This window comes from Ruditapes philippinarum, unplaced genomic scaffold (assembly GCF_026571515.1).
Source record: "Ruditapes philippinarum isolate M1 unplaced genomic scaffold, ASM2657151v2 ctg4979_1_1_1_1, whole genome shotgun sequence".
Taxonomy (NCBI): Eukaryota; Metazoa; Mollusca; class Bivalvia; order Venerida; family Veneridae; genus Ruditapes; species Ruditapes philippinarum.
Window position 1 is genome coordinate 1 of NW_026863576.1, and position 107,192 is coordinate 107,192.

Consider the following 107,192-nt stretch of genomic DNA (forward strand, 5'->3'; position numbering starts at 1 on the left):
CTCAAAAAGTTAAACGCGTACCAATACCCTGCGGTCTCCACTTTTTACAAGAAGGTATTTTAAGTTTTTACTATATGTACATAGTGAAAAATCAATGACCCCCAGGGCGGGGCCAATTTTGACCCCAGGGCTATAATTTGTACAATCTTGTTAGAGGTCTACCAGACAATGCCTTATGCAAAATAATCTAAGCTCTAGGCCTTTTGGGGTCTTTACAAGAAGATCTTTTAAATTTATTCTTATAATTCATTTTGGTTGCCACTGGCAACCAATTTCTGCATGGAATGAAATTCTTTGAAAACATAAACTTTGGAAGCCTTTACCCAAGGAACAATCCTGTACAAGTTTGGTTGAAATTGGACCAGTGGTTTTTCACAAGAAGATTTTTTAAGTTCACTATATAATCTATATAACACACACACAAACACACACACACACACATAGGTGAATCGCTATATGCCACCGTATGGCAGATGCTGCGGTGGCATAAAAACGGCAAAAACCAACATGTTGAATTATTCTTTTTAATTTACTTTGCCGGTCAAGGTCAAATTTTTGAAACTTGCTTAGTCATAACTTTTTGTTTTTTCTGCACAGATTTGATTTATACTTGGACAAAAGAACAAATGTGGCAAAACCAACATGTTGAATTATTCACTTATGACCTTGACTTTTAAATGAACTTGATGAACATGAAGTCAAATTATAAGATTTAGCAAAAACTGCCATAACTTTTTTTATTGATGGATACAATTTATATTGAAACAAATGAAATATTATGAAAGAATTGACAATTTAATACAAAACAAGAACTGTTGGAGGACAATAATGCTTGACTATTCGAAAAGTTGTTCACAAGGGTGTTTCATTGAGAATAATAATGCTTACCTATATGAATACATAAAATTGTCCGAAAAGGTACAAAGGCTTGCTATTACGATGTTTTATCAAGTTAATCTCTGCTTTATTATTATTATGATTGCATAAAATTGTGCCAAAAAAGGCACAAACCCTTCAGTAGTTATGGAGATATCAGCTTACAATCAAAAACTTTACCTAGAATTTCTAAGTCGAAAAAGAGGCATCATTATGGAAAAAAACAAACCAGAGTTATGGGACTTGTGCCAATCATGTTAGATAATCAAGAACAGAGCAACAAATGTGTGAACTTTCAATCGAATCCCTTCAGTAGTTATGGAGATACCAGCTTACACGCAAAAACTTAACCAAGAATTTTTAAGTCGAAAAAGGGGCATAATTATGCAAAAAAGCAAATTAGAGTTATTGGACTTGTGCCAATCATCTCAGATAATCACAGAAAACAAGTGTGTGAAGTTTCAATCCATTTCCTTCAGTAGTTATGGAGATACCAGCTTACACGCAAAAACTAGACCATATGGAGGCGACGCCGACAAATGGGTGACTGCATTAGCTCGATTATTCTGCGAATAGTCGAAGCATTAAAAATGACCATGACTAAAATAACATGGACTGTTTAGTCATTCATGTCTTCCATAAATGGCAAAATTGTTAGGCCATGGCTTTCCAAATGTTGCAGACATATAATAATTACCTTTATGTTAACATACATAGAGCAAAAATTTCCCTTTAAGTCAAAGCAAATGAAACAAAACATGTTTGTACATTATATTTGTTTAATTATTAACAAAATACACAGTACATGAATTTATCAAATATACAAATAAATATTTGCATACATTATATAGAATATACAAGTACATATATACATGTATATGTTCATTATGGCCTTTTTAACATTTTCATATATATCATAGTACATACTCATTGCACGATCACATGGTGAAAACAATATTAAAAATTTATCGGTTACCTTTTGCAAGTTGTGAAAATAAAAGGCAACAACATAATGGTTATGCTTCATTGCAAAACAAAACAACATCTAATGATACATCCCTATCTTTTTCCCTCACCACACTATACAATGAGGTCTACAAAATGCTGAACCTATTTCCCCCAATGCTTCAGTATAACACTATTAAAAATTATACTCTGAATAGAAGGAAAAACAACATCAAAGCACAAAAGCAGCTCTGGTTACCAAACATGAAGTATTACATACACTTGTATATGAAGTTTATACAGTGTAAAGGTTGGTCACATTTCAGGTTTTTTGAATACTTTCAAAAAAAACAACAAATAGTATTCAATTCAGAAATATTTTACAACAAACTGCTCAAAAGGGTTAAAGCTAAACTTATGGAGCCAAAACCTGATAGTATTGAGACAATATGGTAAAATCATGAGCCAAAGCAACTTATCCCCAACAAGCAAAAGCTAATCATTCTCACAGAGTTTGTATTTGATTGATTCACAAGATAATTACTGCCATAGAATGAATATTTACATTAGCAATTTTCAACTAGAACTTGCCACTATCATTGGCGTGAATACCCCCGCATACCACTTTGTCAGAATCAACAGTGGGCCATTTAGAACTCAAGGGACAACCTCCCTGCCAAATCTGAGGTTACTAAGCCAGTGCATTGCTAAGTTATGTATTCTACATGCTTTCAAATGTGAAAATGTCAAAATCAATACACTCTGGACAGGCATTCTGAAGCAATTGAGGGGGAAAAGCTTTTATTTATGACAAGGTCCCTGTGACCTTGACCTTTGACAAACTGACCTCAAAATCAATACGGATCATTTTACTAATCATGACTAACCTCCATGCCAAATATGAAGACTGATGGGTCATAGGAACCTTAAGTTATTGGGCGGACAAGCTTTTTTGAAGTCAAGGCCCCTGTCACCTTGACCTTTGACCTTGTGACCTCAAAAATCAATAGGGGTCATCTACTAATCATGACTAACCTCCATGCCAAATATGAAGACTGTGGGTCAAAGGAATCTTAAGTTATTGGGCGGACAAGCTTTTTGATGTCAAGGCCCCTGTGACCTTGACCTTTAACCTGGTGACCTCAAAATCGATAGGGGTCGTCAACTTATCATGACTAACCTCCATGCCAAAAATGAAGACTGTGGGTCATAGGAATCTTAAGTTATTGGGCGGACAAGCTTTTTGAAGTCAAGGCCCCTGTGACCTTGACCTTTGACCTGAAAATCGATAGGGGTCATCTACTAATCACGACTAACCTCCATGCCAAATATGAAGACTGTGGGTGATAGGAATCTTAAGTTATTGGGCGGACAAGCTTTTTAAAGTCAAGGCCCCTGTGACCTTGACCTTTGAACCGGTGACCTCAAAATCGATAGGGGTCATCTACTAATCACGACTAACCTCCATGCCAAATATGAAGACTGTGGGTGATAGGAATCTTAAGTTATTGGGCGGACAAGCTTTTTGAGGTCAAGGCCCCTGTGACCTTGACCTTTAACCTGGTGACCTCAAAATCGATAGGGGTCATCTACTTATCATGACTAACCTCCATGCCAAATATGAAGACTGTGGGTCATAGGAATCTTAAGTTATTGGGCGGAAAAGCTTTTTGATGTCAAGGCCCCTGTGACCTTGACCTTTAACCTGGTGACCTCAAAATCGATAGGGGTCGTCTACTTATCATGACTAACCTCCATGCCAAAAATGAAGACTGTGGGTCATAGGAATCTTAAGTTATTGGGCGGACAAGCTTTTTGAAGTCAAGGCCCCTGTGACCTTGACCTTTGACCTGGTGACCTCAAAATCGATAGGGGTCATCTACTAATCATGACTAACCTCCATGCCAAAATATGAAAGACTGTGGGTCAAAGGAATCTTAAGTTATTGGGCGGATAAGCTTTTTGAAGTCAAGGCCCCTGTGACCTCGACCTTTGACCTGGTGACCTCAAAATCAATAGGGGTCATCTACTAATCACGACTAACCTTCATGCCAAATATGAAGACTGTGGGTCAAAGGAATCTTAAGTTATTGGGCGGACAAGCTTTTTTGAAGTCAAGGGCCCCTGTGACCCTCGACCTTTGACCTGGTTGACCTCAAAATCAATAGGGGTCATCTACTAATCACGACTAAACTCCATGCCAAATATGAAGACTGTGGGTCAAAGGAATCTTAAGTTATTGGGCGGACAAGCTTTTTGAAGTCAAGGCCCCTGTGACCTTGACCTTTGACCTGGTGACCTCAAAATCAATAGGGGTCATCTACTAATCATGACTAACCTCCATGCCAAATATGAAGACTGTGGGTCAAAGGAATCTTTAGTTATTCGGCGGACAAGAAAAAACCGACAGACGCCGGACGGCCAGACGGACAATCTGATTCCAGTATACCCCCCTTACAACTTTGTTGTGCGGGGGGTATAATAAAAAAGGAGATTTGTCCTCCTAGATAGTCATGCTGAATCATTTCATCAATTTGCAGGAGTCAGAATAATCTTAGAATAAGGGTTTTACCCAGAGCACAAGTGGTGATTTTATTGTTGAATTCTTAAAAAACAGGAGGAAACTAGAAATATGTGTGAAAGACACAGACACTCCCGCTATATATGTTAGGACATCAAATAATATGAATAAAGATGTAACAACAGGACAGATACTAAACACTTTTTCTGACTTCAAAATCTCTTCATGTGCGACACTTTCTCATCATGCCAAACATTTGTACTAAGTTATTTCAAAATCTCTTGATAGATGATGACAAAGTTATAGGCTGGACAATAATATTCAAAGATATGTTTTGCAAATTCAGAACTTCAAATCACAATCTCCCTATAGAAATAGGCCATCATCTCAGTTATGAAAATACTTTACAATCTATACTCACTGTAATATAAACCTATCAACAAAAATCAGTTAGCATTATCTAATTGATTGACATGCATGACTGGAAATCAAAATGTTTAATAACTGTAGTTGTGCATCTTGTAAGTTTTGTTTTAGTTTTAAGCCTAACTGATCACTAAACTCCACCTAACTACCTGGACTCACTTGGAACTCTCATTCAATACCGGGTCTTTTTACTGTTTTTTTCCTTTGCCTTTTTTGAAAACATTGTAACAACATGTTTTATTTGGTATGTTTTAACGTTTTTATCATGATGCTCTGTTACTGGTGTTTCATCATTAGTGTTTTATCATGATGTTTATCACTGCTTTTTATCACTGCTTTTTATCACTGGTTTTTATCACTGGTGTTTTATCACTAGTGTTTTATTACTGGTGTTTTATCTTGGTGTGTCTGATTTTTCTCTTCTCTCCCAAGTACACATTACTCGTGTACTTGTCTTGCAACTTTCAACTATTGCTGCTTGAACTTTTTTCTTTTCATCTGCAATAAGATCATAAATTTATACATTTTTTCCTTATTCTCATTTAGCATATCCTAATTTAGCATATTTGTTTCCCTTTTAATATTTTTAACAAGAATAATTTTTCATATGTCTTTTTCTTCCAAACATTAAAATTTATATTATGAAACTTTCATGTCTTTTAACATTAAAACAAAGTTCACCTTTGACCACTATGTGCTTAAATATGTTTCAAATTAGCACAAGAAATGATGAATATTTAGTGTAACCATGCTAAAATTATGAAATCAACAGACCCTGATTTAAATGCAGACTTGTCTTGTTTTGTGATCTATTGGTTTTTTTTCTATTTTCTTAGAGTTATTTCTGTATTTTTACCCTACACTCTCTAACCAATTTGGGTTATAAAGCACGAGTTCATGTATTTTACCCAAAATTTCTGACCTTCATTGTACACTGTTGTAGGTTTTGTATGGTAATAAAAATGCTACTTAGTACTATGCTTTATGGTTTATTGGCCTAGGAGATTTCCAAGCTGCCTGATATAATTTAAAGGTTAAAACAGTTTGAATTTGAAACAGTATGATCTGCCAGATGTACGGCGTTCAGTATAATTTACGTCATTACGCACCAGTTCAAATGTAGTTTGCATAAATAAGAATTTATTTACTTTTCCTTACCCTTAGTTATTATTTCTATTGCGTTTTTTGACATTTTAATTGGGTAATTGGGTAATAACGCAAATACGCATGTTATCTGCTGCCCTGTAAGGGTTTCATGATTAAAATGTCTAAACTGAGCAACTATCAGTATATATTCTACACTAGTGGCACTGGTATGTCAGTAATGTCTCAAGTATTAAGTAAATCAAATACCTTCAGTTTTACATTCCATCAAAAGTTGAGGTAGACGAGATCTATGATACCTGATCAAAAACTTCAGACACGATCTTATTGTTCCTGAAATATATCAAATATTGAATATATCAAATTATGAAATGTAACCAGAGATGGTTAAGAATAAGGTTCAAGATATAAAGATATAATTTAGACTAAATTAATGAGATGCGCCTTGACAAAACCAACATAGTGCGTTTGCGACCAGCATGGATCTATACCAGCCTGCTCATCCGCAGTCTGATCAGGATCCATGCTGTTCGCTTACAAACCCTGTAACAAGTAGAGAAACTGATAGCTAACAGCACTGATTCTGATCAGACTGCACAGATGCGCAGGCTAGTCTGGATCCATGCTGGTCGCAAACGCATTATGTTGGTTTGAGCATGGCACGACTATTATATTTTATAAGTATACAATGTATCCCAATCAACCAAACAAAGGCACCATGTACATGATTACTGAGGTGAAAAATTGGAAGTTCAGACATTCTGGATATATAATTAGAAAACATTAGTATAAACATTATTTTTTGAGATAAAAACATTATAAAGCCTTTTAATGTAACAAATTCACTTGCTTTGCCAGAAATTGATAGACAAAAAAATAATGTTCCGACATAGTAAACTCATCAATTAAGGAGGAAAAATTTACATTACTCAGACAAGATCTTTTTAAAATGGGTTTTACGATGCGTTAACACAGTATAGGTCATATTGCGAGTTTTCAGCTTTACTGGTCATGCAAAGGTGCACCATTTTACATTATTAAAGGCACAAATGGGACTTCAGAAGAAACGCCAACATTCTGTAAGCTAGCTGGATAGCATACATGTAGAATCTGACAACGCTTGAACAGCTCCAACCTACAGTGGTGAGAGGCAAGTGGTTTAAAGTCAAGGACCTTAACCACTTGGCCACAGACGCCCCCCACAGACATGATAAAGCATGTTCAAAATGCAAATATAACATGTATAAAAAAAACTGCACCCAATGTATACACATACATATATATACATGTATAATTGTTATGAAAAGCAACAAAAAATGAAAAGTTATATAGACGATATTTGTTTAGTTCAGTGTAAGATCGGAATATATTTCACCGAGTGAGCACCAAAAGGTATATTTCACGAGTGGCGCTGCCACGAGTGAAATATGAACTTTTGGTGTTCACAAGGTGAAATATATTTCAATCTTACACTAAACTAAACAAATTTTCTTTTTATTATATGCAAAGAAACGTTTTAAAAAGACATTTAACCTAATACTGAATGAAAAGCGCGCCAAATAATAATATAATGTGACGTCATTTACGACGTCACGTCATTAAGTTGGTTCCCAGTACTGTGCACGCTGGTATTTCACTGAAATAACGTAAGGGGCTTAAATTCAAAACAGTCAAATTATCAAAGTGGTAATTTCACTGTTTCAAACAGTGAGATTACCATTTTTATATCACTGATATATTTCTATAAACCACCGAAAAGCATGTAATAAATACTCTTTTTTTCAAAAGAGTACTGATAACATCATGTCATTTTTACCTCCAACATGTATGGTCTGTAGGAAAGCATCTTCTGTATTTATCTTCTTAACATATGTGATAGCAGACTGTACAATCTTTAACAAATCTCTCTGGCATCTGATCAGTACCACACCAGTGTTCCCATCAATGTATCGCACTGAAATTTTGTAGGCAAAAGTTTTGAAAACAAGTTTGGTCTTCTTACTTAATTAAAGCTGCATGACTTCAGATGAGCCAAAATACTTCATGAAAATCAAACTTGAGAAAAATGCACTAAGACTTTTAAAAAAAAGACAAAAAAAAAGACAAGAGGGCCATGATGGCCCTGAGTCGCTCACCAGAAACAACTGCTTTTCAGTGTTGGAATGTCAATATATTCTAATATTAAATTTGAGCATAGAATATGTTTAAACAATAATTTGAAGAAATGCCATGACCTGGGATATTTAAGCTTTAGCTTTAACAGGGATAATCAAAATAATATGAGCAAACTTGATAAAACACTACCTAAGAATGCTACAAAGTTTGGTGATCATCTTTCAATTATTTCAGTAGGAAATGATGTTCGAAGGTTTTTTTCTATTTTAAGCTTTAGTGGCCCCTAAAAGAGGCTAATCAAATAAATATAAGCAAACTTGATAAAAGAGTACCCAAGAATGCTACAGACAAAGTTTGGTGATCATCCATCCATTAGTTCTGTAGAACAAGATGTTTAAAGGTTTTTATATTTTTAGCTTTAGCGGCCCCTAAAAGGGGTCAATCAAATTAATATGAGCAAACTTGATTAAAGACTACCCAACAATGCTTCAGACAAAGTTAAATGATCATCCATCCATTAGGTTTGTAGAAACAGACATTTAAAGGTATTTCTATTTTTAGCTTAAGCGGCCCCTAAAAGGGCCAATCAAAATAATAAGAGCAAACTTCATAAAAGACTACCCAACAATGCTTCAGACAAAGTTTGGTGATCATCCATCCATTAGTTCTCCAGAAATAGACATTTAAAGGTATTTCTTTTTTTAGCTTAAGCAGTCCCTAAAAAGGGCTTATCAAATTCATATGAGCAAACTTGATAAAAGACTACCCAAGAATACTGCAGACAAAGTTTGGTGATCATCCATCAATTAGTTCTCTAGAAATAGACATTTACTGGTATTTCTATTCTTAGCTAAAGAGACCCCTAAAAGGGGCTAAGCAAATTAATATGAGCAAACTTGATAAAAGACTACCCAAGAATGCTACAGACAAAGTTTGGTGATCGTCCACCAATTAGATCTTTAGAAATAGACATTTAAAGGTATTTCTATTTCTAGCTTTTGCGGCCCCTAAAAGGGGCCAATCAAATTAATATGAGCAAACTTGATAAAACACTACCAGAGCATGCTACCGACTAAGTTTGGTAATCATCCATCAATTACATGTAGTTCTGTAGAAGAAGATGTTTAAAGGTTTTTCTATTTTTAGCCCTAGAGACCCCTAAAAGGGGCCAATCAAAATAATATTAGCAAACTTGATAAAAGACTACCCAACAATGCTACAGACAAAGTTTGGTGATCATCCATCAATTAGTTCTGTAGAAATAGACATTTAACAGTATTTCTATTTTTAGCTTAAGCGGCCCCCTAAAAGGGGCCAATCATATTAATATGAGCAAACTTGATAAAACACTACCTGAGCATGCTACCGACTAAGTTTGGTGATCATCCATCAATTAGTTCTGTAGAAGAAGATGTTTAAAGATTTTTCTATTTTTAGTCCTAGAGACCCCTAAAAGGGGCCAATCAAAATAATATTAGCAAACTTGATAAAAAACTACCTAAGTATGCTACAGACAAAGTTTGGTGATCGTCCATGAATCAGTTCTCTAGAAATAGACTTAAAGGTATTTTTATTTTTAGCTTTTGCGGCCCCTAAAAGGGGCCAATCAAATTAATATGAGCAAACTTGATAAAACACTATCCAAGAATGCTACAGACAAAGTTTGGTGATCATCCATCGATTAGTTCTGTAGAAGAAGATGTTTAAAGGTTTTTCTATTTTTAGCCCTAGAGACCCCTAAAAGGGGCCAATCAAATTAATATGAGCAAACTTGATAAAAGACTACCTAAGAATGCTACAGACAAAGTTTGGTGATCATCCATCCATTAGTTCTGTAGAAGAAGATGTTTAAAGGTTTTTCTATTTTTAGCCCTAGAGACCCCTAAAAGGGGCCAATCAAATTAATATGAGCAAACTTGATAAAACACTACCCAAGAATGCTACAGACAAAGTTTGGTGATCATCCATCCATTAGTTCTGTAGAAGAAGATGTTTAAAGGTTTTTCTATTTTTAGCCCTAGAGACCCCTAAAAGGGGCCAATCAAATTAATATGAGCAAACTTGATAAAAGACTACCCAAGAATGCTACAGACAAAGTTTGGTGATCATCAATCAATTAGTTCTCTAGAAATAGACATTTAAAGGTATTTCTATTTTTAGCTTTTGCAGGCCCCTAAAAGGGGCCAATCAAATTAATATGTCAGAGCAAACTTGATAAAACACTACCCAAGAATGCTACACACAAAGTTTGGTGATCATCCATCCATTAGTTCTGTAGAAGAAGATGTTTAAAGGTTTTTCTATTTTTATCCCTAGAGACCCCTAAAAGGGGCCAATCAAAATAATATGAGCAAACTTGATAAAAGACTACCCAAGAATGCTACAGACAAAGTTTGGTGATCATCCATCCATTAGTTCTGTAGAAGAAGATGTTTAAAGGTTTTTCTATTTTTAGCTCTGCTGACCCCTAAAAGGGGCCAATTGGAATGACATGAGCAAATTCAAGTGTGACTGTCACAAGGATGCTACAGGCTAAATTTGACGCAAATCTGCCAAGCAGTTCCAGAGAAGAAGACGATTGCTGATGCATGACGCCGGACGCCGGAGCATCCCCCTTTGATACTAATAGCTCACTTGAGCCTTCAGCTCTGGTGAGCTAAAAAAAGATTAAAGTTTCCAGTAATATTTAAAAAACATTTCAAAGAAATTAGTATAACTCTGGAGGCATGCTGTTTTCACAACAAAATTGACCTTGAATAAATGTATTGAAACTGTCAAAGTGCATTTTGAATGATGTGAAAGTTCACTGACTCAGACTGCTTTGCTAACACTTAATGTATGTACCCTGCAAGGATTTCCAAAGACTTGGGCAAAATGCATTGCAATTTATTTTTCTAGCAAGAAACGCATGTTTTCAACACTCAACTTTTACAGAAAATTCGACATCAAGTTCCCTGGTGCATATTGTCTATGCTAACATTTTTGGGCTATTATGGCTATTTGATATTTTTTGACACTGATGTCAGACAAAGCTTTTGTGGAAGTTAAGTCTCAGAAATGTAGTAGGAGTTGCAGGAGAACAAAAGTGTATTTCTCTGGGTTTTTTTAATCACAAAACACTGACAACATGCACATTTGATGTAAAAGTTAAGTCTTAATCACTTGTAAAATTTACTAGAAGTTAATTGAGAACAGAAACTTGTGTATTTCACTGTTTTTCAAGAGAAACAAAGGGCCAAAATTTTGCAAAAATGTTTGAATCATAAAACACTGAAAATATGCACCAGTGCACTTGACGACAAAGCTTCTGTGGAAGTTTAGTCAAAATTGCTTGAGAAATATAATAAGTTGAAAATAGAGAAGTGTATTTGATATAGAAACAGGTCCAGAAATATGGTGAAATTACTGAAAAGACATGTGCCCGATGAACAAGATCAGTTGATTAATTAAACGCAATGAACCTCTTGTTCAGTTAATATTAATCAAATAGTATTAGTAAATATTAAATATAGTACAGCTGCCATGCAACAGACATACCTCCAAAACTTGGTACATTCCTCAATGCAGCTAAAGCATAGTCACCATGTAATGCACCGATTTCATTTTTAACTTTAGTATAAATATCGTTTTCATTGATTTTACATGTCTTTCTATTGCCAGTAAAAATCACCTTGCAGAGAATGTATCTGAAATATTGAAGCAAAAATATAGTTGGTTAGCCTCATGTTCATGAAAATAAAATAATATGATAACTATGTGAAAATTGATTTGATCTTATGCTATTTAACAGATTCCTATAAATTTTACATATTTTACGGACATATGCATTTTAACTGATCATCATATAATACTTTAAAACAGGGTATGTTTGCAAACATTAAATTAATGTAGTACAAATTGACTTTTTTCTAAACAACAAGAACAAGATTGCTTTATCAATTCTGTTCACTTATTTAAACAAAGAAAATATTTATAAAGTTATTCTACAAAAGTTCTATATACCCCCTTTATTAAATTTAAGGCATCATTATAATAATGAATATTGTAACAGCTACATGTGCTTTACACTTTAAACAATTACTGTTAACCCTTTACCTCATATATACGCGAAACAACCCACTTTCGACCCCCCCCCCCCCCTTTCTTTAGGCCTGAAATAGTGAAAAAATGTCCTATTTGGGCCGGAAACACATGTTTTCGTTTGAGAGATGTTGCTAAAAAAAGTGAGCACTTTTTCGGCGCCGCCCCCCATCCAAAAGATACATCAGGGGTTGGCAGAAGGGGGTTTGAAGGGGGGCGGAGTCCCCCTCATTGCCAAGAAAATTTTGGACTTGTGAGAGGCTTAAAATGACCCCAAGGCGATCATAAGGTAACGTGTAACCAACGCTGAAAAGCCTTTGACTCTATCACAATCCCTTGTGAAGTTGCAGCACTTTGAAATAAATTTTGATGGAAAAAATCGAGGCAAAATAGTGATTTTTGGCAATTTTGAGATGTCCCCTAGTTGCCATGGTAACAGGAAATTTAAGACTGAGCATGTCGTTACAAAGGCAATGGTCCAGTCAACATTTGTGCCAAGTTTGATTAGTATTGAAGCATTTTTCATAGTTTCATAGCAGTTTGAACTTGTAAGAGGAGGCTTTTCAGTGAAAATGGCCATTTTTCACAATACGTTCATGGGGGACTGGTTAAATGGTAGTACACAATAATTATATTGAACAAGATATGTTTGTAAAACATGTATGCCCCCTATCAGCAGCCAATTAGTCATGTGATAAGGTTATTATGCATGACTTCTGACCCAGTGATCAAACAATTAATAAGGGTTATCAAGTATCTACTGGTCATGACCTTAACCTTTGACCCCTTGACCCAAAACTCAATAGGGGTCATCTGCTGGTCACAACCAATCATCATACAAAGTTTGAAGTTCCTAGGCCTAAGCGTTTTTAGTTAATTGATCGGAAACCGTTTTTACCTACAAGGTCAATGTGACCTTGACCTTTGACCCCTTGACCCCGAAATCAATAGGTCATCTGCTGGTCATGACCAATCACCATACCAAATTTGAAGTTCCTAGGCCTAAGGGTTCTTAAGTTATTGATTGGAAAGCATTTTTACCTACAAGGTCAATGTGACCTTGCCCTTTGACCCCTTAACCCAATATCAATAGGGGTCATCTGCTGGTCATGACCAATCACCATACCAAGTTTGAAGTTCCTAGGCCTAAGGGTTCTTTAGTTATTGATCGGAAACTGTTTTTACCTAAGAGGTCAATGTGACCTAGACCTTTGACCCCAAAATCAATAGGGGTCATCTACTGATCATGACCAATCACCATGCCAAGTTTGAAGTCCCTAGGCCTAAGGGTTCTTTCGTTATTGATCGGAAACCGTTTTTACCTACAAGGTCAATGTGACCTTGACCTTTGACCCCTTAACCCCAAAATCAATAGGGGTCATCTGCTGGTCATAACCAATCACCATACCAAGTTTGAAGTTCCTAGGCCTAAGGGTTCTTTTGTTATTGATCAGAAACCGTTTTTACCCAAGAGGTCAATGTGACCTTGACCTTTGACCCCAAAATCAATAGGGGTCATCTACTGATCATGACCAATCACCATACCAAGTTTGAAGTTCCTAGGCCTTAAAGTTCTTTAGTTATTGATCAGAAACCGTTTTTGCTTACAAGGTCAATGTGACCTTGACCTTTGACCCCTTGACCCCAAAATCAATAGGGGTCATCTACTGATCATGACCAATCACCATACCAAGTTTGAAGTTTCTAGGCCTTAAGGTTCTTTAGTTATTGATCGGAAACCGTTTTTGCTTACCTTTGACCCCTTGACCCCAAAATCAATAGGGGTCATCTACTGGTCATGACCAATCACAATACCAAGTTTGAAGTTCCTAGGCCTAAGGGTTCTTTAGTTATCACTCGGAAACCATTTGGTCTACGGACCGACAAGTGCAAAGCAATATACCCCCTTTTCTTCGAAATGGGGGCATAATAATTAATACTATTATACCACTTAAAGGATAAACATCAGGCATGATAATTTAATTATAATTTATCAAGAGACATGAGTTTCTACATTTATTTAATAGCAAACAGAACAGGTATATTGTTTTTAGAAATATCTCTTTCATATAGTTTTATAATTTGTGCGGCAACTTGCCATGCATTTATAATAGACAAAATTAAGAAACTTTTCAGTTGATATATAAAGCATATTGTCGAATTTCAAGTTTAGGAATTTTCTAGTAATCAGGCTTTCAAGTGGCCAATAACAAAAAAGTAGGGATAAAAGTAGGATTTTTTTTGTAAACAAGAACCGGTTGAACCGGGTGATGCTCCCCGAGAAGGTTCTGGACACAGGAAAGTATAAAAAAAATGAACAAAGGGCAAAAACTCCAAAATTAGGCAAAGCGGAGTTATGTTTTTTTGCACTGCACTTCTATTCAATGAGATCTATCTATCTATAAAGTTTCCTGATGATATCAGAGTTATGTCCCGGGTAAAAGTCAAAGTGTAAAAATGAACAAAGGGCAATAACTCCAAAATTAGACCAGGCTTTGTTTAGGTTCTTTAAGCATTGCAGTTCTATCCAATTATATCTAGCTACCTACAAAGTTTCATGTTGATATCTCTAATAGTTTTAAAGTAATGTCCAGGACAAAAGTCAAAAAGTAAAAATAAACAAAGGGCAATTTCTTCAAAATAAGGCAAGGCAGAGTAATGATTCTTAAGCACTGCACTTCCACCCAATGAGACCTATCTACCTACAAAGTTTCATGTTGATACCTCTTATACTTTTAGAGTTATGTCCCGGACAAATTTCAAAGTGTAAAATAAACAAAGGGGGATAATTCAAAAATTAGGCAAGGCAGAGTTACGGTTCTTGTGCACTGCACACCTACTCAATGAGATCTATCTACCTACAAAGTTTCATGTTGATACCTCTTATACTTTTAGAGTTATGTCCCGGACAAATTTCAAAGTGTAAAATAAACAAAGGGGGATAATTCAAAAATTAGGCAAGGCAGAGTTACGGTTCTTGTGCACTGCACACCTACTCAATGAGGTCTATCTACCTACAAAGTTTCATGTTGATACCTCTTGTTGTTTCAAAGTTATGTCCCGGACAAGAAAAGGGGACGGACGGACGGATGTTCTCACAGGACAGTAATTATGTGGCTACTCTATTGTTCTCTCTATTGTTCTTTTTAGCTACACAAAAGAAAATAGCCACATAAAAGCATTACGGAATGAATGACATCAAAGAGAAAGAACAGTTACCTATTGTTCCTCTAGCCACATAATTACTGTCCTGTGAGTGCGGACGGACGGACGGAAAGACGGACGGACAAGGCGGCAACTATATGCTCCCCCGAAATTTTTTCGGGGAGCATAAAAAAAGTAGGGAAAAGTAGGGATTTTCAGAGCCTAAAAGTAGGGAAAGTAGGACTCTCTACTCACCTTTTTTCCAAAGTTGATTGCAAAAACAAATACAGACCCTTATCAACTAATATCCATGGCATTTTCTTCATTTAGGAAACCAGTCACCAGTGTCTCAATAGGGATTCCACAACAGGATGAATCTGGACATGAACCTGGAATTGGTATTATTTTTATTAGATCCAATTCCAAATAATAACAGAAAACTATAAACAATGAATATGTCAGAACACAGACTATTACTATTTAGAAACATTAAACATTAAGTAAGCATGTTTTTGTACACAGACTAGAAACAGGAAATGTGTTAAAACCTAGTTTAAGATAGCATGGTTGTTACAAAACACAAAAAAGAAAAATGTTATGTGCAAAAACACGGTTTTAGCTAGCATAATATGTGAAACACAGACTGGTGTTAAAACATGATTTTTTTAACTAGCATTATAACACACTGAATGAAAAGGAGTAAATGTAAAAAAAGCAAAGGTTTACTAGCATCCTAGTTATGCATGGAGTTTACATGGGCATGCAAAATAGATACTTGTAACAATCAAAAGTAAATTTTAAGATATATACACAAGCAGTTAGTATGCAAAGTTAGTACATGCAAAACTGACAAATCAAAGCAAGGGTTCACACTTAATAATTTATTAATTGCAGAACTATAGATATTAGTATAGTAAAGCCTGCTACCCAAAGAAATATATGCACACAACTACAGAGCAAAGCATATACATTAACATGCATTGTTAAATTTTGTGAGTTCATGAGGCATTGTGAAGTTAATTTTATAAATTAATGGACCTGAAATAATAAATTGTTAGTAAAATGGAATTTAAAAAGAAACTTAATGACACTTGCGAGAAATGTAAGTAGGTCTCAGATAATTCCAAGGTAGAGATAAACACACAGTTAGTTATTCTTAAATTATCTGTTATAAGATCAAGATTCCTAATCTCCCACCATATTAAAGCTATCAAATTCTATCTAATTAAAGCATACATATTTTTCAGAAACACTCACTACATTTTTCCAGTATCTTTCATTCAATGAAAATTCAGGACAAAATGATCACAGTGAGCAAGTTCAATACTTGCCAATATGCCAAACATTGCCTAAAATCTACAAGCATGTTGGCAAGTATTGTCCTCTGACAGTATAAGCATCATTGGGAAACAATTGGGAAGCTAGTCTGTGTACAAAACATGTACAAAAACATATTATAATTTTGAAATGAAACAATTGAGAAGCTAGTCTGTGTACAAAAACATATTATAGTTTTTAAATGAAACAATTGAGAAGCTAGTCTGTGTACAAAAACATATTATAATTTTGAAATGAAACAATTGAGAAGCTAGTCTGTGTACAAAAACATATTATAGTTTTTAAATGAAACAATTGAGAAGCTAGTCTGTGTACAAAAACATATTATAATTTTGAAATGAAACAATTGAGAAGCTAGTCTGTGTACAAAAACACATTATAATTTTGAAATGAAACATAAAAAATAATTGAACACTAAGTAATATTTCTATAGAAGCAAACTCACCTAAAGTCGCTGATTCTGCCATGTCAGCTCCAACCATCCTCATCATGGAACCCCTCTTGCACCACTGATGACCTACTTCCATCAACTTTTTCCTACAATTAAACTAGCATCTGATTCTTATTTAATTTGAGATAAAGATTATCTCAAAATCAATCTACTACTTATACTGGATTTTTTATCAATTATCCTCGAGCTTTTTTCTTAAAAAAGTAGGGATAGTAGGGCATTTCAAGAAAAAAGTAGGGAAAAGTAGGGGTCAAACAAAAAAGTAGGGAAAAGTAGGAAAAATAGGAAAAGTAGGGCCTGCTTGAAAGCCTGAATTAATATTAACCCACCACCTTAGTACCCACTGCAGTTGCCATACTCTCTACCCTACAGCCGGTTCAGTGCAGCTAGCATAGAACACTCTAGGTGTCCAGCCCCCCATTTTTATAATTTTTCAATATTCTAATCTTCTTTTATCCTCTTTTAAATAACACTTTTTAACTTTCTAGCGATTTAAACTCGCAAATACATGTAAGTCTACGTCCCCGCAAGATTTTATTAAGAGATGGTCATGAGAAAACCTCAGACCAATGAAAATACTCCATACCAAAATAAAGGGGAAACAATCTGGGGCACCAGTTACTTTCATTATTTGACATATTGGAAAAAGCTTTGTTATAGTAAACTTTCATATTTGATGATTTGATTGAACAATTATTACAAAAATAATTATTTAATTCTATCATATTTAAATGCACAAAGTCAATAAAAATATTTAAAAACTATTCATTCAGTCTGGTCATTTTAAAAAACCCTGTGGTCACATCTCTCTTGATGTACACTTTGCGTTTGACTTTAAAGATTACATATCTACTTATTACTTGTAATTATTTTGATAGCAGCTGTACTTTCTTTAAGAGTATTCAATTCCTGACCATTTGGTACCAAAGATTTAGAAATTTGGTGAAAAAATGGTTGAATTAAGAATGAGTACAATGTAAAGAGTGCTGAAAAATGAGCAGCGAGTTGCATATATACCTTTTCTAAAATATATAGTACAGTATTCAGTTGGTTTTTTTTTTAAGCTGGAAATGAAGGAAATTGAACTAAAAGCATATTTCAAATATCTAAACAAATTCCAAATTAAAAATACTGCAGTTAACATTGTATGGGACAGATAGGAGGGTGGTAGAGTGGGTAAGGGGAGGGGAGTGACCAATTATCACAGCACCGAACAGTTACACCTGTGATATTATTAAACACTCAGCTAAAGAGACTTCAGTGAACAGGTTTTATAGTACTGCTAGACCTGTTCGCTGAAGCCAATCCTGTATCGAAAGTCAACCAGAACCGTGACATATTTATGTCATGCTGTAATTCAATAAATTTGCTTGATCTGGACAAAAGCTATTTTAACACAGGTAGTTAGATATATTTGGGACACTTCAGTCTATATTTTTGATCTGGACAAAAGCTATTTTAACACAGGTAGTTAGATATATTTGGGACACTTCAGTCTATATTTTTGAACACAGAACATTAAAATGATGAAATAATGCTTCAAAGTTTATCAAGTGGGTTCACATTTCATAAAATTCGCCGCCATTGCTGCGACTAGCGAGAATTTAGGTTCGGATACCCTTTGCATGACATTTGGTGACACGTGACCAAAATGCTATTTTTAATTGAAAACATGGCTTTTGCAATTATGAATACGGTGTTTGTATTTATTCAATAACAGACATTGTACGAAAAACATGTTTGGATTTATATTGTTTTGAGTGATGATTCATAAATTATGTGTTTTGTTTTTATTTAAAATCGTACACTTACTAAAAATAGTGTATGCTCCGTTACTAAAAATAGATGCTAGAATTCCCAAAACTTGAAAGTCCCGCGAGATTTCATTTGAAAGCAGGCTCCATATTGGTAAACATTCTCTACATATTTCCCTGTTACACGATGTCATTGAAGTTTCATTTAAAAACAAAAACATGAATTGATTCAAAATTGATTTGTTTATCAAAAGGTATTTTTATTTGACCCAAATTTGATTAATAAAGGTGATTTTAAATAGGTTTTTTAAGGATTGCTCACGAACTGCCAAAATTCTGGTAGCCTTTGCAAATAGGGTTGACCCATAACTTTACTGTCGCACAACGGTCAAAATAAAAGCGACATATAAAGTTATGGAAGCCAAAACTATTAAACACTTTGAATGACATACCTTACATAATCATGATCTAACAACAGAATTGAGATAGAAACCATTTACGTGAAGAAATAAATGATGCTGTACTTCAGTAAATGTCAGTTTGTTTATCTGTTTCATCAGAAAAAGTGGGGCGAATCGTGATTGGGGCGAATGTTGTAACACTATCACCAGTTTTAAAACTGCAATGCTTCGGTGAAAAAAAAACAACAACAATTAACCAAGATTTTTTAAACAACATATCACAGTTAATCATTTATATAAAAATTTTGTTGTTACCTGCACTTATACCGCACCATTTCTAACTTATTTGATGCACGTTTTCAAGAAAACATCCAAACTGAAAGTAGGGCCACTTACATCAAAGGAGGTACAACTCAACTTAACTTTTTACTTGAACGAAGATAAAGATCAAATATCATTGACAACTTAAAATGTATGTTACAATGATGATTTCCATCACAAATATAAACTTGTATTTTATTTTTAAAGAAAATTACTGAACTGCTGTTACACATATTTTCTTTGATATAAACAATATTATAAAGTTCAAGGTCACTAACCACTACCAAAGCAAAATAGTGGAAATGGCACTGGCCCAACAGGTATAAAAGATCATGAAACATTTTTATCCATATTTACCCCCTTTTATCCCTTGTAAACCTATGTCATGCATTTTCCCTAAAAAATACCCCTAAACTTTAGAACCCCTTCCCAAGGTTTAGACGGTTCACCCCCTGACATTTCACCCCAAAGTCATTTTTTGGAGGCACTTCACACCAAGCTTTTATGAAATCTGACTGACCCAAATTACAGTCCAGTTCGGCCTGATGTCAAGATCACATTTTCTTTCTTTATTTCATATTTTTAAATGTTGCATCTTCTATTGCCTTTAGCTGCAAGTGACTCGATGGGCATTAGGGATGTACATTATAATACATAATGTACATTAGGGATTAGGGATGTACATTATAATACATAATGTACATTAGGGATTAGGGCTGTCATTGATAGAAATTTTTGTATCGATATAAAGAAGGGTAAATATCGATGATACATCGATATATGGGAACAAATTTGGATATGCAAACACTGGATTAAATTATTCAAAATGTCTATTTTTTTTTGTTACACATTGTATGCATGGTTTTAAAAAAAATATACAGTAAAACCAGATGAAACCCTCTTGTTATTTATAATCCTGAAAAAATTTTACAACTAAGAATTATTTATAACACAAGGGAACTGAACTCACCACAGACACAGACCCATATTTTCTGACGTTTCTGTCAATATGTGACCTTATATTTGTGGTATTGCCTCTGTATGGCATAATTAGATGGCAAACTTTACAAAGTAATTTCAACTCCAAATTTTTCCCATAAATCGCTCTTTTTTTAACCTTTTCAAACAAACTCGGCAATTTCTGACGTACATTAGTGATGATGTAGCTGCCATGTTGCTGTGAAAAGTTCAAAGCCTGCTGATTATTAATTATCATTGTCGTCTACAGATTTAGGACACTAAATTTATCGCACCATACATGCCATTTATTGCCAGAATTTTCAATTTCTAAATTTGGTAATTTTTGACCGGATGTCATTAGATTTGACGCATTAGCTAACAATGTAAACATTAATGGCTGCTGTTTTGCTTTAGGTTGGAGATTAAAATTTCAATTGCAAATGACAAACTTGGAATTTAATTTGAAATGTTCTTATATTTTATTCATTGCTATTTGACACTTAATTCTGTTGGAATGATTAAATCGATTTTCAAAATTTTGCATCGATATCGACCCTTGAGAATCGGTGATACATCAATATCGCGATTTCTGATGACGGCCCTAGTAGGGATCACTTCTACATTGTCTGTCACAAAACTTATCTGGAATACTCCTCAAAAACTACTGGTGCAATTCATCCAAACTACCAGAATATTCAGTACAATGTCAGGTTATGCATATCATCAGCATTTTTTGGTTCAATGATTTTTGTCATAGTTATGGGCATTTTTAAAGTTTGTCCGGACTAGTCCTCTTATACCACTAATGCAATTTCTATAAAACTTTACAGGATTGATTCATCATTGGTAGCTTACCGGTAAATACTTACGCACATTCCACAGGTTTTCCACTTGAATGATTTTTGGCTGAGTTATGGTCCTTGAATAAACAGTTTTTGTTTTTTGTGTTGCCAGCCATACAGAAGCTTGTCAGGACTTTAGTACTCCTAAGAAACTGCTGGTGCAATTTCATCCATACTTTACAGGAATGATCAGTACTATGTCTAGTTGTTCATATTATTGGTATTTTAAGGTTCAATGGTTTTGTCAGAGCTATGGCCCTTGAATGAATTTAAAAAAAAAAATTTAGGACCTCTGCTCTTATAATACAAATGAAATTTTACAGAATTGATAGGTGCCCAAGTACCTGCATAAGTTATATTAAATGGGGTTTTAAGGTTGAATAATTTGAGTTATAGCCCTTGAATAAAAAATGTGTTTTTGCCATGTTAATGAATTTTTGTGTTTCCTGCTACACAGTAGCTGAAAAAATGTGAATGGCTATCATGAGGCAACACATGAGCTCTTGTTCTTATGGCAGATGTCTTTTGTATCTGGTAGGAACATAAATTGAGAAATCCTCTGCCTTTGGGAAGGATTTAGGGATCAGTTTTAGTCAAGGTCACCAGTATTAAAACTAGATTTATACACTTTTGCCCAATAAGCCTTTATTTATTAATAGATATGATATCTTTCACATTTGGTAAAAAGATAACTTCATGGTCTCCTTCCTTTTGGATTGAATTAGGTGTCAGTTTGAGGTCAAGGTCAGGGGTGCCAAAATAGATTTGTAAAAACATTTACTTAATCTTTTTGCTTCATCTAACAACCTTTATCTATTGATGATACTTTTAATATTCAGAAGGAGCATACCTTGGAAGAATCCAGTGTTGGGAGTCACAAATTTCAAGGTCACATGTGCTAACAATAGGTTTTTTTACACATTTTCTAATACAGTCTTTGAATTTTTTTTACCAATTTCTCATATTTAAAAGAAATTATACCATAGCTGGTCCTTAAAGTTTGAGTGGGAATTTGGTTGTCTCTGGGTTCAAGGTCAAGGTCATGCATTTATATATATTTGATATATTTTTATTTGTACAGGTTGATATTTTTTCAACTTCATCAATTACCCGGTAGTACTGTATAGCAAAACATCATGACTGTACAATTTTTTGTCGCATAACCAGTAAGCCTTTTTTTGAAAATTGTTAACAAGTTATCTGCACCAGGGGCATTTTTTGTTTACCAAACATGTTTTTTGTTTTTTGTTTCTTGGTTTTTTTTTGTTCTTGTTTTTTTTTTTTTTGTCAACTTAATTTAGTTCTGCTAAAACATTATATATACTGTGCTCCTCTTAGTTCACGTACTTAACACTTTAAAACAGTAAAGAACACAAAACAATAAACTTACACTACAAAAACTGTCATAAACTGTATCATTTAGTCATTTTTCTGCTATATGACACAAGGAACAACAATATATTCAATCAAAATTAGTTTTTAATCAGATGTAAACAGTGTGTCGGCCATTTTGAAAACAGTATGTCATCATTTACCTCGCGGTAATGGTGTTTTATTTCAGTTTTTCATGTTTCAGTTAAAATTTCTTTAAGTTTATTTTGCATAATTTAATATTAAAAGTATTTTTACATTGCAACTCAAAATTTATTTTTTCAACAAACAAGAACATTTAAAAAATGATGATTGTTTCAGACGTATGCACAATTTTAATGGACTATTGTTGTTTTTTGCAGAAGTTTGTAAAATGTTGTTCAGTTTTACGTAAAATTCTATAGATTTAAATTATTTTGCACAAAACCTTTGTTGTTAAGGTGTTTGAATAAAATATGTCAATTCTGACCAATAATAACACTGGTCACATGAAAATATGCCATTACCGTGAGATAAATGATGACGCGGAATTAGTGATGTTGAGTATACTTGTATGATTTAGACATTAGCCATGTCTTACTAAATGTGAAAGATAAGTATTGTGACCTGTTTGCAAAAGCACATTTGCTTCAGTTTTTAATTTACAAAATGTGAAGAAGGGTTGCATCTATCCAAGTGTCTGTGATTTAGTGTACTACATGTACATGTATTTATCAATGAAGCCAATTGAGAATTAGTGCAACAGTTAATGAACCAATCACAGCTTTATACAATAGTGCTGTGGTTTATACATACATGCATGTAGAATTCAAAACTGCTAGATTCTTGATGATTCACAGCTTTATGCAATTGTGCTGTGTTTTAAGGAATATAGCCAGATCTTTGATGATTCACAGCTTTATGCAATTGTCCTGTGTTTTAAGGAATATAGCCAGATCTTTGATGATTCACGGCTTTATGCAATTGTCCTGTGTTTTAAGGAATATAGCCAGATCTTTGATGATTCACAGCTTTATGCAATTGTCCTGTGTTTTAAGGAATATAGCCAGATCTTTGATGATTCACAGCTTTATGCAATTGTCCTGTGTTTTAAAGAATATAGCCCAGATCTTTGATGATTCACGGCTTTATGGCAATTGTCCTGTGTTTTAATGAAATATAGCCAGATTTTGATGATTCACGGATTTAGGATATGATTTTATGATTATTGTTCCTGTGTTTTAAGGAATATAGCCAGATCTTTGATGATTCACGGCTTTATGCAAATTGTCCTGTGTTTTTTAAGGAATATAGGTCACAGCTTTATGCAATTGTCCTGTGTTTAAGGAGCAATATAGCCAGATCTTTGATGATTCACGGCTTTATGCAATGTTCCTGTGTTAAGGGAATATAGCCAGATCTTTGATGATGTCACGGCTTTATGCAATTGTAACTGTGTTTTAAGGATATAGCCAGATCTTTGATGATTCACGGCTTTTATGCAATTGTCCTGTGTTTTAAGGAATATAGCCAGATCTTTGATGATTCAAGCTTTATGCAATTGTCCTGTGTTTTAAGGATATACCAGATCTTTGATGATGATTCCACGCTTTATGGCAATTGTCCTGTGTTTTTAGGAATATAGCCAGATCTTTGATGATTCACAGCTTTATGCAATTGTCCTGTGTTTTAAGGAATATAGCCAGATCTTTGATGATTCACGGCTTATGCAAATTGTCCTGTGTTTTAAGAATATACCAGATCTTTGATGAATTCACAGCTTTATGCAATTGTCCCTGTGTTTAAGGAATATTAGCCAGATCTTTGATGTTGCATGGCTTTTATGCAATTGTCCTGTGTTTTAAGGAATATGCCAGATCTTTGATGATTCACGGCTTTATGCAATTTCTGTGTTTTAAGGAATATGGCAGATCTTTGATGATTCAACGCTTTATGCAATTGTCCTGTGTTTTAAGGAATATAGCCCAGATCTTTGGATGATTCCACGGCTTTTTGCAAATTGTCCATGTGTTTTAAGGAATATAGCCAGATCTTTGATGATTCACGGCTTTATGCAATTGTCCTGTGTTTTAAAGGAATATAGCCAGATCTTTGATGATTCACGGCTTTATGCAATTGTCCTGTGTTTTAAGGAATATAGGCCAGATCTTTGGATGATTCACAGCTTTATGGCAATTGTCAACCTGTGTTTTAAGGAATATAGCCAGATCTTTGATGATTCACAGCTTTTATGCAATTGTCCTGTGTTTTAAGGAATATAGCCAGATCTTTGATGATTCACAGCTTTATGCAATTGTCCTGTGTTTTAAGGAATATAGCCAGATCTTTGAATGATTCAAGGCTTTATGCAATTGTCCTGTGTTTAGGGAATATAGCCAGATCTTTGATGATTCACAGCTTTTATGCAATTGTCCTGTGTTTTTTTAAGGAAATATAGTCAACAGTTTATGGGATTGTCCTGTGTTTTAAAGGGAATATAACCAGATCTTTGATGATTCACAGCTTTATGCAATTGTCCTGTGGTTTTAAGGAATATAGCCAGATCTTTGAATGATTCACAGCTTTATGCAATTGTCCTGTGTTTTAAGGAATAATAGCCAGATCTTTGATGTCAACGGCTTTAAATGGCAATTGTCCTGTGTTTTTTAAGGAATATAGCCAGATCTTTTGATGATTCACGGCTTTTATGCAATTGTCCTGTGTTTTAAGGGAATATTAGCCAGATCTTTGATGATTCACGGCTTATGCAATTTGTCCTGTGTTTTTTAAGGAATAGCCATTAGCCAGATCATTTGATGATTCACGCTTTATGCAATTGTCCTGGTGTTTTAAAAGGAATATAGCCAGACTTTGATGAATTCACGGCTTTTATGCAAAATTTGTCCTGTGTTTTAAGGAAATATAGCCAGATCTTTTGATGATTCACGGCTTTATGCAATTGGTCCTGTGTTTTTAAGGAAAATATAGCCAGATCTTTGAATGATTCACAGCTTTAATGCCAATTGTCCTGTGTTTTAAGGAATATAGCCGATCTTGATGATTCACGGCTTTTATGCAATTGTCCCTGTTTTTAAGGAATATACCCCGATCTTTGATGATTCACAGTTTTTTTCTGGCAAATTGTCCTGGTGTTTTTTAAGGAAAATATAGCCAGATTCTTGATGAAATTCACGGGCTTTATGCAATTGTCCTGTGTTTTAAGGAATATTAAGCCAGATTCTTGATGATTCACGGCTTTATGGCAATTGGGTCTGTGTTTTAAGTGGGAAATAAGCCAGATTCTTTGATGATTTCAGGCTTTATGCAATTGTCCTGTGTTTTTTAAGGAAATAATAGCCAGATCTTTGATGATTCACAGCTTTATGCAATTGTCCTGTGTTTTTAAGGAATATAGTAACAGCTTATGCAATTGTCCTGTGTTTTAAAGAATTATAAGACCAGATCTTTGATGAATTCATAGTTTATGCATTGTCCTGTGTTTTAGAATATAGCCAGATCTTTGAATGATTCACAGCTTTATGCAATTGTCCTGTGTTTTAAGGAATATAGCCAGATCTTTGATGATTCACCGGCCTTTTATGCAATTGTCCTTGTTTTAAGGAATATGGCAGATCTTTGATGATTCACGGTTTTATGCAATTGTCCCTGTGTTTTAAGGAATATAGCCAGATCTTGATGATTCACAGCTTTATGTCAATTGTCTGTGTTTAAGAATATAGCCAGATCTTTGATGATTCACGCTTTTGCAATTGTCCTGTGTTTTAAAGGAATATAGCCCAGTCTTTTGATGATCCACGGGCTTTATGCAATTGTCCTGTGTTTTAAGGAATATAGGCCAGATCTTTGATGATTCACAGGCTTATGCAATTGTCCCTGTTTTTATGGAATATAGTCACAGCTTTATGCAATTGTCCTGTGTTTTTAAAGAATATAGCCAGATCTTGATGATTCCACGGCTTTATATAAACTGGGAAATATGGATGACTTAAATACATCCTACAGTATTAACATGTATTATAGTATTTTTAGTTCTCTCTTTTTGGGGTGAAATTAAGATTCCTTATACATGTCAATACTGTGTAGGTATTTCACGATGTATTCAGGTCAGAGTTACTTTTTGTGTTCCACACAAATCAATACAGTTGCACAAAAACGTGTATTTTTTCCTACAAGAAGAAAGTTATTTTGGACTGAAAATCACTCCCAAATGGCTCTTTCATGATTACAAGTTTACCATTAGTTGTTTTCTTTTATGCTTTTCTTGTTTTTGATTTAATTAAAACTTTTTTCTTCTAAATATTTTTGCTGAAGTATTTTACCTAATTGTTTCATTTATTAACGTCCCTGGGGCTGTTAAGGTTTTTTTTAAGACTGTTCTTCTATCATTTGAAAAAAATATCCACTAACATATGGAATTTTGAGGTTTTACTAGGGGATGAAAAAATCAGTAATGAGGAAACTTATTCTTCCCCTGTCAGTAAGCTTGAAATTCCCATAGATTTTCATTTTATAAGAAGTGACTTAAAAACATATAGCAAAAAAACATCCAAACCAAAAACAAATTTTCACTTTTATGCCAGGAAAGGACTATCAAAATGATATGTTTTACTAAGAAATTACAATGAGTAGCCTGAGGTAAATCATATTAGCATAAAAATCTGACATTGTTATGTATAATTTCAGAACTAAAGGCCTATGTCAAAAAGAATCAGCTTGTTGATATTAAAGAAGAACAGAAGTAAGTTTTTAGCTCGACTATATGACTTAAAGGGAGCACTGTTGTGCTCACCCCGGCCTTGGTGTCAAACTTTCGTTAAGTTTTTTTGCATGCAAGTTGGTATCAACAAAACTATTGAAGCAAAAACGTTTATCCAGCGAGTCCTGTTTTACTATCAAGCACTGAGAGTTGTTGAGCATGCTGTCATACTGACAGCTCTTGTTAAGGCATCTTTGACCAGAATCATTTAGGTTGAATTGGATTTTGAAACAGAAGAATGGCAGGTGCCGACAAGAATGTTACAAAAAAACATAATATAGATATTCATTTACCATACAAGTTATTTCATTAAGGCACTATTTACTGACGTAGGGTATTTCAGAACATTTAAGTTTACATTAAATTTTGCTGTCATGTTTTTTCCCAAACACATAAATACATGTAGATAGAGTAAAACCTGAATCTGTTAAAAAAAAGGGTGATATCTTAATAAAATGCCCCGCATATATAAAACTAATAAAAATTAATGTACATGTATTTAAGGGTGTCCTTTCCATGAAAAAAGGACTTCAAACCACTTCCCTTTCCCCATTTAAATTTTTTAGCCTTTGGGATTTTCTTTAAGAAAGTTATCAAGTTTACTTATTAAACGCTTTTACACAGATCCCCTTTTTTCCTTTAATAATGACGGGGGCACTGGGGCGTTCTCCCCGTAAAGCTGGACAGCGGCTGTATGAGGACTTAAACTGTGTTGGTGCGATGTTAAACCCAACAACTAAACAATGTATTATCATGGGTGTCTATTTACAAGCATAGGATGTCAGGCAAACAAATAAAGCGTTTATTTTCTTCATGTCTCTTATATATGTTATTCAATCACTCAATGCATAAGCTGTACAATTAAACCCATGAGGTCACAAATTTCATAAAATGATATTTACAACTTTTATAAACAATAAGCAAAGTTAAAAACAGTCAAAATTTTATAGTTTTAGAATATTCAGTGACTACCTCTTCTTCTTTCAGCTTTTATATTGCTATCTATTGCATAACATAGCAGGTAAATTATGTCATATGCATTTATGATAACCATTTATATAAGGCATATGTGTACAATCTTTTTGGTGAGTACAAGAGGTGAAATAAAGATTTTCATCCATTCTACATATAGATACAGTAAAGATATTTTTATGCTCATCAAAGGGTGAGCATATAGTCGCCACTTTGTCCGTCTGTCTGTCTGTCCGTCCATCCACTATTCTTGTCCGGGACATAACTTTGAAACAACAAGAGTTATCAACTTGAAACTTGGTAGGTTGTTAGATTGATCTCATTTAATAGAAGTGCAGTGCAAAAGAATCGTAACTCTGTCTTACTTAATTTTGGAGTTATTGCCCTTTGTTCATTTTTGCACTTTGAACTTTGTCCAGGACATTACTCTAAACCCATAAGAGATATCAACATGAATATTTGTAGGTAAATAGATTTTATTGAGTAGAAGTGCAGTGCAAAAGTACCTCTGTCTTGCCTAATTTTGTAGTTATTGCCCTTTGTTCATTTTTCGCTTTGAACATTGTCCAGGACATGGTTTTTAAAGTATAATAGATATGAACATGACTTTGAAGGTAGATAGATCTCATTGGGTAGATGTGCACTGCAAAAGAACCATAACTCTGCCTTGCTTTATTTTGTAATTACTGCCCTTTGTTCATTTAAACACTTTGAAATGTGTCTGTGACATAACTCTGACACTACAAGAGGTTTACTTTTCTGTGTTCAAAATCTATTCAGGGAGCATCACCTGGGTTCAACCGGCTCTTGTTATATATATGATATAGATACTACTTATTTTTCATTTTTAATAAAATATGCTTCCTCCTGCATGTACATTGTTTTCAGTACTGCAAGTGCTTCTTTATGTTATCATTTGATGTATGTTTTCATAACAATTGATGTATGTTTTGTTTATGTTTAATGTATGTTTTAGATAAAGAAAACAAAGTTTATTTCAAGCACATCAATCCCAGTTAACCAGTTGCAAATGCATTACTTAGTTGACTGTTTAATTTTAGCTGAAAATCTTAAACTGGCACTCCAAAGTTTGACAAAGACCAGAGTGCCTTCTATAATCCGCTCAGAGGGAGAAGTACTATATGAGGAATGACACATAAAAGTTAAGTTGTATATTTTTCATGCAGATATGATGAAGTCAAAGTGGCACAGGCAGGAAAAGACCTAGCAGCTGCACATATGTTCCTAAAACTTGGTGGAAAGGTGAAATTTGTAGATGATGATGTATGGTATCAGAAGTTTGAGCATCAACCATCACCATTACCTACAACATATGAAGAAGGCTACAAAGTGGAGGCTGTTGATGTATCTAATATAGTTTTCCTGCATGAAGGTCTACAATATTTTTGTAAGTGTCTAGTTATAGAACAATAGCATTTTAAGCTTTGTTTGCTCATCTGAAGTCTCATCACCTTAACAATACAATTGTTGTTTTATTTTATGCTAGATGTACCTGAAAGCATTAAATAAACAATGTTTTTTGTAGCACCTTGGCTTGTTGATATTTTGTATGTAGGTACTTCTGCAAGGACCTCTAGCATTTGAGGTTTGTGGGAATAACAGTTAAATATTCTGAAAATAGATTTTTGTAGTTGTTATTGTTTCGTTTTTTTCAGATGAACTGGAACATGTAAAATTTATTCGGTTATCAAAGAGTAAATATGTGGATGATTGGTACATAGAAACGATTATACAGACCTGTCCTAATTTAGAGGCTTTAGATATCAGTGATTGTCCTCAAATAACAGATAATGGCCTTGAGATTCTCTATAGATTAAAGTAAGTGAACCTTTTGTTTCAGTTTACAAATGCACATTGTTTGAATGAACTGTGCATGTGCTTAGGGTGACTTTATTTTTCCCTTTATGAGTGAAGTTGTAAATTCATGCAATTATATAAGAAAATAGTTACCTATGAAATTTCATTAGTTTAATGAAAAGTTAATTTATTAAATTAAACCATTTAAGATATGATAAAATGTGCAAGAAAAAATATCATGTGACATGTGCTTTGATATCGGCCAGACCATTAACATCTTTCACTTTTATTTGATGGCATGTTAATCAACTATGGGTATCCGACGATGGTGTTAGTACACTAATAGACGTGCTGGTCCTAAACACAACATATGACGATATTTTCAGTCTTTTGTCTTATATCTGATACACTGTATTACACAACATTCTTATATACAAAAGAGAAAATTTGCATAAATTCTTGATACTAGGTACATTTACATTGTATATTGAACTAATATTGCAAAGTGATGTAAGCCTAACAGGCTAACACTAACCTTGAACATTTTATGAATTTCAGAAATCTGAAAGTTGTCAACATTACAAACTGTCATAAGATTAAATGCAGTGAGGCAATATGTGCTCAACTGTATGATCTGCTACCAGATCTGAATGTTATCGGACTTGATTCTTTAACTAATGTGACAGGAAGTGACGATTTACTTGAATATGAAATGAACACAAGTAGATACATGTCCTGGGGATCCTTCTTAAACCAGAAACTTGATCTCAGCAATGAAATAAACATTGATGAATTCATGGTGTCACAGATGAAAAAGTTAGGAATAGAAATAGACAGTGATAAAGACAATGCAAGTGCAGGAAAACAGGATGTTACTGAAGCACATAAAGATAGCCATGTTGATTCAGATCTTAAACATTCTACAGTAGGTTCTGTAAATACTTAGAATCAGGATGTCATGTCTGATATTGGTAGTTATCAATAAAATAAATAAGATTGTAGCAGTTATTTGTGCTTCTACATGACTGTGAAATTATGACCCGGTGGTTCTATATGGGAAATTACAAATATAAGAAATAGTGTAAGATTAACAGCATGAATAGGCTTTGTTTATGATGAAATTATGCATTTATATTTCGATCAGCTTTTTGAAGGAAAAAATCTGGCATGCACAATTTGATTTCAGTTCTGAAGACATTCTGTTATGATGAAATCTCACAGTGCAGTACATTAATTATTGGGATATATTTTAACTGTAGCCAAACTTTAGATGAGTTGTATTTGTAATTAATAATTGAAAATTACAACAGAAACATGTTAACTGCAAGCACAGAAACATCAACTCATGTATACATGTTAACAGGTGAAAAATATCTGCTATTTTGTGATGTCGTACTTTGTTAAGAACATCAGAAATCATTAAATGGTTTTAATTGTTGATACCTTTAAATTTAAAAAGATTTGTAAATAGTAATAAAATTTGTTTTAGTTATGCGTAAAGTCAAATAATTTTTCATTCCTGCCCAGCAGTTATTACATTTTTACTTGTTTCTATGACACCTGTGAAAGTAGTACGTCTGATCTAATTTTGATTTTACACTCAAAAAAATCTCTTCAATGCACTTTGGTAATATTATTAATGTAACAAGTTTTTTTCTGCATATCTGCATTACTTTTTTATAGTTACTCAGATGGCCTAGTATATTTTATGTATTTCTTAATAACATTTAGACATAGAAAACATATAATGGGTCATCTGAACATTCTAGCTTAGTGTTAAAGAATAAGATATATATTTATTAAATTCAGATTTTGACACTATAGAAATTGCATTCAAGACCATCCAATAAATAATCCTGTGATTGTGATATGAGAAATAAAGAGTTTGAACTGTTATTTGAACTTATTGTCTTTCTTTGTTACAACATAAAAATATCCAAGAGCAGTTTCAAAACAGTTATACCATTACTGTTGAATTTGGCCACTATTTATATTGATGGGAATATACATGTAAACCAGTAGTCATTTTCAATTGTATATTTTTATTTAGAAATCTAATCATTAGATTAGTTATTTTAATTTCATGTTAAAATCTTATAAACAATACAAATAGGCACATTCTTAACAAATACTGGAGTGTCAGTATAAAATATACAGTCAATATACAAGGAATGGGATGACACCAGTTTATGCCTATATCGATATATGATACCAGTTTATATGTCTCTACCAATGAATATAATGAATGATACCAGTTTATGTCTATACCAATGAATGATATCAGTTTATATCTATACCAATGCATGACACAAATTTATGTCTATAAATGAATGACACTACCCTGCAATTCAAAACTGGAACTAATACAGTATGAATCCCCTGTGTTACATATTACACCGTTCAATGATTTGGTTTGTTTCGTATTATGCTCCATGTAAACAACACTGTTTAACATCCACAATACACTTTTATTTCATGCTTTCCAGTGTTTTATTGTAATATATCAGATGATTATATAGAGGATATTTGTTTAGTTCAGTGTAAGATCGGAATATATTTCACCGAGTGAGCACCAAAAGGTATATTTCACGAGTGGCGCAGCCACGAGTGAAATATGAACTTTTTGTGTTCACAAGGTGAAATATATTTCGATCTTAAACTAAACTAAACAAATTTTCTTTTTATTATATGCAAAGAAACGTTTTAAAAAGACATTAAACCTAATACTGAATGAAAAGCGCGCCAAATAATAATACAACGTGACGTCATTTACGACGTCACATCATTAAGTTGGTACCCAGTAGTGTGCACGCTGGTATTTCACTGAAACAAGGTAATGGGCTTAAATTCAAAACTTTCAAACAGTGAAATTACCAGTTTTATATCACTGATATATTTCTATAAACCACCGAAAAGCATGTAATAAATAGAGGATATTTGTTTGTTTTGCATGTAAGATTGAAATATAATTTCACTGAGTGAACACCAGATGCAATATTTTCACGAGTGGCGTAGCCACGAGTGAAAATATAATAGCTGGTGTTCACGAATGAAATATATTTCAATCTTATATGTAAAACAAATAAATTTTCTTTTTATTTCATGCTTTTTAAGTGATTTTAAGTATTTTTTACTGATTTTGCCGCGTAACGTCGCGCATTCTCCTTCGTGACGTCATCACATCATGACGTCACATCATCAATTTTGAAATATAGTTCTGTTAAATTTCTCTAATTTTGCTTCATTTCTAACATGATGTATGGTGACATCGACTTTCTTTTCCTAAAGAAGCAAAATTTACGTTTGACGGCACTTATTTCAGTCTGTTATTCCATTTAGTTTAATTTTCTTTTCATCCACATTCAGATATAGTCCGGCTACAGTGAAAATTATATTTTATAAATTTCACTAGTGGTTTATCAGAATATAATCATCTGATATATTACAATAAACACTGGAAAGCATGAAATAAATTCTGATAAACCACAAGTGAAATTTATAAAATATAATTTTCACTGTAGCCGGACTTTATCTGAATGCGGATGAAAAGAAAGTCATAAATAAATGGAATAACAGGTAGAATTAAATGCCGTCATACGTAAATTTTGCTTCTTTAGGAAAAGAAAGTCGATGTCACCATACATCATGTTAAAAATGTAACAAAATAAGAGAAATTAAACAGAACTATATTTCAAAATTGATGATGTGACGTCATGATGTGATGACGTCACAAAGGAGAATGCGCGACGTTACGCTGCAAAATCAGTAAAAAATACTTAAAATCACTTAAAAGGCATGAAATAAAAAGAAAATTTATTTGTTTTACATATAAGATTGAAATATATGTTATTCGTGAACACCAGCTATTATATTTTCACTCGTGGCTACGCCACTCGTATCGTAAAAATATTGCATCTGATGTTCACTCAGTGAAATTATATTTCAATCTTACATGCAAAACAAACAAATATCCTCTATGACTTATGTACTTAGATAGTTAAATTTATCATTTTTATCTGTTTGACTTATGTACTAAGAACATTAAATAATTAACTAGTACTACTGATGAAACATTTACATTATTTAAGTTTAACTATATATCCGGTGTAAGAGTTCCGGCACTTCCTCTATCATCAGCTAGAGGTTTCTGGACCTTATTCTCTGGTTCAGGTTTACCAGTTACAGCTTCTACTTCATCATCAAGTTTCTTTTCATCAAAGTCAATACCTTCTTCATCACCCTTTTCTTCCCCTTTTTCCAACTTTGTTTCACCACTATCATCAGTTCTTTTCTCATTTTCATCTCCCTTATTGTTTCCTTCCATTTCATCATTGTCAGTTTCAGTGTTTTTATCCATTTCCTCAACAACGTAAGTTTTACCTTTTTCACTTTTGTCTATTTCACTAAATCCTGGCGTTGTTCCGCTGTATTCTGTGAGGTCTTGGTCGGGATTTTCAGGTACAGGCATCATGTCCCTGTCCAGGTAAACATTCTGTATTCTACCATGTATAACTTTAACATCTTTCACATCTTGTAGTTCTTTAAGGACCATTAGAAAACACTGATCTACACACATTGTCTGTGGAAGGAAAAAAGTGGTCATTAGCTTGTTGATAACAACCAAAAGATGATAAATATTTTGTTAGATTGTGTGCGAAATTCTACATTTATGTTCATTTATTAACGAATCCCAAAATGTGACTATAGTACATTCTACTGGATAATGACGTGTGTTAGAGCAGAACCACAGGATATTGCAAATCCCCTTCACTTTAAAGTATTATGTGATTAAAAATGAGTTGACTTTGGAAAGTACAGACAAGTATAGAGTTTTAATGAAGGGGTTTGGCAAGAAATAGTCTCTTTATTATTTAAAATCGTTTGCCATTACTTACAATTACCTACGATAAGTAAAGTGAGAAATCAAAGTTTGAAACTGTAACTTATAACCTAATAATGCTACATACCCCGAAGTCCAATACTTGAATAGATGACGTTTCTAAGGCAAGTACAACCCTCAATATTTCCATTGCAGGAAGAGCGTTAAAAAGGTTTTCTCCTATCTGAAATTAACACTGACAGGTATTAATGCATGTATACAGATGATACGTCAATAATTTTAATGTGACAAAATGGTTAATTATGTTTACTACGGACCAAATGGGTTCGATCCCACCTATTTAATGCGAAGAAGCTATCTAGCGAGTTTAGGGTTGATCTAATGTCCAACATTTAATGAGTCGTCCGAAACCTGGATTTGTCCTATGCTAGTACAGCTTGGAAATCGCCATATGACTTTTACATTTACAGTGTGGTATAAATAATAACTTGATACACAAAAGTGAGCTGCTCCCAAAGTAATTATAATACATTGTACTGAGAAATGCTTAAATAACAATGTTATTAAGATATAAAAATATGTTTTGTAATACCCGCAGAATTTGCAGAGTGTCGTTTTGTGCCATTTGTTTGGTGAATAATTTTAAATCAAGTTCGGTGATCCGGTTCTTGGACATGTCAAGTTCAAGTAAGGTCCGGTTTGTTGCAAGAGCCACACCCATAAAAGCTGTACCCTCTGTGCCAAAACCGTTAAAACTAACATTCAACTTCTTTAATCCTACGTTTTCCTTAAACAAAACAGTAAAACAAATATAGTTAGTTTAAACACATGGTCATTAAAAAAATAAAACACACGAATAAATAAAAAAGAGATGTTGTATTTTTCATGAGCATTTGCAATTAGTGTAATGACCATATTCAATTTCATGTATTTTGTTTCTTTTGTGTTGAGAAATACCTCTTTTTAAGAATTTCAATTCTGCTGTTTGATGCTGTACCAACGTACAACGAACATTGAGACAAACCATTGCTTGAATGTTTAAATAAGGGCGTATAGTATATGGGAAGAACGCTAGAATTAAGGTTGTATTTAGGACGTATAGTTTCGGTCCAATTAACTTATTTGGTTCGATCAGTATGCTTAAAACAAATGTGAAGTACTACATATAAGTTGTTTTTGTTCTAACCTTTACACCTTGAGCAAAATCTGCAGCACCTTTCTTACGTATATGATTCCAACTAACATCTAGTCTTTCAAGAATGTCATTTGAAGCTGAAATTACGGCTAAGAATTTAGACTTTATTATCACAATCAAACAACAAAATAACAACAACTGAACACATTCGTAATAATAACAGAGCTAAATGTAAACTTATCTAGCCATTCTTGTATGTGTATTTGAGCTTTAAGTTATGTCACAGGGTGAGAAAATGTGCAGCCTGACCGGGACTCGAACCCGGGACCCGCGGAATACCGTTCCGTGGCTCTACCGACTGAGCTATCCTGCCGCTCACACATTTCCTCCCGTAATAAGTGAACAGTTCTGAACCGTGACAGTTAACTTTTACTTCCTGAGGAAGGGCAAACAATGTTCGCTACTTGTTACCTGATGAAAGTAACGCTAAATGCGATATAACTTGTCATGTATGACATACACAAGAATTCCTGATTTGCAATGCAATATTATAATATTTTTTTTATTAATAAAAAAAAACAAAAACAAAAAACAAACGAAATACATGTACATTTTTATGGGAATTAAGTAAACTTGTTATGTTAAGTATATATTCGGCACGTTTGCGTTATTTCATTGTCTTTATTAAAGGGACTTTTTGACATGACGGGAATGGAAATATTTTTTTGAGATTATTACTTCATTTGATGTAGAACTATACTAATAAGGTATGTGCAAAATTTCAGATCATTAGCTCCCTTCGTTTTTCCAGAATAGTGAAAAATGACACAAAATTGAAAAGCGTTTAAACGCTTTTAACTCAAATCGGACTGAGAATAGCACAAACATATGATTTTCAATGTATTTCTTGTATATTTCTTGGTTATATTTTATTTATATTTCTGTTATAAGTGCTCATGTTTATCTATGTGAAAAATTAAAATTTTATGTTTTTAGTCTTATAAACCTCAGTGGAGTTCCTTTAAAGACATATTCGATAATCTTATTTTTATTTCATGATCAATTGTAACGGTAATTTACCCAAAGCTGTCCCAAATTCGGTTCCAGCTCGATCTTCAAATTCGTTACCGGCAAGAATTAATTCTTTCAAAGTTCTGTTTTCCTGAAATGTACACAACAGTCAAAGAAAGTGTGCACACTATTTATATAATATAATATAATACAGTTACTGTCTATTTTAATAGTAACAGATGGTTGCGATGTAAAACTATTTAACTGTAACACAACGAAAATTAAAGACACAATGAAGTCTTATAGTTAAAAATTCAGATTTTGGGACCACAGTAACTTGAGAAGTTATAAGGAATGCAGCTTCCCATAGTTTTTGCATTCTTTCATCCGAATTAGTCATATTTAGTAAGAATTTTCTAGATTTCAATAGATTTCTGCAATAGAAGTTGCAATTTTTTTACTGGGAGAAGTAACAATGGAACAGAAATTGTGTCACTTACACTGATAATTTTAGCAAATATATGAGCATCTGAATCTCGAAATCCATTTTCTGAAGAAAAATAAATATATTGAAAACAATTGAAACATTTTGTGACTTAATTTATAACTACATAATTATGTAGAATATTCGTGTAACAACTTTATGTATTAATCTATGACCATTTACAGCTATATAAAAATACGTTCATTATCGAATCGTATTTTGAGTTTAAAGGCTATCTAAGAGACATGAAAATTGACTGATTATAACCAATCCTTCTTCACCGAGTTTATTAGCACTCGCACGAAATTTGCTTCCCTATGACAAAGTGTTTAGTTGTTTAATTTTAGGGATTAAAGTGAACAATCTGATTTTATACGATCATGCGTTATTGAGCATATAAATATATTCACTTTATATAAGGCGCGAGACTACTTACTGGAAACATCAAATATTTCGAGCACGTGATTATGTGCCATCATTGATCCTATAAGTTCAGCACCTTGACTTCCCAATTTGTTGTCAGCTATATTCTTAGATATGTAAAACAACATATATAGATAATAACGTAAGGCAAAATTAGCATTACAAAAGGAGAGACAGTGTGAAAGCTGTTTAAATATTTTTTTTCTATTTTAGAAATATACTTTCTTAAACGAGAAATTGGGTGCATCTTTTTGTTTCTTAGTATCATTTTAGACAAATAATACGCATGCAAGATCCATTGTAAATTGCGCGACAGAACTTTTGAAACATTTGCACTAGTAATTCATTGTAAAATTGAATAAGATATCTTCCATATTAAATCTTGCATTAGAGATTTTTTGTAAATATGCATATCCATTTTGAACTTTGCGTGACAGATCCAAAGTAAAATTCTTCTCGAGAGATCCATGGAAATGCAGGTTTTTTTTGAGAATTATCTATTGTAAAATATTCTTGCGAAATCTTTTAAAAAATATTAGATGTTGAAACTTACCAGGTATGAGATATGCATATTTTCTGATAGAGCTTCTTTAATACTGGACAGTCCGAGTGAAGTGATCGAGTTACCTTCTATGTCGAGATACGAGATAGCCGTGTCTAGCTGAAATATTCCGGTCAAGAGTAAGTTTTATAACGTTCCTAAATATTCATACGTAATTAATAGATATGTGAATATAAATACATTAATGTGGTGAGTATTTGTTAGACTGAATGATTCTTAGAAATAGATTTTATAAATGTTTGACTAGAAAAAAAAAATAACAAAAGCAATGCAATATTTTAGCAAGTATCTCTTGTATAAACAACATATAGAGCTACTATCGGTTTAACATACTCTGTTGTTCACTTACCAACAGTGCAGCGGCGAGAGCTTTAGCTCCATTCGGTCCCATGTTATAATGTTTTATTTTGAGAGAATTCTTCGTTCCTTGTTTTAGGTACGCACTTACTGGTATCACCTGAAAATGAAAACTTTACGTCATCAAAATAAAATACGAATCTCAACACGTCATGTATTTTTATCTTTTTCATGTCATGATAGGGATCAAACATGAGTAAGCCATCAAAGTAAAACATGAAGATCAAAACATGTTTAGGTAACCATGCACACATGAATCAATATACAATTAAAACTTATATGTGAACTAATGAAAAAAAATTGGAAAAGAAATATGGTTCTTTAATACTTTGCTTAAATTTGGTAATTTGTTTCATGAACTTGTTCTGTTCTGAATTTGAAACTGCCCACTGGAAGTTTGATAAGTTTTTAAACCGAGCAACAAAAAATAATATGAGCCGCGTCATGACAAAACCAACATAATGGGTTTGTGACCAGCATGGATCCAGACCAGCCTGCGCATCCGCGCAGTCTGATCTGGATCCATGTTGTTCGCTATCAGTTTCTCTACTTGTTAAGGGTTTGTAAGCGAACATCATGGATCCTGATCAGACTGAGCGGATGCAACTCCTTATGCATATATTATATGTTGCTGACGCTTTGCACACTTAGTTTAACAATGCTTAAACTATTTTAGGTCGATTGTTGCAACATATATTATTTAACATTTAACATTTTTTAGTCTGCTGCCTGGACCTAACCAGTACTAGTGTCATTAGGTCGTGCTTCAAATAGTTATCGAACCCACGACTCCTTGGTTCAGAAGCAGACACATTAAATCTTCCATATTGTCAAACGAGATTTCAATCTAACTTAATTGTAAACTCGAACATAGTAGCATTTTATACGAGTAAGCCCTGAACCTTTTTTTTATATCTTACACGTTAGAGGGGTACCCAACTGAATGAAAACGTTCTAAAATCCAACAACTAACGTAACAAAATGTCGAAAATTCTGGTTCGATATCAATGCACGCGGACATATTCAGAATATATGGATAAGGCCTATTGAATTTTTGTTTCAATTGATAAAAGCTGTTTTGTGTAACTTGTAAACACGATCAAATAAAAATATAAAAACTCAAAACATGTATACACGATGTGCATGCCATAAACAAGAAATACAATATGTTACCTTGTATCACATTGTTATGATTGTTATCGCAGTTATTATTTTATTACAGTCGTCATTGTTATAATAACAAACCTTTAATCTCTCACATTCTCGTAAATATAATCTGATTTTTATGTCCTGAGGTTCCCAGTATTTTCTCGGCGGATCTGAAAAAAGAAATGTATCAAAAAGTTAATTATTCTTAAGGCACATAGTAAGGCCCAAGCATTTGATATAGGCTCCTGTAACCATATTCTATTGGCCTAATACGATTCTAATTAGGTAGGAAATAAGTTTCGCCATAGCTTACATGTATATAAAGAATAATAATGAGTGAAACTGACCAGTATAGAACGCATACGTAATCAAAGTATTGTAGAGGTTTGTATTACTTAAAAATGTATACAATTCTGAAAAAAGTACTCCAATTTACAGTCGAATGAAATCAGGAAATGGTCAACTTATTCGAGAGAAAAAAAAACCGACAAAAATAACTCCATTTAAATTTCACATATTGACATAACATCGTAACATCGTAACAACAACTGTTTTCTGTCTTAATTAGCAGCCTGTAACATCTAAAATGAAGTTGTATATTCCTTTATACCTTCAAGTAATGTCTCCTCTCGGATCAACTTTGGTCTAAAACTGAAAGTCTCCGCCTTGGACATCGTCATATCTTTATATTATTTTAAATATCCCTCTCGAATAGTAACATGTTTTCTAAATTCTATATTTTATTTTCGATGTTATATAACCAACATTTTTAAATATATACTATTTTAATGTACGGATATTTAAACGTATAAAATAAATTGCACTTATGATACTTATTCAAAGCTCTCATTTACACAACATCAAAGATTCCTATCCTCTTAGCGTTCTTATGTATATAATTAAACTTCAAGCCCTAATTATTCCATTTTTTCTCATTCAAATACATATGTATTAGAACAAATACTGAAGAGAATCGATGGCGTTCTTCTCTCAAGATGACATTGAACCAGGACTGTCAGATCTTTTTATTGTTGCAGTTTGTAAAGGGGGTAATTTGATACTACAATCTAATATTGTTTCAATCATTTAGATTTTGTCAAATATTGAACTAGGATTTGTTTTATATCCTAAGACGTACAGAAAATAAATTGTTTGGTTTCAGATTATATATCTAACCGCTTATATCTAATAATTATGTTCTTATTGTATCTCACGTTGACATATATAATTATTGATATGTATATACAAGATGATGTACTATGTACAAATCTGAATAAACTATTTGTTCTGTTTTGTTGTTCTGTTGTTGCTATCTTCAAATGAGAGAGAAATGCTTATGAAATATTAAGAAGAGAAAAAAACCAAACAATTTTACATTTTATATTAGTTACTTTATTGTATAATTTATTTTATATTTGATTCGTAATGCTTTTTGGAATTTAACTCCTGCATAATCATCCCATGTACAGCAATATAACCTCTATAAATTTTCCCCAGTCTGACCTCAACAATAGATTTCAACAAAACTCTTTGCAAACAACCAAACTCTTTGGGTGTCACGCAACAGCTAGAGGCTGGATTGTATGAGGTGTTTTTTTTATCAATGAGGAATTTCTCCTCTACTGGACGCATTTTATTTAACGCATGTAATTTATTTCCAGAAAAAAATTGAAGAATCAAAAGAATGTGTATGATATAAATTTAAATTTAAAATTTTAATGTATTTCTGTACTAACAGTCACATGCTTATGTGTAAGTTACCTAAATAATCATTACAGATATTTCTGCGCAAATAGGTGTTAATAAACAGGCAACAATCACCAAAACACTGAAAAACAGAGTTTCTTTCCTTTTTAAACATCATGGCGGACTGAAACACGATACTGACAACCAAACGTTTGTGTTTGCTTGGCCTTAAAAAGATTATAATGATCAATATAAGATAGTCATTGATTAAAGTGTCCTAATACAGTATACTGTTACCAAAGTACGATCCGTACTTCTATATTGATCCTTTGTCTTCCAAAATTTGTCACAAATATGACACGCATGGTGATAAAATCATCCCCGTACTTTCACATTTCTATCATGCAGTGAAAACTTGTCATTTGTCACATTTTGACAGAATTAAGCACTGGTAGGGGAACGCAAAGAAGGAACGCAAAAGCTTTCGGATATTACTATTTTTTTGTTGTTGTAAATATCTTATCTATACTTTTTTTTACTGAAATGATATTTAGATTAGGAAGTATTTAAAAATACAATCTGGACGGGCTTAGTGGCAAATGATCATAATGTGTTATTTATATTTTTTAAATTTCTGTACTAAACGGCATTTTGTTCGATTGCAGTAATTTAAAAAAAAAAAGAAAGTCTCTTATTAAAATTGGGAAATATAGAACCAATGAGGGTGTCGAACTGTATACTTCAGGGGAATCTTCATGATCTTGTACCTTCTGTAATATCACACGGAACTCGTCGGAATCTTTAGAAAACGTTGTTGAAAAAAGGTGAAAGTGCACGCGTTTATGCACCCTTAGTTTGGGTAGTTTCATTCACGTCTACCGAATAATTGAACATAGGTAAATATAACATTCGTTTGAAATAGAAGAAGTAGATAAAGATGACAATATAAAAGTTTTGAAGGGCTGTTAAAGTCTCTTAAATTTCTATGACATATTTTATTCATTGACGCAGATTGATTATACCTAAGTATATCATTAATTAATTAATTGGACCGGATTCTCCCGAAGTAATTCTTTCACATCTATTCGAATTTAATTTAAATTGTTAAGCTCATTTTATGAATGTAGTTAAATCGTTAAGTTGGATAAATTCTTAACAGGAAATTCAAGTGAAGGATCCATTGCGGTATTTTTACAGTCGCCTGAAAACAAGGATTCGCAAAGAAAAAAACTAAACTGCAAGCTGAAAAGGCCTAAAAAAAAGAATTTATAGTATTTTTTTTTAATTTTACAGGATTGTTGAGTATTCCCTTACAAACGTTACCAATGAAGTCAATTTTTAAGCTATAAGAAATACAATCTTTTTTCAGTATAATATCTAGAAGTATTTGAAATGTTTTATAATTTACCAATATTTATATCTTCTTCGTCGGAAGGATCATCACCCTTGGTAACAGGTGCATTTTGTTGTTTTAGCGCGTTGAGGAATTCTTCTTCCGCCTCTTGAAAAGCTTGGGTCATGGTAGACTCACGTGACATGTCAGTGAGATAGAGGCTGGTTTTTTGTCGTCTGCTGCAGCTAGCAGCTCGTGCGCCTATCTCTGTCATCTCGGTGTTTAGGGTATTACTGTCCCCTTTTTACTGGTAATCACATATAGATCTATGTAGATGTTTTCAAAATTACGGACATCATACAAAAAAAACCCTGTCATTTTAAAATATATTATCGTTATTTTAAATAAAGAAATAATGAAGAAAAAAAAACAACCGGTTATCAAATTCTAGCAATGGCATAATGTGGAAGATACCGTTACAAAATATAAATGGATAATTTATATCTTCAGACATGTAATAGAGCTATGCCTTTTATTTCCTCTATCTCGTATTTTATATACATTCAAAATTTTGATAAAAGAAAGGTTTTATGAAGAAAATCTTCTTAAAGGAATAGGAATGGATGGATTGATGTCTGTCTAATATAAATATTCATCATTTAAAAAGAGGAATCATGACAATTTTCCTATTGACATCAACCCTATAAGAGAGAAATTCGTGTTTTAAGACACTATTTTTTACTTGAGAAATAAGTTCATGGGCGCCGCCATTTTGGCGTTATGTCATTCTCGCGAGACAGACGAGACCGAGATTGTGATGTGTTATACCCACTTCCGGTATAGGTGTACACGCTGGTACAACTGAAATATATCTTGATGAAGAACTTATTAATTTTATTGCGTACATTATATATTATTTATGAAAACATCATAATTATGGAACTGAATTGCTTTAATTAATTAATTTGATTATTTTATTGAAGACGCCGCGACATAAATTATCATTTGTCCGATATTCAAGCTTGCTGATGATCCCACCACATGATTTAAGCAATGACTGCTTAATTTTCAAAGATAAACCATAAATTTAATTTGGGTACTATGAGAAACTTCTTCAAATTGACGATATATCCTTTTATTTTGTACTTAATTTTCGCTAGACAAGCTGTCCAAATATAGGTTATTTAGGCACCCAGTCAAAACTGGTACCAACAGCAACAGGTTGCCCATTCCCCTATAATTACGCATATTCTCGGGTTTATCCAGCTCCCTAAAGCTTTTTTCCACGTTATCTACTTACCAAATTACTTTCCCGACAGATACGCATTACTACTACCGTAAATTTAATCCAATAAAACAAAAAATCATAAATCTACTTAATATTTCAAATGATTATTGGTAACTGAAAAAATGTGTTGCTATTTTATGACGTGCTGTAATTTACTACAGTATAATTTGACAGGTGTGGAACCTAATTCCCCCTAAGGTCATTCAGTTCACTGATGAAGCGTAAAAAATAGATGTCTATTTCGTCATAAGAATATTTGACAAGGGTGATTAACCAATCAGGGCAACATTGTGCATGATCAAAAGGTCTGTCGGCACAGAGGCATACAAGGAGCAATAAAAATGGTCAGTACACAGTGTGACAGGAGCATTTTGTGCAAATTAGGAACAATTAAAATGGACAATGCGCAGTATTAGACATAAGTAGTAAGAACCAGCAATTGTATGAATAAATTATGCAAATTAGATTTTTGAGCAGCCAATAAAAATGATTTGCCTGCAGTTAATATTAGGCTATGATTACGATGCGCAGCATCATACGTTGACAGACATGTTAACAATTTACTTTTCAAAAGAGTTGCTTATATTTTTGAAATGTGTACATCAATTATAACATATGTCCACACCTTTAAATTTGAAAGTCAGAATCAATCTGCAAAACTTTAATTATATGTACTATTAAGAACACGTTTTAGTAGGGTTTTTATAATGGAAATGGCTAGCGTACGGGCCCGTACAGCTAGCCAAAAGTTTTAGCCGTACTCGAGTCACGTACGATTAGCAAGGACACGCTGTATTGGCTAGCCGTACGGCACTTTTCAAAATTTTATGGAAGTCGAAAATGCATATGTTATTTATGACTTTAAGCGAGGATTTTAACCAAGAAACAGCATTAATTGTCTTTGGATGTTAACTTTTTAGAGATTAATCGCCTTGATCGCTATATATATTGATCTTTGTCATCGCAAGATGTCGAGAAAAAATAGCCTTTGCTTGCATTTACACCAATTGAAATAGTTTACAAAATTTTGATAATAATCCTTTTTTGTTTCATTAAGTTTAATTTTCGACACCTTTTTTATGAAAAAAAAAAAACAAAAAAAAAAACAGCAAACACTGAAAATGATTGTTGTTAGGCTCTTGATAATTGCAACATTTACCGACGGTACTGTATAGAAGTTTGCCCATCAAGGAAAGTTTGCATGTTCCGTGAAAGGCATACTAAAATTCTATTGTCAGTCCCTGGATAGGTTTTAATTAAGGCTAAATAATTGATTGACTGTGCTTTTATGTTCGATATTTATCTACTGTTTTGAAAATGATATAATTATTTTTGCATTTCACCGTTTTTTTTCATTCAATGATCTTTTTATTTATTTATTCCATTCCGATCATTTTTTATTCGACCCATGTGCTTAAAATTAACAAAAATGATTTAATAATTCATACAAATAAAACAACAAATGATAAGCATGAAAATCAACAATTTTATAACGTTCGACTTCCATATAATTTTGAAAAGTGCCGTACGGCTAGACAATACGTACAGTGCGTCCTGGCTAGTCGTTCGTGACTCACGTACGGCTAGAACTTTTGGCTAGCCGTACGTTTCTTTATTTATTATTATTATTTTTTTTTTTGATATTGTTACGTATTTTGAACCATAAAAAATCTCCTCTACACCTCCTGTGAAAATTAAATTGTCTGGTCAATACTTTATTATATTAATATTTCCTTACGATTCAACTAGATTTATCATGAATCTAAAGATGTGGGGAAATGACATCACGCGCACCTGTTTTTATACGGCCAATACACAAACATGGCCGCGCTTACTGATTTGTAAAAATCGGTGATTTAGCGATTTAAATTTTGTTAAATTTTGTTATCATTCGTTTAATATTATTATTTGGCGGCAGAAAATTTGCAGACTTATTATTTATAGTATTCTTTTTCTGAAATCAAGTTTTTATTCCAACCTTGTCTTTCCCTTTAACAGATTAAAATTTCAATACCTACTGCTATTTCCTTACACATCAATCATAGCTTCGAAAAGAAAGAGAAAAAAGGATTTTGATAAATCAGCCGCTCCTCCATGAAACTTTGTCATCTCCCATCTTTAATACCTCCAACGTGCACAAAATGTTTAAATATCCTTCAACAAACACAAAAATCAGCTGGATTACAATATTTCGATATTATTCTTCAATGATATTGGTTTTGATCGTTAAAACTTATTTATTTTAGCCAAAACTGTTTACTTTAATAATTCAAAATCCTCCTCACTATCATTATCATTAAATGAACAAATTATGTTTCACACCTTTTTACAAAGATTAGACAAATAGATTTACAGAATTCAGATATTATTGTCAAGTGTTTGAATCGATTTTACTGTTTAAGAACGATTTTCTTCAACCTTCTATTCAAGTTAATTGCATTTATGATCAACTTTTTTACGATCAGGATAAATTATCTCTCACACTGATCAAAATACGACCTGACCTTATCTGATATCGAATGTATTTAAAAAGGCGTTTTATTGTATTTATATATTACACTTTTCCTTGAACATATCAATCATATATAATATTTAGTGTTGAAGGACCTTGCCAAAGAAAGTCATTTTCATTTTTGAAGTTGTAACGAAAATGTCATTCCGTCTCGACCTTGTGAAACGCGAACTTCCTTGAAAAAAAACCCTTTTTTTATTACTTAATATGGCTTATTAAATGTAACTTTTACAAATATTATATTTAATGAGCAGTGACCGAGAATAACGAGACAGAGATAATTTTATTATGTGCCGAATTTAAGTTTTTGCTTGTACATTTAAAGTACATTTGTACTAGAAAGAAGATATCTTATACTAAGGCCTCAATTAAGTAATAGACACCAGGTAGATAGATACATGTATTTCTATATATTAATTTTTGAATGAATAACATGAAGATTGGGGTACGAAGTTTAATGTATAAAAATATGATATAATTAATACTAATAGTACCCCTGGCTGAAATATTTAATTTTTGGTTGCTACATAATAATGTATGCAGAACCTCCTTCCTTAAGTGAGGATACTGAGTTTACGTGGGGCGTGGGTTCAAGCCCTACTGGGGACTTTTATTTCTTCTCTTATTCTTTTTTTACCTTTTTATTCTTTTTGTCATGTCAGATTATAGTTTTCTTCTTTCTTTTGTTTTATAAAATATTGAGTTAAGAAATGTTTGCAAATAAAATGTACTTTTGTCTAAAAAATTGAGTGAAAAAAGGGTAAATGTTTATATTTCCAAATCTGGATGATGGTAAACCTCCCTGATCTTTTGCATAAATGTTTAGAATTTAATATATATAATTATTATATGAAGGTATATGGATGGCCAATTGACAGATGAAAAATATGACTCTTTATAATATTACCCTCATTCTGTTTTATTAAATCTGACAGAAACCTTTTTAAATCAACTTCATTTTAGGTATGCTTTCCTTTGGTTTTGTTAGTTTTCATTTCAAAACAATGATTGTTTCTTACCACTTAAATAAAGATTAATATGAAATAAGTAAAGAAAGATGTTGATGTTGTTTCATTTAACTGATTAAATCGTATGATGGTAAACCTTTGTTACTTTTTGTGTATTTGTGTCAAGAATATGATAAAGTTTAATGATGTTAAGTTTTAGATGACTTTTGAAACAATGTCAATTATACATAATTGAGCCGCGTCATGACAAAACCAACATCATGGGTTTGCGGCCAGCATGGATCCAGACCAGCCTGCGCATCCGCGCAGTCTGATCAGGATCCATGCTGTTCGCTATCAGTTTCTCTACTTGTGATAGAGTATTGAAGCGAACAGCATGGATCCTGATCAGACTGCGGGGATGCACAGGCTGGTCTGGATCCATGCTGGTCGCAAACCCATTATGTTGGTTTTGTCATGACGCGGCTCATATACTGAAGGAGACTCAAGCGATGTCAAATAGCCTAAAAACATAAATTTTTCAACTTTTACATAGTCAAAGTAAAGCTCTTAAAAAATTTGCAAAGATTACTAAAGAAATTTTAATTGAATCGGTTTCTTTTTTCCGATTCTTAGTCCTATTTCGGTGAAATGACGTGCAATGCTTTTCATTTTTGAGATTTTGTACATTAACAGCGACTACTCAGGGGAAAAAAGGACAAAGGAATGAACTGAAAATTTGCACACAAGTTATTGGCCCAGACCTACATTAAATGGTAAAGAAATCTTGAAAATATATTTCCATTCTGTCATGTCATAAACACCTCAGTTGAGTCCCTTTAAACTTGTTACTTCTTTACGAATCTTGGTAAATGGTAAGATCAGTAAACGGATGCAAATGATTATCAATAGGAAAATTTATACTATTATTCGTGGTCTCTTGTGACAGGCTTTTCTCTTAGTAGTCTTTAATGAGAGGTGGTCTTTAAGTTAATTCTATGACCAATCCAAATGTATCAAAATGATTTCAGTGTATTGCTTACAGCTTTAAAAGGCAGAGTACTTGGTTACACAAACATTGTCAATGTCATGATGACTTTTCAACTTTACTGTGTAAACTTCAATGGTGCCCTTCAGAACACGATTTCAAGCATAAGCAAGCAAATTAAAGTAGAAAACCACCAACCTTCTGTATGACAGGTAGACAGCTTCCTCACATGGACAAGAGCGCCATGATGGCCCTTATATCGCTCACCCGATAATGCAGAAAATTATGCAAAAATGTAACCACTAGCGTTAACCAACTAAATGTGGACTGACGACAGGTGAGCTAAAACACAAAAGTCCCTTGTGGTATTTGAACCTACAACAGTGAGGGGCAAGACATTCAAAGTCCTTGGTGTTAACCATAATGTTATGAAAGCTAATGGAAGCTCCAAAGTATAATACTCAGTATATATATATGAATAACAGAACAGTTGTATGAATAACATTTTATTAAGTCAGTCATCATGTTTTTTTACAATAAATTTCCTACTGACAATCTCAAAATATCATTTAACATATGAGATAGAATAAAAACTGATCATTATGTAAAAAAATTACAGTAGCAGAAGAACACAAGAATGTCGCATATATACACAATTATCAAAATTATGTTTAAATAAATACTTAACAAATGACTGTTGAAGTCATTATAATAACGCCCATCACAAAAAACTCACATTTACATGCATGCATCACCATTAACAGTAACAATTACAAAAATCAATTTTCACAAAAAAACATGAAAAGCTACTTTTCATAAGCAGGTGTATCATTTTATTGCTATGTTTTGGGGTTTTTTTTGTTACATACAAGAGAGCTGAGTTGGGTATCTATGCTCACCTGAGACAAACGGTAATTTTTTTCCTCAACAACTCATGTCTACAACAATAGTTTGTAGGCCTTTAAAAACAGTTTATCAAACCATCAAAATGGTTTCTGTAATTGACAACAATACTTATTTAAGTAATAGACCAGTATTATTGATTACAGTGCACATGTCCTTAAAAGTCAAATTGTGACAGTTACTTTTTCATGGTTTTCACAGTCAAACTGCAGCCTTTTTTCAATCAAAGTACATGTATATTGTTTTCACAATCAAATACATGTACACTGTTTTCATAATCAAAGTATATATTCACCTTAAACTAACAAATTACATATGAATGAATCCAATGTCGATTTTGTAAAACTTTTCCTCACCTTGTTTTAACTGAATATTGAGTAAACAACCATCTGTTGTATATTTTTAGTAAAGACTGACTTAAAAAATTAAACACATACTTTTAAAATAAATTTAAATTTTGTGTTAAACAAATACCACATTACCCTAAATGTTGGTGGTTCAAAGAGTATCAACTTACAGCATACACATATTTTTCAATGTTTTCAATTGTGTCATCTATATACGAGTATAAATCAAAATGAGCCAAACTCCAAAGCTGTACTCCAACTTTACTAAACAAGCTTGTTGACAGATGAACAGATAGACAGACAGACAAACATATGTACAGGCAGGCTGATCACAATAACAATTTCTGAAGTGAGTCAATAGCTCAAGTAAAATAACAAATCACAATGTCTAATTCATGTGAGTCGGCAGGTGAGCTAACCAATTACAATGTGTAAAGTGAGTTTACAGCTCAGGTGAGCTAACCAATCACAATGTGTAAAGTGAGTTAACAGCTCAGGTGAGCTAACAAAGTGAGTTAAGGATGTTTTGGGGGTTTTCATATGGATATATTGACAAAATTAAAACTGTTAAATAAAATTTCTTTAAACTTATCATGTTGTTAGAATATGATGACAGAAATACTATAAGAGAAAGACAGTTTGGTGTCACCAATCTCACTTTTGAGTTATCTGCCCTTGAATCAGAATGATTTACTTGAGGTCATTTCAAAGGCAGATAACTTATACATATGTATGTCTATAAAAAATCTTGTTTTTACATCTGGAGAATGTTTTTTCTTTTTATTGTTGTTCTTAATACAAAGTAACATCTTTCCCTGTGCACATGGTTCAAACTTCATAGCTGCACATTAAAGGACAAGAAAGTACATGTAGTTTATCTTCATTGCATTACCTGCCTTTGTATCAAGCAAAAGTCTGATTCAGATACTCAAAAAACGAGAATAATGACCCCCAAATTTTTTTAGCTTAAATTTTTTCTGGTATAATATTCTAACAGCAAGTTTAAAGAAATTTTATAGAACAGTATTTATCTTGGCTATATGAAAACTGAAAAGTGATTTGACAGCTCAGGTTACCTAACCAATCACAATATTTAAAGGGAGTTAACCAATCAGGTGAGCTTACCAAAAACATACTTTAACAAGAGGTTTCAATAATGAAATAAAATCCACAATGTACAGTGTGAAGGGTTGCCAGTGAAAAAAAGCAATATAGTAGAAAAGAAACTGGTCAGTCTTTCAGTAGAAAGTTTACCTAATAGCTACATTCTCAACTGACATCTTTTTAGAATTAACTATCTTAAATGTATACAAGTCAGAAATCATTCTACTGAGCGGAAAATTTATTGGATGTTGCTCTAAATGAGTAAATATACAAGTTTTTTTTCACATGAAATAGTAAAACTTTCAATCAAAATAGTTCCTAAAAAATCTGTTAAAACTGTAAAATGCACTTTTCTTACATTAGTAACTAAAAGAAAAATAATAACTAAAGGAAAAATAATTATGAGGTACAAGTAGTTTATGGTACTGAAGTTTGGGACTTTGTTAGTCAATCTACACACAAACTAGGGCACATAACAATTAGTATCACCTTAGGGATAACTGACAAATATGTTAGCTCAATATTAAGAAATATCAAAGTAACAGTAGAATAATTTACAATAACACTTACATTTAACATTTTATGAGTTAATTATATTATACAATATTACATACTTTAAAATCAACTGCTTCTTGGTCAATTTCATTCATTTTTTTTTTAAATACAAATTAACAAATAACCATTGCACCTAGAAATTATATAAAATCCTTAGTTGAGAAACTAGTGTGAAACACGCCTGCATAAAATTATTTTATGTACTACCAGTCACTTAATTCAGTATTATTCAAAAATAGTTCTAATGCAAATATATAAACAATTTTGTATGTTTTATTTTTCTCTCCTCCCCTTTTCAACCAATGAGCGTAACTTCGTGTCTTTGTTTCAACATTCTTGTGCCACAGTTCTAAATCATAGGAACTTGGGAACGGGACCACAGATTGCAACGCATATTTTTGATCGTGTAATGGTTTTTAAAAATGTTCTTCCAACATCTAAATATCTTTTAGTATTATCTGAGTGTATGGCCTCAAAGAATATATCATCAATTGAACACAATCTGTTACTTTTAAAATTGGTCAAATTTTACGGTATTATAAAAAAAGACAATCTCCCTCCCATTGAAATGTGTGTATGTGCGTGTCTGCATGTGCACGTGTATACTATAACAGAGGCAATCTTCGTTGTAATAAATTAAGCCTGGAATACAACATGCTTTATTCCAGCATAGGCCATCTGTTGACTGGACATGTTAAATGAAAGCATTCAGCAGTTCATACATTAGTACAACAACAACAATTAACATAGTCACAAATTTAATTCTTTTAATAAAAACCTAGTGAATAAACATGAGTTTGTACTAATAAATTAGAAATATATGAATCTATGATGATTATGTAACAAATTATCAAAGCAAATCATGATTCCCTAAATATTACAGTTAAAGTACAAGAACAGGCCTATATTTGTGACACAAAAAGTTTTCTTTCCTTTCCAAAAGTATTTTTTGGAAAATCACAACACTTTTTTATATGTAAGTCAAGTCTGTTTTTTTTCTGTAAGATAATTTTTGTTAAATCTGATGAAAAAAACAGTGTATGATCACATTATTTGCTCTTTAAATTTTAAGGTAACTCTTGCAGTACTTACTGGTACTATAAAGCACATTTTGACAATGTGTGGTACATTTGAGTATTCTATAATGTTAACATGGAGCCTACAAGTAAACGAGTCACGGCAATAATTCCACTAGCCATAAGTGAAGCATACTGACTAAGGAATTGTTTTGTTTTGCTTTTGTTTTTTTTTTTAATTTTGTTCTTTATATTGTCATAGAATATTGTTTTTATAAAGGCAAAGCATTCTTGATGCCCATCCTAAATTACTAGAGTTGCCATAATTGTAACAAAAAAAATTGAGTTCATGCATAAGTAGTGGCCATGATTTCTGGCTTAAGATAGCTCCTTTTATTTCCTTAAGTTCCAAATAGGTAAAACAGTGCACTTCATACATAAACTGCTATTTCATGTCACTTATTAACCATCATAATAATGCATGTATATGCATGCTTTTTTCTTATTTTAAAGTACTACAGGATACAGGGTCAATGTCATTCTTTTAGTAAATTAAATGATTAAAATAGGTTCAAAATAACTCTCTTCCTATGCTCTATAACCCACACCCTGAATTTTTTTTATAACAGACTTGTCCCTGCTTGAGTTCGGAAAAGTCTATTACTTGTTTAGGGATATCTATATGAAAAATTAACCCTCATCCTACTGGAACCAAAAGTGATCAGCCTTTGCCACCAGCATAGAACCTGGCTAGCCTGCACATCCATGCAGTCTGACCAGGCTCTATGCTGTTGACTAAATAACTTATTATTTTCATCTTGATTTCCCCATTTGTATTATTGACAATTCCAAAAATGGAAGCTGGATAAGTTCATTAAAGAAAATCTTTCAAATTACGGGTTTCACACCCAACACAGGGTAGAGTTTAGTTAGACTGCATGGATGTGCAGGTTGGCCTGGCACTATCCCGGTGACATACACAAGCTGTTAAAGCTGCAAACATTATCAAAGGTTAAAGTTCAACACACTTAAGAAAATATTGTATTGAACTTTTTAAAGATGCCATTTGATATTCAGAAAAATATATTAAAGTTACTGATGACTACCTATAAAATTTAATCATCCATTCTAATTAATTTTATTAAATTCCATACAGCACCAATACCTTTATAAAAACAGAAAAAATGAATCAATAATATCCAGGTATCAATGCAATGCTGTTATTATGTGACTTGATTATCATTATCTAAACCCTTACTAAATGGACTTGTCCTGTTTAGAATTTGGAACTGTTCATTTTATATCTTAACGGGTATTAAAATAAAGAAACTAAAATCATGAAAATAGAAGAACAGATTGGTGAGACTGTAGATTAGACATATGTTCTCATGCAGAATGACCTGCAACTATAGTAGTGTTGGCATTAGCAAGTCACTGTCATTTAAAGATGCTGTAAGATGAAAAATTTGATCCCTCAGTATTTACAGACAATTATCCTTTTTGGCCATTTGTATTCCTGCCATGAAATCCATGTTTAGGAAATTTATCAGAAAATAGTAATATACATGTCCTAACAGCATTGCATTGAACTAAAATTGCTGTTCTAACATTATCTGTGCATTACTACATGGATATCTATTTTCATATAAAAATCCAAACTTGTCATGGTCATTATTTCATATATAGTTACATGATTAAAATTACGGAGTGAATGTCATTACAGTCTCAAGGAAATGTCAAGGTAAATTGTGTAGAAAATGTCATGGCTGCATTTGGAACATTGTCAATAACATAAATTGCAATGACAAAAGGTTTAGTTATTATAATTACTTGTTCAACTTGTGTCCGTCCATAAATGGTTACAAGTAATTCAGAAATTTACAAATGATGATGAACACATAAAAAATATTTTTTTCACTACTTTAGTATACTAGCAATCAATTTATAATAGCTATCAATTTTATAGTCACAAACATGTAAAATTAATATGACAGACCAAAAACTTGTATACCACCTTAAAACACAAAGAAAATACAAGTTTTGTTACCAATATACATATTGAGTATTACTTCATTTATCCAATCCATTAACAAAGAGGAAAAAAAACAACAATTTATATTGCAAATTTGTAATGATAATAGCACCATTACATAAATACTACTGCAATATGAATATTCTAACATTTTGTGACTTTTTGTTACCTTAGTAACGATTCACAGTACTTTATCAATAGCCACTTTTTTGTTCAGAAACAGTCTTAAATCTTCTTTCCTTAATCCTGACACTGCAAAAATCATGACTGCAAACACATTCCATACATGAGCTAGATTTATAGTCCCAAATAAAAGGAAATAAATAAAAAATAAAAATTTGTTGCAAAATAATTTTTGTCTGATTTAATAAGCTATGAAAACAAACTCAATAAAACTAAAACATAAATCTGTAAACAAAACTGTTGTTTAACTCTATAAATATATATATTTATAATTTTTGTGTTACTATTTCAACTAGCTTAAAATATTCAAATATCTAGCCATGCTCGCATATGGCCCATGCACGTGACCCTAATTATGACTACTGTCTGCCTGGAAAGTGTTGTCATGCACGAAATCACGAGCTGATGATGTCATAATGCTGTCATTTTTCTAATCTCCAGCGGTACCAGGCGTTTCTTACTCTGCAACGAAATTTACATCATGGTTTAAATCTTCAAGTCGTCAAAAATATTTTATCCCCATTACAATAATAAAACATCATAGTGACAAGTGGGTATCATCCGTGGGTATGGTATAGTCAATGTTGACATATTTGCAGAGAAAATTTCAACCGGTGGTTTCATATATTTGAATGCAAAAAAACTGAAAACTGACATGAACAAATTAAGTCCTTCATGTCAAAATTGTGATATTTCTAACAAAGAATTACTGTTAATGAAACGTAAACTCTCAACTAAGTAGATATCCCAAAGTCTTACAGTACGCAAAAAACATTTCTTAAGATCAATTACAGATTATTATTGGAAATATTAGCTTGGTAACATATGAATTCACAGGAATATTTAGAAACAATGTTTAATTGTTTTGTACTTTTATGTTAACGAGGGTGCTTTATCTTAAAAAAAAAAAGAATTTAAATTAAACAATCATTAAGTGCCAAATCAATCCAATGTTCCCTGAAATATTTCAACAAAGGACATTTTGCAAAAAAAAATAATTAAAAAAAAAAAAAAAAAGAAATATTTAAGGACAGCATACCATAGCATAAAATCTAAGAAAGATAAATTCAAACTGAAATTTTACAGAAATAGCTGGATATATGTTTATAAATATTTAAAAAAAAGAAGATAATTTTCAACATCTGAATATATATTAACAAGCTTAAGTAAAATCAACCATACACAATCATGTCAAAAGTTAAAATACATTTGTATTCAAACCATGCAACTGTTCACCTCTGTGAAATATATCCTGATGAATTAAAAAAAATCATTAATTCCAGTGCTGAGTTAGCATTTTTAATATTCTGATTACAAAATGTCACTTATAGAATTTGCGTATTATAATAGTTGGTCAACCAATTTAAATTCTCAGTTGTTTGTAAATATGCTAATTATCTGGTCAAAATGTAGGACTACAAAAACATAATTTTTTTACAGGATTTTTCAGATGATGAAAAAATAACCTTATTAAAGAATGAAATCATAATAAGATGTCTTTTATTAAAAACTGAAATAATTCTTCAATATCAAATGGTTATTATCTGTATCTCAAACGAAGATCTATTGGTGTGCTGAATGATAATTACTAAATACAGATATAAGTATATGTTGTGCACTTCTGTGTATTTTGAAGGTTGATCGCAAAACTGTTGTAAGTCTTTCTTTATTTCACATAAGTTACTGTAGTTTTGCGGTCAACCCTTGATTTGGTATGACATTGCTTCTTTTGAGCCTGTCATAACTGCATATTTCAAAAAAAAGAAGCAAACAAAACAGTCTTAAATCATAAGGCAAGGTTATGTATCCTTACCCACCTATCTTTATATACTTGTAATTTGGAACAACACATTTGTTAGTTAAGGGGTTTAAGCTTAATTTGAGCAGTTAATAAGATAGGAGAAGCCTGGTTAGATTACCCGTACTGCTGGCAAAGGCAAGTTATAATTGCCCGTACTAGGCAAGTTATACGATAGATTTTCAACAAGCTTAAACTGCCAGTTAGTGCGATTTTACAATGACATGCCAGATTTAATAGTGCTTGACATGGCGCATTAAAACAAGTGTGCTTCAAATACAAAGCTTCCAAGCCGGATACAAATTAATGATGTATATTATAATGTAGTTCTGGGGGTTAGCTACAGGTGGAATCTAAACAGAGGTGAAACTGAACATACTTTATATAGTAAAACATACAAACAAATTATCATTATTCTGATGAACAGCTGAATATAGAGAAATTGAGGTATGAAACAAGTGTACACTTTACCATGCATTACTGTAATTCTAGAAACTTTCGCGATACAACATTAGCATATGCTGATGTTTCACTTTGTTTTTCTACTTTAGTTTTATAAGTAAGGAAAGCAGCAAGTTGAAAATTTCACGTTGTATTTTGTTTGTTTGTTGCCATGGCAGCAAAATTGATAAAATTCCCAAAACACAGGGCTTCTGTAAGTGGTCTTCTGATTCATGCTTAAAACTGACCAACTAAAGCAGAGTTCTTTTTATAGCCTAATAAATATTGCCATTATGAGATCCTTACTAAATAGTACAAAAATAGTGCAACATTCCTCAAAATCTCTACTGAATAATAAATATCACATTTAATCAAAGGAGGTATTATAGAGCAAACAAATCATCAAGCAGGTAGCAAATTGAAATAAATAGAATTCTTTTGAGTTACATGATTCTTTGGTTTTATTGAAACACTTTTGTCTCAAAATACAAATCTTTACATAATTATTTCTGTTTCCTTTTGCTTAAATATAGCACAGTTTAATAAAATTAAAAACAAAACATGCATAACTTATTCTATAAATACTATATACTTGCAGCAAAATGCTAGAATACACCTTTGGTGTAGTTTTACACCTTTGGTGTAGTTTATACGAGGGTTGTTCAAAAAGTAATAGGACTGAGAGGCTTGCATATTCATATTTCATCCAATTTAAAATATTTTCATATGTATAGGGATCGTAAAATGTTTTTTACAATTTATGCATAAGTTTATTGATTTATTGTGATGAACGCGCGTTTCCTGTGATATTGAATAACCATGGTAACACGCACCCGGCGCAGCACATGAAAATAGTCATTGATGCTAAGTTGTACTTCTGATTTATTCATAATTTATACTCTTTTTGTCAATATATTCCACCAACACATTCATCTATATTTAAGTGACATTAAATCTAAATTTGACGTCATTCGGGCATGAAATGGCATAATTATTCAGTTTTGAATAGCCGTGGTCATTGCGTTAAATGTAGAAATACGGCACTCGGTAACAAACAGAAATTCGTGCAATCGTTAAATTTTGCCAACAAATTGGCAATATTTTTCCAGATACTTACAAAATGATAACATTAAGAAAGGAAAATTATCCTGCCATCAGGACACTCGTTTTTAGCTGGTACAATCAATTTAAAAACGGCGAATACAAAATCACTCACAGGAATGTGTGAGGATGAAAGCGGAAAATTGATGCGACGTGAGTGACGTCAATTGCAAAAGCACTGTAAATGCTTCGACGGTAAATGTCCGGCATTTTTTATGTCTGCTTCGGGTCTACTTATTCAGGTCTCACCAAAGGATTGTATATAAGACGTTTCTATCAAATACTATTTTATTTTATCTCATTAGATATACTTGGTTTTAATAAAGTAATATAATAATGATTAACAGTATTAATATATAGTAGTATTTTCCCCCAATTTTGTTTTAATAAATGATACTTTTCAATTGATAAATATTGTTATTTTACTGTATATAATCATATTGTTTTAAAAACATTTGATGACATACATGTGAACATAAATAATATAAATCGGTTTTGCTTAAGCTTTATAAGTTAATGCTTATTGAGTTCCAATTTTACTAAATTATTTGAGAAAAGTGGAGAATGACCGCCTATCGGGAATTTTTCCTGGAGGGTTAAACGAAATTGTGATCGCTTTCTTTCTCGCTTAATCTCCATATATGAGACCTGATCATGATCTCATGATTCAGACACATAGAGCACTAGGAAAAATACTTTCAGGATGGATGACACTCGTTTTATTTTATATTTAGTTTACGACGTCATAAACGTCAATTATTGTATTGTCAGCTTGCGCCGAGTTTCATATCCCTTGTCATTTGAAAATTTCACAGAATTGTTATTTGTAAACATTTTGTATTAATTTTTTCACTGTATACAGAAAATATGTTCCAATATTTGCTTCTTGTAAAATTATGTGCGTAAATTAAAAAATGTGAACAGTAGAGCTTCAGTCCTATTACTTTTTGAACAACCCTCGTATGAGTGTAATAGTATAATATTGAGGCACGATTCACAAGAGATAAACCTAATAATTATGAACCAGTAATTAACAAAATACCACTAAACCCGTGCATGAAGACCGTAAAATACTTTTTACAGAAATAATGTTCAGTCACATGAAAAAATATCAAATAGTTGTTAAGGTATAATCTTATATATCATTTCAGACAGTGAAAAAAATCATGCTCAGAATATATAACTTTTTAACAGTTTTAATTGATCAAAAAAAGAAGACATCACTTGTAATAAATATGAAAAGAATAGTTTCAGTTATTTGGCCATAAACAATCAATTTTTATCCCAATAATTTAAATCAATCTTTGATTATTTGATCAGACTATGCACATGAGTTTCCATCATTTGATCATAATAACTTTAATAAACTGCTAATTTAACAAAAACTAGAGACATTTGTTAACAATATGTACAGTCATATTCAACAATAAAACATAATTTTTACATCTTTTAAAGAATTTCTGAACAAATAAATTCACTGAAGTTTTTCTTTTTTTAAAAATGGATACCAGTACAATGTATATCAGTTTTAGTTGAAAGAAAAAAAACTTTTCTAACTTCATTGTGAAATGAAAGACAAATTCAGGAAAATTGTATGACTAAATGGAAAACAAACTTCAATATCTAAAATAGAATCTCCATATAAATCTATAATACTCATTTTTGGTGTTTAAACAACGCGATAATATCACTTAAAGAAAAGAACGAACCTCTTGATTTTCATACAATCATATCTTACAGGCCAGGAAAAAAATACACATCCTTTCTGAGTAAAATATCATAAATATACAGAAAGGTAAACAATGTACAATTATAAGCAAAAAACATGTAGTTATTAACAGACTATGATGGTAGATGCATGAACTTTACAAAATGTACACAAGTAAATAAATAAAAAATGACTGAAACTTTGAATTGCAGGAAGTGATATTCAAGATCTCTCAATTATAATGAACATTTTCTCCTATCATCTAGTGTAATGTTTTACCTTTGTTTAAATGTTGGATAATTCTGTTGCTAGTTTCAGGGATTTTAAGATCAAAACACTCAGCAGACGACAGTCAACAGGTCTTGTCACCTGTGAAGATTGGACTGGTTCTATATACAGGCGGCATATCTGCACAGTCAACATGCATACATGTGATATCCTGACGGGATTTTAAAAAATCCCGATATTGAGACCCTAATCCCGATATCAGCTTATGAAATCCCGATATTTGTCTCTCACAGACATGTTACATGTAGTTAATAGACTTCCGAAAGTAAGTTGGTTATAAATTGTTTTATGACTGCGTTAAAGTTTTTTCATAGCCAGAACTTCCTGTACGACCAAAGTAGGACAGGATAGTCCATTACTTCCAGTAAATTATGATAGGATAGTTTACTTCATAACCAGAATTTCCTGTATGACCATAGTAAAGTGTTGTAATTTTCTTAGCAAGAGCTGCTAGTACGACCAAAATAGTAAGGGATAGTTTATTTCTTAGCCAGAGCTGCCAGTATGACCAAAATAAGAAAGGATAGTTTATTTCTTACAACAAAAATAGTAAGAGATAGTTAATTTCTTAGCCAGACCTGCCATTACGACCAAAATAGTAAGGGATAGTTTATTTCTTAGCCAAAGCTGCCAGTACGACCAAACTAGTAAGGGATAGCTTATTTCTTGATTAGAGTTGCCAGTACGACCAAAATATGAAAGGAAAGTTAACTTCATAACTATAATTGTCAGTATGACCAAAATAGAAAGTTATAGTTTTTTTTTTTTTTAACCAAAAATGCCAGTTTGACCAAAAAAAGGAAAATAAAGGCAGTGAGAATTTATAACAGAGCATGTTTCGCACATGATATTCCTCAGTTTCTTGTGTTATTTACATTTTATTTACAACAACAAGGAGACAAAGAAGCTGTTTACAAACTAATTGCCTAAAACAATCAGTTTCCTCATTTCCTTTACTTCTGTTTATGATATTTTTCTCATTTTTTTTTCACAATGACTATCAAGCAAAGCACTACATATCAATATTGAATATTTTCAGTAAGATTGATTCTCTTATTTCTTGTGTTTATCAACAGCAAAATGAAAGACATTTGAAAATAATCATAAATAAAACAAATAAAATAATTTTTCAAGTTATATTTCTAGATTAAAGACAAACTTGTCATTGTAATTCAATCACAACGGCTTTTCTGAGAGCGGTTACATTATATATCCATGTGACCAGTGCAGAACAAGATGGGCCGGCAAATCTATGCCATCTGATCATAGCCTGTAGATATCAAGTTCCCTATCAAGTCAATACATATTTTGAAATTTTCCTTAAATCTGGTGAAAAGTCTTTAGGAAGGTAGGCAAGTTCATCTTAGATAATTAGCGTGGTAAGGGCTGATCAACAGTGAAAATTATATATTTAGCGTGGTAAGGGCTGATCAACAGTAAAAATTATATATTTAGCGTGGTAAGGGCTGATCAACAGTAAAAATTATATATTTAGCGTGGTAAGGGCTGACCAACAGTGAAAATTATATATTCAGCGTGGTAAGGGCTGATCAACAGTGAAAATTATATATTTAGCGTGGTAAGGGCTGATCAACAGTGAAAATTATATATTTAGCGTGGTAAGGGCTGACCAACAGTGAAAATTATATATTTAGCGTGGTAAGGGCTGACCAACAGTGAAAATTATATATTTAGCGTGGTAAGGGCTGATCAACAGTGAAAATTATATATTCAGCGTGGTAAGGGCTGACCAACAGTGAAAATTATAAATTTAGCGTGGTAAGGGCTGATCAACAGTGAAAATTATATTTAGCGTGGTAAGGGCTGATCAACAGTGAAAATTATATTTAGCGTGGTAAGGGCTGATCAACAGTGAAAATTATAAATTTAGCGTGGTAAGGGCTGATCAACAGTGAAAATTATATTTAGCGTGGTAAGGGCTGATCAACAGTGAAAATTATACTGAGCAATGTGCTAATATACATGTATAAAGGAAGAAACACTGGAACAGATTACTGTGCAAACTAACATACTTAATGACATTTATGATCAAAGTCTTCATTTGTTCAAAGTCACTTTCTTCTTAATCATAATATTTCCTACATTAAATTAGATCTATGGCTGCAAAAGTTAATATTTTTGTGCCTTACTACATAACTTTAAATACAATGTAGAATTTCTTTCGAAGAAAATAATCAAAGGTAAGTGTTTCATTTGAAATAATTAATATATAAATCAAGAATGTAATTATGTTCAGATTTTAATTCTTTTTCTTTATTCTACTCTTTAGGAATTTTATTTTAGTTGTGAAATAAAGCACTAAATTTGTATAATAATTTTTTGTTCAGCTATTGATGCACAATGAAAGCAACTGTTTAATTTTTGAAAATAATGTATACATGTCAAAAAAAAAAAAAAAAAAAAAGACGGTAAGAAAAAAAGTAAAGATCATGCATTAAGATGATTATAACAGAGACTTGATATATAAATTTAAAAACATTCAGACTAAAACCATAATAATGTCATTATTTTCAATTATAATAAAATGGTTACTATGGCAACCAAGTGCACGAAACTCATCAAGTTGTAGTGTAGCTCTGATGGGCTTATATACTACAATATTGCAAAAGCCCTATTGGAAGTGAAGCATCTAGGCTGCAATTGTTCTACATTTATTGAGTTGGTACATTTACTAATAACACAATGGCAGTTAATGTGCTCATGGTGTGAGGATAAAATACTACCCGGATAAAATGCCCCACTCTCACTTTTGCACAAACAGACACAATCTCTTTGAATATCTGTTTTGAGATCAAGTTTTGTAAAAACTTAATAAAGTCAAAAGTTAATGATTACATAATATAATAAAATTCCTTACATCAACTAAGTTTTTGTGTAAATTCAGCAAGAGATTGCTATGGTAGGTTGTTGTGCATGGGTACCATGAGAAGCATCAAGGGGAATTTTGTCCGTGGGTTTGATCTTACATTAAAGTGCTCATGTCAAGTCACATTTGCTGCAGCTGAAAAACTCAAAATGTACGATATGACACAGGTGTCAGTTGGTTTTTTTAGTTTTGAGTGTTGACAACTACAATAATACTATATGACAGTCAAAATAGTTTTGTCTAACAAGAATGGCACTATCAGTAAAAAATAGATGGCGGAAAGACGACAAAGAATGACATCCTAGCACGCTACATGAAGTCAGGTATGCTTGAAGGTGAAGTTGCTCGCAATGGATGGTAAGAGTAATCTTACTTTTTTCCTTGTGCCACTTAAATAGTCTTTATACATATCTGAACGTACATATCTCCCATAACTATCACTTTTCATTAGTTTGAATATGTGGTCCTGAAAACAAAATAGAAAAAGATACGAAAATCTGGCGGAACTGAAATAAAGCATGCCTCCTTAACATGAACTTTTTTCTTTTTTTATGAGTACAAGTACACTGATTTACAAATATATGTGCATGTGTAACCTTGGGCAACTTGCAGAAAAAAATAATGCTTCCATTGCAATTTTAATCTCTACAGAATTTTACCAGCAACTAAGAAAATTGTCAAGAAAAAACAATAGTTTCTATTCCCACTAAAAGTTATAAATGCATGCCTATTAACAATTTTCTTGCCTATACATTCTGCCAATTTTCTACTTAAAAAGAACTTTGAATGAAAAAATAATTCACAAATCAAGAATTAATGAATTTGGAGGCATGATTCATCAAAAATTGAATAAAATTTTATTATTTAAGAGTCATTGCCCATACCATATTTAAGTGATACTCAAAGGGAAATAATTTGTAGTAAATTTATTTGCCTAATGATTTTCAGAACAGTGTTATAACAGAAATAATAAAATAATGCAGAAGTCATTACTGACCTAACAAAGTTTTCTGACTCACAGTGGTAGCTCCTACATATATTTTATAAATATATATTATAACTGAGTGAACAGTGATGTGAGAGGGTTATTTAAGGGGTGACATTAAAATATACATGTGAAAATATCCTGAACCTAGAAGTGATATTTAGTGAATGTCAAAAGTACCTGAGCTTCAGCAAAACAATATCTGTTAGGGTTATCATCCACACGTTTCCTTACTAACTCTGATATTCTCGCGTCTATGTTGACGGGATTGTGGGCACCAGGGGCTAGAAATTCACTGAAAAATTTACCATTTACTATTTTATTTTTTCATCAGAATTGTTTCATGCCTATGAAAAAAAAGTAGTTTAAACACTTAAGACATTCAATATCCAATGTATAATTTTCTAGTTCTTTCCATAATCTTTTTGACTCAATATAATAATACACCTATGATATTGCCTGTATGCCCTCCGATTAATGCTAAAAATATATTTTAAACAAGAGTTGTCAGTCCTGGCGACAATGTAGTAAATAGGGAACAATGTTGTTAGTATTGAAAGTAAAGATCATAAATGAAAACTTCACTAAAACGGTTAATTGAAATGGTTATTTACCAATGACCATGAGTGGGTCATGCATTTTGAAGTCAAAATACAAAATACAAGTTTATAAATTTTTTTTTTAAAAAGCTTACGAATAAATTTCATGGACTTTATCATGTAATTCAGCAACTTTCACACATTTCAGTTCTTGACATGCTAGCCAAAATCTGCAAGAAAATACAGCATACAATTATCATTTAATATGTTTGTTATTTGCAGAATATATCATTTTAATATCAACCTGTGCAAATAACAATTATTTTAAGAGAACTAATTTCCTTGATTTTATAGTCATCTTAGACTTTTCATTGGAATAAAGTAAAGATCATCTTAAAACAAAATACAAAACCTATGGATTATCAGGAGGCTAATCCACATCAACTACAATATCTCCCTTTATACTTTATATAAGTTACAACAATCTGCAACAAATTCTAAATGCAATGTCGGTACGAGGTACAGGTCACTGACTTTGAACCACTTATACTTCAGCATTGTGAATTCTAATCCTTCCAATAAATTTTGATACTTTCATGTGAGTAAGCTTATCAGTTAGCTGAAGAAAGGTCAATGATTCTAAAGAGCTGGCTTGTGCCTGGAATAATGTATGGAGGGGCACCCCAGATTTTCATGTTCCAGTAAAGCTTAAAGTCTCAGTATGAGCAAGGTAGAATTATGGGTCTTTTCTTGACTAAAAACGTTACGAATACAAAACTAAACTAATTAATGCAATACCAGACGAGTAGTTTATTTAAGTAGAAGTGCAGCCGGGTTACATCATACATTTATACATGTAAAAGAGAAACATTAAGAAACATGTCTCGAGATCTAAAAGTAAAAGATCTATGAATACATTTCTTAATTACAATACAAATATAACTGATAAAATGTCATCTTTATACATGTACATGTAAATCTACTTGTTTAAATATTGCAAATGAAAATACCATATACCTGCGAATAACATTTCAACGTATTTACCTAAACTTCCGTACAATTTATTGAAACTTGTAACCAAAATTTAACATAAAGATTGAATGACGAACCGACTCGCCCAGGTAAAAAACAGAGGTAAAAACATTTTTTAAATGAAAATATCTCTGAAAACCCTGTGCCCATTTGTCAATGTCGGATCGTAAGAATGTCGGGCCTCATTCCTTGCAGGTATATGGTAAAGCATCATAAATGTAGCATTATATACATACAAATTATATTGTGCGTTACTCTTGCTTTAATATTTTTAACAAGGAAAACGTTTTTTATGAAGTAAAATACAACTTTCCATTTTCTTTTTTAACTAGTGCCTGATTAAAAGCCTGCTAAAATGTATGTATTGTAAGAAAAAGCTTACTGAAAGTATGTGAAAAAAAAAATAAAAATAAAAAAAAATAAAGTTGAAATTCAGGGAAAAATCCACTTTTAATATTACACCACGATTAAAATAATATAAAATTGAAATCGTCTGGGTAGAAGTGAATAAAAAATCTTTACACTCCGTATTTATAACCCTGATATAGATAGCCTACTCGAAAAAGCACGATAATCTTGTGCACAACTGACCATTACCTCCAATACCGTAAACTATGTACGTTTCGAGAAGACAAATATTTCACGCTATACTACGAAACGCGTGAAATTAATATTCTTGGATTTTACACTTCTTCCCATCAGGAAGCTAAATAAATATCCTAAATCTTAATATCATTGCATTTACAATGCTTGATCAAGTTTCTTTTATTACACATTTAATGGTTTGTCAGCAGAAAATATTTTGTTCAAACAAAAATTTGAAACTCAACAAATAACTCAGGCAATGGTAGTCTAGAAAAAAAAGGTGTTTTGTTTTCGGCCCAGTAATTACTGAAATAGTAATGAACGTGTTTTGACTTACTTGAGGTTTTCACCGGAGAACTCCTTATCGAGGAATTTACTAAACTGGTCCTTGCCTGCAAAATCACGTAATAATTCCTCTATAGAAAATGCCCATCTCTTAACACGTCGTAATGGTATATCTCTAGCATTCCTACAACATTTATAATACAAACAATAGTAAGTATGTCAAGTCTTTAAACATTTGGTTATCCAATCATCCATGTGGGCCTCAAAAACATAATTTATAAAATATACATAATTTACATCTTGGATATACAGTGAAATTTTCAAAATACATACATGAAAACACAAAATATTATATATTTATAATGTAATATTATACCTCATTTGCATATTATGCTCTTTTATATTTAATATGACGTCACCCGGTCCATAAACCGCATACAGACCGGGGGCGGTCCATAATTGTTATGAAGACCGTTTTAACGTAACTTTGACGACATGCGAATTTCACGATGACACAAACTGTCAAAATGGCCAGGCGATTCGCCTTTTTATCAGAGACATAAAATTACATGTTGATGTGATTTGTCATGATTTGTCTTTGATTTAATTATAAATTTTATTTATACAGTTTGTGAAATTCCTAAAGTCCCGGTTTTTTTTGCCTAGTAACATTAAATATTTAATTTGAAAATAATTAAACAAAATCCGACTAGGGTTTGAGATATTTCACACACTGAACAAGTAAAATTATTATTTGAAAGCAAATAATAGTAAAATGACAGCACAAAACAAATGGATGAAAGGATTTAGATTCGGTATAATATAACAAATAAAACATGGCCTTTCGGGCAAAATGCAAGTTTACGGACTGGTTGGTCAGACCTCGGAAGGAATATACCTTCCTCAGTCTGACCAACCAGTCCGTAAACTTGCATATTGCCCTCAAGCCCATGTTTTATTTGTTAAATAATTCATCCATTTTTTTTTATTATCAAAATATGAAAAAGTAACTGGTTTTACAACATGATGAAGATTGTGGCCATTATTTGTCCAATAAAATACAGTTGCTATTTATGACATGTTCAATGTTGATCAGCTTTTGAAACATTCAGTACTGTTTTACATTATAAACTTTTACAATATAAACTTAAAAAAACTTCAGTTTTCAGAAGCGCAACCCAAATTCACTGAATATCTAAGTTTGCAGGCTACAATTAATAATAATTTTGTGATTAAGTGACTTAACAGCTACTCCATCTTGTAACAGGAAACTAATGTCTTTTTTAATGTAATTTTCACACCTTGTATTTTCAGGATGAATTCATATGAACAAATGAAACATTCAGGTATCCATGGTAACTTACATAGTCTTATCTTGATCCCAGTACTCAGTACTGTCAGTTATCCATGGATTCGTTGGGTCAGCAGGGGTACAAAAAGCATCATATTCTGCATACTGATCATAATAGGAGGTGTAACTGTAAAAAATAACAAAAATCCATGTATATGTGTACAGTAACATAACAGTAGGATGTATAACAAATAGCAATGTATATGTTTACAGTAACATAACAGTAGGATGTAAAACAAATAGTTATGTATGTGTGCATTTACAGTAATATAACAGTAGGATGTATAACAAATAGCCATGTATATGTGTACAGTAACTTAACAGTAGGATGTATAACAAATAGCCATGTATATGTGTATAGTAAGATAACAGTAGGATGTAAAACAAATAGTTAAGTATGTGTGCATTTACAGTAATTTAACAGTAGGATGTATAACAAATAGTCATGTATATGTGTACAGTAACATAACAGTAGGATGTATAACAAAAAGCCATGTATATGTGTACAGTAACATAACAGTAGGATGTAAAACAAATAGCCATGTATATGTGTACAGTAACATAACAGTAGGATGTAAAACAAATAGTTATGTATGTGTGTACAGTAACATAACAGTAGGATGTATAACAAATAGCCATGTATATGTGTACAGTAACATAACAGTAGGATGTATAACAAATAGTCATGTATATGTGTACAGTAACATAACAGTAGGATGTATAACACATAGTCATGTATATGTGTACAGTAACATAACAGTAGGATGTATAACAAATAGCCATGTATATGTGTACAGTAACATAACAGTAGGATGTATAACAAATAGCCATGTATATGTGTACAGTAACATAACAGTAGGATGTATAACAAATAGCCATGTATATGTGTACAGTAACATAACAGTAGGATGTATAACAAATAGTCATGTATATGTGTACAGTAACATAACAGTAGGATGTAAAACAAATAGCCATGTACAGTCGAAACTGTCTTAAGCAGCCAGCCAAGGGATGCAGTCATTTTGGCTGCTTAAGACAGGTGGCTGCTGAATGGAGGATTCAGTTTTTATCCAAATAAGTTATTCATTTCTTTGTCAAATAAATCTGATTTAAGTATAAATAAACCAGTGTAAACTTAATGGGTGTGATTTAACAGTGACCTCATTATATTTATGCAATTTTATTTTCACACATGGAGCAAGTGTTTTTATGAATTTATTACTGAGGAATTTAGACAATCGGCGATGTAATTCATTTTCATTTCTTTGGTAAGTACCATGTACGCACAAAATTTATCTGAATCGGGATAAACTGAAATTTCTTTCTGCCATCGACAATGCATTTTTTTCTTCTTTCTTTTTTTCTTAAAATCGGTAAATTGAAAAATAAAAAACTAGCGTACAGTAACTCAAAAGAACGAATTGCAAGTGCGTTGAGACGTTCCAAACGTTTGTAATTACGACACGGATGAGCAATTATGCAAACTTCTTGAAATGTTGTGGTTTGTGTTAATATCTAGCACCTGACAAGTAGCTTTTGTTAATCCGTGACACGTGTCATCTTTAAAAATAAATGGCAGAAGATTGCCTGGCCGTTTCACCTGGCTGACCGCAGAAGATTGCCTGGCAGTTTCACCAGGATGACCGCTTAAGATGACTGACTTTAACAGTCGGGAAGCATTTTAGGTGACCGTTGACCGCGGACAGCAGGTGACCGTTGAACAGATGTATAAAATAGAGTGGTTTTCGTCGGGAGCGTCACAAAATGGCCGTTAAGGTCAGGTGACCGCCGATAAGAGGTGACCGTTAGTACAGTTTCGACTGTATATATGTACAGTAACATAACAGAAGGATGTATAACAAATAGCCATGTATATGTGTACAGTAACTTAACAGTAGGATGTATAACAAATAGCCATGTATATGTGTACAGTAACATAACAGTAGGATGTAAAACAAATAGCCATGTATATGTGTACAGTAAGATAACAGTAGGATGTATAACAAATAGCCATGTATATGTGTACAGTAAGATAACAGTAGGATGTAAAACAAATAGCCATGTATATGTGTACAGTAAGATAACAGTAGGATGTAAAACAAATAGCCATGTATATGTGTACAGTAACTTAACAGTAGGATGTATAACAAATAGCCATGTATATGTGTACAGTAACATAACAGTAGGATGTAAAACAAATAGCTATGTATATGTGTACAGTAACATAACAGTAGGATGTAAAACAAATAGCTATGTATATGTGTACAGTAACATAACAGTAGGATGTATAACAAATAGCCATGTATATGTGTACAGTAACTTAACAGTAGGATGTATAACAAATAGCCATGTATATGTGTACAGTAACATAACAGTAGGATGTAAAACAAATAGTTATGTATGTGTGCATTTACAGTAATATAACAGTAGGATGTATAACAAATAGTCATGTATATGTGTACAGTAACATAACAGTAGGATGTAAAACAAATAGTTATGTATGTGTGCATTTACAGTAATATAACAGTAGGATGTATAACAAATAGTCATGTATATGTGTACAGTAACTTAACAGTAGGATGTATAACAAATAGTCATGTATATAGTTATATATGTGTGCATTTACAGTAACATAACAGTAGGATGTGTATCTAAAAACAAGAACATGTTTGTTAAACACAAATGCCCCCAAGCCCAGATTATTGTCAGTAACAATGTTTCAAAAATGGTTTACCCATTCACTCAGATGTGCCAAATTATTTTAAAATCCTTCAATGCATGACAAAGTTACAATCTGGACACAAATGTTGTGTAAGTGGGGAGCACAGACAGACAAATGGATGGTGCGATTTTAATATGACGCCTTTCTGGGACATAATAAGATATAGTCATTTACGTGCATAACTGTACCATACCAAATTTTGTCAGATTTTCATAATAAAGGACTGATATTAAAGACATTTTCCCTTTTAGCATCTTACTTTTAATCCATGTAATAACAACTGACTTGCAAAATGGACTTGTTCACCTTCCAGTTTGTAAATTGTCATCTTGTTTTGAATTTCAAGATGAAAAATAAAGTTTTGAACAAATGGTATAGAGTCTGGTCAAAGACTGCATGAAATTTCAGGTTGGCCTGGCTCTATACTGGTGGCAAAGGCTAATCACTTTTCAGGATGGCCTGGCCATATACTAATGGCAAAGGCTTATCACTTTTTGGCTTGGCCTGGCCATATACTGGTGGCAAAGGCTAATTACTTTTCAGCTTGGCCTGGCCCTATACTGGTAATAAAGGCTAATTACTTTCAAGTTGGCCTGGCCATATACTGGTGGCAAAGGCTAATCACATTTCAGGTTGGCCTGGCCCTATACTGGTAATAAAGGCTAATTACTTTCAGGTTGGCCTGGCCCTATACTGGTAATAAAGGCTAATTACTTTCAGGTTGGCCTGGCCCTATACTGGTGGCAAAGACTAATCACATTTCAGGTTGGCCTGGCCCTATACTGGTGGCAAAGGCTAATTACATTTTCAGGTTGGCCTGGCCCTATACTGGTGGGCAAAGACTAATCACATTTCAGGTTGGCCTGGCCATATACTGGTGGCAAAGGCTAATCACATTTCAGGTTGGCCTGGCCCTATACTGGTGGCAAAGGCTAATCACATTTCAGGTTGGCCTGGCCCTATACTGGTGGCAAAGGCTAATTACATTTCAGGTTGGCCTGGCCCTATACTGGTGGCAAAGACTAATCACATTTCAGGTTGGCCTGGCCATATACTGGTGGCAAAGGCTAATTACTTTCAGGTTGGCCTGGCCATATACTTATGGCAAAGGCTTATCACTTTTGGCTCAAGCAGGGTAAGGGTTAATGAAGATATTCAATAAACTATGATCTTACCTTTCAGTTACTTTGGAAATTTTTACTCTTCTCTTTTCTAATTTCTTCTTTAACAGGTCAATCTGAAAACATTGATGCATTATACTGGAACATTTAAACAACATATCAATGTTTTTCCAACTATTACATTTCTTTCTGCATAATTATCAACTGCTTACAACTTTTAAATAGGGGATGAATGGTAGATGTAATCATATTTTGCAAGATAATGCTTAAAATATCATCAACAAAAAATGTCTGTTACACCACTTGTATTTTTAATGCATAGGTCAATATAAATATTTTAAATAACATTATAACAACATGATAGTTTGGCATCCACTAGACCATATATCATATAGTCCTGAGAATACTAGAACAATCAGTTCAATGAGTCTGTGCAACACTTTGCACTTAGAGTCAACAGACTGACGGATCAGCACTTAACTTATGAGGTCATTGATCTGTGGTCTGGAGTGCATATTTAAGTACTATTTAATGGTCATATTTTACCTCACTTCTCAAGTTTGAACACCTCATCAACAAATCAAGCAATGAAACAATGTCTAGACTAAGTGTTTGCAACAATTAATGTGAAAGCAGAGAAATAAACTGATCAGATCGGCGATTCCACAAACATTCAAATATATTGATTTCAGAGGAGAGTTTAAATCACAATATTTCATTTTTTTCTCACCATTCATTAAGTTTTTTTTCCTAATAAAAAAAATACATCATGAAATAATCTGAGAAATGATCTAGATTGACTTCTTTAAATCACTGTAAGAAATGATATCTCAACAAAATACTAAAACATAGTCACAAATCACAAACAGGAGTGCAAGGATGGTCCTCAATTGCTCACCTGAAGATACTGTTTATATGGAAAAGAGTTCATTATTATGTCATTCCTATGCATAGATCCCTAACCTGTTTAATTCTAGTTATCAGATAAGTGAATTACAATAAGAATTTCACCACAACATATTTGTTCACAAAAGAGCACATGTCAATATTTGTTGTTAAATATATTGTTGTTCAAATAAAAGGTCAGAGTAGGGATCTATCAATCAAGTTTCATCAAAATCTACCATAAGGTTCAAAAGCCTATTTCTATCTAAGTTAGGGCGGCCATCTTGCTCAGCAGATTAAAATGACTTGATCAAATTTATAAAAAGGACCACCTAATGACCTAATGTACAGTTCCATCAAATTCTACAAAACTGTTGAGATGATGTTGCTCTGGTAGCCAACTTGTTCAGCATAATAAATTAATTTTAGCAATTTTTGTAAAGAACCACCAAACAAACATATGTTTGTTTGTTTGGGGTTTTACGTCACATCAACACAGTATAGGTCATATCTCGATGTTCCAGTTTTACTGGTGGAGGAAGACCTCAGGTGCCCTTCCGTGCATTATTTCAGGCACGAACGGGCACCTGAGTAGAACCACCGATGTTCCTTAAGCTAGCTTGAAAGCTTCCTCACATGAAAGAATCCAAAGTCCCTGTCGGGATTCGAACCCACAGCGGTGAGGGGCAAGTGATTTGAAGTCAACGACCTTAACCACTCGGCCACGGACGCCCCACAAACATATGTAAAGTTTCATCAAAATCTACCAAAAGGTTGAGGAGGAAATATTGTTAAGCTCTGACAGTCATGTAATTCTGCAGACTGGTGCAATTTTAGTTAAGGACTATAATAATATTGATAATTTCTAGTACAGATTCATCAAAATCTACATAAATGTTAAGGAGAAGACATTTAAAGCTTTGTTCATTTTTTAGCTCTGGTGGCCATTTTCCTCAGATCAAAATAAGCAATTCTTATTAAGGACCACCTAATGATTATTCCTGTAGAGTTCATCATCCTTATCAACCCAATGGTTGAGGAGGGGATGTGGTTTAAAGGGTTTTCTTTTTTCATAGCTCTTGTGGCCATCTTGTTCAGCAGACAGGAACCATTTGAAGACCATCCATGAATCATATCAGTTTTTAAGTGGTCTGTTCCCAGTCAGTTAAAAAACTAGCATGACAGTGGTCTGTACCAAATCAGTGAGCAAGCTTACAGTATGTAAGAGGTTTGCACCAATTAAGAAATTGACAGTAAAAGGTTTATACCAAGTCAGCTTACAGATTTACAGTAAAAGATTTGTACCAAGTCAGTAAGCAAGCTTACAGTATGTAAGAGGTTTGTGGCATGTCAGTTAGCTAACTGACATAAGTTTACAAACTGACCTGAAAGTGGTCTTTATCAAGTCAGTTTACTAACTGACATGTATGTAACAATATTGTACCATGTCAGTTTACAAACTTACCAGTTTTAAGTGAACAAACTTGCAGTGATGTTAGTGGTTTATAGCATGTCAATTAACAAACTTAAAGCTTATAAACTTACAGCATGTAAGAGGTCTTTACGCAGACTATCAGCAGGATGATTTAGGTCGACCTCAGATACACTTGGGCTGAGTCGGCCACCAGGGACAGCATAATTTGGCTGCAACATAAAAACACAGTATGAATGACTTTTTATTCTCAATTGAAGCACAATGTAGCTAGATAAATTAATGCAGGTTTAAAACATAAAGCTTTTACAGACAAAGCATATCAAGACTTGCTTTATAAAAAGATACAAATTGTGTCACAATAAAAACAAATAATGAAATAAATCAATATAATTATCATCTATAGGACATATTTATGTCCAAAGTTACCTGACCCTTGACAGGCCTAATTTGAGTAGATCAATTTTAAATTTTTTACATTTTCAACTGCATCCTATGCATAGACCATGCCTGACATACATTTGTGGCCATTGCGAAACTGTTTGTAATGTTCAAATATCTAAATTCAATTCTTCAATGTGAAGCATTAAGTTAATCCTACTTTCAGAAAAGGCCAAGGTCATTCTTTGGTATAAATAAAGGAAATGTCAAGGTGCAGCTTTATAGGTTAAACATAAGTTAAACAAAATGAGCAATCTAACTAAAAGTTCTTTTATCCTTCTTTCAGTTTATCTTTTGTGTGCAGTTGCCCATATTGCTACACACACTAAAAAGTTAGTTGTTATTATGAAGTGTTGTGCATGATACAGTAGATGCCCCATTCCAGATGTGATGTTGGTTCAATTACATGCCTCGTGTAGTGAACAAATGCATGGGACCTTTAATTCTTGCCCAGAAAACAATTAGTATTGTTAGTTGATGGGCTGGGGATCTAAACCTGGATCATTAATTGTAGAATTGCTTATGAGTCGATTTTATCAGAATGAGAAAAAATAAGTTAAAGAATAATGTCAGGCTGAATCAAAAGAAGCTCGGCTCAGTAGAAATTTTCTTGTGATATAGCTTAATATACAGAATTTAGTTTAGTTTGAATGTGTAAGAAGCTATAACCATATAAAGACACTCTTAAATTAGTTAAATTTATTACTTCAACCAACCAGTACTAAGCTATGAGTATAAAGTTTCTTGCTCAAGAAAACAACAGCTTGCTGGCAACAGGGTTAAAACCCGCGTCACTAGCGATCCTTAAATTACTAGAGTTGACAGGAAAGAAGTGACAAAAAATTGTATTTATGACAACTAAGTTATAAAAGCCAAAACATTGTTTATATATATATTTCCCTGATATAACCCTGATTATGTAATCACTTTTACTGACAATCTCTGGCCTCTTAATTTCGAAATTAATGAAGCAAATAATATTTATGATACCATTACTAGTGATTCCTGAGATTTTTTTATCTGTATCTATTTGAATGTGATGAAATATTCAACAAGAGCGTCATTTAATGTAATGTTACAATTAATAAAAAGATTTAACACAGCAACTCCTTTTATATAAATGTGTAATGAAACTATAATAGAAGTTGCTAAGGGAGCATATATGAGATAAAAATCTAATGACTTTTGTCCCAGGAAAAAAAGAAAATTAACAACAAGATAGATCAGACACCTAAAATACTAACCATAGAATTCATTACCCCTATATTATACATAGTATTAACAAAGAGGTCGTATTAAGCAAGTTTCAAACAGGAATCTTCAATCTTTGACACATTTTTACTGTCAAGTATCCCATGTGACCTTTCCTGACTCAATTTGTGCTATTGACAATGACAGTTGAGCCTTCCTGTCAGTCATTAACAATTCAAAACACACATGGTTAATGTTTGAATTGAATACAAACTTAATGGCCTCACCAGGTTGAATGCTTGCACAAAAATAATAAAGCCTACATGTATATTGCAAATGAATATAATTATATATATCAAGCTTTTAAAATGCAACAGAGAAATAAAAAGTATGTTATCAAATCAGAATAATAATGAAATCATTAATAAAAATAATAGTAGAAAGGTTGGTTAAATAAGCCAGTAACATAAGTAAAACATTGTAATATGTTTCTGTTAGTATTGCAGAAAGGTAACAGAATAGTTAGAGTAAGGAAAACATGTCAACCTACCCATGTACCTACCCGTGACATCTTGGAATGTCTGTTCATTCTACAAGCCTTTTTTATATCTACCTCTGTAGTGTTTACACAGCCAGGCTAGAAATGTAAAATTTGTTAAAAAAATGGATTTGATATCTTCCTTTTTCATTTCCTTAAAAAATTTACCATTAAAACCAAGTTTGCGCCAAAGTTTGGCTGTTATTGCTGAATATGAATGACTTAACAAACAGGTAAAAGCAAACTTTTTAGAAAGTTACATTATAAAATATTACATCAATGTATCAAAATATTTAGATCATTTTCTGTATAACTTACAACAGGTCTATGTACATCCCAGAATGCCCTTTCCTGGCTGTCCAGCACCTTGCGTTCCAACTTGTCACGCTTTTTATCAACTCTAAAAATCCAAGAAAATATTTTTTTTTATCATGAAAAGATAACTGTAATTAAGACCATAACTGGGTCATCAACCAGAAAAGATAATGCCCAAATGTGAATAACTGATTTACAACCCTAGAAAGATATTGACCATTAACTAAATAACTAGTTTATAACCTTAAAAGGATATTATGCCCTACAGTAAATAACTTATCAACCCCGAAATGTAATGTTCTAAAGTAAATTTCTGGTTTATCACCCTGGAAATGTAATGTCCTAAACTAAATAACTGGTTTATCAACCTGAAAAGAAATTGTCTAAAGTAAATAACTGGTTTATTATCACCCTGGAAAGTAAATAACTGGTTTATCTTAAAATGCCCTGAAGTGAAAAAAAACTAGTTTATCAACCTATAAATGGCTATATAACCATAAAGTGAGTAACCGATTAATAACCAGGGAAATTTTTTGCCCTAAAATGAATGTGTGTTTCTGTCCAACACAATTTTAATTCAAAACACTTTTTTTTAAAAATTATTTCAAGTTTATTATTGATAATTTCTGTCAAGGTTTTAATTTTTCAAGACATTTAACTTAATGCACTAAAACTACAAACATTTCATATGGAATCACCTAAATGATATTATTACCAACTGTCCAAAATAGCCACACTATAACATTTTCTGTGTAATATAATAATAATAGTATAATAATGTTTTATTTTGAGATTTTAAATTTCCTGTTTCTATAGAAACTATATGTAGGTGTTAAGGAGATCATGACTAGAACAACATTAATGTGATAATAATTGTGATAATTATGATTTTCTTCGGCATAACAACCGCCATTAATTCATATTTACAACTCACTCTTGTGTCGTTTCTCCAGATTATATAACAGCACTATTTTTAATTCATACCTTTTAAAGAGGGTTTCATATTTTTATTTTGCTCAAACTGTAGCATCATGCCTTCTACTATTTTAGCTTCATACACAACTTCAAAATCCCTAGTTTAAATATGTGTCTTGGTATTTAAAATTGTGCGATTTTAGTAAAACAAACAAGACACTGAAATGGTATCAGATATTTTTGATCACCCTGTATATATAAACTATTCATATATGGCATCAAAATGCATTAAATCAGTGTATCTACATGTTTTTTGGTCATCTTGGCACAACTGGCTTTAGAAATGATAGTAAACAAAGAAATGAATATACTTGCTAATTAGTCCTGTCAGAATGTTTTTTTTTTTTAATATTAAAATAAGACAAGCAATCTGAAAGAATTTGCATTCTTTAAAATAGATTGACCTCTTCTTAATTGACTATTGACTGATCATGGTCTGCACTATTTGCTATTCACGCTTTTTTTGTCAATTTTTCCAAAAAATGATGAATTCTTTTGTCCGGATTGAAAAATGGACAAGTGCATTTTAAATATTTAGTGTGGTTATGGTTAAACTTTAAAACTAAATATACTGATATTTACTTGGCTTGAGCTTCTGCCTGCATGAAAATAAACTCCCATTTCCGTGAAAACATTTTCTGAAGCCGGGCTAGGTTTTCTGCCTCGTAATCTGCCAGTTCAAGACGTTGCTTGTTCTGCATTGTTCTCTTGCATAAATATACAGCTGAAAAAATAGAATTTACAGATTAAAAATGTTCAGAAACATGTCACCATATACATCAACTGAAAAGACATCCTAGAAATACCTTTACTGAGCATGCATTTAAATAAACAAATAAAAAAATATTTGGTCTGTGAAAATAGAGTATAATTTACAAAATGTGTAATACTATGAGGGGGGAAATTAATGCAAATGTTGACATTTTAAACAAAATATGGTTATAAAACAGTAACAAATAGTCCCAAACTAGAACTGCCACTATCATGGCGTGAATACCCCCCGCATACCACTTTGTCATAATCAACAGTGGCCATTAAGAGCTCAAGGAACACCTCCCTGCCAAATCTGAGGTTACTAAGCCAGTGCATTGCTAAGTTATGTATTCTACATGCTTCAAATGTGAAAATGTCAAAATCAATACATTGCGGACAGGACATTCTTTAGCAATTGAGAAGAAAAGCTTTTGTCAAAGTCCCTGTGACCTTGACCTTTGACCCAGTGACCTCAAAATCAATAGGGGTCACCTTATAGTCATGATCAACATCCATGCCAAATAAGAAGACTGTGGGTCAAAGGAATCTTAAGTAAATGGGTGGACAAACTTTTTGAAGTCAAAGTCCCTATGACCTTGACCTTTGATCCAGTGACCTCAAAATCAATAGGGGTCATCTACTAACCATGACTAACCTCCATGCCAAATATGAAGACTGTGGGTCAAAGGAATCTTAAGTTATAGGGCGGACAAGCTTTTTGAAGTCAAGGCTCCTGTTACCTTGACCTTTGACCTGGTGACCTCAAAGTCAATAGGGGTCATCTACTAATCATGACTAACCTCCATGCCAAATATGAAGACTGTAGGTCAAAGGAATCTTAAGTTATTGGGCGGACAAGAAAAAACCGACGGCCGGACGGACGGCCGGACGGACGGACAAGCTGATTCCAGTATACCCCCCTTACAACTTTGTTGTGCGGGGGTATAATAAATGAAATTGCATTTAGGGTTAGTAAATTAAGGAGATTAACAGATGCATATTGATAAGAGAGACTGGATCTGATGGCTATTTTATGTAAATATTGCATGTACAACATCTCTCTAGTCAATACAATTTGGCAGTGTTCTACCTATAAAAACTTTTATTTTGTTCATAATAATCATCCATCAAAACTGGCATTATTCATACTGTTAAAAACTACAATAAAAACAAGATAAGAACTACTTTTTCTCTCTTGTATATGGCAGATATAGATATAGAAGTGATCTGGCACCATAAAATTTCAGAACTATGTCATCTTGACCAATATCTACTCTTTGAAGCGGAAATAATTATTTACCAACACTATGTGGGTAGTTATTAGTCCCCAGATTGTTTCTGTTAGTGTGGTTATACACATAAAATATAACTAGAACTCCGCGAGTCGGATGTGTCGCCTTGTGAACAATGTAGTTTAGGGGAAATGGCCAGGAGAAAAATGAAATATGAAAAAAAACAAAGGGCAATAACTAAAAAAATAATAAGTGCAGAGCAGCAGTTTCTGTGCACTGCACTTCTTATCAATAAGATCTATCATTCTATGATGTTTCAAGTCCATAGCTTTCATACTTGAGGAAAAATGACCAGGACAAAAATAAAGTAAGAAAAGCAACAAAGGGCAATAACTCAAAAGTAAGAAATGCTGAGTATCAGTTCTTATGCACTGCACTTCTTTTTAATGAGATCTATCATCCTATGAAGTTTCAAGTCCATAATTTTTATACTTTCAGAGAAATGGCCTGGACAAAAATTAAGTATGAAAATAAACAAAGGGCAATAACTCAAAAAATAAGAAATGCAGAGTACCAGTTCTTGTGCACTGCACTTCTTCTTAATGAGACCTATCATCCTATGAAGTTTCAAGTCCATGGCTTTTATACATTAGGAGAAATGGCCCGGACAAAAATAAAGTATGAAAATTAACAAAGGGCAATAACTCAAAAATTAGGAAATGCAGAGCACTGGTTCTTGTGCACTGCATTTCTTCTTAATGAGATCTATCATCCTATGAAGTTTCAAGTCCATAGCTTTTTTAGTTGAAGAGAAATGCCCTGGACAAAATTAAAGTATGAAAATTAACAAAGGGCAATAACTCAAAAAATAAGAACTGCAGAGTACCGGTCCTTGTGCACTGCACTTCGGGTTATTGAAAGAAGCATGCATACCAAGTTTGAAGTCAATCAGACTTATAGTGACTGAGTTATGCTCCGGACAAGCTTTAGCGGACGCCGACGCCGACAACGACAACGACGCCGACACAGACGCCGCCGCCGCCGACACCGCCGACAAAAGTAACCCCTATATGTCACCTTTTCAAGGCGACACAATAAAAAGCATGTCTCTAGGTTCTCATTTACCAAAACAACATTGAATATTTAATATATATACATTAGAAACTTACCATAATCAGTATTTTCAGGTTCACCACACTTAGACGGCCAAAAGCAGGGTGTCTGAAAAATTGATAAAGAAGAACTGTTACATAGAATGAAACCATTAGATTAAATAATACTTTAATGCTTATATGAAAAAATTAAACAATTTAAAAAGCTGAAAGGGAGTGATGCCAATGCCAACAGTACAGTATCAGGCAAGACTAGACTAGACCAAGATCAAGACAAGACCAAGACCAGATCATGACAAGATCAAGACCAGACCAAGATCAAGACTAAGATAAAGACCAGACCAAGATTAAGTCCAGACTAATATCAAGACAAGTTTAAGACCAGATTAAGACCAACAGCCAACACCAAGATCAAGACAAGACCAAACCAAGATAAAACCAAGACCAGATCAAGACCAAGACAAGACCAGACCAAGACAAGTTCAAGACCAGAGCAAAAACTAGACTAAGACAAGCCAACACCAAGATCAAAACCAGACCAAAATCAAGACCAGACCAAGACCAAGACAACACCATACCAAGATCAAGACAAAAACCAAGACAAGATAAGACCAGAAAAAGATCAAAACCAAGACAAGACCAAGACCAGACAAGATCTAACTCTATACCGTTAGTTGCTTGATTTAAGTATTTTGAGATTGAGTTCCTCTAGATTAATAACTGACAGTTCTGAAAATTATGCAGGAGAAGTCTTATACACAAATTTAGTTTAAGAAGTTAAAAACTTATTGTCATCTTAAGAAAAGTACCTTTATTCTTTCAGCACTTGTGATGTTAATGAGTCCTAAAATACTAGTATAGTCAAGTGAGTCTGCACATCAAGAAGCAGGGACTACAATATACTGTTGGCTGCTGAATTTAGCATATAACAATTTAACATGACTGGTCTGCATAGCTGCTTCATTATATAAATTTGGAGTGTTATGAGATGGGAACAAACTGTATAGTGAGGAGTGCGTGCAGTAGAGAGCCAATTAACATTTAGATAAATCATTATCATTGCGCTTCAACCATTTATCCAATATGATTGCTAAACGACCCGTTTTATATATTTACGTCATCTCCATCAATAACATTTTATGATAATTATACATGTATAAATTATAACCATTGGGACATGCCTCATTTTGTTGAACTTTTTCTTACTGACAATCCAATTATGGCACACGTGTATGGCCTATGGTGATTTTGAAATATTTTGACTTTTTATGATTTTTTATTAGTAATGGTACTGCCTGCAGTGTTTACAGATGATCATTTTCAACCTTCAAAATATGACAAATTATGGGTCAAAGTTCTTCTTCAACTTCTTGGACTTTAAAAAAGCCATTGATATATTATGTATGGGTAAAATGTCAAAATATATATATATCATTGTATAGTAATTGGCATTGTTAAGCAAAGAGTACAACCTTGACCTACAAACTGGCGATTCTTTGACATTAACGGACTAGAAACTTATATAGAAATATACACTATAATAACCACAATGTATTATTTACCGAACAATGAGTTATTTTTCTCCTTGTAACAGGGGATTGTTTTTTTGTTTCAGTCATTTTTCAGGAGACGTTAACAATGACAATTGACAAATGATGGTGAGTGTATATATCTGTGCCAGTCAGATCTTCTGACGTCAGTAATATTATTGGACTACTCGGCTTTCACGAATTAGATATATTGCAAAATCAATCAATGTGCAATTACCATAAAACATGGCATAACCATTGTAAAAAGATGCATCACTTTTTTGACACTTACAACATAAATATTTAAACATGTAACACGGTCAAGCATAAAGTTAAGTCAGTTCTTGCTGGTTATAACTGAGGCATTTTTTTGGCATTTGCACATTAAATGTACCAATCACTTCAACAGATAATAGATATAAGATTATGACACCTGCCATCTGTATCAGTACAGGTACTTTTATACTGATAAATTCTTATGTCATTTTTACCTTTTTATGTAATGAACATGTCCTCCTTTGAATTTGGAGAAGTCCTTTGAAAGTCAATAGGTTTTCAATATTAAAATACTAAAATTTAGCTGCAATACATATATACCGGTGGCATAGGGTTGTCATTACATAGGGTATTCTATATAGACAATAACACTTATAGAAGCTTTCTTGTTATATTTTGGCAAGAATAAAACACTCGGATAACAATATCTTCATAGATTGGTAACTGTCTTACAAAACCTTATTTAAACCAGCTTTGAATCTGACTTCTGAAATTAACCAGAACTGCTGACTAGTTGGGTTTTAACCCACAATACCTGGGTTGAGAGGGAGATACCTTATTCACTAGGCCATGAATATTGGTCAATATTTCTAGGCTTTGTAGTAAAGTTGATAAAGTTGAGACACCTTAATCACTTGACTCCAATCAATATGAGAAAACATGGCCCTGACACTAGTATGGGCTTGAACCCACAATCTCTGGGTTGAGAGGGAGACACCTTAACTACTTGATTCATGTCAATATGAGGAAACAAGGCCCTGACACTAGTAGGGATTGAACCCACAATCCCTGGGTTGGAAGGGAGACACCTTAAGCACTAGACCATCACTACTGGTTTTGTAGTAATAAAAAGTTGATATTTTATATACTGAGACTACAGTATCCTGACAGCCATGGGAATTATTTGATTAACATATTTCTAACATCAATGAATATATCTTAATATTTACATAAAGATATTACTTCTGTAAGAAATATCATATTTACCTTAAAAAGCATTTTCAGAAGAAATTCTGTGATTGAATAGAACGAAAATATTAAAGCAGCATGCCTCCAGATTCATATTTATTTTCATGAAAATTTTGAAAATGTATTTAAAAGTAAAATATTGCAAAGTGAACAAAGAAAGTAATTGTCACATTGCAATCCGCACTTACAGTCCGCGTAAATAACCAAAAAGAAGTCAGAATGTGCAAAATTAGCCCCTACTGCGTTAGTAACGCAGTAGAAATATGGTGATAAATACTGCAAAAATCAGTCATTAATTGCACATAGGATGTAAATTATCACTTCAATTTTTAATTTGTTTGCTTTTCTTAAAATTTTATAACATTTTTCCTAAGTTTAATTTTCTTGCAATATTTTGGCTCATCTGGAGGCATGCAGCTTTAAAATACCTGTTCAATACTAGTAGTTCTATGGTACACACTGATAATGACTGGAACCCTCATTTTCTATTAATTTACAGATTAATGAAATAATGAAACATTATCAAATTAGTTAGTAGTAAAGGAAAGTGTCCTCCAACCATTGGACTTGGTCTCCATGTAATTATAGGTAGACAAGTGCATTAACTTAATCACAGTTTCTAGTATATATATCTGTCACCTATACTTCTATACTCCCATATTATGTAATATGTAAGTCTAGTCAGTTCTCAAATTCTCTAATCATTGCAGGGGGGGGGGGGGCTTTCAGCAAAATGGTCGTATCTAACATGAGTGAACCCTGAGGGTGGGTACAAGGTATTCTTCTGATCCCTACTCACACTAGTCCAGCTTTGAATCTTTTGCGCTATACATTAGTAAATGAATTAACTCAGATTGGCAAAAACTTTGATTCTAAATGTTAAAACTTTGTTATAATTTAAAAGATAGAATAAATCAGTTTTGACTTCCATAATTAACACACTTGTGTAATAACTGGTAAAAGACATCGAGCAAATACATGTAGTCACCAACCTTCACTTAAAAATGCTATGTGTAGTTCCTATACAAGAGGTTTGACATTACAGTTAAAACACCTTAAGGTTTCAGTCAGACCATTTGTGACATCTAAGCATAGATGGTGCTGAATTTGTTTGGGTCTCAGAAAGTCATAAAGGTGAAGGTTATGAGATTATAAACCAATTTGTTTTTGTATAGTGCCACCAATTCTGTTTCCAGTGTTGTAACTGTAGTAAATTGGCTATAAGGCTAATTGCAATGTTTATTTGGCTTAAACAATTTACAAAATAAAAAAAAAGTGAGTTGCCTCAACTGGGATTGAACTCCAGACCTCTAGCTTTCTAAGCAAGCGTGTTAACCCCTCGACCGAGGGGAAGTTATAAGATAACAGCCTGAAGAAAATCACATTATTCTAAATTAGGGTTTGTAACCCTTACTAATTTCGAGATATTTTGTTCACGGTAAACCTGTTGTCTAACACTGATGTAAATAATCATGCATGTATATCTGTAAAGAATTACACAATATTAGAAATCTTTGACCAATGGGGAACTATTTTTTCTTTCTCGTGAAGGATTGAAAATTAATGCGCCTGTCATTTGACAATCTTTACGCATTGATCTTCCCTTAATTTTTCGGCGTTAGTGTAGATATAAAGAAAAGTAACCGCTTCGAGGAGTTCGGACTACTTTCGATATTTGCAAATAAGCGTATCAGGGTCTGAAATTTCACTACCATTATTTGTTTGGTCTGACGACCCAAACAAATAAAAACCATATTTATCTCCTTGTTTAAAGGCACATTATGACTCAGAAAGCTTTTATTTTTATTTCTAGTTTTTTAGTTTTGGTGTACTATTATAATATCCAAAAAGTTACATATTGGCCAATTACCTGAATCATCTTTTTCATCAGATTGGCAATAATTACAGTTGCAGTGAATTTGTATTTTGTATGGAAGTCAAACTACTACTATGTTTACACTTTCTACTTTTATGACAAATTATTTTACATTTATCACTACTTTTTTTAAGTATCAAGCATTTAAAATTCTTTAAAACAATTATAAACTTCATGCTAGACCTTTCTTAAGAAGTAAAAAAAATTTTGTTTCTGAGGCATAATATGTCTTTAAGTTTCAAAAAATATTTTGTTAAAAATCCTTTTATTTTCATTTATCAATATATATAGATATATACATTGCTCATTTTTCTTATATATATAATTTTCATAAACCTGTTTATGTTTTCTCTATGAACAAAATTGATAAAGACTTGATTGACCTTAGATTGTTTACAAACGAATTGAAAGACTTATCAAAAAATCTATTTCACAGGAAGATTAAAGACACAAGTACATTTATTAGTTAATTATCTACGGCCGAATTAGCCCCTGACAGCGCGTTAAATACATTACTGCAGTAGTAATAAATAATGAACCAGCATAATGGAATAGTTAATAGAAAGTTGCATTAGCAATGGCTGGACTGCAAATTGCCTTAAAGATTGTGAGTAAGTGTTAAGCATAAATCTCCACGATTGTTTCACTTGACAAAAATGTCTTACGTAATTTCCATGCATGCATCTTAAATGCATGAAGTGTTCATTCTCTACTGGCCTAATTGAGTCACTTCTAATTTATTATCAGTTTAAAGCATTTTTTTAAAGTTTTATTATCTAACTATCTAATTAAGACAGTTGTAAATTACAACTTCTTTTTGAACAGCTTTTGAATCAATTACATCATTTAAAACAGAAAGTCAATCATTTCTAGAAAGCAAAACAAATTTATCAAGATGCAAGAGATATAACTGTTTACTGTTTAAAATTAATCTTAAAATTTCATCTTCTAATATAACTTATCTTAAAATCATATCGCACTTAATTCAGGGGAATGAAATTGTCCTGCATTGAAATTGGAACTACCATGTGTCAGCGGATGAAGTTTCAATATCAAAATCCCTAAAACCTTGCAGCTTCTAGTGTAAACAGTCTACAAAAAAGAAGATTCCTTATATTTCCTTATAATATATTGACTTGGATTTTTTTCTTTTTGCCAGATTTCACATCGCACTTTTAAGGTCATTTGGCAACTTTCCAGCTTTACCTCAGGTCTCCCTCAGTGCATTATTTCAGGTACAAACTAGTACCTCAGTAAAAGCAACAAAGTTCCATAAGCCAGCTGGAAAGCCTCCTGACATAAAAGAATTCAAGGTCACTGGCTATGTTTGGTTTGATTTAGCCTGTGTGAGTTATTTTAAAGTGCAACATCTCTTATACCCTCTAGAATCCGCTGTAGCAGTTTTCAATCATCAACACTAAACATATTTAAACCAATGATCAAGAAGAAAATCAACAACAACGATTAAGGACAAGAAAAATGTAACAACAACACTGAGAACCTGGTCCGGCTACACAGATGTGCACGCTGATCTGGCTCTACACTTTGGTAAAGGGCTATCATTATCACCACTCCTGCTCCTGCTCCTAGAGTTAAAACTAATTACCTGGTTATTAAAGGCATCGATCTCCCTCATACAGTTTAAGATTAGTAGAGATAACCATATCTGTAACATTATCTGCTGAGTACTTATTCACCATCATTCTAACTATCAATCATTGACGACTAATGATGATGGAAATATGCTCAATGATAACAAACTCAGAAGGGTTCAAGGTAGGAATTTAGTTTGTTATGGCATGTATTGATGAATAAATGGAGGCTGAAACCAGTTATATGAAATATAATCTTTAAATCTAGTTAAGTAAATGCCAATCAAGTTTTTTTTCCTCAGATATTGTCTGTTGGTTCAGCTGTGAAGTTTTCAGAGAATGAACGATAGAATGATGTATGCAATACAAAGGTAAAGATTCATTTCTAAGGTTATTTGATGCCAAACATAAAGATTGATATCTTGCTTTTTTTCATACACTGTAAAAAAACATTATGCGAATCAATGCATGTCATAATAACATACAATATAAATAAATATATGACTGGGGTAAAAAACATTTTAAGGGATCAATTGTTGTAACCTGTCTCCGAAGAACAGCCACAAGTAGTGTCTCTGCCTCTCTTAAAAAGGGACCTAAGGTTCAAGCCCTGCTGGTCCAACATATAAAACCATATAAGTCAACAAAGAGCCTTAGAGAATGATTATATGATTATCATAAGCCCATAGTTTCATAAATAGAAATATTTTTTGCAGTCTTATCTCCTTGTATAGATGTTGTTACAATAACGGTAAAAATCCCATACTCATTAAATTGTAAAGGCTTGCAATAAATGATGCAGTGATCAGAAGTCAAGAGTGCTTGTTATTACAATAACTCATATTCACTGAATTGTATAGGCTTGGATACAGTGATTTCATTACTTACCTGAAATCTGTAGTAGGTATTATCACATTTCACAGTAAGAACATGGTCATCTATTGGGAAGAAATATCCATGGGAGGACATCAGGTGGGCTAAATGGAGGGCTTCCACTGAAATATAAAAATATTGTATAACCATGACAGAACATAAGGAGAGCTAAATGGAATGTTTGTACTCAATTAAAGGATATGAGGTGGGCTAAATGGAGGGCTCCCAATGAAATATAGAATTATGTATAACTATGACAGAACATAAGAAGTGTTAAATGGAATGTTTGTACTTGAAACTTCATGGGAGGACATCAGGTGGGATAAATGGAGGGCTTTATGACAGAACATATGGAGAGCCAAATGGAATGTTTGCACAGAAATATAGATATAATAACAGATAGGCTAAATGGAGGTCAGTGGGATTCAGCCAAATATAATGATGTGATGATTTGACATAGACCTAAACTTATAATAATGTAGAAAAAAAAACATGACAGAGCATCAGTTGAAATAATGAGAAAAAACTTTCAACAGAAATTCCCTTCCATGCCAATGAATGTTAAAATAGCTATAAGAAACCATTTCATAGGCTATGATGAGAAATTCAATAGAAATCTATCAATGAAACACTTTACTTATTCAACCTAGGGAAACAGAGTTTACACTGGAGCAATAAACTTCAACTGAGGTAATTTCACAAAAACCAACATCATAATGTCAAAACTGTAATCTAATCAATTAAAAAAACAAGATTATTTTTTTCCTATTTCCATGTTCAGGATGTTTTTGATTGGTTTATCTCAGGACATGTTCATATCCTCATATCAGAGCAAGTTTACGTAAGAATACACATCTTGAATGTAAAATAGTTCCATCATAACTTTGGCAGAATTTTGTTGTTTCTTACAGATCACAACATCTTGCAATTATTTACCTTGAGACATTTATCTAAAACATATTTTCATGCCATAAATCAAACACATTTTCTTCAAATTAAAAATAATGGACACCAAGTGCATGCCAACAATAACTGAATACATTCAGACAAAAAAACTTTGCAAGCCTTGAGAACAAATTGTAAGTTTTCTATATAAAATCTTATGCCAGGTACGTTATTCTTATATTTCTCTTTTATTTTCATAGAAAATACATTCAGTTTATTTTATGTGTGTGTATTCTACGCTAAATGAGGGTCCATTCGCCCTTTCAGGCACTGAGAGTACGGACCCCGGACATGTCACCATTCATGTCCTTCAAGGTTATTATCTGTTGTAAATTTTAAATTCAGTAATTCACTGAATGATACTAAATATGTATGCAATTTCATTTTACATATTATTTTGTTTAATTTATAGTTGCCAATAGAAACCTATAGATATGACTTACCCAGAAAAGTGTTATGTCATTTTATAAAGGACTTCTTTAAAGCAAAAGAACAGACAGAAATAGTATCTGCTTGAGAAGTAATGGTTCTTCGGGATGTATAAAGCCAAATACTGATGCATAACCTCCATTTAAAACACTTCTTTTGTAATTATAATCAGTGAAAATGAGACAAAGATAAAGCAGAAATTGCAACCCCCTGTAATCTCCTGTGTTCTTAAAGTTTCTTACAAAGTTCAAGTTCAGATGTAACATAAGCATTATTCAAAAGAACAGGAATAAGAAATTAATTAACAGAATGTTTCTCAGGTCTATCCAAAATTAGTAAAAGACAACCTAACATAACTTTTGAGTAACATTTGTTTAATCTGAAATAGTGCTAATTGCCAAAGGAGGTTCTGAAACCTTTGTGAAAATCCTTTTATGGGTAATACAAAACAAAATAGCAAAAGGATGCAATAATTTCACATTAATCTCCTATTTTTGTTTCTCTTATCAAAATCATATCTAAGAAGGGTTTATTTGAAAGACTGTCAGTTACTTCACTTAAAGAGCAAAGACCAAGAGTCTCAACATGTAAGCTTTGAATTTGTTTGTTTGATTTCATTAGGCCCAAGTTGTATCAGTAACCTGTGGGCAAATTATCTGCTAATCATTCCAATATAAATTGTTTGAATTACGTTGAAGGACAAATAGTGTTTAGGTAGCAACAAACAAAATTCTCAAGGAATAACAAAATGATCACTAAATAAGTTAACTCGTATAAAATTATATAAGTAGTTAACCCATTATTGCAATTAGACGACCAATCAAAACCTATGACCAAACTAACAAATCTTACATCAATTTAGCCAGTACTGAGCAAAGAAAGCAAACTTTTGAAATTCCCTGAAGTACTGTGAATGATAGGAGTATAAAATAAACTGCCCAATGATTACAATGTAAGCTTACCTTGGTCATCTACATCTAAATTCTTCATCATCCAAAATATTAGGTCTTGTCCTGAAATGAACGTAACAAAATCAGTATTAAAAGTCAGACTCCTTGGATTCTTGAATAACAAAATTAAAATATTCAGCCTTGAATGAAAGGGTTTTTATCAGTTTCTAAGTATAATTTCTATGTATAAAGACTTGGTCCCACAAACCCTTTTGCCTTGATCTACATTTGTATAAACTGTCTGCTTGAATTTGAATACAGATTTCCTGAGAAATATGAATCTCCATATATTAAATTCTTAATGAATTGAATTTTTAGCAATGACTTGCATATTTCACATATTCTTTAAGTAACAATGAAAGGTTTTCTTCGATAACAATGGTGGAAATTATGTGTTTTAATAGCCTTTTCATTGCTGAAAAATTCATCTTATTTTCATGATGAAAATAATATTGGAAAAATACAGTACTGTAAAGAAGAAATGTCTTATATTAATTGAGGTAAAAAGTCATGAATAAGACAAAATAAGACAAAATTTAATATCGTTTAGATAAATTCCAGTGTTATTTTGAGACAATGATAAAATCATATCAGACATATTGTAGATCAGAGAGAGGGATACCACAGTTCATGACAAAATTGTAAAACATGGTGGTGAAAAACTGATTTTCATAAAAGCTAGCAGAAATAATAACTTGTGATTTGTCTATGCCATGACAGCTAGATGTACAGTGAAAACTCTGAAAACCGGACTCTCTGAAAACCGGAATCCTCTGAAAACCGGACCATTTTAAAAGTCCCGTATTTTCTCCTTATATGTTCATTGAAAAAAATCCTCTGAATACCGGAACCTCTGAATTCCGAAAACCGGACACTTTTCTGTGGCTTCTAATGCTAAACATGCATAAAAAATCCTCTGAAAACCGGACAGCAATTTTAAGTGTCAACTTTCTGTGTATTTTAAAGCATATTAAAACATAATCTCAACAGGTGACATGTTCAATTACCAGTTAATGATCACCCTTTTTATCTATGCAGGTGTGAAAACACTTGTAAGTGTGTGTTAATTTCTTATTGGCAATTAAATCATAGCTCTTTCATTATAATTGTGCCTTTCCCTGTATAGGTATGATTTTTCTAAATGTTTTTAATGGTATCCGGACAATTCCCCTCCCGGAATCCTCTGAAAACCGGACTTTTGGTCAAGTCCGGAGAGGGTCCGGTTTTCAGAGTTTTTAATGTAGAATAGAGCCATGGAAGTAATGTACAGAATGGAGCCACTGCTGCTATTCTTAGCATAGCGCCATGGCAGCCATTTACAGTATGGAGACACTGCAGCCATATGTAGCATAGAGCCAAGGCAGCCATTTAGGGTATAGAGCCTTAGCAGTCATTTAAAGTACTGAGTCAAGGTAGTTTTACACAGTAAAGAGCTACAGCAGCCACACATAGAGCCATGGCAACCACTTGAAGTATTGAGCCATGGCAAACATTTACAGTGTACCAACCACTTGAAGTATAGAGCCATGGTTGTCACAAGTGACAGTGCCAAAATCAAAGCATAGCAATACTATTCAATATTTGTATAAAAATTTTACCTGTAAAAACACTTGGCACCTTGGACATAAAACTTTTTACTGTTCTAACAGGAACACCAGTGGCCTCATCCTGCATTCGGTCCACAATTCCCTCCATCTGAAATATAAATTTAATATCATATATATGTACATGTATATATACAAGTATCATTCTCTTTTTTTATTCTTTTTATTTTCTTGGAGATTTTTATTTGTTTTGCTTAGTTTTACTGTGCACTAACACAGTACATGTATAGGTCAAATGGCGCAAAAACAGAAAAAAATATTTTAGTTAACCTCTGGTGTTAAAAAGAAACTTAAGGCAACAGCAAGGGTCAAAAACACCTCACCTGCTGGAGCTAAGAGATGCATAGACTCCAGTCACAACACATTTAGTTGCCCTTAACGATCATGCAGGGTTAAACTGTGGCTACAATTCTGATGCTTCAACCCTAAAAGACAACACCTCCGCCAAAAAGGACATTCTTGAGAGAATTAAATGATTCTGTTGTAATATCGTTACAAAAGGATTTAGGACAACTTATTTCAAGCATATCTCTTTTACCATAGGAAATATAAATTAAGTGTTAAGCCTTTAATTATTTGTTCATTACTATGACTTCATGATAATGTAATTTTGAAATTTGACAATATATATAAATTTTTGGCAGATTGTTGCCTTTATTAACTGGTTATTAGATTTTTTCTATAATTTGTCTTTTATAATAAAATTTGCTATTTTGTCGACTTCTTATAATCAAGGAGGTGACTTGTGTTTACTTTAAAAAAAGTCAACCAAGAATCTTGAATAGAAAATACTTAAAGTTTATTCAACCCACAAAAAATACTAAAATCACAAAAAAAATCACCTAAACACTTGGCTGGGTATTGATCTTGCCCATATAAAGTTTGGCTTAAATCCAATCTGCAGTTTTGGAAAGTATTTCTCAGCAAACTTAATCAACAAAAAATTTCAAAAGGTCTTACTTCAAACACAATTCATTTTATTGGAAAATGCTGGCAATAAAATCAGTCCGTGACAACAGCATTTATTCATTTCTAATCTTTTACAGTGCCAAACCTTCTCAAATTCATGAAAAAAACAGAAAAATGCTGGCTTTATCCTAGTTTAACTACAAAACTATTGTTACTGTGTGTAAAAAAATAGATACATAACATGCTGTGGCGGTGAGGACAATATGCAAATTTATTTTACACTATTTTTGCAAAGTTTAGTTGAAACTTATATCAAGTTATTCTTGCAGAGTTATTGCTGAAACCTATCAGAAATTTACAGAAACTAGAAATGTGTCATCATGCCACGGATGCCCCCGCAATAATTACAGCCAAAATTTCAGATGTTATAATATTTAGTTCCAAATTTGTTTGCACAAATTTTTTTTTTCATTTAAAGTTCAAAGCCCTTAAAACTTTTAAATGCTAACACAAACCATTTTTATACAATGTTCAAGGCACTGAAATTATTCAGTCTTAACCTTTTGAAAATAGCATGCCAAAATAATGGCTACATACATTTCAACAAAAGTATGAGTGCTGAAACTGAAAGTTCAAAATTTTTCCAACATTCAGGAAAGATAAGTTTGTCCAAAATCATTGAACCACGACCAAATTTAAACTTAAACTGCTTATTCCTAAGATGTATCTATATTATTTTCAAAGTGAAAGGGACATAACTCTGCCAAAATATCATCGAACCATGACCAAATTTAAACTTAAACTGCTTATTCCTAAGATGTATCTATATTATTTTCAAAGTGAAAGGGACATAACTCTGCCAAAATATCATCGAACCATGACCTAATTTGAACTTGACCTGCACTTTCCTTTGACATATCCATATGTCAAATTGGAGTTGAATATGTAACACTGTTGGGTAGATAATGAACAGAAACTGTAAATTTCATATTATTTTCAAAGTGAAAGGGGCATTACTCTGCCAAAAATCATTGAACCATGACCAAATTCGAACTTGGCCTGGGTATTCCAAAAACATATCCATATGTCAAATTTGAGTTGAATGTGTAATACTGTTGGGGAGATAATAAACGGAAACTGAAAATTTCATATTATTTTCAAAGTGAAAGGGGCATAACTCTGCCAAAAATATTGAAACATGACCAAATTTGAACTTGGCCTGCGCATTCCTGTGACGTTTCCATATGTCAAATTTGAGTTGAATGTGTTGTATCGTTGGGGAGATAATGAATGGAAACTGAAAATTTCATATTATTATCAAAGTAAAAGGGGCATAACTCTACCAAAAATCATCGAACCATGACCAAATTCAAACTTGACCTGTATTTTCTCATGACATATCCATATGTCAAGTTTGAGTTGAATGTGTTGTACTGTTTGGGAGATAATGAACGGAAACTGAAAATTTCATATTATTTTCAAAGTAAAAGGGGCATAACTCTGCCAAAAATCATTGAACCATAACCAAATTCAAACTTGACCTGTATTTTCTCATGACATATCCATATTTGAAGTTTGAGTTGAATGTGGGAGATAATGAGCGGAAACTGAAAATTTCATATTATTTTCAAAGTAAAAGGGGCATAACTCTGCCAAAAATCATCGAACCATGACCAAATTCAAAGTTGACCTGTATTTTCTTAGGACATATCCATTATGTCAAATTTGAGTTGAATGTGTGAAACCGTTACTAAGATAATGAACGGAAACTGATGATGACGGAATGACAGAATGATGGAAGGACAGAATGACGGAAGGACGGAACAGGGTAACACTATATGCCCCGGCCATTATATGGCAGGGGCATAAAAAGAATTATATTCAATTATGGGTAACTTTTTACAAATTTATTTTAGTTCGATTGTGTTGAAACCCATAAGCTTATTGAAAAACTCTTGAAACGGTTCCTGGAACCAACCAGTACTAAGCAATGAATGTAAAGTTTCTTGCTCAAGGAAACAATGGCTTGCCTCTGATGGGGTTTGAACCCACGCAGCCAGCAATCCTTAGATTGCTAGTACAACATGTTAACCACTCGGCCACACCACCACTATGGCTTACCATCATAAAAATATAACTGCAATGTTGTAACAAGAAAACAAAATAGGAATGCTTCAATTGTTAAAACTTATTCCTCTATGAAAGCTAGGGAAAAAATCATCAAATAAATCTAACATGTATATAGAGGATATTGAATGAGTGTAAGTTCAATACTGAATTTATTGCACGAGTTGAATAAAATTATATTATGCGAGCCTCTGGCGAGCATAATATTATTTTATTCAACGAGTGTAATAAATTCAGTAATAAACTTACACGAATTTAATATTCTATTTATCATATGCCCAAAATAAAGACCGTTTAAAGTGAAATAAGAGTCATTTTTCATTGACGCGCCTATAATATAACGCTAACATTTAGCGCGTCTTTACACTATGTTTGTATAACGCTAATGACGTCACGTCAAAATATATGCACGGCCGTGCAATACCATATTTACGGAGTCGCAAAATCGGCACGGGTGTGTGATAAGTCAATATATTGCCTTTATCTTATGACACAAAGAAAAACATATTCTCCAGGATGAAGCTAACAATCAATCAACATAACTCTTCTTCAAACTTTAAAACTGAGCTGGGTTTGATTTACAGTGTAACTGCCAAAATAAGTAAACCAACTGTTTATGTAGACAGCACATTTCATACCACATCAATACAAATACGAGTAGATAGTAAAGTCTATGAAAAGAACTTGTAAGCAGGGAAGTTAAGATTTTTACATAATTTCAACTGGTTTTAATGGAATTTTGATGTATCATATTTAAAATTAAAAGTACCCCAGGATGATGATTGATAAATTTCTTCCCTCTTGTATATTATTCAAATTACAATGAGATCTGTCTCCTCTGTAGACTTCAGGGTTATTGTTCCTTAATCAATACAATACCCATCCTAATAGTATGGTCAATGTTAAGTCACTGTTTCAGTATGTTAGAGTATCTGATCTGATATCAAAATATCACCTATTCCATACTAATATCATGTATGGTCAATGTTAAGCTACTGTTTCAGTATGTTAGAGTATCTGATCTGATATCAAAATATCATCTTTTCCATACTGATATCAAGTTTTTGGTGAAATAGTATTATCATTAAGCTAATATCATTGTTGCCCTTTCTATAAATTTAGGCCGATTTCAATGTTCATGCCAATGTTGAACTAAAACCATTGTCTCCTATCAAGTGAACTCAGTAAAAATTATGCATAGCTATATTATCATCCACCGCCCATATCAATTTCAGATCTCATCATTATATTAAAGCTTCACGCCTCCAGATGAGCAAAAAATATTTCAATAAAATCAAACCTGAGGAAAATGTAATAAGATTTTAGGAAAGGTAAAAAGATGCAAGATTCTTGCAATAATTTACATGTTTTATGCGATTAATGAAATAGTTTTCAGTATGTATAAGCATATTTCTACTGCGTTACTAACGCAGTAAAGGCTATTTCCAAATATTTTGATCTCATATTGGTAATTTGCATGGGTTGTGAGTGCTGTTTGTAATGTGTAAATTGCTCACAGCATTTTACTCATACAAACATTTTCAAAATTTTCATGAATCTGGAGGCATGCTGCTTTAAGAGTAACATATGAAATTAAGAACAGCTAGTTATACTTTCTCCATTTCCTTTTTTTTTCCCTGAATTGATATATCAAAAGTAACATATCTATTCAAGTATATCAAACATTTCAAATATTTTGGTACAAGTCTTACTTTTAAATTCTATTAAGAATACAATAACTTCAATATGTACACAAAGTGACATTTCTGTAAGTTAGAGAATAAATTCATTAGGTTAAAAATCCCTATATCCATAATATTGATGACAAATAATTATACTGTAAATAATTACCAAGTAAATTGCAGGAGTCTGTAATACTTTCAGTAAACAATAGCAGCTCTTATTATGTACATGAGATAGAGGGTTTGGTAAGAGATCATGTTCTGACAACAAATGAAGAGCTAATTTAATCAGTATAGTACATGACATGGACACAAATCTTCCTGTTTGGTGTACATTGTACTTCATTGTGTCAATACATGTACCACATTACTTATAGGCCTATTCTGCGTAATATGCTAGGGGAAAATAAATTATAGGAATCATTTTATTATAATCCCGATATGTTTACACAAATTCTTGAAGCTATTGCCCTTTAACCATTTAGCCTGCGTGCAGCAACTGATGATTCTATTTATGTGCGCAGTCCAGACCAAGAATAGCCGGCACCTAGTACATCCATGGCATGACCCCTTAATCCACCCTCTGGGTCCAAACATTCCAGCTATGAAGTTTGTATGGCTTTCTTTCTCTAAAAATATCAGTATATATCCTTTTTATCCATAAGATTTTTAAGTTTTAAGAGCTTGCTGCCATAAAAAAACAGCCTAAAATATGCCATCAGTACAGCATCCAGCCATGCAGTTGGCACATTTGTGCAGCCTTTATACTACCAGTTTCTAAATTTTATTATCCAGAAAATTTCTAAAACTTATCATGGACTGATCCAAGCTCAAAGCATAGTATGACCAATATGACATGATAATTAAGGATTTCAGATAACAAAATAATTAACTTTTCTGTAACACAATCATCAACTACGGTTTGTCTTAAATACATCCATCATGCAAGAACTATTTTTAACCAATGCTTCTTTTCTGAAATATCTGCTTTAATACCAGATTATTATGTTATTAAATATGACAAACACAACAAAACCCCTGTTTTATCCCCTTATAGGTAAAAAGAAAAACCTGCTACAAGAAAAATCTAAAACACTAGTTGCTGATTCTATGAATGTTAAAATTTGGGTTTCCCCAGTTTGCTCCAATGGTATTTTCTTGAGATGTCTGATTTATTTGCCAGCTGAATCATACAGGCAGGCAATCAATACTCACATGGCTTTATATTGACATCTACATTTTGATTTGTAGCAAAGGAAAATGCCTGTTCTGCTGTTGAGGAATTATCTTATTAGTTACACCAAAATTGTTCACATCTTCTGTTTTTGACACTCGACGGCAGACGGCGCAGTATAATGTCTGTATCATACTACATGACGCTGGTCAAACAATATTATATCTCTAGGAATAATAATGAGTTAGGTAAACTTTTAGTTACAATTTAGATTGGAGACCAAACATTAAAATGTGACCGATAAGGTCAGCACACAAGAACGACCAACAGGACTCCAGTGAAAGATTGATCCCCATATAATTATTAAATAATCCGAATACAAATAGACACAAACCATCAACTATTTCCATATTAAGAAGTATACTCACAAAATAAACAAGACAAGAATGAACTCGGAGTACATGATTGTGTCCGTTAAATAATATTTACTTAAGCTTGACTGTTAAGAAAACTTGAAGCTAATATGAACCACTTTGAAGTCTACTTCCTGGAACGTCCCTGCTACTACTAGAAGGAACAATTAAATGCCTAAAATCTAAGATTTCTAGGTTTAGAGATGGAAACTTTAACCACTTGGCCACCATTTGTTTTTGACAACACTCGAATTTTTTCAAAACTTGCATTTCTGGTACTTAACAATTATCTTCGGTGGATTATTTTTGTCAAACAAACAAAGACGTTATGCTTGTAATTCATGATTTAATAAAAACATTTGTTTTCTTCCTTCTCTTATGCAAAATTTGTAGCATAGAGTTCCCCTGCTTTGAAATTGAAATTTTTCACGAAAAATTCTAAATCAAATAACATCAGTATATACCCGCCAGGCCAGTCTGAACTTTTCAACCTGTGTATAAAGATAGGTTTTCAATTCTAATATAGGTTTTCAATTCTCATACAATTCCTTAAGTTTTCATTGCTGATTTACAGATTCAAAGCATGATGATGTTGATAGTTTACCCTTCGAATCACTGTAGTAAGCCACATTGAATTTACCACAGTGCAGTTCAGCCACTGCAATGTTACTGGGCAGGCTGTCAAGAAGTTTGAGGAATTGAGACTTTCTGTACATGCCATAGCAGAGATACAGTGTGACTGACCAAAGAGAGGATTTCATGATCAATCACATCAAAAGTGATCTGCACTATCCTGGAAATGAACGCCAGTTGCCCAACTCACAGTCCAACTGCCACCACTGGTTTTTGACAACACTTGGATTTATTCAAAACCTGGTATTTCTGGTATTTAACAATTATCTTCCGTAGGTTATTTTTACCGTTATGCTTATATTACGACTCAATTATAACATTGTTTTCTTTGTTCTCCCCTGCTTTGAATTTGAAACTTTTCACCAAAGTCTAAATCAAATGACATCAGTATAATATACCCCAAGGGCAGTCTGAACTTCTTTTCAACCTGTTAGAGACTGTTTACAGATAGGTTTTCAATTCTAATACAATTCCTTAAATATTTGTAGCTCGTTTACAGATTCAAAGCATGATGATGTTGGAAGTTTACCCTTCGAATCACTGCAGTAAGCCACATTAAATTTACCACAAGCTGTCAAGTAGTTTACAAGTACTAGTTGCCTTCACAAGGAATTGAGAACTTCTGTACATGCCATAGCAGAGATACAGTGTGACTGACCAAAGAGAGGATTTCATGATCAATCACATCAAAAGTGATCTGCACCATCCTGGAAATGAACGTCAGTTGCCCAACTCACAGTCCAACTGCCACCACTGGTTTTTGACAACACTTGGATTTATTCAAAACCTGGTATTTCTGGTATTTAACAATTATCTTCCGTAGGTTATTTTTACCGTTATGCTTATATTATGACTCAATTATAACATTGTTTTCTTTGTTCTCCCCTGCTTTGAATTTGAAACTTTTCACCAAAGTCTAAATCAAATGACATCAGTATAATTACCCCAAGGGCAGTCTGAACTTCTTTTCAACCTGTTAGAGACTGTTTACAGATAGGTTTTCAATTCTAATACAATTCCTTAAATATTTGTAGCTCGTTTACAGATTCAAAGCATGATGATGTTGGAAGTTTACCCTTCGAATCACTGCAGTAAGCCACATTGAATTTACCACAAGCTGTCAAGTAGTTTACCAGTACTAGTTGCCTTCACAAGGAATTGAGAACTTCTGTACATGCCATAGCAGAGATACAGTGTGACTGACCAAAGAAAGGATTTCATGATCAATCACATCAAAAGTGATCTGCACCATCCTGGAAATGAACATGAGTTGCCCAACTCACAGTCCAACTGCCACCACTGGTTTTTGACAACACTTGGATTTATTCAAAACCTGGTATTTCTGGTATTTAACAATTATCTTCCGTAGGTTATTTTTACCGTTATGCTTATATTATGACTCAATTATAACATTGTTTTCTTTGTTCTCCCCTGCTTTGAATTTGAAACTTTTCACCAAAATCTAAATCAAATGACATCAGTATATACCCCAAGGGCAGTCTGAACTTCTTTTCAACCTGTTAGAGACTGTTTACAGATAGGTTTTCAATTCTAATACTATTCCTTAAATTTTTTATAGCTCATTTACAGATTCAAAGCATGATGATGTTGGAAGTTTACCCTTCGAATCACTGCAGTATTAGCCACATTGAGTCAAGTAGTTTACCAGTACTAGTTGCCTTCACAAGGAATTGAGAGCTTCTGTACATGCCATAGCAGAGATACAGAGTGACAGACTGAAGAAAGGATTTCATGATCAAACACATCAAAAGTGATCTGCAACATCCGGGAAATGAACCTGAGTTGCCCAATTCACAGTCCAACGCTACCTATTGAGCTATAACCAGACACAGATTCAAATCAGCCAGGAATGGCCATTTTATCTATTTTATAAAGACTATGTGAAGGTTGTAGGTGTAATTGTGACAACCTTGGCATTAAATCATAGTTATTAATTTATGAAATCTTAATTGTAAATCTAAATTAGTAATTTTGTATTTAAATGTCAAATAATAATTGGACAAATTACCACCATATAACAATATTTATGTGGTAATTCCATGTAAATATGTGTCAGATGGCATTTAAAAAGTAACAGACGCTTACTAATTTTTAGAATTTCCTTGTGACATTTATTCAAATGTTTCTAATAGAGGACAATAAAAGCATGACCAGATGCTAGTAAAAATAAACTAAATTGTGTTTTCAGGATTAATCGAAAGATTGAAACAGTTTTTTTGATTTAGTATGCCTTTTTTTGTAAATCCAAAGAAATAGCACAGAATATTAATTTCAATTCCTGTCCAAATGAATAATAATATAATTATACATGAAAATTGATGGCAAAAATAAGAACATACAATTCTTATAATATTGGAAATACATAATAGATAATTGTCTGATAAAAGTCACATTTCAAAATCCCATTTGATATAAGTGAATTATGAAAATTAAAACAACTTTGTACAAACATTTACTGGCATTATATCTGTTAGAAAATTGATGATATTTTAGAAACAGTACTACTCCTAAATGAACTTTGAATTCTGTGAATATAATTATTGTATATATGCATTGAGACTGAATGCCATTTTCAAATAGTTATTTGTTCTAAACAAGAAATTTAGAGATTTAAAAAAAAAAGGTATAAAAAAACCCTAATTTAGCCAAAAATTAGATCTTGAAATTTAAGTACAGTACCTAGGACCTTCAGCAAATAGTTGATAATGCCAGTACTTCACCCTGGTTGCTTACACATGCCTAAATTATGTATTTGTGGGCATCCTTTGTAGAGGTGAACATAGAGTGTTTGCCAGATGGTCTTAACAATGTTACAGTCAAAATTGATTCAAAGTTAAACATGGAAACAAATCATAATTAACATGCATACATAAAAAGAACTAAATCAATTGTTTTTTTATTATTTGTATGTTTTTGTTTCTTTCATTTTGTTCATTCATTTGTCTGTTTTACATTCATTCATTCATTCACATGCACCCATGATAACTGCCCATCTATTCACTCATTAATTTAAGCCTTACTAATAAAATAACATTTTATTTGTAAAGTAATCCACAATATAAATGAATTGCTAAATGACTTACACTTCTTTCTTAATCTTGAGCAAAACATAGAAATGGGACAGGTAAAGTTATAAATGTTTCTCAATTATTTCACTCAATAAATTTATTCAAGTGTTCCATAATAGATTGTTTCATAAATAAATGACTACAAAAAGTAAGGGAAATTAAATTTCTGTAAACTTGTTGTCACTTTAAATCTAATTTTTCATAAATAATCAATGAAAGTGGAACACATAGCTAGCACTGGTTAAGTATGAGATAATTTAACTATTTCCATGCTAAAATTTTTAAATGCATTATAAAGTCCACCTTTAAAGGGAGACACAGGCAAAATTTTCATTTCTTAGTTTTGAATTTTTCATTCCTAATTCTGTAAATACCCTCAAAATGAATATATAAAACAGTCAAAGGAACAAAACTTTTCTCCATATAAAGAATAAAATGGTGGTTTCCTAAGCTGACCCGCGTGGGTCAGGTTAGAGCGCTAGGATTTCACAATAGTTGTCACAGTGAACTCTGGAATCGTTAAAGAACATGTCAAATGAATGATTTTGACTTGTTTCAATCATACAATATCTACAGTATCTGTTAATGTAACTTCAAGGATTTGTTAAAGTCACTTGACTTGTTTTAAAACTATTCGGTGATTCTATTGGCGTCTAAATTTTGCTCAACATATATAGATATATTTATGCTTCAATAGCAAAATATATAGAATCTAAACAGAAATTCATGTTGAAACTATTAGAGATGTTATTTTAGTGCGAGTTGAGTACAAAAGATCATTTTAATATTTTTGAAAATATTTCGCCTAAATATCCCTTTAATTTGGACAAAACCATGCATAAATTTTAGGGAAATCGCTAAACATGTACTGATTAAATAGCAAACAGTGAAGACCATGATCAGACGGCACATTTGCACACTGGTGGCATGGGTAGAGTCTGTTTGCGCCAGCAGACTAAGTAGAGTTAATAGCTCCAATATTTTGACACAACAATAGTCTTTTACAGGAAATACATGCACATTTTTTATACTTAAGTACAGAAATAGCAATGTTTTGCCCATGGTCATGCAATTAGCAATTTAAACAGATTACATGAATAACATTATATTATTATCAAGACAGCTGCTTTTTCCATTTGAATTTTTATTATTTTTTTGTGTCTTCTATACATAGTCTTTTAAAGAGTGGTCTTAAATAAAAGCATAAATGTGTTACTCATATAAAAGAAACCCCTACAAAAAAAGTCTTACTAACTTCCTTTTTTCCATTACCTGAATTATAACCAAAACATTTTGCTGTACATTTATAGTACAATGCACTTTGTCATAAATCTGCTAAATTATAAATGAACACTTCTAAATTAAAAACAGATCTAATTAATAACTAGCTAGAAATGTGTTCATAACTGTAGGACACAGATGCTCCAACATTCCATTGTTTTGTCCGTCTAAAGATGGACCGTGTGACAGCAACACATATGTGCAAGAGAAAATCTATATGCCTCCAATCCTTTGCCTAAGTTGGGACATATAAAAAGGAGTTGAATGAATGTTAAGGCAATATAAATGTGCTTTCGAAGATAATTTCATGTTGTTCTTCTACAAAAATCTAACTTATATATATAAATTGAGAACGAGTTTTTTGTACATAGAAATTGTATATTAAAAATTGGCGGCCTTCTAAATATAACGACAACCTGACCTATACTTTACAAGAAAGCATCCCTCTTTTACCTGTAATTTTTTCATCATGTACATTGTCAATGGTGATGGGAATGACCTTTTAGAAACATGAACAAAGAATAATATCAATGCTGGTAAAATTGCTGATACTCTGCTGATTTCAAAATTGAAATCCTGGCTTTCCACAGTTTTTCTTTCCTGTACAGGATTGATTAGTTACGTTCTGTCTGGGCAAACATGTGGGCAGACTGTTTTTCTTACATTAAATGTGCATGTTAGTTCCAGGGCCAGTGTTTACTATAGCAACAAGAATCAGAGACTGTGTTACATGGCCACATAGCGGGCTCAAGCATAATTAAAACATCACATCACAGTTTTCCTGACCCATACCAAACAGAGAATTTAGAAAGCCATCAATCATTGGCATTTAATACAATCTTACAGGGAGGGTGTTGCAGTATTTCTCCTGCTAGAGATATTGAGAGTAATTTCCAATAGGAATGGGGGAAAGATGGAAGCCAGGAAATCAATCCGTAGAACTATCTTGAGCTGTACATCATAACAAGTCTGTATCACACAGAATGAGATCCCAGCCTCTCGGGCCTGATAAAACTGTCACTAACCATAAATTAAACAATTTATTCTTGTTTGTAGACCACTAGAAGAAAAAAATTACTTTGATCACTAAAGGATGTACAGCTATTCAATGCCTGAAGTCAGAATTGGCACATATTCAGAAAAGCTGGCCAACATGTGATCTGAAGCATGGGTAAAGACTCTTTTTTCTTCTTTCATTCACAATGAGGCGTGAAGAAAACAACACTTATACCAAGTTTCCTACATTATAAAAACAACATTAATGTCTGGTGAATATAAAAACAACAATTCAAAGTAGGTTCCAGAAAAAAAAAAAATTCACACAGTTTTTCTACAAGTGAAAAATGGTATGTAACATTACATTCACTGTCCTAAAGGTAAAAAGTATACACACATACAAAAAAAAAGATTAGATATTTTTACAGGCTGCAGGTGGGCTTGAATGGGTGGCCTGATATTGGTTAGAATAGGTAACAAAACCAGTTTTCTGACTGCACCTGTAGGATTTTTTTTTTTTTGAGGATTCTCAAATGGCTGATCTGCTTGACAATGTTTTGGATTTATTTGGATATTTTCTATCAAACAGAACATGAATTAAACATAAAGTAATACCATGTGCAGGTTTTAAATGCAAGAAATCTTTTATTGTATATTCCACTGTTATGTAAAGTAGGCTCATTTGGGAACCAGACAAGATTCCCAACATCCTGATCAAGTTATACTGATGCATCAGAAAATATTAAGAGAACCAAGTTCATGATATCTATGTGAAAGATCATTTAACTCTTTCTCCAGCTGAAAAAATGCAATACATCTTTTTTCCATGTTGACTAATGTATTGCTTTGGATTAGAAAAAGCCCAATGTAGATTGAGTGAGACTAAAAAAGGATTGGAGCACCGCACTTAATACTGTATTCCAGACAAGCGCTTGAATGATAAAATGCTAAAATCTTGCCTTTTTACCCAACGGTATGAACTTTAGAAGGTCTAATTCATCTTTACACATGTAAATGCATGAAAAATGTAATAACCGAAAAAAAACACGATATTTGTCTATTTTGTGATCATGAATTTTGCAAGCGTCTAGAGGTACTGCTCCAATCCTTTAACTAGAACTATCACTAAATGTGATTAATACCCCCGCAAGACTGCTTCGGAAATGAGGAAGCCACTAGTAACAATATACCTTGCAAAAGAACTGAAAGAGAGTTATGGTTGTGGGCAATTAAAGATAGTTGTGGTTCTTGTATGTTGCATTTCCTTTCAATGTGGTTGACCATTGGAATTACTCTGTAATAAGTTCCTCTCATTGCGCTTCACCATTGAATGAAGTTTCATTGAATTCTAAACATTAGTTTTTAAGTTATGCACCTGACAAGAAAAAGGAACAAAGGGCAATAACTATTCAAATACTGAAGATTGAGTTATGGTTCTTGTGCACTGCACTTCATCTCACTGCCCTTGACCATTGTATGAAGTTTCTTTGAATTCCAACCATAAATTTTCAAGTTATGCACTGGTCAATAAAAAGTAACAAAGGGCAAAAACTCTTAAATGAATCAAGAAAGAGTTATGGTTTCTATGCACTGTGCTTCCTCTCAATATACTTGACCATTGTATGTAATTGAATTGAATTCCAACTAGTAGTTTTCAAGATATGCTCTGGACAAGAAAGAAGCAATGGAAAAGTAACAAAGGGCAATAACTCTATAATTACTCTGGACAGAGTTATGGTTCTTGTGCACTGCACTTCCTCTTTTTGTGCTTGGCCATTGTATGAAGTTGTTTTGAATTCCAACCAGTACTTTACAATTTATGTGAAGATGGAGTTATGGTTCTTGTGCACTGCACTTCCTCTCAATGTGCTTGACTATTGTATGAAGTTGTATTGAATTCCAACCATTAGTCTTCAAGTTATGCTCCAGACAAGGAAAATGCAATGGACGGCTGGACCGACCGACCAACCAACCGACCACCGAGTGACTCGTATATACCCCCCAAACCTCGTTTTGGGGGTATAATAAGATAAATCCATGTATATTGGGGGGGGGGGGATTTCAAGGTTGAGATATGACCTAGAAGTGCATACTGGCCTTGACCTGTATCAACAGACATTTACAGTATATTGAAGTCTCAAAAAGATATTTGACCTTGACATTGACTGTAAGCATAACTTACCCCTGAGTGTTAAAAGTGCATATATTTTGATCTTGACATATTAAAATCTGCTTCTTATTTATAATAAAACATTTCCAGATGGTTTCAATATCATGAGTTATTTTTCAACACAGTGACCTACTTTAAAGAATTATATAAACATTAATTGGTAAAGGTCATGCCAAGGAAAAGAAAATATCTTCTTACTAACAATTAAGAACATCCCTAAAACAAACTTCAAGCACTTCCTGTTGACAGAGCAATAAAGAAAAAAAAATGTGATTTTGATCTTTCTAAAATTGTATATTAGGTCAGACTTAAAATTATCTTTATCAAACAGTTTATTCTTAAATTACTTATCTTTTGAAGCAGTTTTGGCAAGAGAGTAGTACTAATGGAATCATTAAGAATAGGTTAGTGTTTCAGTATGCATTTACAGAAATTAAAATTGGCAAGAGCAGTACGGCTATTTTAATATAAAATATTTATAAAAAAAAAAATAAAATAATAAATCAATTTTCAGCAGATCAAGTATTGTCATATTAAGTTTGGCCCACATTGAATCAAATCGCCATTATGTCATTTGACTCAGAACTTTTTCCAGTTTTGACATTGCTGTATATCGAATCTTGGCCTTTGAAAACTAAAGGGGTTCTTTACTTGATATTGTAAAGCAAATAATTATATACCTGATGTTTCCTAAGCTACATCAACAACAAATAATCTTCTACAACTAAATGACCAATACAACACTATCTCAAAGAAGGGGATACAGAAGAGCATGAAAGTCCAGACAGAACAAGCATTGCATAATTTCTAAGATAATAACAAATGTTACCATGTAAGCAAAAAAGTCTTTATTAAGGTCACTGCTGTACAACAAATTTAATCTTATTCTTTTTTCTAGTAGTTTCTAT

General features: G+C 32.7%; 4 protein-coding genes across 8 annotated transcripts; 1 reads left to right on the forward strand and 3 right to left on the reverse strand.

Annotated features, from left to right (window-relative positions):
- Positions 1–3,991: 3,991 nt before the first annotated feature.
- LOC132722553 (ribonuclease P/MRP protein subunit POP5-like) lies at positions 3,992–19,602 on the reverse strand. Its single transcript, XM_060707063.1, has 5 exons — positions 19,471–19,602; positions 11,525–11,673; positions 7,689–7,826; positions 6,122–6,205; positions 3,992–5,266 (listed from the first exon to the last, which is right to left on the reverse strand). The coding sequence occupies exons 1-5, from the start codon at positions 19,488–19,490 to the stop codon at positions 5,163–5,165; spliced, it is 495 nt and encodes a 164-aa protein (XP_060563046.1). The 5' UTR covers positions 19,491–19,602; the 3' UTR covers positions 3,992–5,162.
- A 7,656-nt stretch (positions 19,603–27,258) lies between these two features.
- Positions 27,259–32,091, forward strand: LOC132722555 (distal membrane-arm assembly complex protein 2-like). The gene is made up of 4 exons (XM_060707069.1): positions 27,259–27,387; positions 29,565–29,785; positions 30,054–30,216; positions 30,754–32,091. The coding sequence occupies exons 2-4, from the start codon at positions 29,617–29,619 to the stop codon at positions 31,139–31,141; spliced, it is 720 nt and encodes a 239-aa protein (XP_060563052.1). The 5' UTR covers positions 27,259–27,387; positions 29,565–29,616; the 3' UTR covers positions 31,142–32,091.
- A 1,559-nt stretch (positions 32,092–33,650) lies between these two features.
- On the reverse strand, positions 33,651–43,522 carry LOC132722554 (leucine-rich repeat-containing protein 74B-like). Of its 2 annotated transcripts, none has more exons than XM_060707064.1 (11): positions 43,251–43,522; positions 40,253–40,326; positions 39,000–39,107; positions 38,642–38,749; positions 38,102–38,195; positions 37,682–37,731; positions 37,251–37,332; positions 36,222–36,307; positions 35,628–35,822; positions 35,163–35,258; positions 33,651–34,774 (listed from the first exon to the last, which is right to left on the reverse strand). In XM_060707064.1, exons 1-11 carry the CDS (start codon positions 43,447–43,449, stop codon positions 34,289–34,291), a joined length of 1,578 nt encoding a protein of 525 aa, XP_060563047.1. In that variant the 5' UTR covers positions 43,450–43,522; the 3' UTR covers positions 33,651–34,288. The 2 variants fall into 2 exon arrangements, with proteins under 2 accessions (XP_060563047.1, XP_060563048.1); XM_060707065.1 differs by lacking the exon at positions 43,251–43,522 and adding an exon at positions 40,767–41,327.
- A 5,884-nt stretch (positions 43,523–49,406) lies between these two features.
- Positions 49,407–91,901, reverse strand: LOC132722556 (regulator of G-protein signaling 7-like). 4 transcript variants are annotated; one of them, XM_060707073.1, is made up of 15 exons: positions 91,805–91,901; positions 90,219–90,269; positions 87,898–88,004; positions 80,825–80,876; positions 78,253–78,394; positions 76,699–76,780; positions 76,405–76,479; positions 74,324–74,422; positions 71,948–72,009; positions 68,064–68,177; positions 66,752–66,883; positions 64,953–65,027; positions 64,439–64,553; positions 63,647–63,739; positions 49,407–55,512 (listed from the first exon to the last, which is right to left on the reverse strand). In XM_060707073.1, the coding sequence occupies exons 1-15, from the start codon at positions 91,899–91,901 to the stop codon at positions 55,462–55,464; spliced, it is 1,347 nt and encodes a 448-aa protein (XP_060563056.1). In that variant the 3' UTR covers positions 49,407–55,461. The 4 variants fall into 4 exon arrangements, with proteins under 4 accessions (XP_060563056.1, XP_060563054.1, XP_060563055.1 ...); XM_060707071.1 differs by having other exon boundaries at positions 76,393–76,479; XM_060707072.1 differs by lacking the exon at positions 49,407–55,512 and having other exon boundaries at positions 56,362–63,739.
- Positions 91,902–107,192: the final 15,291 nt, after the last annotated feature.

What these genes read in the sequence shown, in the direction of transcription:
- LOC132722553 (XM_060707063.1), bottom strand. Translation starts at nt 19,490, where the DNA reads ATGGTGCGGTATAAGTGCAG. An exon ending in GAATGTACCAAGTTTTGGAG is followed by an intron (nt 7,827 to 11,524) that starts GTATGTCTGTTG and finishes ACAAAATTTCAG; the next exon opens with TGCGATACATTGATGGGAAC. An exon ending in ACAGACCATACATGTTGGAG is followed by an intron (nt 6,206 to 7,688) that starts GTAAAAATGACA and finishes GATATATTTCAG; the next exon opens with GAACAATAAGATCGTGTCTG.
- LOC132722555 (XM_060707069.1), top strand. Translation starts at nt 29,617, where the DNA reads ATGTTCCTAAAACTTGGTGGAAAGGTGAAATTTGTAGATGATGATGTA. An exon ending in TGAAGGTCTACAATATTTTT is followed by an intron (nt 29,786 to 30,053) that starts GTAAGTGTCTAG and finishes CGTTTTTTTCAG; the next exon opens with ATGAACTGGAACATGTAAAA. An exon ending in GAGATTCTCTATAGATTAAA is followed by an intron (nt 30,217 to 30,753) that starts GTAAGTGAACCT and finishes TATGAATTTCAG; the next exon opens with AAATCTGAAAGTTGTCAACA.
- LOC132722554 (XM_060707064.1), bottom strand. Translation starts at nt 43,449, where the DNA reads ATGACAGAGATAGGCGCACGAGCTGCTAGCTGCAGCAGACGACAAAAA. An exon ending in CGAAGAAGATATAAATATTG is followed by an intron (nt 40,327 to 43,250) that starts GTAAATTATAAA and finishes TTCTTTTTTCAG; the next exon opens with ATCCGCCGAGAAAATACTGG. An exon ending in TATTTGCTAAAATTATCAGT is followed by an intron (nt 37,333 to 37,681) that starts GTAAGTGACACA and finishes TGTACATTTCAG; the next exon opens with GAAAACAGAACTTTGAAAGA.
- LOC132722556 (XM_060707070.1), bottom strand. Translation starts at nt 91,901, where the DNA reads ATGGAGGGAATTGTGGACCGAATGCAGGATGAGGCCACTGGTGTTCCT. An exon ending in GGGATGTACATAGACCTGTT is followed by an intron (nt 76,480 to 76,698) that starts GTAAGTTATACA and finishes TTACATTTCTAG; the next exon opens with CCTGGCTGTGTAAACACTAC. An exon ending in ATTGTTTTGCTGAAGCTCAG is followed by an intron (nt 63,740 to 64,438) that starts GTACTTTTGACA and finishes TTTTGTTTTCAG; the next exon opens with GACCACATATTCAAACTAAT.